Raw genomic sequence first — 144,179 nt, 5'->3', positions numbered from 1 at the left:
TCATGGGCATGTGATATCCATTTTTTGTCTCCTGTGTGTCATCATGATGCCAGGTGAATGATACTCCTGCAATCTTTAAGAAGTAATTTAAGGACTGAAGAAGTATAAACTAGTATAGATGCTGGAGCCACATCTGATAGTATCCCCACATAAACCTGTACTTACTGCCCATGGGGGAGCTTACCTCTGTTTTCCATGAGTATAGAAAACAATTTCTAGAAAGGATGAATGGTCCTTAAGAGACTTCAAGGTTCATGAATTTATGACTTATGGGTAGTTTGTTTTTATAGATCTTTTTATGTACTTCAATGAATGCAAAAAAAAAAAAACAACCCTGCACAATAAAATTTGAATTTTAAAATATTTTCTTTAAAATATAGAAAACTCCAAACAAGCTCCACAGTAAAGGAAAGGATAAGTGTGGCAGAACTAGATGATTTAAATAGCTCTTCTGGGGTGTCTGGATGGCTCAGTCAGTTAAGTATCCAACTTTGGCTCAGGTCATGGTCTCACGGTTCATGAGTTCAAGACCTGTGTCAGGCTCTGTGCTGACAGCTCAGAGCCTGGAGCCTACTTCAGATTCTGTGTCTCCCTCTCTCTCTGCCTCTCCCCCCTCACACTTTGTCTGTCTCTCTCTCTCTCTCTCTCTCTCTCTCTCTCACTCACTCAAAAATAAACATACATACATACATACATGCATACATAACTGACTCTTTTAATTCTAAGAGTTCATGGTTCAATGGCTCCATCACAGCTAAATTAACAGAATGACATTTGGGCAAACAGACCTTTCATCATTTTGATAGGGAACAATCAAACTGTACTTGTTTGTCTTCTGTTAGGACAGCACAATGAAGTCTTAAAATATTGCAAGGAGACACATAGTCAGAACAGGATACATGATATTTGTCTAAGCTCCTTAGTACTTAATTAAAAAAAAACTTCGTTGGATAAGCAAATTAATTAACTTATAAAATAGACATGGAATATCTTTTTTGTGCTAAACACTGTGTTGGTCAGTAAATATAAAATAATGAATAAGATATGGTACCTAACCTAAAGGGGAAAATAGTCTAAGGGAAAGAGGGAAACAGGCAGATATATAGATAATATAGTATGGATAGAGTATTATAAATGGACAAATGAAATTCTAGGGTAGCCAAGAAGAAAAGAATATGATACTTGGAATCTTGGCTAGTCTTGCTGAATAGCTGTCATATGGGCTGTGTGTTAAAGAATATGTGGGAATTTGCAGATGAGATAGTGAATAACATGTGAAAAGACTTGGAATATTACAAAGCACTTTGCATTTAAGGAGGCATGTGACTTTTGAGATTAATGAAGCTAGTATTCTGCATTGAAAGTGAAAGATTGGGAGAGAGTGATAGGGAGGTAAAGAAAGAGGATCAAAAAGTTGTACAGAATCTAGAGCATTCTCTGATATACTATTCCAGATACCTTCACCTATATGCGATCACCTGTGTTCTGTGTCCCAAACAATTCTGCAGAAAATATTAATGACTGCTTCATTAAAAAGCAAACTCGAAAACAACAACAACAGCAACAGCAACAACAACAACAACAACAGCAAAACCCTGTTTCTGTGGTCAAATACATTTTTGATTAAAAGAATAAGGTTTCTTCCATGTAAAATTCTTCAGAGGGTTTCATATGTCAATATTTATGTATTATTAATCTTAAATGGAACAAAGGCAAAAAACATTTCTAAAATGCATTTGCAAAAAAAAAAAATTGAGCATACTGATTAACAAGTTTAAGAATTCTGTGGTTCTGTGGAGCACCATTCAGGAAATGGTATTCTATAGGCCATGGACAATCATTATCTATCTATCTATCATCTATCTATCTAAATTTTATTGACAGTGCACATTAGATTTTGTAAAGACATTAATTGCTAGCCAATTTCTAAATTTACATTTTCTGAAGAGCACTACTCCTGTGTATGGGTTAAGCATGGTAAGAACCAAAAAAACCACAAAAAACAAAAAAACCCAAAAATCAAAAAAAAGCTTTCATATTTAAGCCTGTTGTGAAAAGATGGTATAAAGGGCTTTGTTACCACATGTCTCAGACTGGGGTTGGTGACTTAAGAGAGGAGATGATTGGTGGGGGAAGGGCCTGATGAGGAGAAAGGAACTGAGTACAAATGCAGGGCATGTGGTTCAGTTATTCTCAGAAAGGAGGGATCTTCTTCTTGACACTACAGTGAAGAAAGCACTCATGATCAATAATTCTGTGATCTTTGATCCATTGGTTTTTAGACCAGTGGGATCTTGACTGGCCTCATTTAAAGGGTATATAGAGATCAGACTCTGACTATTTAAGTTACTTTGAAGAATTTGGAGAAAGAAGTTAGACATAAAAGCTTGCTTTAAGATAGATGTCTACCAGACTGGATAGTTCCTGCAATAAAAGTTGACAAGAAAATGAAATATGGACTAAAAGACAGTGCAATTTGGCTGATTCGTAACTAGTTGAATGATTATACCCAAAATGTGATCATTCATTTTTTCATTTATTCATCACTCATTGATTGGCAGGGAAAATGAATACATGATTCACAAAAGACATACTCTAATGACCAAAAGTATTACAGGAAAAAAGTTTCACTGTACTTTGGCTGCACACTTCATTTTCTAAGGGGAGCTAGTTCTTAGCTACCCCATGTGTACCACCCTACTTCACACTCTACCTCCCAGGACTTCTACCCTAGGGAAGGAGGAGCTGTGATGATGGATGGTAATATGCCAAGGCTAGTGTGGCCATGGTATAAGGAGTCATTACATGTGTGTGCAATAAAGAGGTTAAAGGAAATTTAGGGACCATGCATTTTTGAAACTGTGTGCCTGACACAGTACAGTGCATCTAGAGCTGCATCCCAACTGGGAAGAACCATCATCCTAGTGAGGGTAAGTAAGGGAAATGCTACATTTTTTTAAAGCACTTAAACTTACCTCAAGACTAAGGAAACACACACACACACACACATTCTTGCAGTTCATAGACTCACCAGGGCCAGAATTTCTGCTTAAATCTTGTAATAAAAATTTGCATTTTCTTGGCTTTTCTTAAACGCATATATGTCCTTCATGGACTTAACCAGAAAGGGGTTTTGTCTCCACAGTAAGCACTGAACAAGGATTCAGGGCACTCTCTCTTACTATTAACACCAAAAAATTAAAAGTGAAACACGAAGATATCTTCCTGGTCTATCAAATTGGCAAATATTTTAAATTAAGATATTATGCAGTGTTGATGAGGGAGTGGGGGCACAGATACGCTCATTCTGCTAGTAGGAGTGTAAATTAGCTCAATCATTTTGAAGAGTAATTTGACAAGCTGTATCAAAAGCTTAAAAAAAACCCATGAGGCATTCCACTTCTAAGAATTAATCCTAATAGGATAATTCTAAGTGTGCTCAAAGATTTATTTATATGCATATTCATTGGAACATTGTTTAATAAGAGAAAAAATTTGAAATAAGCTAGATGCTCAATAATAGAAAATTTTTTAATAAATTGTGTTGTAGCCATAGTGTGGAATAGAATGAAGGCTTTGAAATGTTGCTATAAAACAATGACAGGGAGAAAATAAAATGAGATAGGATGATTATAAGAGACTTAAACCAAATTCAATATTAAGACTTTGGGCACTGATTTAACAAACAGTTAAATAACTTACAGGACAATCAGAGAAACTTGTACACTGGGTAATTCATTATAGCAAAAATTATTTAAAATAGGGACACCTGGGTGACTCAGTTGGTTAAGTCACCAACTCTTGATTCTGCTCACGTCATGATCTCTCAGTTTGGTTTGTGGCTCTGCACTGTTATGTTGGGCTCTGCACTGTCAGTACAGAGACTGCTTGGGGTTCTCTCTTTTTCCCTTTCTCTATTTGCCCCTCTCCTGCTCACAAACACATGTGTGTGCTTTCTCTCTTACTCTCTCAAAATAAATAAATAAACTTAAAAAATATTTAAGATAATTTGGGGTGATAATGGCGTTGTGCTTTTTTCAAATGTTAATCTTCTATTTTTTTATTTTTTTATGTTTGTTTATATTTGAGAGAGGGAGAGAGACAGACAGACAGACAGACACAAAGTGCAAGCAGGGGCGAGGCAGAGAGGGAGACACAGAATCCAAAGAAGGCTCCAGGCTTTGAGCTGTAAGCACAGAGCTCAATGGGGGGCTTGAATTCACAAACCAGCAGATTGTGACTTGAGCAGAAGTTGGATGCTTAATTGACTTAGCCGCCCAGGCAACCCTAAATGTTCACCTTCTAAAAGTACATACTGAAGTATTTACTAATGGAATTATATGGTATCTGGAATTTGCTTTAAAATAACCCAGAGTGGGGAATAGGAAAGTGGATTCAGATATATATTTTTAAAAATTGTCAAATGTTGATAATTAGTGAGTTGGGTGGTAAATAGAGATTGATTATGCTATTGTTTTATTTTTGTATATTTTGTATATTTTGTATATAATGACAAATAAAAATAATTGTTGAATAATTATTCATGTGAAATATTTCATAATATACTGTTTAAGAAATATATATATATATATATATATATATATATATATATATATTGCTTGTCGTCTTAAACTGGATTAGCCACTCTGCTTTTAGACTGAGAGGTGTGGAAATCAAAGCCATAGCCAGTGGTTCAAGGCACCCCCTATCTAATGGTGAAGGAACAGGTGGTGATCCATAGTCACTCTTCACTCTACTGAATGTGGTAATAATGGAGTGAACAGGGTTCTGTGAGAGAGCACAGGGACTGCCCAACTCTGCTAGACAGATCTGGGTAACACTTCATTGGAGGACAATTTGATTCGATCTTTGAGGAATGTAGCAGTTTGAGGAAAAACTATGGTTGACATTAAATGAGGAGCAATTGGAGAAATATGGAAAGTTTAATTCAAAAAGATTTTTCAACAACTTTTTGCAACAACAAATTTTACTTTATTTCAAATAAAATCATACAATTTCTAAAATATCACTTTGATTAGCTTTAAATATTTGCCATCAGCATGACTATATTAATTTGAAAAATTGGGATGTCATATCATCAAAAAAAATGGATAATTCTTCAATCTAATCCCCAGAATGTTACACATCTGCAGTAAATGAAGTAGAGCTTCAATGGGTATGTTTGGACCTGGGGTCTTTGTCAGAGATACAACCAATAGAACAATGGTGGTAATAAAGGCCAGGATGAGTCATGGCTAAGTTCCCAACATTTGGTTTAGTTCTTTATAATAAATTATTAGGCAAGTCTCTCTACATATGTCTGCCAAAAGTATTGGCTGTTAACTTTTCTGAACTTTATTTTCCTATCTTGTAAAACACGTTCATAAAAGTATGTATGACATTGAGTTAATTTAAGAATGCATTATATATAGTTCATGTAAAATTACTTACCGTAGTGCTCCCAAGTTGTTCATCTTCCCCTTTCCCTCCTCTCCTTTCATACTTTTTTCTTTCCTCCTATTCTTTCACATAAAAAAAATTTTTAAAGACATATCTCAAGTATTAGCTTGACATGTGATGTTTAAAAGAAGCATCTGAAAACAAAGAGAAAGGCACATGTTCAGTAAATGGGATGGAGAACATTTACTATGTGGAGGAAAATTAGATGTCTCCTCATATAATACAACAAAGTAATATTCAAAAGTTCTAAGGGGTTAAATGAAAAAGAGTTCAATATTTTAAAAAATATTAATATTAATAGTGTAATATCTTGCCACATCTGATAACAAGAAAGGGAACTGAAAGCTTTCTGAGCAGAGTTGACATCAAAAATTATAAAATGTTTATGCAGATTTTTGACTGCTGAAAATTTGGCATCCTGAGTTACTGGAGACTCCAGTCTTCTGAAATACTTCCTCCAATATTTGAAAGTTTGCAAAGTTGTTTGCATCCAAGCTCCTCTTCTAAAATGGCAGTTTATCCAAAATTGCTCACAGAGTTTTAGTGCCATTTTAAATAGTTAATCCAAGGCCTTGATTCAGAAGATTTGTTTCATTCATGTAGCCAAAAATATCTTCCAAGAATTCTATGAATAAATCTTTCTCTGATAAATGTTCTGAGAATGGGCTTTCACTTTACTCTCAAAAAAGTGGAAAATAATTTCCTGAAATTCAGTGAGGTACTATAAATATCTTTTCTAAACAAAACAAAACAAAAAACAAAACAAATAATAACAACAATAAAATTATATGTAAAAACTTAATGTTAGATTTTGACTTTTTTTTTTTTGACAAAAAGCCTTCAGACAGTAATTTAAGGCCCTGGCTCTGATAAAGTTAATCACTTTAGGTACAAATTCTTCTAGGACATGGCAGAGATTTTACCAATCCTGATTACCAATCTAGGAAACAATGAGCCAAGGTGATTTATGTAGCTCTTTATTTCAATAGATCTGCACTGCTGTCAAAAATTAAAGTTGTTTCATGTGTGCCCATCCATGTCCTTACTAAGTGACAAGATTCCATTCTTTTTTTTATGGCTGAATAATATTCTGGTGTGTGTGTGTGTGTGTGTGTGTGTGTGTGTGTGTGTATGTGTGTGTTCATTCATCAGTTGATGGACTCTTGGGATGCCTCCATAGTCTGGCTATTGCAAATAATGCTGCAATAAACATAGGGATGCATATTTCCTTTTGAACTAGTGTCTTTTTATTGTTTGGGTAAATACACAGTAGTGTTATTGCTGGATCATAGGATAGTTTTATTTTTAACTTTTTGAGCAATATCCATGCTGTTTTCCTGAGAAGCTGCACCAGTTTGCTTTCCCACCAACAGTGCAAGAGGGTTATTTTTTCTCCATATTTTTGCCAAAAGTTGTTGTTTATTGTGTTTTTGATTTTAGCCATTATGACAGGTGTGAAGTGGTATCTCCTTGTAGTTTTGATTTGCATTTCCCTGATGATAAGTAATGATGAACATCTTTTCATGTGTCCATTGGCTATCTGAAAGTCTTCTTGGGAGAAATGTCTATTTATGTCCTCTGTCCATTTTTAATTGGATTACTTGTTTCTTGGGTGTTGAGTTTTAGAAGTTCTTTATGTATTTTGTATACTAACCCTTTATCAAATATGTCATTTGCAAGTATCTTCTCCCATTCAGTAGGTTGCCTTTCAGTTTGCTTGGTTGTTTTCTTTGCTATGCAGAAGTCTTTTATTTTGATGAAGTCAAAATAGTTAATTTTTGTTTTTACTTCCCTTGCCTTAGGGGACCTATGTAGAAAAAAGTGGCCAATATCTGAGAAGTTTTTGCCTGTGCTCTCCTCTAGGATGTTTATTATTTCAAGTCTCACATTTAGACCTTCATCCATTTTGAATTTATTTCTGTGTATGGTGTAAGAAAGTGGTATAGCTACATTCTTTTCATGTCGCTGTCCCGTTTTTCCAACACCATTTGTTAAAGAGCCTGTCTTTTACCCATTGGGTATTCTTTCCTATTTTGTCAAAGATTAATTGACCATATATTGTGGGTTCATTTCTGGGTTTTCTATTCTGTTCCACTGATCTATAGGTCTGTTTTTGTGCCAGTATTATACTGTTTTGATCACTATATCTTTGTAATATAACTTGAAGTCCAGAATTGTGAGGCCTCCAGCTTTGCTTTGCTTTCCTTTCCTTTTTCAAGGTTGCTTTGGGTATTCAGGGTCTTTTTTGGTTCCATAAAAATCTTAGTATTGTTTGTTCTGGGTCTGTGAAAAATGCTGTTGGTATTTTGATAGGGAGTGCATTAAATGTGTAGATTGCTTTGAGTACTATAAACATTTTAGCAGTGTTTGTTCTTCCAATCTATGAGCATATTATATCTTTCCATTTCTTTGTGTTGTCTTCAATTTCCTTAATCAGTTTTCAGAGTACTGACCTTTCACTTCTTTGGTTAGGTTTACGCCTAGTTATTTTATGTTTGGTGCAATTGTAAATGGGATTGTTTTCTTAATTTCTCTTCCTGATACTTCATTGTTACTGTATAGAAATGCAGCAGACTTCTGTAGATTAATTTTGTGTCCTGAAACTTTACTGAATGTGTTTATCAGTTCTAGCAGATTTTTTGGTAGAATCTTTTAGTTTTTCTATATATAGTATCATGTCATCTGCAAGTAGTAAAAGTTTTACTACTTCCTTACAAATTTGGATGCCTTTTATTTCTTTTTGTTGTACTGGCTAGCACTTCCAGTACTATGTTGAATAAAAATGGAGAGTGGACATCCTTATCACATCCCTGATCTTACAGAAAAGGCTCTCAGTTTTTCCCCATTGATTGTGATTTTCCCTGTGCATTTTTTAATATAAGGCCCTTATTATTTTGAGGTATCTGAATCTAATGTTGAGGTCTTTTATCATGAATGGATGTGGGACTTTGTCATATACCTTTTCTGTGTCTATTGAAATGATCATGTGGTTGTTATCCTTTCTCCTATTGATGTGATGTATCACAATGATTGGTTTACCAATATTAAACCACCCTTGCAACCCAAGAATAAATCCTACTTGATTGTGGTGATTGATTTTTTTAAAATGTATTATTGGATTTGGTTTGCTAGTATTTTGTTGAGAGTTTTTGCATCTGTGTTCATCAGGGATATTGGCCTGTAGTTCTCTCTCTCTCTCTCTCTCTCTCTTTCTCTGGTGTATTTTTTTTTTTATTGTTATTTTTAAAAATTTTTTTTAACGTTTATTTATTTTTGAGACAGAGAGAGACAGAGCATGAACGGGGGAGGGGCAGAGAGAGAGAGAGAGAGAGACAGAACCGAAGCAGGCTCCAGGCTCTGCGCCATCAGCCCAGAGCCTGACGTGGGGCTCGAACTCATGGACCGCGAGATCGTGACCTGAGTTGAAGTCGGTCGCTTAACCGACTGAGCCACCCAGGCGCCCCTGGTGTATTTTTTTTAAAGGTGTATTTTAAAGGTGTATTTATTTATTTTTGAGATGGGGGGCGCACATAAGTGGGGAGGCGCAGAGAGAGAGGGGACAGAGGATCTGAAGCAGGCTCCACGCTGACAGCAGCAAGCTCATTGTGGGGCTTGAACCCACAAACTGCAAGATCATGACCTGAGCCAAAGTTGGACTCTCAACAGACTCAGTAACCCAAGTGTCCCTTTTGGTGTCTTCATCTTATTTTGGTATCAGAGTAATGCTGGCCTCATAGAATGAATTTCCTTATCATTTCTCTTTTTTGTAATAACTTGAGAAGAATAGGTATTAACTCTTCTTTAGATGTTTGCTGGGATTTGCCTGTGAAGCCATCTGGTCCTGGACTTTCCTTTGTTGGGAGATGTTTGTTTTATTTGTGATTTCCTTGCTGGTTATCAATCTGTTCAAATTTTCTATTTCTTCATGTTTCAGTTTTGGTAGGTTATATGTTTCTAGGAATTTATCCATTTCTTCTAGGTTGTCCAATTTATTGGCATATAGTTTTTCATAATATTCTTATAACTATTTGTATTTCTGTGATGTTATTTCTACTCTCTCATTTGTGATTTTATTTATTTGGGTCTTTTTTCTTTTTTTCTTGATCAGTCTGGCCAGTAGTTTATAAATTTTATTGTTTTTTTTTTTTAAGAACTGGCTCCTAGTTTTATGTATCTGTTCTATTGTATGTTCAGTTTCTTTATCATTTATTTCTGTTCTAAAAAAGTCTTTATTATTTCCCTCCTTCTGCTGGTTTTAGGTTTTTTTTTTCTTATCCTCTTAAGGTATAAGGTTAGGTTGTTTATTTGAGATTGTTCTTGCTTATTGATGTAGGCCTGTATTGCTATGCACTTCCCTCTTAGAATTTCTTTTGCTGTACCCCAAAGGTTTTGAACCATTGTTTTCATTTTCATTGATTTCCATGCACGTTTTTATTTCTTCTTCGATTTTCTGGTTGACTCATTCATTATTTAGTAGCATCTTATTTAACCTCCATGTATTTCTGGTATTTCTAGATTTTTTCTTGTGATTGACTTCTAGTTTCATAGCTGTGGTCAGACAAGATGCATGGTATTACTTCAGTCTTTTTAAATTGTTGAGGCTTGTTTTGTGGCCTAATATGTGATCTATTCTGGAGAATGTTCCACATGCCCTTGAAAATAATGTGTGTTCTGCTGTTTTAGGATGGGATGTTCTGAACATATCTGTTAAATCCATCTTGTCCAGTGCCATTCAAAGTTCTTTCCATGTTGATATTTTGTTTAGATAATCTGTCCATTGATGTAAGTGGGATGTTAAAGTCTCCTATTTATTATTGTACTATTATTGATTTGTTCCTTTATGTTTATTACTAACAGTTTTATATATTTTAGTGCTTTCCAGTTAGGTGCATAAATATTTACAGTTGTTATATGTTCTTGTTGGATTGCCTTCTTTGTTATTATATAGCATCCTTCTTTCTCTCTTGTTACAATCTTTGTTTTAGAATCTATTTTGTCCAATGTAAGTGTTGCTACTCTGGCTTTTTTGACATCCATTTGATAATATATGTTTCTAAAACCCCTCACTTTCAATCTTCAGGTGTCTTTAGGTCTAAAATGAGTCTTTTGTAGGCAACATATAGATGGATATTGTTTTTTATGTCTCTTATGTCACACTATTTCTTTTGATTGGATCATTTAGTTCATTTACATTCAAAGTAATTATTGATAGGTATGTATTTATTGCCATTTTATTACTTGTTTTATGGATGTTTATGAAGATTATCTCTAATTCTTTCTTTCTTTCTTTCTTTCTTTCTTTCTTTCTTTCTTTCTTGGTTTGCTGGTTTTCTTTAGTCATATATTTGGATTTCTTTCTCTTTATTATTTATATTTATTAGTGGTGTTTGATTTGTGGTTACCATTAGGTTTGTATGTAACATTTTTTGCACATAGCAGTCTAGATTAAATTGATGGTTATTTAAGTTTGAACCCATTCTTTGCTCCTCTATTCCCCATGTTTTAGGTATATGGTATCACATTTCACATTCTTTTATTTTGTGAGTCCCTCGACTGAATTTTACAGAAATATTCATTTGTACTGTTTTTTTTTTATTTCCTACATTCATGCTATCATTTTGGTCTTTACTTTCTACTCAAAGGGTCCCCTTTAATTAATTAATTAATTAATTTTGTATTTATTTATTTTAGGAGAGAGGATGGGCGGGGGGAAGGCAGAGGAAGAGGGTGGAAAAGAATCTGAAGCAGGTTCCATGATCAGCCTGGAGCCTGACATGGAGCTCTGTCTCATGATTGTGAGATCATGACCTGAGCCAAAAATTAAGAGTCAGATGCTTAACTGACTGAGACACCAAGGTGCCCCTCAGTGGGTCCCCTTTAATATTTCTTGCAGGGCTAGGTTAGTGGTCATGAACTCCTTTAGTTTTTTGTTTGGGAAACTCTTAATTTGTCATTCTATTCTGAATGATATTCTTGCTGGATAGAGTATTCTTGCCTATGGTTTTTCCCATTTTGCCATTCCTTTCTAGCTTGGAAAGTTTCTGCTGCAAATTCTGTCGATAGCCTTATGTGGTTTCCTTTGTATGTAAGTATCTTCTTTTGTCTTGCTGCTTTTATTATTTTTTTCTTTATTACTATATTTTGCTTTGAAAATACGGCATTCCTCTCTATAATGTTTCTGCTGAAAATCCACTTGTAGCCTTCTGTGGTTTCTGTTGTATAGAACTGTCTTCTTTTGTCTTATCGCTTTTAATATTTATTACTATATTTTTCCATTTTAATTATAATATGTCTTGATGTGGATCTGCTTTTATTGATTTTGTTGGAAGTTTTCTGTGCTTTCTGGATCTGGGTATCTGTTTCTTTCCTCAGGTTAGGGAAGTTTTCAGCTATTATTTCTTCAAATAAATTCTCTGCTCCCTTCTCTCTCTCTTTTTCTTCTGAGTCTCCTATAATATGAATGTTATTATGTTTGAGGGAGTCACTGAGTTCCCTGAGTCTATTTTTATTTTGTGTAATTATTTTTTCTCCCTTTTTTTCAGCTTGATTACTTTCCATTACTCTATCTTCTAGGTCAGTGATTTATTCCTCTGATTCTTCCAGCCTGTTATCCATTCCATCAAGCATGTTTCTCATTTCATTTATTGAGCCCTTTATCTCTAGTATGTCATTCCTTATCTTTGTGTTCAGGGTCTCACTGATCTCTTCCACTCTTTTCTCAAGTCCAGTGAGTATCCTTATGATCATTGCCTTAAATTCTACATCAAGCATGTTACTTATATCTATTTCACTTAGATTTCTGGCTGTGACCTTATCCTGTTCTTTCATTTGGTACAATTCCTGTCTTCTCATTTTGTTTATGTCTCAGTGCCTGTTTCTCTATGTTAGGAAAGTCAGCTATGTCTCCTGTTCTTGAGGGTAATGTCTTTTTGAAGAAGAGTTCCTGTAGTGCCCTGCTCTGTAGTGCCCTCTGTTTCAGAGGGCCTGGCACTTCTGGGAATGTCTCCAATGTGTGCTGAATACACTCTGCTGTTGTGTCCTGGCTGCTTTATCTTTCAGACCAGGAATGTGCAGAGGGTCTCTTTGACTGTTATAGGCAATGTTTGGTCTCTAGCCTGAATGTGGCAAGTTTTAACTAGGTAGACTCTGGTCTGCTTATGAAATGAGACCTGTCACCAAAACTGCTGTCTGAATTGAGGTCCTGCAAAACTCCTGGATATGGAGACATGGTGTGGACAGGAGTTTGGGCTAGTCTTCTGGTGTTCTGGGACCAAGACAAGCATGATTAGGAAAGGAGGTTTTACCAGAGTGCTGGGGTAGGGAGGGGCTTGATATAAGCAAGTTAGGTAGCTAGTTGTCTACACTGTGCTGGTTCCCACAGGTGGCCCTGTGCTTATGCTGAGAGGTGGGGGAGTGAAATGGCATCTGCCAGTTCCTTTGTTCCTGGAGGGATCTTTCCATGAATGTCTGGGACATGCTCCGAGATGAGCAAGTAACATCCCCCCTTTGTGCCTAAGCCACTCTTCAGATCACTGTTTCCATGCTGTATGTCCATGGGATGTTTGCTCTGCCTTTTCTCCAAGAGCAGTCTCAATGTCCTTTGAGCTCTCCCAAAGCCAAACACACTGACCTTTAAAACTCTAGGTTTCAAGATCTAATGAAATTCAGCTCCTCTCACTTTCCATGCCAGTTGCTATGTGGATTTATTTTCCCCATGTGCTTCCCTGTGTACTAGTTTGTCTCTCACCCTTCTGTGCAACTGTGGCCTCCTCCCTACTGCATCAACCGTGACCTGTTTATCTCCCAGGCTGCATCTCTGCACTTTCTACTTCTTCTGTGTGGTCTCTTGTCTACTTTTACATGTGGGGTTTGTCCTGTGTGTCTCTAGATCAATTTCTAGGGTATTTGTGACGATTTAGTAGTTGTCTAGTTGTATTCATGGGAAGAAGTGAGGCTCAGGTCCTCCTACTCCACTACCATCTTTCCCCAACATCCTTACAAAGGCCTCTTGAAATACGAAAACTAGGAACGTGCTGCTTTGAGAACCATACATGGTTTGGTCCAATTGTGTATTGAAAATGGGCAATTTGACTGCCATTTCTCCATTACCTGCTACATGCTTTTAGAAGGATGTCACTGGTTCTGAACAGTGATGGAATAACTCACTCAGTTTTCTTCGTTCAGACCAAAATGAAAATCAGCTTCAAAATTTCTAAGGTATGTAGTCTCAATAAACCTTACCATTCATAGGTTTGTCTTGGTAATATAGTAAGAAATTATATAGAATGTTTCAAAACAAAACTTTTGTGTTAGGGCAGTTTGAGTTTCAATTTTGAGTAAATTTCAAGTCTTGAAAATCCAGTTTTAAGCACATAGAAAAGATGTAAACTGTCTGCTCTCTCTTTTACATAAAAGAAAGTAAGTAGGTTTGGAGTTTTTAGGCTCTATACTTCTGCAGGAAACTTGCCTTGTGAAAACTACCATCATTTTTATGTCCCAACACACTGAGATTCTGACTGACTAAGGGTGGGAAATGCACACTCTTCCTAACTTAAGGCATGTATTATTAACAAAGAAAATGACATAGGCTTAAATGGCAGTGCATGTTCTCATTAATTTCTAACAACAGGAAGATAGACTACACATCAAAATGAATTATGTTATTGTATGTTTTCTAATCATGTGAGTATAATAGTATGCTTTATAATTTGTTTAGAGTAAAATATCCACCAAAAGCATAATTTTAAGCAGTTGGAAATTTTTTTTCTTGTGACAGGATTTTCAAAATTATGTGAACTAAATTAAGTAAAATTATTTTTACTGGTTTATGGACACCTGAAGGTTGAGAATCCTTCAATTAACTGGCATCACACCTTTACATGTGCATATATGAGTGTGTGTGTGTGTATAATTTTGTAAAGTTTTAGTCCTAGATTCTCAGATCCTGGATGCTTTGGATGGGTATAATTTTGGTATATGATGCAAAGCTTAGCACAAGTTCTGAAACACAGAATGTATCAATAAATGTTTGTTATATTGAATTTAATTTCAGTGCCAAAAACAGAAGCCATAAGGAGAGGGCTTCTAAGAAGATCATGATGGCAGCTTAGTTCTTCCTTTCTCAATTCTCTTGAAAATTCTACATATGTGTAAAAAATGAAAATAAAAACAATAACTCTCATATCAAATGAAATCACAAGTTTTCTGAAAAAGTTGTAAACTCCAAGTTATTGTTAAATATTTTTAAAAGCACTGGGACCAACAGAGCCAGAGCATACAACTCTTGTGGACAGGGGAGATAATGAGGCATTGAAAGAACAGAAACAATAGAAAATATATTTTGAGGGTAGGTGTCAGAAATCTCCAGACATTGCTCACTTCTAGAAATAGGCCCCACCCTAAGTGGGAACCACTGTGAGAAATGCTAAGATAAAATAAAGTAGGTTTAAGTGCTGTAGAATGTAAAATGTCTCCTACATCAAGTACTATAAATGAATGGAGCACTTAAAATTTAGCGGCTGTGTCCTTTAGTGACTCCAAATGACGTTGGAATCCACAAGAGTAAGTAAATCATAGAATGGATGGTAGAAGTCCTATGAAAGTTAGATTTTAAGTTAGTTGCAAAGAAGAGGTAATTACACATTAATTTTTTTATTAAAAATAGTTTATTGTTATAGAAGGCAGTATGGATGATCCTTCCCTTCCCTGAATTATCTCTCATCTATTAATTTGGTATTTCAAACTATAGGAACCAATTGAACCGCTATGTGAATAAATTATAGGAAGAAATGTGCAAAATAGCATCACAAGTTTTGCAAACAAAACAAAACAAAAGGTAAGAGCAGAATGTGGCCAGAAAGCAGAAATTTGTTACTCAATATTTCAATAAGAATTTAAAAACATCAAATGAAGCCATTGCTGCTGTGAAGGAAGATACTCATCAGAAATAAAGAACTCAGGGAAGAGAAGTCTTGAGATAAAAGAGTAAGAGAAAGAGATGAGATTAATACTGGAAGAATTTAGGGAATACAAACAGAAGAAAAAGACAAACTGTTTAAGAAATGAAGAGTAAGTTTCAAGGAGCCACAGGAAGATGGAAAATTGAGTAAGGAATTCTGTTATTAAGTATCCAAAATAATGATTATTTCTTGCAATGCTGTGGGTTGGGGGAACAGTTCTTCTGGTCTTGCTGGTGCTACTCTTATAGCTACATTCATCTGGCAGGTTGTCTTGGGGGCGGGGGGGGGGGCGGGCAGCTGGAATCAACTGGGACAACAGGTGCAATTGGGCTTCTCTCTTAGTGTGTTTTTCACCTTCAGCGAGTCTAGACCAGGTTTCTTGAAATGGTATATAGTAATTCAATAAGAGAAAGTCAAATATGCCAGTACTTATTAATCCTCTGCTTATGTCATATTTTCTGGTGTCCCAGTGTCAAAACGAGGCAAAGCAAAAACAAAAGTGAAAGTCACATGGTAAGCTCAGAATCAAGGTAGGAGAAGTGTATACAGGAGAATAGAGGGAGGTGTGATTCACTGAGGGCTACTGATGTAACAATATAACACAGTCTACTATCTGGCCCTGACGATTCATGTTGAAATCTATCCATGCTTAAACGCTATGCTTTTGTGTATTAATTCTGGATACAGAAAAGTCCCCTCAGGTCCAGCTCCTTGAATATAGCACCTGTTGGTCTAAAGACCCAAGAATAAAAATACAGCTTATCGGCCCCACTTTCTTCCACAAACCCACCATTGAATGGTGAGACAGGAACAGTATAACCATAATAGACACTTTCACTTAAAAGAGGAAGAATTGGAAGTTTTTAGCAATCACTAGCCCAAAATAATTCTGAAATCCAGCTGAGCATATAAGGGCAGGGAATATTCCTTGATTAAGATTTCATTCTGCTTCCCTGGAATGGTTTCCTAATCCATCTTGTCCATGGCTCTTGGCTTTGTCCTGTAGGCTCTTGGCTCAATTCTCAGAGATTTTTCTTCTTTAAAAATACCTGAGTAGCTTTATCAGCAAATCTTCTGTATGTAGGAAGGTGGAGGCCCAGAAAGCTCTTTGTTTTTAAACTGTCTCCTTTTTAGTCCAAACTGATACAACTGCCTTAAAAATCCTAATGATTTCCTGTGTTTATGGATGGATTCATGCCATGCCTCAAGTGCACATCCATAAGTCTCTAAATAGGCCTTGCTGTATATTGGGTACCTCAGAATGCTGTGAAATAATGTTTGTAGAATTCTTAGAAGCCCTTCTGTTTAGCTGAGAGCATCTACTAAAAATCCCTTTAAATAATTTTGAGGCTTAAAAAAGAGGTTTTACATCCATATCCTTGATTTGGTCTTTACCCTGAGGCCATTTATTATACTGAGAGTTGCCACCTGGGAAGTCTGGAAATGTGAAGTTGTTTTATTTTCCAACCCAGAAAGTTCTGTTTTTTCTTCATGTCCAGTTTCTTCTTGCAAACTAATTAGTTCTCTCCTTAGCTTATCTCTGTCTGCCACTGTCACACCATATGTACTCAAAAGAAGCCAATTGTCATTTTTTATCATTCTTCTAGGAAGTCTCCTTAGCCAGACCCACTAGTTTATCAGGTACAATTCTATCTTCTCTGTACCAGCATTTAACAAGTTTGTCAAATGTTTTGCTGTTATAGAATATGGGCGACCATTTTTGTCCTGCCACTAAGGATTTCCTCAGCTGATTTTAAGTCTCTGCCATCATTTCTTTGCCACCCCTTCAGCCCTTGCCCGCATACTCCCTACACTTCTCAAGCCTCCATCTGTTGCCCCATTCTAAAGCCAATGCCACATATTTGGGCTTTTGTTACAACCATGCCACATTTCTAGGCCACAATTTCTCTATCAGTTATCTAGTAATACATAATAACACGCCCCACAACTTTGTGGCTTAAAACAATGACTAAATGTTTCTCATTATTCTGTAAATTGAGTGTACCCAGTAACACATTTGTACTCGTTTGGCCTAGGCTCATTCACACACCCGAATTTAGATGTTGACTTGATTGGAGAGCTGTGTTAAACTGGAATGGCTGAGCCTCTCTCTACATACTACGTGTGGTATTTCATTCTCGTTATGTTTAAACTAGACTTATTCACATGGTGATGGTGGCATTTCAAGAGGGCAAGTCCCCATGTGCAAGTGTTTATCAAGCTTCCTTATTTGTCATATTTGCTGATGTCCTGTTAGCCAAAGCAAGTCACATAGCTAAGTCAAGAGTCGGTATGGGAGAGGACTACAAAAGGGTCTGGATGTCAGGAAGCACGACTAACTGGAAGTCATTAATTATCAATATATCAAACAATAAAGATAGAAATTTTTAAAATGAAAGAGAATGAGAAAAAGTGCAATTAGAGGGAAAAATGATGGATATAAAATGCAAGCAAAGGAGAATGAAAAACAGGAAACAGATATTTGAAAGTATAAGTCAAGAAAACTTTCCTGAAATATGAGAACGATTGTACATATTGACAAGTCACTAAGGGAAAATTGATTAAGAATTGTCATCATTGCATTGAACAATGTATAGAATTATTGAATCACTATATTATAAACCTGAAACTGATATAACACTGTTAATTATACTGAAACATGATTTAGGTGAAAATTAAAGAAAATGTCTTTATTTAGAGGAAATATAAATATAATGTAGGTAGGGAAAAGAATATTGTAGATAAGATGATGAAAAAAAAAAAAGGCTATTTTAGGCTCCCAAACCAAAAAATCAAGCCATGTATATAGGTGGTGAAATCATATGGCCCAGTTACCCTGGGATAATCCAAATTTATGTTTATTGTACCATAAACATAAATTAATATATACAGTGACCTCTTTCATCTCAAACTGTAGTTAGCCAAACATGTATGGTCACTATTGTTTTAAGGGAAAGAAAATATGATTTTCAACAGACTTAAAAAAAATTTTTTTTTAATGTTTATTTTTGAGACAGAGAAAGACAGATCGTGAACAGGGGAGAGTCAGAGAGAGGGAGACACAGAATATGAAGCAGGCTCCAGGCTCTGAGCTGCCAGCACAGAGCCTGATGCAGGGCCCAAACTCACAGAGTGTGAGATCATGACCTGAGCCAAAGTCAGATGCTTAAGCAACTGAGCCACCTAGGCACCCCTTCAACAGACTTCTTGACAGTAATGTTCAGTGACAGGAAACAACGAAGCAACACCTACAATATATTCCAGAAAGAGTGAGCCAAAATATTTAAACACAATCAAACTTTTCTTCAAATTTTAATATTACAATAGATTCAATCCACGAAATATTTTAGTTGCAAGATATCTCTTTTACTATTTTAAGAGATGATGCTGATTAAAAACAAGGGCAAAAAGTATTACATAAAGTGTACAAACAAGGGGTGCCTGGGTGGTTCAGTCAGTTAGGTGTCCAACTTTTGATTTCGGCTCAGTTGACGATCTCACAGTTTGAGGGTTGGGGCCCTGCATCCGGCTCTGGGCTGAGACCCCACAGACTGCTTCAGATTCTTTCTCTCTCTTTCTGCCCCACCCCTGCTTTCTCTTTCTCACTCTCTTACAAAGTAAATAAATGAAAAAAATGTTTAAAAATTTATCCAAACAAAATGTAAGCCCTATAAGTTAAAATATTAAACTTTATAAACATCAGAATGACATAAAATACAAAAAATACTTCATGAGTAAATATAAACAAAAACCACAAAAGAACATATATTAAAAGGAAGCATGCCCATCATGTTAATAGTTATAAATATAAATGAATTTAACTCACTTATTTAAAGGTAAATGATTTGTTTATAGAATCACAAAGCAAAACTCTAATTTATTAAAACAAGGTGACTTAGAAGAACCCTGCCCCCACCCCCAACCTCCCCCAGCACCAAATAAGTAGAGTAAAGCTCTATCAGGTTAATATAAATACAGAGAAAGTAGTCTTGGTGTTAACTTGAGATAAGCCAGAATTTAAGTCAAAGAGCATTATCTGACATGAAGAACAGTTTATAACGTTAAATGGTATATTTCACAATAGAAATAATAGTTATAAACACCTATGGACCAAATAGCATAGCAGTAACTTTCATAAATTATCAGAACTTTCATAATTGTCAGAAATTATGGGAGATAACAAAATAGGCTTAAAAATAATCAAAGACTTCTAGTCACTAATTTCAAAACTAGATACTGCAGGACAAAACACACTTAATATGGTATTTCTTAACAATGTAAACAAGAAGATATTTATGGTAATCATTACTTTAAAAAGTTAAGCCCATGCCTATGTGACATTTAAAACTATATTCTCAACTGTAAAGAAGGCCTTTACACATCTACAAGGTCATCTTCCATAATACAGTAGACATGATAACAAGGTATAAAAAATACTTGGTTAGACAAAATCTTTCTCAAATACTCTTGCATTAAAAATGAAAACAAAAAAAGAGGCTAAATTATAGAATTTCTAGAAAGCAGCAATACAGTAACCAATGGGACAGAGTTAAATCAGAGCTCAGAGGAAAATTCATAGCCTACATACTTCATAAAAAAGAAAGAATGAAAATAAAATAACCATCTGACTAGATACATTAGAAAAAGAATAATTTTTGCACATTTAATATTTTTTATTCTTTCAACTGTAAATATAATTTCTACTGAAATATGCTTGGTTGAGAATTCTCAGAATCTAATCAGAATAGACTGATCTAAGTCAGAGATCAGTGGGTCTGGGGAATTTTAGGAGAAGGTCAAAATATTGCATATCTGTTTTCTCTTATCGGTGAAAGAACTCACCAGAATTCATTTCAAACACTCCCCAATTCTCATTCTTAATTAAAATCCTGCTTTGGGATTAGACTTGAATAATTCAAAAACAAGTCCAGTCCTGAAACTTTATTATAGTACATCAAATACTGTATTTGGAGACAATCACGAAAACAGCCAACTATCATAAGCATTTATGTCTATTTTGTACATTATGTGGATTTTTAACATGGAAAAACATTCAATTAATTTTTTTTCCCATTTTTATCAGAAAAGTAGTCATTCTACATGGAATATTCTCAAAGGCATCTAGATTTAACAAAAGTTACTGGTGCACTTGAAATGTTTTAATGGGCTAAAATGTTTAATGTTTTAATGTTTAAAATGTTTTAAAATGGGTCTTTAAAAACAAATTGTCTCCCATACTTGCCTTGCTTATTCTTTGTGTTTGCTATTCCTCTACTTGGATGTCCTTTCTCTTCCTAGCTCCTTCTGATGTGGTTTTGGAGTGGTGGGGTCCAGAGCCCATGGCCACGAAAGAATTCTTGAGATGTCTTTGGTGCAAAAGGGTGATTTTATTAAAGTACGGGGACAGGACCCATGGGCAGAAAGCTGCACCGGGGTTGTGAAGAAAAATTGTTATATACTATAGAGTTGGGGGGGTGGTGTGTAAGGAAAAAGGGAGGTCTCACAAAGGGCTTTCATGTGCTAAAGAGGACTCATAAGATAGTGGAGGCCCTGCTATTGTTGATCTAAAGTTATTTTTCCCTCTAGTAAGGCATTAACATTAAGACAAGACAGTTGAAAGTCTCTTGGAGGAATGTTATGCTCTGCCTATCTCAAATGTCTGTTAATGGACTGCAGGTTATTAAAAAAAATAATTTTGTCTACATTTTCTTCTTGCCTTTGTTCCCCACATCACTATGGATGGGACAGTTATGGATGTTAGGGCTCCAGAAAACTGAGTCTACAGGTTTCTTGAGGTTGTTTTTTTCTTTGTAAATCACTAAGACAGTTGCAAACTGATAGAGACTCCTGTCCTGCATGACTCCCATCTCTGTTAACCATTTGTTTTTCCCTTCTCTTTTTTCCTTGGGCAGCCAGGAGTGCCTGAGGAATGTCACAGGTATCCCACCTGGGAGGCAGTGGGGGTGTTGTTAGCTTGTGCTTTGCCCTCAGCTTGCCTTTGGTTCCTTGTCACTTCTTTCTCTTTGATTGTCCAAGTCATCTTCCTTCTTAAAGAAATATTCATTTCTCTCTTTTTTCAGGAAGCTTTTCCAGACTATTTGAAGATACACTGATTTATTTATTCCAGATCTTCTTGGCTTCATAATTTACACTGTAAATTCTACCATTTTATTCTGTGATTTCAGAACAGGCATAATACATATATGGAGTAGCCTGTGGTACAATGCCTCAGTGATTTCCAGATTACTAAATGTCTTCTTTGCAAGTATTGGTGTATGGTGTTTGAAGTTCCACCAAGAGCGATTATTCCATTGCTATCCACAGTATTTTCTCTGGTTGGTTCATTATTGAAATTCATATAATGCTAGGGAGTATAGCATATTAAAGTTTCCATCAAATTGATTCATGTCCTCCTTCATTTCCCAGAGACAGTGACTTGGAGTTTGAACAGCATTGTTATTTGTTGGTGTGGAGATTGTCATGCATAGTGAAGAGACAGAAAATAATTTGTGAAAATTAAGGAATAGTACAAAAAGAAAATTTAAAGATATTGTTGATAGGCTTCAATGATTCAGAATTTCTCAGTGCCAAACCTATCTGCTTTTATGTGCAGTTCCTTTCTCTCTATAAACTTGAACACTCATATGGAGAATAAATGTATTCAAATATTATACCTATCAAAGTATCTTGTATAGTTTTACGTATAAAGAGATTTCTAAGAATATGATTATTGAAATAAAATGCTTATTATTTCTATTTTATTTTATTATGTGAAAGAAGTTTAGTTTTTCAAAACTGAAATGTTATAATAGTAGTCTATACTTAATTTCAACAATTCTTTTTTAAGTGTCAGAGGTAAAAGTTGGGGAAAAAAAAGAAAACCCAGAAGATCTAATATTTGGTCAAGAATGAGAGGAATCACAATGTCCATTCAGGTAAAGTTCACTTAACAATTCTATGCTGCTGATCAAGTTGCTTTTTTCTTCTTGCTCTCATGCAGGAAAGTGTGAAGGGGAAGGTTGGTGTGCTATACATTTCTGTATTATTTGCATTTTAAGTGATGGGACTGGAGAGAGCATTGAGAATGAATTATTAATGGGAGTCTTCTTTGTGGCAAATACAGTGCTGAGCCCGGGGTCCTACTTGATACTGTCAAGACTATACTGCTAAGATTTTTTTTTAATCCTTCTCTTGGCAAGATATAAAAGGAATGGAAAGGAAGAACTGAAAGGGAATGGCCAAAGCTATGTTGTCTTTTCTTTCTGGTATATTTATGCTTTTTCCATATCCCCTTGCCTTCCAGGGATTCTTCCTGCACACAGGGGACCTCCCTCTTTTGCACCACCATTGTGCCAAAGTGCCAATACCTGCCTGTATAATGGTACTCATACTCAATTGCACCTACTTGTGTCACTGTTAAGAAGGGAAAAACAAAAACAAAAACAAACAAACATTTCCTCTAAGCATCAAGCTTATTCTAGCTGGTCTAAGAATTAAATTGACATGACTCAAATTAACAGAAGAAAATCAGATTTACTTTCCTATGTAGAGGGGATCCACACACACATGAGATGCCAAAGACAATGAGGCAAAATGAGGTATATATGTCATCATGAACTAAGAAAATGGGGGCAGGGTCTGAGACTTCAAACTGAAGGAAAACAATTCACAAGAAGATGAAAAAGAGTAAATGTTTGATTATCAAATGTTCACTGGGCCATCCAGAAACAATGGGACATACAGAGGAATTTTAACAAATTTTGCAAAATTTCTCCTTGTCTACCACCCCTAGTTCCTATTATAATGTAATTATTTGTGATGATAACTCTCTTCCTAGAGCAAATTTTCTATGTAAAATTTTTTTTGTTAGGCAATTAGGGAAAGGTCAAAGTTCCTTTCTGAGTCTGGGTCTTGATTGTTTTCAGCTTGAAATAATCTGCATGCCAATGTGGCACATTTTGGGGCAACTTGACCTTGACCCAACACTTGCTTCTGTTACCCCACTGAGAAAGTATTCTTGAAGTCAAGACTAAATCCTAATCCTTAGTATCAGGCCTGGAATATAGTAGGTACTTAATGAATGCTATTTTCTTCAATAAATAAACTGAATATTATACAAAGAGGCTAAATAGATTATCCACAGAAATACAAGTTCTCTCTCCCACTCTCAAATGTTGGTATGTACTATGTAAAAGAGTTTCAAAATACTGGGGTTTTAGGACCTGGGGATGCAATTCTTAAAGACTGAGAAAGTGGCATACAACTCCATATCACATTGTGAATGATGGCTTTTACTCTAACAGGCATGTATATTGGAATAAGAAATGGAAAGTTTAAGGAAATTAAAGAGTGATCCACACGAAGAGATACTTAAATACCACTGGCATATTCTACAAGTAGCCACCTCTCTCTGTTGAGGCCAGCTTCTCAAAGAGAGAACATTCTTTCAGTCCCACAAGTGCTGGTCTCTTTCTGCCTCATAGAGGACTAAGATTTATAAGAGAGTTCCATGGTTCTATTGCAAACTTTATCATCCTGTTCCTTGTGTGTGTGTGTGTGTGTGTGTGTGTGTGTGTGTGTGTGTGTGTGTTAAATGGTGTTTTAAGAACTGCTCTCTCTCCATTTTAAATTTTCCTTTCTGTGCTGTCATTTCAGAGTTAGTTCAGTGCAGTTAGCAATAGTTGTCAAGATGAGAGAGAATTACTCTTTAACAAACTTAATTTTTCTTTTCTCTTAACCTTCCTTTTCACATCAGCTATTTCCATAGCTAATAAATTTTAAACTGTGAAAATTGCTTTGATCAATTATGTATTTAGGTTTTTCATAAACATGCTGATTTTATTACTTATGGAAACGATTAAGAACACATTTGTGTAGAATTTCTCCTGTATCGTCCCAAGTGAATTCTTTATGTTTGCAGAGATTGTCCTATTTACTGATTTTATGAGCATCTTGCAGATATTTTTATTTTCATGTGGAAAATTAAGATGTAGGTATTGCTTAAAAACATTTTGAACACACTCCTATCCATGCTGACAAATAATGGTTGGAAATACAGCAGAATCTCTAATTGAAGATAAACAGGTAAATCTACACCCACCCCCGGAAATCACTGTGGTGCACAGGGTTGCCCTGTAGGTGGCAGCAAGAATGTTGCAAATTGTACCTACAAAATAATACCAAGAGCATAATTAAAACGAAAGGACAAATTAAAAATAGTTTCATTGTCATGTTCAAAGTATTGTATATTTAGCTTTAGGCAATGGATTTATTTTAAAGACAAAAAAAGAGCAAGCATGACACACATCTGGGAATGGAAATTAGATAACCTCACAACACAAAGGGCAAAAAACAATACCCTATTGCTTTTAGATGATGGGGTTTAGGCATCAGACAATAAGATGTTCTATAAATGATTCAGATGGCATCGGGGTGGCTCAAAGACACATGGCAAAAGCTTGACGCTCAAATTGTTCTTTGCTTTACGTCATTTCAGCTCCATTTTCCACGGCAAGAGTTCAGAATGCTGAACACACATGAGCTGCACATTTGGACTACCCGGTACATTTTAGAAAAATCAAGTGCAGTATGAAGAATAAAAATACTCTGGGATATTTTTTCAGCTCATTCTTAGTGGCATCAGCACTGTTCATAATTTTAGGCCACAAGGAAATAGCCGTCACCTTATGCCATGTGTTCAGGAATGGCATGTTCTCTGAGAGAATGAGGCACTAGCAGTGCCTCAAACCTGCATTTCTGTTGACCCAGTTGATTTCTCTGGGAAGTTAGGGTGGGGGGTAAGCAGAGAATGTTAATTCATAACCACAACCTCAGAGATGGATCACGGTATTATTTTCTGGAGTCTGATAGGTTGTGGGAAAGTTAACTAGTGCAGTGGTAAGGTAGAAGAAGGAGAGGTGCTGAAGACAAAAATCCAGAAATAAAAAATATACTAAACAGAAGACAAAAATCCAGAAATAAAAAATATACTAAACAGTAACAGTCATTGCAAGGAACAATGATCTATTAAGCATCCCTAATATATGTGTCTTGGTATGAATTATATGGAAAGATTTAAAGTGTGTGTAATATTGAAGAGCACCCCTCTCTCCATTAAGAAGGAATTAACTCTGGCTTCGAGGATGGGTCCTAGGCTGCTATAGAATGAATGTTTGTATTTTCCCAGTTGTCCTCACCCAAAAATTCATATATTGAAATCTAATCTCTGCTGTGATGCTGTGATAGTATTTGGAAGTGGGGCCTTTGAGAGGTACTAGGTCATGAGATTCTGCCCCCATGACTAGGATTAGGGCCCTTATCAAAGATATTTCAAAGTGGTTCCTCACCCATCCTTTCCTAAAAGGAAGCCATCTGTAAACTCATGAATAAGGAAGCTAGCCCTCACTAGACGTTCGGTCTGTAGGTACCTTGATCTTGGGACTTTTGAGCCTCCAGAACTGTAAAAAAAAAAAAAAAAAAAAATGTCTGTTGTTTATTGGCCACCCAGTCTGTGGTATTCTCTTATAGCAGCCCGAACATGCTAAAATTTAACCTGCAATTTGCTGAATCTCAACCACTGATTCTTTGTTCAAATTGCATACTTTATATGGCAGTATTACCCTCCAAAATGCAATCTAGAGGTCCCTATGTTGTCTCAGATAGGCTGAAAGTAGCTGCTTAGTCACAATAGATCTCATCTATGATGCTTTTCTTATTTGAAATTTACTGTCTTTGGGATGGTTGTGATTTCAATAGAGGGAGTAAATAGGAACACTTGTGAATTCTGAAAATGAGTGAGGGAGAAATTTGTGGAGCGAGTATTGGCAAACATTGTGCGTTTCGTGTCCTCTCCCCCATTTTCCAAAAGGTCAGAAGAGTTCAAGTGCAAATGGTATCATTCCTTTCTCTTTATCCTATCTTGGTAGGTGATTCTGTTTTTAGCAAATATCCTTTTTGTTTTGATGATATGTATTGAAAGGCAGAATTAGGGGATTGTGAAATGATAGGGGAAAGATGAAATCCAGGTTGGAGGGGACACTCAATCATGTGGAGTGATTTATTTTCTTTATATGACTAGAATGGACACCCCAGAACACATAGAATGGCATTCTAAGTAGAGGATGTGACTGTAATTCTCCTGTGTTATCTGAGAATGAGTCACAGTGATGTACTGACAAACATATTGGAAACATAACTGCACAGTAGGAGGAGCCTAACTCCCTAATTTCCTTTTTAGCAAGTTGTTTTGTTTTGTTTTGTTTTTGCATATTTAAGAATGACCCTGACTTCCGTTGCAGGGGAGTTTGGGGATGTGGCCAAGGTTGTACACAAAACTGCTGGAGCCAGGGTTTGATTTCTGACGATGTCACAGCTAAGGTGGGGTACGAAGAAGAGGTTGGGCCGAGTTCAAGCTGGCGCTTGATAGAGAAAGTTACTCCTCAGATGTTAAGTAGACTAAAAGCCCAGAAGGCCAAGGACTATATCAAAATTGAGGAGTGGAACCAGGAGCTCCAAGATGGCAGAGACTGTATAGGAGAGAAGACAGATAGGGAATAGACCTCTGAACAATCACAGCAAACTGCTTTGGGCAAATGCAGTAGTGCTGTATCCACTGCTGGTGATATGTGAGAAAGCCTGGCTATCTGAAAAGGCCAGATCCCTCTCTCTAAGCAGCAAACCCATTGGAGTCACATGTGGAGCAGGAATTTCATCCACCTTTGGGAAGGGAATTGCATTTCCACCTTGGCACACACTTCAATTTTTGACACATAGTGATTTGATATAAACTGTCATCTCTCAGAGACAACCTGACAATAAATATGACTAATCATTTCTCTCTGAACTGTGCCTGGAAGGTGGAGGGTAATTAGACACATGCCTGTTGGAGACTTGACTAATACATTGTGAAGTGCACGGGAGTTTGCTTTGAAGGGGAGAAACAATTAGAGACAGAGATTTACAGAAGACTATAGGAGGCAGGGGGTCTCTTATGTTTTATTTCCTAAAGCCAAAAAATTCCTATAAAATCCCTACTTAACTCACATTCTTAAGCTAGAGATCAAGCCTTTTGAAGAATAGGCATACCTTAAAATCAATCCACATGGCATTGCTCGGATCAGAGTAAAGATAGTGCTCTAAGGGCCCTGCTGCTTGAATTGTTGACCCAAGTAGACCCCAGCTGACTTGAAGGGGTGAAGGGGCTCTAGAAAAAAATTATCTGGAATTCTTTCTCTTCCTTCCATTGAGGCTTTTGGGGATGAGAGGACAGAATATTTTCTATTGCAGAAGCTGGAACTTTCCAGAGACCTGGGTCCTATTCCAAGGAAAATGTGTGGAGGTGTCCATGTGTCCATATTATAATTGATATATCGGGTTCACAGACATAGCATTCAAGGAAATAATCACGTGGGAAAAGAATTAAATTATTTTTCTCTGTTAAGGCAAAATCTATTATGAATCTTAGAAAGGGTTACTTCCTTAACACCTCCTTCCCTTCTCTTAGGTGTAGGGGTCACACAAACAACTGAGTATCCTCAGGCATGCTTTCAACCGAGACTTCATTAACTGCTGTTCCTTTCCTAACATCACATCTGCATGATCCTATGGATGATCAGCCACAGAATACACATGTTCTTTGAACTCAGGTCATACCTTGTTTTGATATCATTCCTGATAAAGACAACGTAAAAGCTTTCAGGGTTTCCAAACTTCTGGCATTACTCCTTTCTCTGAAAGTCTTTTTAAGTATTGAATCCCCCATTCTGCATGACCAGACAATTATCACATTAGTATAATTATTATATATCCCTCCTTTAAGATTTCTGTGCATCCTTGATGGGGAGCTAACATGTGCACAGTGCTTCCTATCACCTTTCTTCTTGCTCAGTGCTCTACCTTCTCTTCTAATCACCTCTGATGGTTTCCAAACTTTTTCTAGTCCACTTTGCCCCAGCAATTGGAGAGAGGGATGACAATTTACTTTCAAGGCATTACTGATAAAGGTTATTACATTTAATTTCTAAGGTGTGAAGATAAAATAATGAAACTAGAATCAGAAAAGGAAATCTTAAAAATAGCTGTTGGGTATGAGAGCCGTAGATTTCATCATCCACTCCTCTTCACAGGGACTTCTAGAATTTCTTTGACATGAGAAGTAGAGATGGCCTTGAACATGCCCCTTCCTTAGACTGCAGCTCCTTTCTTGGACTCTGCCAAATTCCAGATCTTCTGTTCTGGACTAACCAAAGTCCACAGCTTCCCACTTTGGAGCCAGTTAATTTAGCATTTTCTTTGTCTCAGCTATAGGCAGTTTTAAAAGCACATTAAAATATTTTTCCTAAATGAAAGGAAGCCAAAGAAAAAATCTTCTTTTACTTCTATTTCACAATAATTTTAGTTGCATGAATTGCAGGTAGTCTTAAATGATTATTTTTGAGAGACAGAGAGGGAGGGAGGGAGACAGAGAGAGACAAAGAGAGCACGAGATGGGGAGGGGCAGAAAGAGAGGGAAAGAAGGACAATCCCAAGCAGTCTCCATGCAGTCAGTGCAGAGCCTGACCTGGGTGTCTATCCCACAAACCCGTAAGATCATGACCTGAGGCGAAATCAAGAGTCAATGTTTAACAGACTGAGTCACCCAGGTGCCCCAATTATAGGTAGTTTTAAAAATAGCAATTATTGCATCTCTTCTGGTTAATAACAGTAATAATCAGTTTAATAAATTCCTCCAATTTCACCTATAACCTCAGTAATACGGACCGTCCTTGTATTTTGCATCAGTTAGCATCCTTTTCCACTTCCCCTGACAACTTTAAATGTCCATCGTTCTTCTTGAGACCCCCATACCCAAACCACAAGCCCCAAACTTGCAATGCAAACTCTCTTAATTTTGAAGGGAAAGTGGGGAGTTTTTACCTGCTCACCCTCAATTTTCAGCTTTTCTGCTTTATGTTTTAACTTACTTGTATTCTCCCCACGGCTACTTCTTTCCTTACATCCTCCGGGGATGATCTCTGTCTCCCCTAGTGAAGGGCAAATCTTAACCTGGGCTCTGGATTTCATTTTTTCGTATGAACATCCTAGACTTTGTTATCTGTTCTCTCTCTCATTTTTCAGCCTGTCCTCTGCACTACTTCTCCAGTTTTCGGGTTTTTTTTTGTTTTGTTTTGTTTTTGTTATTATCCTAATATTGGCCAATGTTGACTCTATTTGATCTCAGTGTATTATTCTTCATGTTTTGTTATTATTTTTTTTTAATTTTTTTTAATGTTTATTTATTTTTGAAAGAAAGAGACAGACCAAGAGCAGGGGAGGGGCAGAGAGAGAGAGAGAGTGAGAGAGAGAGAGAGAGACAGAATCCAAAGCAGGCTCCAGGCTCTGAGCTGTCAGCACAGAGACAGATGCGGGTCTCAAACTCACAGACTGTGAGATCATGACCTGAGCTGAAGTCGGACGCTCAGCTGACTGAGCCACCCAGGCACCCCATGTTTTATTATTTTTTACTTTCATTTTACCCTAAACTTTATCCACTATTATTTTATTTAACATTTTTCATCTATTTTTTAGTAATACTATAGTTTTAGCATTTGGTACTACTTTTATTTTGTTGTTATATCATAGTTTTGCTGATATTTTAAATTAAGTTGGGAGGCTTTCCATCAATATAGTACACAGTAATTAACTGGATGATTGGATGAGGATCTGGAACAATTTGTATTACATAGAAAGAAACTATTTCCTAAAAATTTGGTGGAACCCAGCAGTAAAAGGATGCTTAGTGACTTTTTGGAGACATATTATTGAAATTTTATAATATTTTAGTTATTTGTTTATTCAGTTTTATCTTTCTTGAAATAATTAAAATAAGTTGTTTTGCTCATTACCCTTCACTTGAATTTTATTTTTTGTAGTAATATTTTTGTAAATTTTTCTTACTCTTTGTCCTTTCCTGATATCTTTCTCTTTTTCATTTGCTTTTGTTTACTTCAACATGCTCATGGCTACATCATTTTAGGTATCATTCTTGTAATTAGAATACACTATTTAGTTACTTGATTTGAGGGTCTCTGTTTAATAGTGAATTTAATTTATTTAAACTTACATTAAACACAATTTATGTTTACCATCTAGTTTTTTTTGTTTACTCTGTTTTGTTTTGTTTTTGTTAATTTCTTTTTTCTTCCTTTCTATCTTTTTTAGATGTCCTTTTTTTATTGTCCTATTCTCTCCTATTGGCAGCATAACAGTTGTACATGCTAATTATCCCTCTAGTGGTTATTATAAAAGTTTTAACATACATTTTCAATCTTCCATTTTTTTATTAATATCAGGGGTTAATTTTTAGTTATGTCTTCCCCTACGTTAGAGAATAAGCTTATAGTGCTTATACTCACCTCTCTTTTCCTTCCTTGATCACTTTGTGTATTAGGATCATTTAATATTTTATTTCGAGATTTATTTTTTTATATTATATATCAGTAAGCTTTATTGTTTACTAGTATCTTTGTTATTTTATCCCATATTTTCTCATTCTTGAATTTATTTTAATTTTGATGGAATATATACCCAAGTAAGTTTTAGAGACTGTGTGTAAGTAAGAGCTATTTATGCCCATGTGAAAATTTCTGGGTTTCGTTCTTTTCCAAGTGCTGTTTGCTTAGAAATAAAATTTCAGGTTTGAGATCATTTTATCTTAAATCTTTACAGAGATGACTCAGTCATCTTCCAGTATTTATAATACTAATGATTTCTTTTATCCTTTTTACTCAGATGCACTATTTTTTTTTCCTTCAGAACACATTTTGAGCTATATCATTTTATTGAAGTTCTAAAATTTCACTTAGAAATGTTGAAGTGTGGTCTTTTATTTATTTTTTCTATTTATCTTCCCTGAAACACATTTTGTTTTGTTTGTTTTCAATTTGAAGATTTATATCTTCCCTACAGTACTGATTTTTTTTCTTTTTGTTTGATTATATCTCACCTAAATTATATTAGTTTTCTTCTGGAAATCCTATTAAATATATTATAGGATTTCTGGATCCATCCTCTATGTCACTTAATTTTTTTGTCATCTATTTGTTTGATATGCTGTCTTCTGAGGGGACTTCTTGGCTCATTTTTTCTCATTGTATAATGCATTCCTTAGATATGTTGGGGAAATTTAATTAAAAGCAAAACTTCCTATTATCTAAGAATACTTCTCCATAAAAACAGAAGAGAAAGAAAACAATCTTATTGTTAAATAAGCATTGAACCAGAATGAGGAGGGCATCACAGGCAATCTACTAAGAGTTTGCAAAGATGGAAAGAAATCCCTCCTTTTTCTATATCCTAGCAGATACAACCCCTTACACACAGCTTCTCAGGGTAAACAATCACTGGCCCTGAAGTAGGAGGACTGGCAGCACCACTTGGCACACATAAATCATCCTAAATTCACTGGGGTGACCATCTGTGTTAGCTAATTGGCTTTATCCAAAGGAAAAAGAAACTTCTCATATTTTTGTGTCAGGAAGTGGCTTCACAATCTGGTGGGCTTTGGCCCTCCTAGGTTAAGCTTCTACCCTCCCACAGAAACTGGGAGATAGGGCTCCTTCCTCTATGGATGATTACATTTCAAAGAGATGACCCTCAGGGCTTTGATAAAGACATTCTTGGGTGTAAACCTGGCAAGAGCCTTATTTAGCCTTTAAAAATATCTTCATACAATCCAAAGGAATATAAAAAGAACTTGGAATTACAAGTTTTCCAAAGAAAATGCTCTAAGAAAAGGGAAGAGAGAAGTTCATGCTCTTATTTTCAACAGAGAATTAAGCCTCTTTTTTTTTTTTTTTGAGAGAGAGCAAGAGCCTGAGCATGAGATGGGGAGGGGCAGAGGAAAAGATAGAATCCCAAGCAGGCTCCATGCTCAGTGCAGAGCAGGGTGGTGTAGGCCTTGATCCCATGACCCTGGGATCATGACTGGAACCTAAGTCAAGAGTTGGACGCCCAACCAAGGTGCCTTGAGCCTCTTAATTTAAATTTGCCTTTGCCCTTACAGTTCTGACTATGACTTCATTGTTCAGGATCTCTAACTGGTTCATTTTTTATTTGATTTGGTTTAGCAACTTGTTTTCTTTTTATGAATGTGGTCATTGTTTTAGTTCTCTAAAGATATTCAATTACTTATTTGGTATTTATCCTATGCTTACACTTTTCAATCTGTTTTTCAGTTCATTGGGTTTTGTTTGGTGCCTCTCTTCCAGGTTTTTTTTAACAACACTTTTTGAGGATCTCTGATGGCCAAATTGTGAATGCAACTTCTGCCTGTAGGAATTTGCCTTTGGTTATGTCTGATAGGGGGAGGGTGTGCTGATGAGTGGGATCTTCTGATAATTTGCAATCCAGTGTTAGGGTTCCTGTGTTTCTTCTTGGATCAGGAAGCCATCTAGGGTCCTGCTCCACTAGCTCAGCTGCTCGCATTCAGTGCTTTATCTGGTTTTCAGCTAAGCAGTGAACACTGTGAAGCACAAGATGGAGAGGTGGAAAGAATACAGTCCTGGTTGTTTCAACACATCTCTAGGAATAATTGTCCTGACAACTATTGCCAGGTCATTTCCAGCTCCTTATGTCACTTGACCATAATCTGGGTTCTCCATACCTGGCATACACAGTTATGCACCTATCCCATCTGATTGTATCTTTTATTTCTTACTAACAGGACCTTTGCTTTGGGGGATCTATTATGTGTCATCCCCAGAGTCTGTATGATGATTGGTTTACTTAATCATAGCAGACTCTGTTGTCTTTGTCTTTGGTCAAGAGGTGAACATGTAGCCCAAATCTGGCTGTAAAGAAAATAAGAATTAAGGGGTTGTCATGTATGCTGAAGTCTCTGGGAAAGACTTTTCTCCTTCTTCCATTATAAAGGAAAAAGCTGTACAAGAAGAAGGTCTTTCCTTCCCTGTTCCCCTTTTACCTGTTAGGGAGATTTCAGTTCAGGAAATACTGTTTGCAGTTACAAGAAACTTTCTGCAACCTTGACAACAGAAGGTATTAGTATAGAAGGAATATAAGAAGGGCCTGAAGGTCATTGGTGCTGTAGGGGATCCAGGGAACCAGCCTGGAATGGCCTGTATCCAGATTTTGTTGTAGGTGAACTGATTATATGGCTTTTTTTCTCTTCCCTTGTTTGCAGCCCAAAGCACAGTCTACTCTACAACTTGTCTCTACTTCAGCAGCTATTCTTTTTCTGCATGTATTTAGGACTGTAATTTTCTATTGTATTTCCCTATAGATCTGCTATTGTCTGCTTTACTTCCAGAAATTCCTGACCCTTAATCTAATTAAGGCACTTTTCATGTTTTTAGCCTTTTAATAGATGCATTCTAAATAGCAACTATAAAAAAAATATATACACACAACTTTTCTGATATGTAAGGTGTTTGGAAAAGAATGAAACTGTAGAGAAATATGTCTAGTCTGTTGTTTTTCTACAATTGTCTCCTTTTGGCCTTATGCTTATCCAAAACTTTCTTGCTTTTCCAGATATAGCTATGTTGTCATTTCCTTTAATCATCTTTCTACGATCTCCCCTAATTTCCATTTTATCCTTTGTGCACCTCTGTTGTACTTACCACCCAGTACTGAAATTTTCTTACCTAGTCTTGTCCTTCCATTGGATTGTGAAGCCCTCTTGTCATAATCTAGGTATTATTCATATTTTAATTTTGCAGAATGACTTATTCATGGTCATTCCTCAAAACATTTTATTAAATTGAACATGCCCTAGTTCTTGAGGGGCCTATTTTCTACAAAGCTTAGAATCTACTATGCCACTTATCAAATTCTGAATTTTTCTTCTCGATTCATCCTACTTGAACCTAAGACTTTTGTACTTAGATTTTCAAGATTAACCTTTCATGGAGAATTTTACAAATATAACTATAAAGTGACCTTCTTTCTCTTCCCCTATTTATCTTTCTTAGACTCTTTTTTGTGTGTGTTTCTCTGTTTATAAATTAGATTGTGTCTCAAAGTTCTTATTGATGTGATATTAAATGATTCACAAATAAATTTTCTAGGCAACTGTATTAAATTAGATTAAGTTTTCAGGTTGTTCAAGTTCACAGAAAGTTCATTGAAACTTATGCAATGAGATTTTTTCCAAATTTGTGTACAGATGTCAGTTTATCTTTGTAATGGAACACGTCTGTATTTATATCTACACCTGAATCTACATCTACATCTATACCATATCCATGTCTATATTGATATCTGTAACTATATAAATAGATATGCAGATTGATATATTCATTTCTGGATTTCAATGTGTTAAAATGTAACATGTGATTTAAGTCTTTTTCTAAAAAGAAAAAAAAAACTCCATATATCCCATATACAGCTAAATCTATTAAGGGATAATATATGTTAGTTAAATTAGCACTATCTGTGGTCTTAGTCAGCTGAGCCACTAGAACAAAAATATCATAGACTGAGTAGTTTATAAGCAGAAAAATTTATTTCTCCCATTTCTGGAGGCCCTAAGTATGAGATCAGGGTGCCTGCATGGTCATGTTCTGGTGAGAGTCTTCCAGTTGTAGACTTCAGACTGCTTATGGTCTTACGTAGAAGAGAACAGAGAGGGGAAGCAAGTTCTATTGTGACTCAGATAAAGGTACTAATGCTGTTCATGAGGGTCTACCCTAATCCTAATCCTAATTACTCATCTAATCCTAATTACTTCCCAATGGCCCTTCCTTTTAATACCACATCTTATGTGGGAGAAAGGGGTGGTTAGACTTTCAACATATGAATTTTGGGGGGACACAAACATTTAGTCCATAACATATGGTAACAGATACTTAAAACAGATACTTAAAATTTGAGGAGCTTAACACATGTAAACTTACTTCTTGATCATTTGAAGTGTGATCAGTGACTGGCAATGTGAAGCAATGATGTCCGTGTCTATGTCCATGTCAGAAACCTGGTCTAAAAAAAGGTCTACTAGATTTGATATGTGGTTTGTAAGTCACCAGGAGCCAAAGAATTTAGGAGGCAGATGAGAAGTGGGAAAGAAACTGCATGTGGAGGTGTTTCATTGCTGGGATCTGAAAGTAGCAGACCTCATTTCCCTCAGTTGGGTGGAAAATGGAAGATGGCAGCTGGTTGCAGGGGAGGCTGAGAACTGTGGGCTAGCTGTACGCAAGAAGAAAAAGCCTGAGGCTTTGATGAATACACTGTAATCTCTGACACAGAAGTCCACCGAGTGGTCAGCACATTTGGCCAAGGCTAAAAACTGGCTGAATGGTCAGGCACAGCTTCTGTTTTTCTCCACTAACTTCAGGTCCCTTCTCCATTTGTTTAAATAAAACTTTCCTAATCAGGCCAGCTCCGGGAAATTGACCAGACTAATACATACAAAGTCAGAAGCGAAATGGATACTTACTCAGCAGGTGGCTCTCCTCAAATTCTCTGAGCTCCAATGATCAGTATATGAGAATGTATTTTCTCTTATTAGCCTCTGTAATGAGCCACCAGTCAACAAGGAAGCAGTGCATCAGTTGATTTTTTTTTCTTTAGTTTAATGAGGAAAGTGAAAGAAGTTATTTTGTTGATGTTGTAACCATTAGCCAACTGCAAAGTTTTTGCAAAATAAATTGGAGGACCTGGGAGGAGGTGGTGTTGACTGGCTGTGTGGATTTTCTAGGCTTTCCTTTTCTTTCCTAGTTTTTAATAAAGCAAATAAAAGTCATTATATGGTATTAATGAAAAAGCACCTAACATATGAATATAGCACTTGAAGACTTAGGAAGAGGGAGAGTAAATGTACACATCTTTTCTTTCTAGCAGAAAAGACAGATTTTCTTTCTCTTGTTCTCTAGTTGAATAGCATGGTGGTGTGGTTGGATCATAGACATGGTGTTTAAGATATAATGAGATTTGAAGACTTAGTTCTTCTACTTACAATTACTGTGCATTTGAGAAGTGACCTACATTTCATGAGCCTCAATTTCTACATCTTTTAAATTGGTATGTAGCAGGATTTTTGCACAGAGTTGTGACACTGAGGCTTTTCTTTTCAGGAAGCAACTTTATTCATGCCAGCACTGCTTGGTTGGGTTCATACAAGAAGAACTGAAACACTTCGTGGCATACTTTTTTAAATATATTTTCTATTTCTTTGTCTCCCATATATAGTAACACACAAACATGTAGTCTCATGTTACAAGGCCATGAGGGATATTGTCACGTACACTTATAGCCAGGTTGTCTTGAGGTTTTTGGTTTTGGGGCTTTTTTTCCTTTTCTCCTTAGAGAGGGGGCCCTACCATAGGTATAATTATATTTATGTAAACTATATTAATGGGACAGAACTGTTTAAAAGTTTACACAGTGAATTGGAACATCTAGCATGGCGCCTCTTGATAAGCACTCTGGAAATGTTATTTATTTCTTCAGGCTGGAGAAATCAGGAACAGCATAGCTTTCTAGAAAATGATCTGTGTAAAAAAACAGATCCACAGTGTGAAACTGCACCAACTATTGCTTCAATCTTTATTGAAATGCTCCTGTGTCCTGCATGTACTCCATCTTTGGTGACCCTGAAGCATTTTGCATGACTTCTGTGAAAGCATTACCACATTTACACGGGAGTCTTTGTGTATCTTTTTAAACACACTGTGAACATGCAATTGAACGGATCCTGCTTCCTCTTCTTCACTTTTCCTTCGTTCCAGCAAGGACTAGCTGCTAGTCTTAATTTTTGATGCCAGGCACTGTGCCAGGCACCATAGAGATCAGGAATGGGAAGATAGGTCTCCACTTTTATAAAGTTTATACTCTGTAGCACCTTTGACTCAACTCTGCTTTCTTAGGTATAGTTAAACCTGATCCAGGGAAGCATGGATTGTTCCAACATATCTGGTTCAAAGCACCATATTTATGTTCAAACCAAGAGGATGCAGTGGATGGAAACAAAGAGGAGACTGGGGTCCACTTCCTTCTTCTCCTCCACCAAACCTGGGGCATGGTGAAAGAGAACGGGGGCCGGTGGATGGTTCAGCCACCCTCCTGAATTGTCCCCAGTGCAGACTGTCTCTTCCATGGTCCCATGGCCCCCTGTTACAGTTCCTGAAGTGCTAGGCACAGAGGCATGATTTGGTCTATGTGGACACTACAGCAGTTACTTTTTATGTTACCAGTGTGAGAAAAGAAATTCACAAGTGTACCAAGGAATTTCCTTCAAAAAACGGTGGCCCTTCAGGAAAACTTATGAACTGGCACCCCATATATATTTCTACTAAAAACTCACATCACATTTAGCTTGAATGTGGACACTTTTAATGTGTCTGGAATAGCAGCTCATGCCTTGTGCATTGTTTGATCTGTCAAGATACCTTGACAAGTTTCAGAGTGCATCCCCACACAAACCTGTGTGAGAACAGAAAAAGGAAACAGGCTGGCAGGTAAAAAAAAAAAAACAAAAAAAACAAAAACAAGAACTTAGAGGTGAATTGAGATTATGCTCAGGCCCAAGCAGTGGCTGTGGAATATTTACATTTTTGAAGGTAATTTTTTTTTTTTAAAATTGCTTGTCTGCACATTAATTTGTAGTTTCTGTCCTTTTTCTGCACCACATGCACCAGATTTGGTAATTAACTTTTTAAGCCGAGTTCAGCAGTTTATTAGGCTTAGTTTGCAGTCCAGAAACTGATCACATACGTACCCTGACAAGACAGTCTTAATGAGTCTGAAACCAGGAGCTGAAGCCCTGGATGAGCTAATTCTGCAACCTGAGGCCCAGAGTCAGTCGTTGGAAATTATCTGAAATGGACCCCGAGTTTTGCCACCTGCAGCACACCCCCTACAGATGTCCCTCCCGGGGGTCGGACGGTATGGCGCCACTGAAATGTCTTCGGAAGAAAATTTTTTTCCTCTATTTTATTTGCATTTAGGAGGAAAAAAAGAAGTATGGCTCTGTAATATTTATTTCTCTTTTAAATGGAGGAAGAACCCTACATAATATTGTAGCAATTACAAAGGTCAAAAGATTTTCTCTCTTCAGGCCATTTGATGGTACAGTGAAGCAGCACTTCTGAACACATAATGAACACCAGAATCTCCATTTGGATTTAGAAGAAACCCCCAGATCCCTGGAAAGGGGTTCTAATGAGATCCCGTATTAGTATAATACTGCTTTCAAAGCAATCACCAGCATGCTGATTGTTCCCTGGGCAGGGCCAAATTCATGAGCCCTATTTTGTAACAAGATGAAGGCATGTTTGACAGAAAAGACTGGTTTTCAGAAGGGAAGAAGCCACTGGGATGTATGCAACTGAGCCCAAAGAAACACTGCCCATGCCTGAGGCTTTTAGCAGCTTTATAATAGATGAAAAAAAAAAAATCAGAAAGATAAAAGCAAGATACCTTCACAAGTTTCAGGATATAGGACACAGAGATTTCAGTTTTCCTTGTGACTTGAAACTTTATGGACAAAATCACTACAAGTAAGACAGAAGTTTGTCTGGATCTAGGGCCACCTTTGGGGACAGGGAGCTTTATCTAAGCTGACAACCATATCAAGCCTATTTTAAAAATAAAATTCTCAGAAACCTATGGCCTCTTCCATTCAAATGGATTTTTGATCCTGAATATGGAACTTACGCATTTTATAAGTATCAGATTTCATTTTATTGGCTGAGAACATTGCAAATTTTCAGGATGATTTTGCCATCGATAAGACTGAGTGCTCCTTTCCAACTTTATCAAGGGTTCCACGTAACACCCATATATTCTTCCTTTGGGGGGGGGGCATCTAATGAGTATTGAACCAAATAGAAAGAAGGGAGGAATCTGTAGTTAGACCTCTGGAAGTTTTATCTAGGCTGACAAGAATTCAGTAAGTGAACCCATCTTGTTTAAGCAGTTATAAAATCAGTTCACAAACTGATATATGCTCTGGCTAACATTTTGTCATACTATTAAAGAAAATATAATGGAAATAAAAACTTTTTCAATGCCTTTCTAAAATCAAGATATACCTACTTTAACAGCTGTTATCCAAATAATGAGAAGACAAATTTAATGCGACCTGATGTTTTTTCCCCATGTTAGTCACCAAAGATCACTGCCATCATGCTTTTTATATCTTTGAATCTAACAGCAAGGCTGACCACTCAGATATTTCCACAGTACATCTCCTCCCTCCTTCTGACAATCAAGACAATATCTTTTTCTATGTTTTCTGGTACTTTCCCATGCTCCAGAGATTGATGAAAGATTTTTATTTTCTAGCAAACTCAAGAAAAACATTGCGATATATTTAGTTAGTAAAATAATCAAATTGAATGCGATAAAAATATTGCTTCTACAGACAGATAATTTTTGTGACTCAAGAATTCTATTTAACTTTGTGGCATAGATATGGCTTAGATGTGTCATAATATCTAAGTTAAGTCTTAGGTTGTTTTTTTTTTCCAAAATCAGAGAATTAAGCATAAGTGGGATAGTTCCCAAAGTTCCATTTAGTCCTTAAATTTTATATCTTAAGTTTAGCTACTGTAGACAGCCAGGGAGTCGTTTATAACTTACCTGTTATCTATGGTGCAAGAATCTGCCACTGATATGGAATTGAATCCACATTAAGATCTATTACTTTCAAGATTTTTAGTTAGAACTGCTGCCTTCTTTCTATAAAGGGCAGAGCAAGTCTAAGAGAAAGGAAATGCTACTTCTCAGCCTGTGCATGCCTGCCAATCAGAAAGACCATTTTGGGATTTGATGCAAAGTTATTTCTGGTTGATGACTCCACATGCCAGAATTCTCACTGATATTTTTAAATCCCTGCAATAAAGTCTCAGTAGAAGAAACCACAAGATGAATTACACATGCTTATAGATCTGTCTCTGACAAACTTCAGGGTTTTCATTCATCTTCATAATTTCAGTACTCAGTGTCCCAGAAAATGTTTGGGGGATAGAATTGAGAAGAAAACCAATCATCTCACCCAGCAATAAAGACCAAGGGTTAAATATATTGTTTTTCTAATTGGAGACAGAACAAAAAAAAAATGTTTCTAAATCCTCTACAACAGTTGTTTTCCCTGTAGTTCCCTTAGGCTTTGGTTGATGAACTATTTTCTAAAGAATTTCCTTTGTGGATGCCTTTTCATTTACTGAAAAGAACTAATTGTTTTTCACAATTATATATAAAAATACAGTGGGCTCAACTCACTACTCTGTATCAAGGCTCAGAAAAATATTGTTCTCAAGGCACTCTCTATTCAGAGGAAATTTGCTTTTATAAAGTGCTCTCATGGCAGAGTCATTGTTACTTAAGCAATCATTAGGAACTATTTACATATGTTAGCCAAAACAGGTTGATTATGCACAGCTATAAATCATCAGGAGGAGCACGTATGAATCCACAGCTACATCTTTAACCATGCTAGGACCTGTGTTTCATTCCTGCTCTTGGAGTCCCTTGACACTGAGGCAAGATGTGCATTTATTACTTAGCTTATTTGTAACCCTTTCTGCCTGCGACCATGCTCACCTAGGGGAAAATCATTGTGTAGCTGGAAGCAGTGTTCTTCCTCTCTTGCCATCCTACCTCCCCACTTGGAGTTGCTTATCAGATTGTTGAGACTTCAGAAGGCTGGTGAAGTTCTGTTTATTAATGGGCAAAGTCAATGTGTGTTAAAAGGATCCTCTTTAAGTGCTTCTGCTCAAGACTTGGATAAACCACTCACTTGTAGTTTACTTTTATCCTTCCCACATGAGGTTTTGGGATTTTTGCTCTCCAGAACATGGTGGTCAGATCAGGACCTTCCGGCAAAAGCCTGGCCAGGTCTTGAGATTAAGCCAGTACTCCAGGCATGTCTTAGAAAGTCCTGTATTATAAAAGGCGTGTGTTTGACTAATAATAAAGTAGCAATAAAGTTGACTTGACATTGTCATTCCCATTGTGTTTCATCTTCCTTTGGAAACTAACAAAAAGAAGGGGTAAAAAGCCTTGCAGTGATAACAACAACAACAAACAGAACAAAACCAGAAATTGTCTTTGATGAAATTATTAAAATAACAATAGGAAAAAGTCTGCAGCATCCCTGTAAATAAGAGGGGGTGATCTCCCAGTAAGGTGGGGGGAAAAAAAGGCCACTATGTATTAGCACAGTTTGATAGGATTGAAGGAAGAAAAGATGAGCTCTGCATTCTGAGAAAAAGCAGCATTATCAGGTTGTCCTTTATAACTATGTTTTTGCTGCCTTTTGGCCTTCAGGTTGCTTCTTTATATTTTCTTTTTCTCATAATTCATTAACAGACTTGATATGTTTGCATACATATTAGTGCCTTTTAATTTTAAAAGTTCTCATATGAGTTGAAAAGTTTTTCTGTGTTCTAATACTTATAATTTATTAGGTTTGTTTTGCTGTAACTTTTCTAGTTTCTGGAGTGGAATATTTATTTCATTTAGTTTCATTATTTCTTACTTAATGAAAAATATAATTAAGGAAATGAATTTTGTTCTTTTAAAGTCTCAACCACGCCTATAAATGACTAAATAGCTACCATGAGATTACCATGCTACATCAAATCTTATTGTAGTAAATTTTAATAACTTGTCATAGAAACTTTGATTAATCTTTGGATCCAAAGATTATTTAGCAGAGGTTTTTGTTTTTATTCTAAGTGATTAGATTAGTTTTCTTTATCATTTTGTAATACACTTCTGGTTTTCTTACGTTGTGAATAGAGGATTTATGATTATAATTGTGATGTTTTGTTTATAAATAAATGTATTGGAACAATGTTAGGGAATGCTAGGGACACATTAAATATCATCTATTGGGAGACATATATTAATAATATTATTCTAATACTGTAGCCATCATTTTTTTTCTAAGTGAGCTGTAAACAAATATAGTAATATATGTCAGTCTCCTCCTCCTAATCTTTTTCATCTTGCTGGTTATATGTCTAAGTTTTTTCTTATATACTTTGGCATTAATGAATTCAGAACACAGGCCCACGACAACTGTATCTTCATTGTGAATTTTCCCTTATATTGAATAATTTCCTTTTTCAGAGTTACTGTTTTCTGCATGATTTTACTTTTGATATTAAGATTATGATCTTTGTTGTATATAGGAAATGTCTACAGATAGGCATTTCCCCACTATTTTCCCATTTCTTTATTATTACTTTTCTGTTATTTTGATTCAGGTGTGATTTTTATGAAAGTTGTAAAGTTGAATTATTTTAAACCAATTTCAGTTTGGCCTTCATTACAAGGATTCAATCTGTTTCCATATTTTGGTAATATGTATATGGTTGTTTATTATTTTTTTTTGTAAATTATTTGTAAACTATTAACAAAAAATACACACACACACACACACACACACACACACACACATATATATATATATATATGAAATTTTACAAACTTTAGAAATCATAAGTGGCTCATACATGCTTCTAGGATGTAGCTCTCCAAGGGTCCCAACTGAGAGACAAGGATGTTTATTAGTGTCTCTATTCTTGGCAGACCCTAGGCTCCATTTTTGTCTCAGTACAGTGAGACTGCCAAACACTCAGCTCTCCATTTCAGTGGCTTTCTGTTTAGGCTTTTGATTTCTACCCTGCACACCTTTAAATTCAGCAAATGCATCATGAAGGAGAACCACCAGTGTTGGGCCAGTTTCTCTGCACCTCTTTTTCCTCTGGAATCTTGGCCTCTTATATCCTGCCTTCTTTGGTGGCCTAGCTCCTCCAGGGATTATCTCTCCTGCTCTGTAAAGTGTCAAATATTAGTCTCTTAGCTGTGATCCCCTGACCGGTTGGCCATCCTCTTGCCCCAAAGAATTAGAAAAAGGCCTAGGAGAAAAGTGGCTTATAAAATGTTGCCTCTTTCTACTTTTATCTTCTGCACCCTCAAGTACTGATGGCTTCACAGCTCTCAAGCAGTTCAATTACATATATTTTCTATTTTAACCAAGTTTATTAGATATGCTTGACAGAAGCAACTAATGGGGATTGGAAGTCCAACTCCAACCTGTGCTTTGCTTTCTGTTTTTTTGCTCTTTTAGAAGTTTTTTTTATTTTCAATTTACCTATTGTAGACTCTGGGTCTGAAGTTCTCTTTTGTCCAGCAAGAGAGTGGAACACAGGATTAATATGCAAGAGAGGCTAATGTCCAGGAGGAGACAAGAGCCCTGAGTAAGGGTCCTTGATCTGATTTTATTAGCATCAGAAGGCTTACAAGCATGATGGGCATGCACAAAGAGGGAATGAAACTATGAACATTAACTCATGGACATGAGAGAAAGAGGGTTTCAAAGCTATACAGTGTTAGGGGTTTGGGTCAATACAAAACAAAACCCTGGTGCTGGGCAGAAGGTTATTTACAGCAGACATGAAGCCCCACCTCTGTTTACCTAAACTGGCCTAGGGGACAAGAAAGAGCATGCTACCTTGGGGTCAATAAGGCACCTTTCTTTTGTTAATTAGCTCCACTCTGGGCAGCTTGCACTGCTGTTTACCTGTTTACCTATTTTGGTCCTTCCTTCCTGTGAAAGCAGCTTTCTGCTATTATACTAAGTTGGGAGGCATTTCTGCCCTGAATACCCAATCTTGTTTACCTCATTTTTGGTGCTTTTATCCTGAGGCTTTTCTATTCCTATATCTTTGTCCTATACTGGGGGCCTTTGCCTGGTTTACCTAATCTTGTTTACCCCCACTTGGGTGTGTTCATCCTATGGCTTTCTAATATTCTATGCCTCGTTAACCCATCAGTGCAAGCTCAGGGAATTCCTAAGCTTATTCCCCACATTTACTATTGTTCAAACTTTTGTTCTTCCTTATTGCTTCTTCTCACTTGAAAATTGTGTAGTGCATTTTGATTCTGGTGGTAGCATCTTTTTGTCTTAATCACACATAGTTAAGCTTGTACTTCTGTATTTATCAGTGTCAAGGAAAAGAACATTTGTAGAATGCTACTTTTCTTACTCCCTCAAAAATTTCTTGATATTCTATTATTGTCTTCAAAATCATCTATACAGATAGATTTCTTTATAAGATTTGTTTTCCCTGCATGGATGCCGATAAAATATGCTTTCTCCAAGTTTTGTATAGATCTGGGACTTCTGTTGTTGTTGCTATTGCTGTTTTATTTGCTTTTCTCTCAGTTTTCCCAGTTTACTTGACTAATCTTATATTGGGCAATGTCTACATTAACCTGTCAATTTGAAACATTAAGGCGTCATAAGTGTGAGTGCCTTTATGTCTAATGTTGATTCACTTTTAATTTAAATGTCATCAGAGGTTCAAAGGCCAATTTCCTCACCATTATGGTCAGAGAAGGAAAATGAGTATATGAGAAACTTTTTAAAGCAAAAAGATAATGTGAAAGAAGTATAGACTTTCTGTTTTCAAAGAACCCATAACTGTCTTGGCAAATATAGCCAAAGCCATTGGTGGCCCGCCCAGTATCCTTTTATGCCTTCTTTCTTACTGACAGAACCTCAGCCTCCTGTGCCATATGTGCAGGCATGTGACATAATCTTTCCATTGAGATATAAGTGAAATCTGCTAGATGTTCTGCAAAGATGTTTACTTTTAAGAATCAATGTAAATGAATGCATTGGGTATGGCTTCCGCTATCCCCTTTCTTTCCTGAAAGGAGCATACATTTTGAGGTTATAGCAGCCATCTTGCAACTTTAATGTGTCTATTGTGAGAACAATGTCAAGAGGATCACAGGAGTGCTAGTCCTTAAACTGTTTTGCTTCTAAACAAATGCCCTTGACCCCTTACCAAGAGACTGCTTGTTATGTAAGAAAATGAGCTTCAACTTGCATAGACCACCATAAATAAAGTCTTCAGTATATTCATCTAACTGGTACGTTAGAGAAAATTAATTTAAACAACCACACAACAAAGTCATAGTGAAGAGCCACATATGTGGTGTAGATGAAAAATGGTTGTAATTTTCCTGGACTTCTTCACATGCAGGGTAGCGTTTACACAGCTCTGTGAGAAGAGCCATGCTGGCCCTGGGCTATGGCACACCTGCATTTCCAACCATACGCAGTTAGTTTGCACTTTCTGTTAAAATCTCTTCACTTATCTTCCTATTCAATGCCACTTGCTTTCTCATTTCTAAAGACAAGATTGCAAAGTAATTAACTGTGTTCCCTGGCCAGCAACCAGGAATTGGGGGGGTCCGCAGCATCTTCTACACAGTGCTGAGAATGATTTTTTCGCTTTAAAACCTTCAAGAGAGTATATTGAGAGATCTTTCTTTTCTCTAATGAATTACTAGAGTGAAACACAAATGGTTAGAACTGCTAGAGAATATGTCTCCAGACTGTTTCATTGTGGAACATAAGGAATCCTGACTAAACACTAGCATGTAAGAATAGAGAAATTAAATTCAGGAAAATAAGTATAAAAACTCAATAATTTCTGGGACGTTGTTTTCTCTCTTAGCACTCTAGAAATCTTGGAATCTCAGAACTGACAGCACAAGAGGAATCAACTTTAAGTGCTGAATTATTTAATTAAATTAATTTTGTCTTAATTTATTATAATTATTGGTCCATAATGATGCTAGCACTTTGCTGAGCATTTAAAGGAAAACAAATGCACAAACTGGACATGGATTGCCTCGGTCTTTGCACTGTTGGAAATTTCTATAATCACGGTGATGATAACAAGCGACAATAGAATTGTGCCATAAAGTCTGTTTTGGAACTTCAGCTCATTTGGAGACGATTTCATGCAAATGGAATTTTTCTGGGAAAAAGTCAATACTGATCATCCACTTGTACTTTCCAAATGCATACATCATAATGTCTCTCATTGTTGAACCTCTCATTTATTCACTAATTCATTGTTTTGAGCATGTAAAAATGTTAAACCCTGTTTTCACAGTTGAATTACCTTCCTCCAGTTACATTCCATACCTAGAAACTCCAACTTATCAAGCAGTCTATGCATTGATCAGATCTCTTTAACTGTCAAGTAGAAGTTCAAGTAGAGCTGGCTTAAACAAACAGAAAAAAAAAGATGTACTGGCTAACATAATATAAAAAAGTAAACATTCATTGTGGCTGAGATGAATAGGAGTCAGGGACTCAATACTCACCAAGAGTTATTTCCCAAGCACTCCCCGTCCTTCTCTTACTAGGCCTCACTCTGGCTGTCATCATTTCATTTATCGGAATTCTTAGTGTGTGGTTCTGGGATGGAACTAACCACATGAGAGATTTCTACAAGCCATTTAATGTTTAGAAGGTGGGTGTAGGTTCAGGTGCTGTTGAAGTTAGCATGTGCTGTCACAGGTCTGCTGGCTTACCCTGTTGGCAGGAGTTAAAAGCCAGGCATGCAGCCTCCAGCAACCACTGGGTCACCTTCTTCAGTTTTTCCAGCTCCTCAGTCAAGTATATGTTTAGATCTGTGAAGAAAGGCACCATCTTCTGTAATTAACCTGCCTCATCAAATGTGAAGGCTTAGAGGCAGTGAGAAATTGATAAGGGGTCCAGTGCATCATCATAAGATCTAGGTCATCTCATGGTTCCTTTGTCCTTTCTCTCCAGAGCTTCATATCCATCTCTCCTTCCCAACTTCCTGCCATGTGGACTTAAGCCTCCACCACCATATGCAAAAGCACAAGTCATACATAGATTATTTAACTACCTACTATTTAGCTGCTACTATTAAACTAACTACTACAATTGTGTAGTCAACTCCCTATAGTCAATCCCTTAATCTATATAACTGCAAGGGATCCTGCTTCTCTAATTGAATCCTGGCTAATAAATTGCCCATTTGAAGTTAAGAATAAAAAGAATGTTTTACTTTAAATGTTTGCTGAATTAATGAATGAATATAATAAATGAAGTTATTCTTGGTGCACAACACTCATTCATTTACTTACCCGTTTAGAACACATCCTGCTATCTATACATCCATTTATTCTATATACCCATTTGTCCATCCTTATTGCTAAGTACTGTTTTTAAGTATCCATAAAAACCACTGTAAATAATGACTCTCTTACACATACACCTGAATTCAAATGGAAGATGACAGCAGGCCTGGGTCAGTAACATGTTGCAATTGACTTCAACGTGGGGAAATGAAGACCAACTTTACAGCTGAAAGTACTGGAGAATTTTAAGTTGATGAAAAGTAATTACCTGGGCAATGAAGCAGCATGAAACACTATAAATGGCGGCATTAAAACACTGATTGGGAATCCGATGATTTCTCGGGTGAATTTTCCATGAAATCTCAGTTAAAATACAACAAAATTTAGGGCAATTTCCTTCCTAGAAATATTTTATTTATCTATTTTTATATGTCTCTTGTCAAACTAGATACATGTTTGATCAGATTTATCTATTCCCTTCTGTTTGACTCTCTCTTGATGTTTACATGATAGGTTATATCAGTGCAAGTGTTTGCAGTGAACCCTGGCCTTAGTTCTATTTACCACTGGAGTATAACTCACACAGAAGCTCCAATAAGGCTCAAGGTCATGATGCATAAGAAATGAGAGTCCGTTTGCTGCAATCTCTCTCCTGGCCTTGTCTACTAAACCCATTTACTCTTCTTTCAGTTTTAGAGCTGTTCTTTCTACCAAGCACAGTGGAAAAGTGCCCTTACCCTGTGAGCATCTTTTTCCTATATTCTCTTCAGAGATCTCTCATACTTCCTATGGCTCATGATATCTTTCTCTGACTTTCAGGCACATACCTTTGAGTACAACTGCCAGAAGCAAATGTCATCCTTTTACTTTTATCAATAGTCTTTCAGAGTTTGCACAAGTGACTTGCTTCTCAACTGCTGCTGAGCAGTAGAGAAAGCACAGGAGGATTTTACATGGAAAGAGCATTTCAACTGCAGAGAGACTCTATAACTCTCTGAAGCACATTTCCTGGGATGTATAGCCCGGAAGCTTGTACTAAGCAAGGAAATAAAGTAGTGGCAAGTTGAGTGGCCACTATATGCTCTGAATAACAGTTCTTATTTCTGGGTTAAATAAGAGGAAAGAGAAAGGGAATGACTTCACTGAAGTCAATATTCATTAAATAAGGGTGTCTGGGTGGCTCAGTCAGTTAAGCATCCAACTCTTGATTTTGGCTCAGGTCATAATCTCACTGTTCTTAAGTTTTAGTCCTGTGTTGGGCTCTGAGCTGATAGCATGGAGCCTGCTTGGGATTCTCTCTCTCTCCTTCTCTCTCTGTCTCTCTGTCTCTCTGTCTCTCTCTCTCAATAAATAAATAAACTTTAAAAATATTAAATAAACACTGGGTCTTTACTCATTTTGGGGGTATGTGAAAAAGACTTGGTCTTTGACTTCATGCTGCTTAGAGTCTAGAAGGAGAGTCAGAAATCGACTAAAAGGAGAATTAAATAAATACAAATCCCAATAAGTTCTAAGCAGGTGTAAAGAGAGTAACTGGGAGAAGAAAGAAGAAAGGGGATCCTATTTTAGTTAAAGTTGCCATTCCAGCTTCCACAAGGAGGTGACATGTAGTTGTGACATGAACAATGTGCGACAACAGTCCTGTGAAGAACCTTAACCTTAGGTGTTTCTAGCCATCTTGCTTTGAGCCTGAAGAGGAACCATATAATTCAGATTCCTCTAGCACCTCCAGGTACCTGTCTATGCGCTCTGTCTTCTGTCCTTATGCCACTAAGTATACATTCTATTTTTCCAAAGAAACGAGAACCCTTATCTTTAGTGATGTACGTACTGTGGACCTACTTTGCACAAGTCACTGAGCTGGGTAAAATGATAAATGCATCAGAACTATAGAATACAGATCCTGATATCAAGGGATGGTCTTGAGTATTCCGTACGAGGATGAAAGTAAGTTAGGATATCTTGGAGAATTAAACTCTATGATTTATTAAAAATAAAGGCTAAAACAGGACCACACTATTCACTTGGAAATATAATAAAATATACAATGTTAATATGAATTGAAGGTTTCCCAATTTATAACCCTTCCAGCTTAACAAATATTTGTTAAATGACTATTCTGTACCTACTATGATAGGCCCGTGAAATAAGAGCATTTTTAAGATGATGTTTCTACCTTTAAAGTCATAGAGATGCATTTTACTATTAACAATTTATTCAACAAAAGTGAAATATTACACATATCGTGGCTTCCTTTTGAAATTTACAGAGTCACACACATTTATTTTCTATGATGTCTCTGTACAGCCTCCTCATCTTCCATGTCTCCACTACTTTTTTACTTCAAAGTATTATTCTTGTTCATAGTCCCTAGTGTTACAAAGCAGTGTGCATGCTGTGACATTCATCTGCCTGCACACAACAGGCATTTTCAGCAGAAAGTACAGAATAAAATAGAAAGCAAGTAAGAAGGGAAATAAGGTATTTATTGGATGCTGTTGAATGAGCACAGAGAAAGAAGGCAAATTAGTGAAAAGTGGCACTGCCTGAAACAAGTATCACGATAGCACTATGTTGTAAATACTCTCTATGCACACCTACACGTCTATACATAAGTAGGCACACATACCCACACACCCACAAACATGGCTTTGCTTGCCCTTCCCCTGGAGGCAGCTGGCATATCCCTATAGTCTTTATTAATGCTCATAGGAGATTGGTTGGTTTACTGTACATGGGCTTAGGAGATGGACAAACCTGGTTTTAAATCCCAGCTCTGTCAATTAATTGGCTATTCATTCTTCAGAGAATAATTTGCCCTCCATCTATCTCTGTTTTCACATCTGTGAAATGTGGACAGTGATGGCTTATCAGTTGGAATAGTATAAGGATGAGTCCCTGGTCCACAATCAGCACTCAATAAATGGTTGCCATTGTATTAGGTAAATGAAGAGTTGTGGTTCTTAGAAAATGATAAGACTGAGTTAACTGGAATTGACCTAGAATAAACATTTTTTTAATGTTTATTTATTTTTGAGAGAGATGGAACATGAGTGGGGGAGGGTGAGAGAGAGAGAGAGAGACAGAATATGAAGCAGGGTCATCCTGGGACTCTTAACTCAAGAACCATGAGATCATGATCTGAGCTGAAGTCAGATTCTTCTGACTGAGCCACCCAGGTGCCCCTAGAACAAACATTTTTAAAAGCTAGGTAAAATTTCACAAAAATGCTACTGAAATATTTGAAATACATAAATGAATTCTTAAAGAAATTAAATGCATGAGAATTTCATCCAGAAGTAGAGAGGGATCTGAAATTAAGAGCAGTGAGTACATGAAATTGATGCTGTGGCCACCCTCTCCTGGACTTACCTACCAAGCCCCATTCACTCTTTGGCCACCTAGGGCAAGGGCTGGAAGGGGGCAGCCATGAGGTTGAGAGCAGGTATTAAGTGTGGCTTTTGAAGTTTTTAATGGGAAGGTTTATAAGACTTGGATTTGTGATAAGTAATGAGTATATACAAGACTCCTGCATAAACCCAGTGACCCTTACAGACCTCTCTCTGTATAAAGTAGAAAAGAAAAAAGTCCAGCAACCTGCACAATAGGACAATCACCACATACCTCTGAAACTGGAAGTGAATGAGGAAGGTAAAAAAAAAAATGAGTATTTGGGAAAATCTGTTTGAGAATGTAGATGTCCTCCCTCATTCCATGACTTTGGGGACTAAGCTATCCCGCCACCAAGGAAATCTCGATGTTTATTCTCTACAGATGGTAAAATGGATGGTCCCTGAAATGGGGGAACCCAGCCACTGTCATGAGATGAAAAGGAGCATGTGTATAATGAATGCTGAACCTCAGTCCTCCAGCCCCTTGTCCCAACATGGCTCCCAGAACCATGGAGGATTGGGAGATTTCGCCCTATATCACCTAGCTAACTGAAGGGGAAAGGTCTGAAGATACTGTGGGGTAGAGTGAGGAGCTAAACAGTGGTCACCCAGACCACCTTGTATAAAACTGAAGTCAGCATCTGTCTTCCCACATCAGTGCTGCTAATCAGTTTGACAGTGTTCCACTATCCTCTTAATTATGAGAATGGAGGGTCACCAGACACTGAGGGGATCCTCCACAAGGAACATTGTTACCAAAACAATCAGAAACAAGCAACTTGGAGGAAATAGACTATGGAAGGAGTGAAAAAAAAGAGGAAGAAACTATAAGTAATATCCTCAAGGAGATGAGAAAATACTGAATAGTTGAAATTACAAGAAATTCTAACAAAAATAAAACAAAAAAAGAACATAGGATTGAGTTAAAGTGAAGGAGGAACATATACATTTTCAGAAATATAAAGTCTGAGAGAGTTTCCCATTCACAAACTCTTGAGGAAACAATTACTAAATGGATGTATTTCAGAAATAATAACTGAAAAATAGATGGATAAAGTGGAATGCACAAAAAAAGGATGAGAAGCAGTAAATTAGTAAACATTCTAGTAATCTATATGCATTCATTATAAAAATAAATGTAAAATCAACTTATTTTATGACATAAAAGCAAACTTAAATTGTATTATCAAAATGGTTACAAGGAAGCCGGAAAGAGTTTGGCTTATTAAACCAGCCTGAGGTCTCTGCATCATACAGGAGGAGGATAAAAATGTGATTAACTTTAGATTTTGACAAGCATGCATGCTACTGAAGAAAAAATGAAAAAGATAGAACTTTTAATTTAATGATGGGGCAAAAGAAAAAAAAGAGACTAAGAAAATGTAGTTCAATGGAAAAAGGAAATTGAGGTGAAATTGAAGCAAAGAGAAATCAGGGTAAATGAGAAGCACAAAAGAAGACAGAATAGATTCTGCATGCAAACACACATATACAAACATATATGTCTTTGTTTATATATATATTTATATATAAAAGAAATCTTGCATATTGAAATCACCTATACAAATGTAAATATAATAAACTAGAATTTTGAACAAGAACAAAAATGCTAATTAAGATCAATATGAATAATATTATATCTGTCAAATTTGTAGAAATTTACAAATATGGCAAAACTCAATTTTTGAAAAATTATGTAGAAATAGGCAATGTTATGCATAGCGAATGTGAGAATTGACACAATCACTTGGAGAGTAATTGGCAGTCTAGTAAAGGTAAAAATATACGTACCCAATGCCCCAGCAGTCCAACTACTCCATAAATGTGTTCTCCAGAGAAACTCTCATACATGTGCAAAATATATGTTGTACTAGTTGCGACACTGTAAAAATGTTTGTGATAGTAAAAAATGTAAACAACCCAACTGGCCCACAATAAAATAAATGAATAAACTGATAAATGATACTCTTTAATAATTAAAATGCATGACTTATATTTGTAGGAACCACCAAAAGCCTGATTCACGGGTGGTGAAAACATGGGTACAATAGAAGTAAAAAACAATGACTGATAGTACATCTCAGCCATAGCAGACTATCTCAAGAGAGGGAAGAAGGGAAGGGAAGAGATAGGTAGGCATTTTGCTGCATCTGTAAAGTTATCTTCACAAGGAATTCTAAAGCCATTTGGCAGAGTGTAAATGTCTTTTTTCATCTGGGTGTTGAATGCATGAATGGCTCTGATTCAATTTCCTATGATTTTCTATATTTTTGAAAGAATTCATTATTTAAAATTGAAAGAATACAATAAATGAATGAAAAGGTAGGTAAATGGAGGAATTAGCATCCTCAGAGTCATGTAAATTTTATATTTAGCCTGTTGTTTCACAGTAGTATAATTAAAATGAAAACTACCTAATAATAACTCCCTTTTCCATATCACTCTACATTTCAAGAAGGACTGCCTCTATAAAAAATGACTCAGGAAAGCTTATTGTGGATGCTATCAACAGAACAGCAAATTACACTTGGAGTTTAGAATTTGGAGACATAGGATTTTCTGAGTGCATGGGGGGTTCATTCCTAACGTGATATTAAGACACTTGAGAGTGAATCTCTTAATATCACATGTGCATGAGTTTGTGGCTTAGTTCCTAAAATGTATTGTAAAATATTCTGAATTAGTTATACTGCTGAATTAACCAAACTGTTCCTTAAGGGGGCTTTGGGAAGAGAAGTGAGAAGCATGCAAGTTCTAAGGTTGTGTTGAACCCATAGCCACAACTCATATACTTAATATTGCTGGTGTCTCCCTGTCCTGAGTAGGTTCTCAATGCCCAGGTAGGAAATATGCATGGGCTTTGTATTAGGGTGACTACAATGCCTAGTGTGGTTGAAGTGACTTTCTTTAAACTTCATAGCACCCTGAAAATAGCTCTATCATAGTTCTGACCACAAATATTGTGACTGTAGTATATTTATGGGATTCTTCCATTGATTGTGTACTGCATTGATTTTCTTTTAAAAAACAAACTTTTTATTTAAAAACAGACATTTATCTAGAATTCACAATGTATGAGTTAGGGGAAAATGGGATACAACATTTACTCAGCAGCAGCCTACAGTTTACTGTAGTCATTTTCAATCCTAGCTGCAAACTGAAGATCTTCAAGGAAGAATATGTGTATATGTGTGTATATGTATTTTCCATCTCTCTGGAGTATTTTACACAATTTCCATTAAAGGTTGATTTTAGTTACACTGTGAATATACCTATACACATGTTTTTTAAGACTTAATTTTTTTAAGAGAAGTTTTAGGTTTACAGCAAAGTTGAGAGGGAGGTATGGAGATTTTCCATGTACCTCCTGCCCCCATACTTTCCTAGCCTTCCCCATTATCAACACCACTCATGAGAATGATAGATTTTTTTTTTTTTTTTACCGGGGATAAACCTATATTGATACATCATAATCACTTAAAGTACATAATGTGCCATAGGGTTCACTGTTTGTGTTGTACATTCTATGGGTTTGGGGAAACGTTCATACATTTCATGTATAAATGGCATTTATTCACCATTATATCATATATAGACTATTTTCCCTGCCTTAAAAATACTCTGTATTCTACCTGTTTATCTCTCCTCCTCCTCTGCCTCTCGCCATGGACCTGCAACCACTTATTTTTTTCCCATCTCCGTAGTTTTGCATTCTCCAGAATGTCATATGGTTGGAATCATACAATATGCAGCCTTTTTAGATTGGCTTACTTTACTTAGTGATATGCATTTAACTTTCCTCTATGTCTTTTCATGGCTTGATAGCTCATTTCTTTTTAGCACTGAATAATATTCCACTGTCCAGATGTTTATATATCCATCACCTACTGAAGGACATCTTTGTTGCTTCCAAGTTTTGACAATTATGAATGAAGCTGCTATAAATATCCATGTGCGGGTTTTTGTATAGACATAAGTTTTCAACTCCTTTGGGTAAACACCAAGGGGCTCAGTTGCTGGATCATATGGTAAGAGTACATTTAGTTTTGTAGGAAACCACCACACTGGCTTCCAAAGTAGCTGTATCATTTTGTATTCCCATCAGCAATAAATGACAGTTCCTACTGCTCCACATCCCCACCAGCATTAGTTATTCTCAGTATTCCAAATTTTGTTAATTCTAATAGGTATGTGGTGGAATCTCATTGTTGTTTTAATTTTAAATACCCTGGTAACATGTGATGGGGATATCTTTTTATATGCTTAGTTTCCATCTGTATATCTTCTTTGGTGATATGTCTGTTAAGGCCTTTGGCCCATTTTATAATCAGGATGCTTGTTTCCTTGTTGAGTTTTAAGAGTTCTTTATATATTTTAGGTAACACTTCTTTATCAGATGTGTTTTTTGCAAATATCTTCTCCAAGTCTATGTTCTGTCTTCTGATTCTCTCGATATTGCCTTTCACAAAGCAGAAGTTTTTAACTTTAATGAAGTCCAGATTATCAATGATGTCTTTCATGGATTTTGTCTTTGGTATTACACCTAAAAAAAGCATCAGTGCATCTAAGGTCACCTAGGTTTTCTCCTATATTATTTTAAAGTTTTAAAAATATAGTTTTGCTATATTATACTATATTTATATTATACTATATTTATATATATTATGTATATACTATATTTATATACTATATTTATATATACTATATTTATATTTTGCTATATTATACTATATATATTTATCTTTATATTAAATATAAATATATATTTATCTTTATATCAAAATAAATATATATTTATCTTTATATTATCTTTATATTATATTTATATTAATATACTATATTTATATTTGTGATCTGTTTTTAAGTTAATTTTTGTGAACATAGTAAGGTCTGTATCTAGATGATTTTTTTTTTTTTTTGCATGCGGATGCCCAGTTGTTCCAGCATCATTTCTTTTGTTGTTGTTGTTTTTGTTTTGTTTTGTTTCTTGAGAGAGAGGTTGAGAGCTCATGCTTGAGTGCATCTGTGCAGGGGAGGGACAGAGGGAGAGGAAGAAAGAATCTTAGCCTGATGTAGGGCTCAATCTCCTGTAAGAGCATGGCCTGAGCCAAAGTCAAGAATCAGATGCTTAATTGCCTGGACCACGCAGGCGCCCCACCATTTTTTGATAATACTATATTTGCTTCATTGTATTGTCTTTGGTCCTTTGTCAAGGGTTGACTACACTTATGGGAGTCTATTTCTGGGATATCTGTTCCATTCCATTGATCTATTTGTGTATTCTTTCTCCGATACTACACTGTCTTGATTAGGTAGTTTTATAGTAATTCTTGAAGTTGGGTAGTATCAGTCCTCCAATTTTGTTATTGTCCTTCAATATAGTGTTGGGTATTCTGGGTCTTTTGTCTCTCTGTAAATACTTTAAAAACAGTTTGGTGATATCTATAAAATAACTTTCAAAGATTTTGACTGGGATTGCATTGCATATATAGATCAAGTTGGAAATAACTGACATCTTGACAATATTGAGTCTTCCTATCCATGAGTATGGATATCTTTCCGTTTATTTAGATCTTCTTTGATTTATTTTGTCAGAGTTTTGTAGTTTCCCTCATATAGATTTTTTATGTATTTTGTTAGATTTATACCTAGGTATTTAATTTTGGGCGATGCTAATATAAATGGTATTGTATTTTTAATTTCAAATTCCCATTTTTCTTTGTTGGTATATAGGAAAGCAATTGACTTTTGTATAATAACCTTGTGTCTTGCAACCTTGCTATTATGCTTATTAGTTCCAGGAACTGTTGTGTAGATTCATTTGGATTTTCTACATAGATGATGATGTCGTCTGCAAATGAAGACAAGATTTCACCTTCCTTCCCAGTCTATGTACCTTTAATTTCCTCTTCCTGCCTTGTTGCATTTGCCAGAACTTCCAATAAAATAGTGAAAAAGAGTGGTGAGTTGTACCTGATCTTAGTAGAAAGCTATATGATCCTAACCAGATGAACTATAGTACTTTATATTGAGTACTGCTTCACAAAGCTAAATCATTCTGTAGTGTTGCACAGGGTTCTAAGGAATAGGAGGATATCTATTCTGTATTCCCGCTTCTACATATGGCAATTTTTCAAGCACCCTAGGCCATGAAATTTTCTTTTATTTGAGGTACTACTATTCTACAGTGATCCCCTCTCTCAAAAGCAGCTGAGCAATCTGGAAGAACTGCAAGAACTTAAAAACAGAGCCAATGGGATTCAGTCAGAATGAGTATCTTTCTACACAACTGTCATGTCTTTTCCCTGTCTCTGCTAACCATTTTTGCATTCCCCTATTGTCTTCAAGATCCATCCTTTTAGAATCGTATCTCAGTTAGCCTACCACTTTCTTTCTTTTTTTTTTAATTCTTATTTATTTTTTTAAATTTACATCTAAGTTAGCGTATAGTACAACAATGATTTCAGGAATAGATTCCTGAATACCCCTTACCCATTTAGCCCACCCCCCTCCCACAACCTGTCCAGTAACCCTCTGTTTGTTCTCCATATTTAAGAGTCTCTTCTATTTTGTCCCCCTCCCTGTTTTTATATTATTTTTGTTTTCCTTCCCTTATATTCATCTGTTTTGTGTCTTTAAGTCCTTATATGAGTGAAGTCATATGATACTTGTCTTTCTCTGACTTACTAATTTCACTTAGCATAATACCCTCTAGTTCCATCTATGTAGTTGCAAATGGCAAGATTTCATTCTTTTTTATTGCCGAGTAATACTCCATTGTATATATATTCCACATCTTCTTTATCCATTCATCCATCGATGGACATTTGGGCTCTTTCCATACTTTGGCTATTGTTGATAGTGCTGCTATAAATATTGGGGTGCATGTGCCCCTTTGAAACAGCACCTGTATCCCTTGGATAAATATTTAGTAGTGCAATTGCTGGGTCCTAGGGTAGTTCTATTTTTAATTTTTTGAGGAACCTCCATACTGTTTTCCAGAGTTACCCTACCACTTTCTTATTCTCATTCTTCTTTTCCAGTGTTCAAAGGTCTGCATACTTTGAAATAGGAGTGGCTCCTTAGGTTTTGGCTCCTTTTAGAGACCATCTGAAAGGCCTTGTTCATTGATTTTTTCGGCTGAGGCATGACTAACCCAAAGACCTGTTGAGTCCAAATTTGTTTCACTCCCAATATTCAGTCACATAACAGTGTTCTTTTCTTTCTTTCTTTTGTTTCTATGTATATACCAAATAGGTAACATGATGATAAGAAAAATAAAGTGGTACAAAATCATTTATTATACAGGGCTACCATCTATGGCTGCACAGTTTGTGCACTGTACAACCCCAAGAGAAGCATTTGGATGGACCCAGATATAAATGTTGTCCCTGGAGCTGCTGGATTTGGTAGCCATGCTTGAAGGCATACACCTGTTTACCAGGGGGCTTCTACCAGCTTTTAATTAAGAATGTACCATTTGGGGACTTTTAATTGCCTGCAGGCATATCTAGAAAATTCAGACCTCTTGCATTCTCACAAATTCTTTCCTATCCATAGAGTTCTTTTTTTAAAAAATTTTTAATGTTTATTTTTGAAAGAGAGAGACAGAGTGCAAGCATGAGAGAGGCAGAGAGAGACAGAGACACAGAACTGGAACCAGGCTCCAGCACAGAGCCTGATGCAGGGCTTGAACCATGAGCCATGAGATCATGACCTGAGCTGAAGTTAGATGCTTAACTGACTGAGCTACCCAGGAACCCCTCCTATCCATAGAGTTCTAAAGGATCAAATTGTAAACTATGTACCAGCATTAGCTTTTCCAAAGTTGTTAAAGTGATATGTTCTCATTCCACATTTGGAATCTTATAACAATAGAACGGTAGGACTAAAACAAGCCTTGGAAAGCATCAGGTATACTCTCCTTATTTATAAAGACCGATATAAATTACAATAAATGTCATATATATATATATATATATATATATATATATATATATATATGATTTAAAACATACATATATATATATATATGTTTATTTATATATAAATATATATATGTGCCCTTTTCTCATTGGGTTGTTGTATGCTTATATTAAATGTAGGTTTATAGGCCATTTTGAAATCTTGAAGTAAAGGCTAAAATATGGATGTAAAATCATCTGTCTCTGAAACAAGAGATAACATAAATGTGATGGGGCCCTCTTAACTGTAGTGACAGTTTAATATGGAAGGTGTGTCCTTAAGTTATTTTATAATGGATTAACAGTGAACCTAGATTCTCTACAATTTCTTTTTACATTTTAAGAACTGACCCTAATTTTGAGTAGATACTTCATTAATATTCATTTGTATATAATTGCCTTAATTTCAGTGATAATGACTTCAGCTACCAACTGTTTGATTGATGGAACTTGTGTCTTCTCTGGAAAGGAGCTAAGATATAAAAATCACACCATTCATGCATGCCTGGTATTTTTAGCTGCCTTTAATTACTAACCAGCTAAATAAGCATGCAAACCACGCTGTGATTGATAGGATCTCTTGGTTGAAGTGATTTTTTTCCTCAGAATGTGGAATATGCTTGAATCAATTGAGTACTAAAAATAACCACTGAAAGCTGAATCTTCCAGAATCAGGAGGCTCTTGAATAAAGCATCTAACAAGAAGGAATTAACCTGCAATCTTTAAGACATTGTGACTGGAAAAAAGAACGAACAGAAAGTTCTCATTGAGTGCAGCAGTGTGAAAAAAGGCCTGTAACATGCCAAAACTTTATTTACTGAAGACATGCTAGGTAGCAACGTGCCAGGAACAAAAGAAGACATGAACTGAAAGTCGTATGGGGCAAGAAAAAGAACCAGGCAAAGAGGATGAAATGTGTAGTTGAGTCCTGTGACCTGGAGACTGAGAACACATGGTGGCTCAGAAGTGTGTCCAACTCTGGGTGGATGGTAGCACTTCCAACACACCAACCCAATGCTGATGAGTAGAATTTTGAGGAAGAGTCTACTCTGGAGATCTTTGGATATATCTCCAGTGTGAAAATAAAAGTGCTTTCAAACTGAGCCCATCACAATTAAAAATCAAACTGAAACAGCAACAAATCAAATAATAAATCTGGAGAAGGTTGCTGTAGCCAAGAACCAACTTGGCCAGAAAGTGTTTCCAGACACTTCTTTTGTTAATAATAAACAGCATCATCCTAAAGAAACATGGTGATTAGGAAGTTGCCACCCTCTGAAAGTGTTCTAACTGTATTGAATATCTAGTGTCTGATAGACTGAGAAGTTGGCTTTTGGTACCTCTTGAATTCCTTTATGTTCTTTCTTTACTGTCTGGCCCCAGTTTATCACTGGCAGAGTTTGCTGTCCCCCCACCTCTTTTTTTTCTTGGCTAAAATCCTAGACTCCAGTGTCATATCCAAGTCCCAAACCCTCAAAATAACTCACACACCACAATATTCTTTCCTCCAGCCATTCAAAACTTCTGCCCACATGGTAAGGTTAGGAAAAAAGCAATCTGCTGACTTAAATTTACACTCAATTCTTTCTTCTTCAAGAATATCTGGACTTTTAAAGAAACAATATTCTATACGACATTATAAATGTGCAGTGGATGAGTTTAGGAGACATTAAAGGTGAGACAATGAAGAACATTTGAGTTTTTTTTTCTTAAATGCATCCTCTAAGTGACTCTGTGGGGTAAAGGAGGGAAGGAGAAACAATAGAAAGAAGATAGCTCTGCTGGACATATCAGTCTCCATTTAATATTTGTCAGCTGTTTATTTCTGTAAGACTATGGACATTCACTTGCTTTTGCATGCACCTCTCTAAAGGCTGGTTGTAAACATAATGACTAAGTAGTAAAGCCTCCATTGGTCTTACCATGATGTGGACTCTACCCCAGTGGCATATGTTGCCTGTCTTCTCTTCACTGATTCTGTGAAAGTGAGGATTCATGGCTGTCTTTCTCCTTCTTGCCTTCGAGAAACTATAAAGTATAGAATTGGGGGGAGAAAAAAGGAAACAATGTAAAAGAAAAGAAAAAAAAACAGCAAAAATAGAACCATGATGATCTCCACGTATGATTTTCAAGGCTTAGTTACAAGAAAGGTGACCCAGGTGATTGGGCTCAGTATCTGCTCATTTTGCACACAGGGTAAAAGATTCTCCTAGGGACCTCTCAGCAGTGGTTTTGTCTGTCAGAAACTTTCACAGACTCCCTGACCATTCAACTGTGTTATTTTCTTATTTTTGTGTAGTGCAAATAACTCAACTTCCTCCTTTGTATACTGAAAACAAACAAACAAAAAACAAAAAAAGGAAAAAAAACGCAACAACAGTGAAATGTTTAATGTTAGAGAGTCTGAAGGCCATGTGGGAAGAAGGGAAGCTGTAATTATCTTAACATATGGAGAAAAGTGAGTTGCTAATGCACTTGGTTTCTTTTATTTATATTCTTCCTTCTGTTCCAAATGGCCTTACTGGGCTGTGAGCACCTGATGACACTCTCACACTGCGCCAAGGTGTGTTCATCCTGGAACCAGAGCTGGGGTAAGCCAGTATTTTCAAGTGACAAATAAAAAATGGGAAATTAAATCCCATAGCCAGGGTTCATTGTATACATAAATTCAGAGCTGGCTAAGTCAGGAATCTTCTAGGCTTGCTGTGCTAAAGAGGGATGGAGGGTAACCACTCATTCTCGGGTGAGCTTCCTGTCTTGATCCTTGTTTACACATGGTGGTCACTCACATCTGCCACTTTTATAGTTCACCAAGAAGACCTGACTCAGGACAACAGAGATTCTCAAACTGGGGAGGACAGAAAGTATTAACACTTCTTTGTTCCCAAGGTAATCTCTATATTAAAAATAAGTGTGGGGGCACCTGGATGCCTCAGTTGGTTAAGCATCTGACTTAGGCTGAGGTCATGATATCATGGTTCATGAGTTCAAGTCCCACATTAGCTCTGTGCTGACAGCTCAGAGGCTGGAGCTGCTTTATATTCTCTCTCTTTCGCTCTCTGCCCCCTACCCCACTTGCACTGTCTCTCTTTCTCTCTCAAAAATAACATTAAAAACAAAAAAAATTAACATTAAAAAATAAGTGTGGTAGATATTATGAGAAGAAAGTGAATGATATAAACATGATCGGTAAATACTTGTGAAATGAATGAATGAATGAATGCAGGATATGTCTTCCTAGAGGTGACCGATTGGGTTTGTTAAGCAGAGAATAGTGGATGAGACTACAGGGACAGAAATAATAGTATATTTTCCATTGGCCATACCCTGGGCTAAATACTTGCATACATCATTTAATATCCAAAACAAACCAATTGAGATTAGTTTTATAATGTAAAAATTCTCATTTTACACAGGCAAAAAGTAAGGCCAAAAGAAAGTAAGTAGGCTTTATTTAGTTACATTGTTAGTTGGTGAGAAAGCCAGGATATGAATCTATTTTTGTCTGATGCCAGTTCTTGATTTTTCACTACTATACTGTCTCCACATAGACTGACTGAGCCCATCTACTGCCTTCCTTTTACTCATTCTAAAATGCCTCCTCCCCATCTCTACATATGGAAGTTCTCTCTGTCCATCTATCCAGGGTACAGCTGAGATGTCAACTGTTTTTGAAGACTTTCTTGATTATCCAGTCACATGTGACCCCATGTGTTCTACATCACATGGCACTTAACCCATACCTGTCACACTGCTGACCGTATTCTGCCTTGCATCAGTTATTCTACTCTGGCCTTCTATTCTGCAGTGAATTGCAACTTCCCTGAGGAGCTGTGTTCTAGAACTCTTTGTTTCTACATTGCTGGAATGTCTGCTTCTAAATTGTGCTAAATGTATTTTGAATTGAATCAAGGTGGGGAATCTGGCAGTTTTCTTATTTCTTATATTATTTGCTTATTAGATTCGTGGATTTGAATGTTTATAACCTGTTCCTCTGCTTTAAGTATAGATTATAAAATCATCTCAATTGGCCTGTGTCCATAACTTTATGACAGTCCTGGAAAATATGGAAACAATCACTTTAGGGAACCCATATATTTATGAAACTCATGAATCACCTATGTCTGTTGGTACCATGTGATAAGAAATAGGGAAACCAGCAAGAGGGTGTTTTCAGACATGATTTTGAATGAACAAATAGTTGTAACTGTTCCGTGAAAGAACAGATGATATATAGCCATATTAAACATAGTATTATTCCCTCCTATTTAAAATCTACTACACTCTTTTTTTTCATATAATAGTATTTAGTCAAAGCTATCTGGGTAGAAGGAAGATAAATGAAGACTTACTTTTCGGGGTAAGGGAAGGTTATCTTGACTGAAGTGTTTAAGTTTTCTCCTGCTATCTCCCAATCTCAGTAATGGAGTATAATAAATTACCTTCCTTCCCATAGGAGAATTATTAACATGGATGTAATATTACTCACCCCCTCTAGCTTCCTAACACACTAAAACCTTAACAAATGTTTCATTGTCTCAAGCTATGCATATTCATCCCAAAGAGGAAACTCTTCATGCAAAATGTGCTCTCCCATAGGAATACAGATAGAAGAACCCTTGAAGATCCTTATATCTACTCAGTAACAGGCTGTTACCTACATCTGACATGTATGAATGATCAGTTGAGGATCCTGAGTCCTTGATGAGAGAAGATACAGCCAGTGTAATGGAGGGACAGGTCACTCATCTAGTCCATCAACCCACATGAATTCGTCTTGGTACATATTACAGTGATTGAAATAGATTTTAGGATACTGTCATATATACCAGGACAACTGACTATTTTCAGAACCTGAGACATGTTTATCTTTATGTATTGTCTTCCCAAGATTTTATCATCTCTAAAAGTCAAGGTCTCATTGTTGCTTGAGTATAATCTACACTTAGATTGCTTGTCTTCATAGAGAACCAATTGTCTGCATTCCTCTTGTACAAATCTTTCATTGTTATGAAATCATTTGTTTCTCTCCAAACTTCTATCTTCCTTTATTCATCTCTCTTACGTTGTTTACTAATTTCCACTTTGAGTTATGGGTATATGTGTATTAGCTTTTTTGAAGACAGCAAGAGTAGGATCTGTTCTGAGTCAGCCTTGTATCCTTCATAGTTGCTCTAAATATGTTATGAACAAAGAAGAAAAATTGAAAGAAGAAAGGACGATGATAACAGAAAAGAAATTTTTTTTAAAAAAAGGAAGAAAAGGAAAAGACCGCATGAAGACTTTCTCAGCATTTTTTAAAGTCTAAGCTTATTAATCCAGAAACAAGATGTAGAAAAAGATAAGTATCTTTATCTTTTTAAGTCAGGCATGCTGGATTCATATTCCAATGTGTTAATTACTAGCTGTGTGACCATGGACAATTTACTTGACCTCTTTGAAACCTAGTTTCTTTCCTAGAGAAATGGGTTTAATAAAACCTAAGTTGTGGAGTCGTTTAAAGATTACATGATTCTGGTGCATTATGAATCACATAGGACATGGTTAGCAGGCAATAGATGGTAACTATATTGCATTAACCCTTTCTAAGTGGACCTGCTTCCTAGTAAACCAACTAATTGAGTCCATTTATTTTTTCTCTAAAGCATACAGCCTTAATAGAATGACCTTTCCCAGCTTCCATTACTAAGAAATTAGGGTTGCACATATTTGTATTACAAGATACATGACAAATCTAGTAGGCTTCAGATACTGAGAAATGACTTCACTTTGAATGTCTCATTAGTGCATGTGATCGTTAGACCATAATATGGACTTGTTTTTGTGAAAGGCAGGAGGAACATACAGCTTGGCTCTTAAGGTTGAGTTAATTCTAAAGAATTAGGATGATATTTTTTGTAAGGGTATGCTGTTACCCTCTTCTAAAAGAAAAACAATTGTCTCTCTGTCCTATCTTGCTTTGCCTCTTAATAGAAACTGCAAACAGTGTAGCCTTCAATTTCTCCCAAAAAAAGAAAATACATTGTTCCAACTAGTACATTAGGACACATTTGATGGCAATTAATAAGAAATCCCAACTTAAATTGACTTTCCACAAAAAGGAAAACTATGGTCTCAAATAACAAGAAATTCAGTGGTAGGGCAGGCTCTGTGTAAGGTGTGTACTGTAATTGGCTCTGAATCTCTGTTTCATTTGGTTATTTTCTCAAGTGATAACCTCATTCTTAGGTAGCATGGTGACAAAGAACAATTTCAGGCATCACATGTGGTCCTAATAACATCTGGGACCAACATGTCTCTTTCTTTGTCTTCTCAGAGGGCCTCCATAGGTTCCCCTTCAAATCTCAATCATCAGCGTTGGGCCATATACCCCTCTAAGCTAATCCCTGGCAAGATAGTGAAGTTGAAACACATGTTGTATGAAGTCAGGATGGTTATATGAAGCAAAAGGGTTTTCTGTTAGAAAAGACCAACAATATGCACAGCATGGGGCAGGTAACCAACAGTGATGACTCTAGTGGCTTTCTGAATATTAAATTGACTTTCTACAAGTAATGGGAAAATCAATGTAGAGTTAATTCATTGTTTTTATTGAATAAGCAAAACAAGAGGTAGTTTAGGTTTTTCAGGACTAAATCAGTCACCTCTTATTTCCAATTTTTTTTTCTACTTTATAAATATGTGTTGGCCCAAACACTTTACCCGACTTTAGCTACCTATTGATAGGTGAGTGAAGGGGGTTATTTATAAAGTTAATTAAGTAATATTTCAATGTTTAGATATCTTCAAATATACCTTAATGGCAACATCAAAATTATATGACTTTCAGGATTTCTCTTTACCTGGAAAGACAGATGCACAAGCAGATCAGGGATTGTCTTGCTGTTTTCCTTCCTATCTTCTTTCTTTTTGCCCTTCTATGTGTAGTTCTCATTTTCTGTTTTAGCTCCACACATTCTTTATTTGAAGCCATCCCCTTAGAGTGGAATTCTTATAAGAGGCTATGCCTATTTCCTATTACAGGAGTCTAAAGACTTCAACCAGTAAGCTAACACAGGAACATGTAATCTAGGCTCAACTAAGCTAATACTGCTGTCCAGGGCTTCAAATCAGGGAGAAGAAGCTCAAACCTCCAGAACACAGTTGATAAATTATCCACAGATAATGGAAGTGTTGAGATTCTAACACATGAATTGTCAGGGGCATGACCTAGGCTGCATTTTGTCACCTTGTTTTCTTGATTCCTGCATGTTTTCTGAATCTGATTCCCTAGACTTTTATGGGATCTGTAAGCTACCTCAAATCCTTTGTTACTTAAATGAGCCAGATTTTACTTATGTGCTTGCACTCATGGATACTTAATAACAGGGCTCTCTTCTAAAATAAGAGGTTGGGGGATATTTAGAACCAGAAATCAATGTCACATGCATGCCTCTTTCACTTTCTTAAGACTGAAGAATTGTGATAGTTTTGAGTCACATACCCTCTGCCTCCTAGTTTGGATCTAGACTATTTCTTCCACCTCTGGAAGTTTTTTCAATCAAAAAGAAGTTCATAGCTAGATGGTATGTGGGCTAAGATTACAGTCTAAGAAAATGGGTATCTTGGATCAGAAATTTCTTTTAAGGCTATTCTTGCTCTGGGGTAAAAATAAAGGAAAGATAAAGAGCCACAGTTAATTTGTGGCTGTGACAATTGTTTTCAGAAGTCTGTTCTGGGCAGAAGAGACCTTTATCCTCAGATAGGCAAACCTGCTGGCTGGAGGAGAGCAGGATGTCTTCTGGCTTTGTAGAGGACAGCAATGCTTTGGTTCCCTTTAAATTAATGTCTTCTGTTTATAACAAAAATAGAATTCTTACAAATATGCTCTTTGTAATTTTACCAAGTTCTTTTGTCTACTGTGATTAAATATTTTACTCTTTGAAATACGAAATATTTTGTATGGTGGGGATAAAAAAAAAGAAGTATCCTTAGCATGTAAAAATCCTTTTAGTAAAAATTCATTGAGTTCCACCTATATGTAATTTTCTTTGTTACTTGCTATTCATAAATGGGCTGGTGTTGGAGGAATCTCTGATTTGTAGCATTTGCCAGTTTCTGTGGTGTACATACCATACTCCCACCACCAAGACTGACCTTAAGCCACCAACCTTTGATATGGAATTGGGAACAGATATGCACGATCTCTAGCCTGCCTCTAGAACTCCAGAGTTTCAGAGTTTGAGAGTAATAGAAGTGACATTTGTCTAATAGCAGTGGGGCATATTTAAAGCAAGAAGAAATTCTTCTGGGCATTTAGAGTACTAGGCAAAGCATTAGACATAAACAAAAGTAAACATTTGTAAACAAAATGATGGAGCTACAAGTGGGTGGAGAATATCCGGGAATGGCAGGAAAAGAAGGTGAATGACAGAGAGAAGAGGGGAATCAGACAGGGAAACTGGGAAGGGCATATGTTGGGAAAATGGGCATACGTATGACAGGAAGCAGCACACTATCCAGGAGGAAAGCACTGAGTGGATCTTCAATATGTGGGGCCCCCTGTGTAGTAGAGCATGCATGGATAGCACCACATGAGAAGTAAAGTCACAGATCACATTTCTGGGGAAGTATGCTAAATAAACCAGTGGCAGAGGCACCAGGAATTATGGTTTCCGAAGGTCATCCCACCAGCATGCGCCTGTTGGTCACTGAGTGTCTCTGGGCTTACCTAAGGTAAAAAGAAAGGTGCCAACACTCAGGGGCAAGGGCCACATCAATATCTTTGTGCATGCATTATGACTTCAGGATGTCACCAGAGGGATTTCACTGGAGAAAAATAACTGAATTATCTGTGTCCTTTAGCCATTTTGGACCTAGCCAGGCAGCTAGTCTCACTGTCACACAGGCCAGTAATTGTGTAGGTCCAGAATCTCTAGACAGCAGCCATTCATCAGCAAGGTGCATTTTGAGACACAAAACTCCCCGAACAGGGGAGACTGTGCTTCTAGTATCAGTTATCCCTTCTGTTTCAGGGACTCATCTTCACCAAGGTAGAGCAGGATAATGCTGATGATCTTATGCTCTCTGTGAAGCCAAGGCATTTGAAGAAGGATTCAGCCTCTCCTTTGTTTTGTCTGCTTCACTGCGCTAAAGACGGGAGACAGCTTCAGGACACATTGCATGTTTACTTCCTCTTTTCTCTTCCCTCCCACTCCCATGCAGCACTGATGTTCGACTGCTTCCTTACATTTTATAATCATAAAGTTGGATGTTGTCCTTGAATCAATATTTCTTTACAGCATCCCTGGAAGGAATCTTATTCCATCTACTATGTCCTCAGGGAATACCAGGAAGGAGCTAAGGCCCAAAGAAGGAACCTGCACAGGTTCAAAAAGCAGAGTCAGATTCATTTACCGTCTTCAACTGCTTTACCCGTAAAGGGTCTCTCTACTCACAGTGATTTGCCATACGGAACATAGAGGGACTGTACCTGTAGGACATGGGTGTGACTGGCCAAGAGAGGGCCCAGATAAAAACAGAGTAGCAGCTCAGAACAGAAGCAGTTGTCTATAAAATTGAGCTGTCTTCTTTTGCAACCATCATGTCTATTTTAAACATGGGCTGAAAATACAGCAATGCAGCAAATCTGTTGGACGTCCACTTGTTACTGACAGCTATGCTGCTCCCAGCACACTGGGGTCTTGTCTCAGTTTTATTCCTTCCCCTGTGAAGGGGGGCCTTAGTATCCTATGCCTTGTCTCAGCTCTTTTTTCATTAGTTATAGATTTTTGGGGTGGCAGAGCCATGTTGCCCTGCAGCTAGTTCCTGGGCCACAAACCACATTCCTACTGGAAAAGGATCATGGCCAGCGAGCTGCCTCCTATTGCCCTGCTCGTATCTTTGAAGTAAAGACCCACTTGACCTCCTGTAATAATAGTCTCTTCTCCTCAGCTATATTCACTTACCCTTGGACACAGGTTTTTCCTATACAAAGGCTCTGGGATTACCCCATTCCCTTATCTGGGGTGTTTAATCACAGTCAGAAATGAGATCTCTTTCTTGTTCCCCAGAATCACATGCTGCTTCTGTCATGTACCACATTGGTCTGAAGTTCTCACTATACATGTCTGTCTCTTGTGGACAGGGAGTGTGGCCCATTCATCTCTGTGCATCTATAACCCAACACAGTGCATAGGAAACGTTAGGAGATTTAATAAGTTGTTGGATTTAATTGGTTTGAACTAGCTAAGTAAAATATTGTCTTAAGGCTCTGCCTTGCAATATCCTCCGTGCTAGTCCTTAAGTCTTGGGTCTGGAAGAGCAATAATGAATTAAAGGCCCAATACCCTCTATCAAGGCCCAGCTAATTACAATTACCACACCAACTGATAGCTATTCCCTGCCACTTTTTCTCCCTGTTTCCTGGATAGCTTCCTTTCCTCTTTGTCTATTAAGAAATTTTCTCTGGTCATGCGCCCTACATGCAGAGTTATGGAAACTTTGGGTTCTGATGCCCATTCTTATCTTCCTGATTCCATCATTAGCCCAGCCCAAGGGTTGGCCTGGGGAAAACTGGATTCTTAGACCAAATATTGGAAGGGTGGTGGGTGTTTATTTGCTGGCTATTTGTCATTCCCCTCAAGCATCCTATCTTATTGGGGCTTTCCAAAGCCTTATCTACCTCACCTTCTCCTATGTAATATAGTTAGGGAATAGGCTTCAGAGCTTCCCCGAGTGCTTTGAGGCAGTGTTATGTAGAGGACAGAAACGTCTTAAGATGTGGAAGACCTAAAAGCCTTTGAATATTGGCTCTATCCTTTCTCCAACTAGCTGAGTAATAGATCGAATCACTTCAAACTCTCTGGGCCTCAGTGTTTGTTTTTTTTTTTTTTTTCCACTTTTATATCCAAGTAGTTGCATAGATCATTCTGGTGATGATACTTTACAGCTCTTAGATTCTGTAAGCCTTTGATCCTAGCTCTTCTCAAAACATCAGTGTAATTAGGTTATTTGGATTTAAATGAGCCTATTCTAACCTATTGTGAGCAAATGCAATAGTGCTGATAATTGTCTTACTTCAAAACTATGAAGCTGATATCTTCTCTAAGGCAAGGATATTGGTATTTTACTGCCTCAAGTACAGATTTATTAGATGTTCCACCAGGACACACCATGATCACCCACCCCCCAAACTAGTCATTACTATGGTCTAAAAAAGAAAATTAAGCAATGCAAGTTTGTGATAGTCAAGTGGAAGAGAAGCCAGAACTTTTGCATACCCTTTGTAAAGCATTTTGTTTACATGCCAGTATTTGGAGTTGCTCTTTTCATGAGGCTCCCAATCTCAAGCAGTAGTTTTAATTCACAGAGTTAAATCCAGCTGAGTTTGAAATCTGTTGCAACAAGTCACCAGAGGGACTATATATCTCTTTCTTTCAGAGGAGAAGCCAAGCACAGCAGTTCAATTAAACTAGCACTAAGTCCTGCACTCCAAAGACTGAAGGGCCTGAGGGAGAGGCGTCAAGGGGAGAGTTATTTGCTCCTGTTCACCCCTTTTGGCTAGAAAAATCATGCTGTTTGTGACCAGAAAATTGAAACAGAAAGAGATCCAAAATGGCAGCCACTGCCTCCTTTTCTATTAACCTCCAGGCTGGAGTGCTCTACAGAAGGAAGAGTGACCAAGATTAATTACCTTTTGGATCTCAGTGCATTGTTTCACTAACGTAAGAAGACTTACTGAAAACTTGGCGGTTCCCACCAAAAAATGCCTAAGATTATAAAAGTTATTAAAATAGAAGCTTTTAGACTAGCCGAGCAAACCAGGTATCTTAAAAAAAATCTGCTTCTAGGATTTCAGAATAAATGAGAGATGAAATGGTAGAACTGCTATGATAATTATTGGCTCTCGAATTAATGGTAATAATTACCTTAGCAAATTGCCACGTAACTGTTCAGTGAACAAGTTCATAATCTAATCCTACATTGTTTTTTTTTTTTAAAGGCAGTTTCTCTCTATTTGTATGTCTTGAGGCTAAAGCTTCTTGCTTTACAATATTTGTTCTTTAATCTTTGCTAACCTAAGCCCTTGTTGCGAATAATGAGAGTAAACTGGTTGAAGGAAAGTATTTAATGAATATCAATCTTGTGTCCTGCACAAACAAGTCTTGAACATCTCATCCAGATGGATCTGTTGTGAGTCAATGAATTATGATCTCTAGGTCACATTCTAGACTTTTCTGGGCCCAGAGAAGGTGGCTGGCACGACGCACAGCTCATTCACTTCATTTTTTATTAAGCTCTAGGTGGCCTTTTTCTCATCTCAAGCGATATAACCTCCAGTCAGAGGAATTTTCCCTAATGGAAAAGTGGAATTATTGACTTTACTCTCCCCTGAACTCTTTCTGATTCTGTCTTCTTGTAGGAATCATTCTATTGGCTTTGATAGATGGTATCATTTTCCCCAAAGACATCAAAACTTGTTTTTAAAAATTATCACTTTTTTTTAATTTGCAGTTGTTGTCATTGCTGTTTTGAGCATGTAATCTTGGCGTTATTTGTTTAATCATCTTATCGTTCAATAGGAATTCACGAAGCTTAAACTGGATGCCCAGTTTTGTGCTCAAGGAAGACATTAAAATCTATTGTATACAGTTTACAACCAGAATGGACAAAGACATATGGTTTAAATTGATGATTGCTAAGTGAAATAGCAGAATCTCGAACGTGGGAAAAATTTCTGTACATCGACGTGGTGAGGAGAAATATGACACTGATGTGAGATTTGAATTTGTCTCAGAATAATTTGTCATGATGAATACATGAATATATGGAGGAGGGCAAAATAAACACAATCTTAAATAAGAAAAGACAAAAACCTGGAGAATTTCTATATGAAAAATCCTCCAGTATTACTGACAATACATGAATGGTACTAAATTTCAAGTAGGAAGTAGGGACAGGAACATGTATATGATGAAAAGTACAGCTATTTAGGAAGGCACACAGCATTGTACTTAACACACTATATAGTTGTTGAAGAGTTAATATCAGGAAGTGCTGTGGACTGGTTAAATTCATGGGCTTTGGAATTAGAGAAGTCATACTTTGGGAGTCCTTTCCTTGCTATTGATGGGAACTTGAGCAAATCCCCCAATTCCTAAAATTCAACTTTCTCGTGAATAGCATGGCTGTGGTTCTTATAGTTACATCAAACAAGACTTCTGTGAGGTGGAAATGAGCTAATGTGTATAAAATGCTTAGTAAGTTACTTGGACATTGTAACACCCAATAAATACAAGTTATTAGTATTATAAATGTGTGCTATCATCATTATTATACAGCTATAAGGTTTTGTGAGCAGATGTATATATATAATGTTGGAGAGAGAGGTATATAAACAGATTATTATGAAAGTGAATATGTATAGATAAGGAGTGCTTGTGTTCAAGGTAGTAGTAGTACCAGTCAGTAGAGAAGAAAAGCTGATACCTCTTCACTTTGAAATGCTGGTGAGCCCTTTACTTAGCGACACTGGCTTTGGGGAAGGACTTCTTGAAATTAAAATACAGAAGAAAAATACATATGATTTCACTCCATGTAGAATGTAAGAAATAAAACAAATGAACATAGGAGGAGGTAAGGAAAAAATAAAATGAGATAAAGACAGAGAGGAAGGAAAACCATAAGAGATTCTTAAACTGTGGAGAACAAACTGAGGGTTTCTGGATGGGAGGTGGGTGGAGGGATGGGCCTAAATTGGTGATGGGGATTAAGGAGGGCACTTGTGATGAGCACTGGGTATTCTATGTAAGTGGCGAGTCACTAAATTCTACTCCTGAAACCAATACTACACTCTATGTTAAATAACATTAATTTAAATAAAAACTTGGAAGAAAAAAAAATCTATATCAGGTTTGGGCTTCCCAGGACATCAATGTCCTGACTACCTCTTCTGCCAACAATTACTATTTTAGAGCTAACTTTACTGAATTTACCCAGCTAGTTCCCTGGTGATGGGATCATGGATTAGGGCATTATTTGTCTCAAAGCCATTCCAATTTCTCAAATGTGTCATGGGGAGTAACAGTCATTCTGGCAAATGTCATTTTATCCATATTTACTAGATAACCTTCGACTTGCAGTTCCTTTAGACAGCTGTAAACTTCTTGTTCTGTAATTCTATACAAGTTTCTTATCTTTTTAACACAAGAGAACCCTCAACTGCAAATTAATTTAGGGAAATTGCAAGTCTTTTTTCACTGTTCACCTGTTTGTAAATGATAAGGGCCATAAACAACAGTTTTAATAATTCGGTCCTTTGCCCAGGAGCAGCAGTTGGTGATCCCTGCACCATCTCATACCCACGTGAGCTGGTCCTCCATTTCAAGCCAACACTCACTTTCTGTGATGAAATGCAAGGGCTCATCCCAAATTAATACATGGCTTCCTTCATCTGGAACATGCAAACCAGAATATCTGCTGGAGTCCGGGACTGTGAGGGTTCCTCTCTGTACCAGACTGCAAGGGAGGAAATCAAATAGGGGAAGATGTTGCACTTATTTATTGAAATGGTTTAAATACTGCTTTGTTTTTTAACTTCATTTCATGGAATAGCTATCGGCTAGAGGGATAGGAGATGAAGAGGACAATGGGCAAAGGAACCAAGAACAATAGTACAAAAGGACTCTTTAGAGTCTAAGATCAAACTTGAATGGTGAAAGCAAAGTATAACTTGGCATGAATGTTATTTAGGAAGGAACAAGCACTGTTTAGGAGACAAAAGATATATTTCTTTATAAAAATCAGAACTCAAATGAATCAATATTTTATTAAAGCACCCATTTAAACTCCCACACATAAAATTTTAATTGGAGCCTGGAAAGCTCTGGAAGCAATGCCTAGGTACTAACTTGTTTTATCTTTTATCATCTCTGTCTTGGGACTTTTAGGGCAGGTGTTCCAGTAGTCCCTGTGGCCTGCACGTGTTGGCTCGGCCATCTCTGCACCTTCTCCAGCCCTCAGCTCTGACAGGCCTGGCTGGTCTCTGTATGGACCCTCTCTTCAGGGTTTTTAGAGCACATTTCAGCATTTGAGCTGAATTACATAGCTCTCGATTTTCAGCTTAGGGAAAATAACATGTTCAAATGAGTTTATTTTAAGAAATAATGACATAAGCCAGTTTCACATGGAACACCATGGACAAATCCACAAGCACTCTCTGAACTCAGAAGCAGATGTCCCACCCTCTGGACCTATAGGAGATATCAACTAATTAAATTTAACACTATGTAAATAGCTATTTCCCAGTTTCTCTACTAAAGTTCTATAAATCAAAATGTTTATCCTTGGTAAAATAAAAAATAATTCCACTAAAGTTATGATTCTTCTAATTTTATAAAAAAATCTTCTGAAAAAAAATGTAATTTATTTTTTTTTTAAGTTAAACATCAGCCTTGTGGTTCTTTCTTTTTTTAAGTTTTATTTGTTGATTTTGAGTGAGAGAGAGAGAGCACAAGCAGGGGAGGAACAGAGAGAGAATCTCAAGCAGGCTCTGCACTGTCAGTGATGTGGGGCTGGAACTCACAAACCCTGGGATCATGACCTGACCCGAAATCAAGGGTTGGAAGCTTAACCGACTGAGCCACTCAGGCACCCCAACATAATTTATATTAACAGAATAAAGAAGAAAAAAAATATGATCATTCCAATACATGTAAATTTTTTTTTTTTTAATTTTTTTTTTTTTTTCAACGTTTATTTATTTTTGGGACAGAGAGAGACAGAGCATGAATGGGGGAGGGGCAGAGAGAGAGGGAGACACAGAATCGGAAACAGGCTCCAGGCTCTGAGCCATCAGCCCAGAGCCTGACGCGGGGCTCGAACTCACGGACCACGAGATCGTGACCTGGCTGAAGTCGGACGCCCAACCGACTGCGCCACCCAGGCGCCCCGTAAATTTTTTTTTGAAAAAGTTTAGCATCCCCATTCATGATAAAAACTTTAAGCATGGCATCGGATTCTGTGTCTCCCTCTCTATCTGCCCGTCCCCTGTTTGCACTTTGTCTCTCTCTGTCTCAAAAATAAAATAACATTAAAAAATTAAAAAAGAAAAACCTTTAAGCATGGCAGAAATAGAATGGGAATTTCTTGACTTGATAGAAAGGCATCTACCAATAACCTACAGCCAGCATCATATATAATATGAAAGAGTGAATGTTTTTCACCTACTATTAGGATTAAGTCAAAACTTTTCTCTTTCACTGATCCTTTCAATGCTGTACTGGAGCCCTAGTCAGTACAATAAAGTGAGAAAAATACAGGGCGCCTGCGTAGCTTAGTCAGTAAAGGGTCTGATTCTTGGTTTCGGCTCAAGTCATGCACGATCTCATGGTTCCTGAGTTTGAGCCCCGCATTGGACTCCACATGGTGGGTGCCAGATCCTGCTTGGGATTCTCTCCCCCTCTTTCTGCCCCTCCCCTGCTTACTTATGCACATACACTCTCTCCCTATCTCTCTCTCTCTTTCTCTCTCATTCTCTCAAAATCAATAAATAAACTTTAAAAAAAGAAAGAAAAATAAAAGACATACACATAAGAGAAGAAATAAAATTGTTTCTATTCCTAGAAGACATAACTGTCTTCTTAGAAAATTCCAAATAATCTATAAAAACCTTCTTAGAACTAATACATAAGATTTGCAACGTTATAGCATACAAATAACATTAAAAATCAATTGTATTTTTCTATACTAACAATGAAACATTGGAATTAAAAATTATTTTAAGTATCATTTATAACAGCACCAAAAAAAAGAGTGAAGTAGGTATAAATCTAACAAAATATATACAAGAAAACCCCAAAATGATGATGAAAGAAATCAAAGAGTATAAGCTTTGACTAGTTGTGTAGCTTTGGATAAAGTCATAGACTCTTTCTTGACCTCAAAAATCTAAGCTATTAAACAAAGGCCACTGCAATTCTGTGCATACTCACTGCTTTTGTGCAAATTCAGTCAAAACCGATAATGATACTTAACATTTACTCAGCTCTTACCATATAGCAGGACACTATGCTAAGCTGTTAACATGCAATGTCTAATTCAATAATCACAATAACTCTATGAGATTGATATTATTATTATCCCCAAATTCCAAATTAAGGAACTGAGGCTAAGAGAGATTATATAATTTGCCAAAAATCACCCAGTTAGTGTCAGAACTAAGAATTGCTTCCATGTGTGTCCGGCTTTATGTGCCAAATTCTTACTGTATACACCATTTGCATGGTGAGACAGGCTGGCAGGAGATGGAATAGGGCCCTTTAAAGCATACACAGCTCGGGGGCAGCCAGTGGCTCAGTTGTTTAAGCATCCAACTTCGGCAATTCCAGCTCTGTACAAGGCTCTCTGTTGTCATCTTAGCCAGCTTCAGATCCTCTCTGCTCCTCTCCCTCTCTGCCCCTCTCCCCTCCCCTCCCCCATATCTTCCTGCTCCTCCTGCTCCCTCTCTCCCTGCCACTCCTCACCTCTCTCTGCTGCTCACCCCTCTCTCTGCTGCTTTCTCTCATTTAAAAAGCACATGCAGATGGAAGCTTTCCTTCTGCCACCTCAGAGATCATTGGACTTAAGCGTGATTAGCATTCTACTTCTTATTGGCATTCTTGTTTGGAGACCATCATCAGCTTCTATATTCTGCCCTTTTGGGGTATACAGACTGAGGGCCTTATTGTTACGGATTTTATGTGCCCTCGTTGTATGGTCTTCATGGTCTTCGTAGTCGTCTCTTCTATGCCCTGACTTGCTGGTTAGCCCACATTCTCCAAATTTGCTTTCCTTTCAGGCTTTTAGGGTTGGACAGAGCTTGAATGCATCTCTCAGTAACTAATTCCAAGTCTAGAAGCGGGGTACTGAGCCTGCCACTGGAATGGGAATCACCCAGACAGCTAGCCATCCTTTCCTTCTATCAACTCCAAGCTTGCACAAAGCCCCAGGTAGTGAGGTAGTGGTGTGAACCTGCTCCATGATAAATATAGTCCAGCTGATACTGCAAACCCCCATATTTACTGTCAGTCCTTGGTGTTTGCAGCCTATTTCCCAATCTTGAAATGCAAAGTGCGTTGTATCCAGAAACTGACAAGTGAAGATTTTTATCCATTTGCTGTGTCTGGTGTGATAGCACAAGCAGTGTGTTTTATACTTAAAACACAAGCTGGTTTTATATAAAAATGCATGCAAGTCGTAAGCTTGAGCCTAGGGAAGCTAGTTGATGAATGCATCTTGGTAGGCAATTAAGAGAGGGACAAGATAATGCAGGGAAATTATATTTCTCTCGTTTTGCACAAGATTCAGTGTCGCTCCCTTCTAATATATCAGCTACTTCTATCCTCATGCCACATTGGAATTTTCCTTCTTGAAATTTATGGGTGCACATTGGCTATGTATCATTGCTCTTATTTAATTTCATGGCAAACACAAGCGCATCCACACTCCCCTCTAAGCTGCACCTTGCTGCAAACAACAAATCGAAGAAACATATGCCTTCACTTGGAGGATAAAACAGGGAATAAACATTGTTCCAAGGTGGGGGTGCGGGTGGGGGTGGGGGGTAGGTAGAATCTCCAGATTCTTCTCTTTGGAGCACACAAAGCTGACATGCAGCACACCAGGGCTTTCTGTGCTAACAAAGAGTCCACAGCAACTCTGGCCATGGAAGGATTGCTTAAAAAATGATTTCTCTAGTTATGCTAATACACACCAAATTCCCAGAAGACTAGATATGGCCTGGAAATTCACTAGCTTTCAACGCAGCATGCATTTGTCTCTTTTCAAGTCAATTCCAAACCCCCTATTTTGCAGGGCTCTCCAGAGACCCAGATTTTGGAGTTGGTCTCAGTGCTTTTGTAGTGTCTGTGAAGCACTCAGTCACATCCTCAGTAAGGGAAGGTGGCTGGCGGCAGGGTAAGCACACTACCTCCAACCCCTCTCGGCAGTCTCCTGTGGTGTGTGACATTCCCGTGATATTCCATAGCGTTGTGTCTGGGTTTCAAGGATTCACATTAGGATTGAGCACACTTGTTCTCTGAGAATTGGAGCACAATATACCGCAAAGGTGATAATAAGGAACAATAACCACTCGCATTTATTAAGCACTTATTTTATACTAAAGTATTCTAAACATTTAGTGTCCATAGTCAAATTTAACCCCCACAGCAACCTGATATATTAGGTATTTTTAATGTCTCCATTATTTATATAGTTGAAAAACAGAGACTTGATGAAATGAAATCACCTATACAAAGTCATTAATCTTTTAAGTGGCTGACATAGGACTCCGGCCCAGGTCTTTCTGACTAACCTTTGTGCTCAGTCATAGAACTGGACGGTGCCTCCGGCTACTGTCACTTCCAAAGTGATAATTGGTGTCCCAAATTAGACTCCCAGCATCTGACAGGCTCAGAAGAAGTGAGATAACGAATGGCAAGCTCTGATGGGTAGAGGAAAGAGGAAGTTGTATGTTAGCAGAGCCTTTGTCTTAACACAATTTGAACATCTCATGTCTCATCTACAAAGTAATATAGAAAGGATTTTTAATCAGACAAGAAAGTAACAAAACAAAACAAAACAAAACAAAACAACAGTGTAAGCTGGCATGAGCTGGAAGAGGGCATCTGCTAGGCCAGCACTGAGTTTAAGTCTTGTGTTTTCCAACAGTTTTGAATCAGTCCCATCTGAGCTGAGAGGAGATTTCACATTTGGGCAGCAGGTGGGACCAGGGGTAGGGGGATCTGCCCCCTCCTCCCTGGGCCTGAGGGGTAGCATTGTTCTTCAACTTAGTGGCGACATTCAAAATATTTTAGAGTGTCTATAGCACAGGGCCTAGCCACTGGACAGACAATGGCTCTAGTGTTGGAGAGGGTCCTGAAGGTCCCCTGATGGGAGCCCTGCAAGATCCTGGAGCAGGGGCTAGGGTGGAGGGAGGGGGAAGCTCGGATTGTGGTTATTTACACACCAGGATGGAAGATTCTTCACATTTTAACCACCAGTGTGCGTGCATACCACCTGAGTTTCTGCCAAGCTTGTACAGAAGAGAAAGCCTCGGGGCCTGTATACCAGAAGGTATAGCTCAAAGAGCAGTAGGGGCAGCTGTAGATCTTATATCTAGCCCTTAGCACAGAGAGTTTGGCCAGATCCAGATGAACACAGGATTCTCACTCCCCCTCCCATCACCCCTTGGTGCTGTTAGGACCTGCCTCTCCCTTCCCTTTCTCCGTTGCAAGAAGCTATAGCCTTCCCTGCGTCAGTCCCGGTAGAGGGAGCCAGGGCCAAAGTCAGCTCAGGGATCCCAGTGTAGTGTCAGAGTTCTTCAGCCCTCAGTCTGAGGTTTAGCAGGCCCTGGTGAGCCCTATCCCTCTCCTTAGCCCTCACCCCTCTCCTCAGCCCTCACCCCTCTCCTCACTCCTGCAAAACCAGCTTGGTCTCTATGACTGCACTCCCTGAGAGGCATTGGGCTTCCTCTCTGGGTCTGTGATCTGTCCTCAATCCAATTGTTCTATTGGGTCCTGCCCCTATAAGAAAGGGTCCTCATGGGCCTTACCCCAGTGATTCTTGGATCTTAGCAAGGGCAACAGAAAGAGACCTTACATATACAGATTAAGCCACACAGTTCAAATCGTAGCTCCAATCCTTTGTAGTCAGCTATCCTCGGGCAAGTTATTATTATTTTTTTCTTTTTATAAACCATAACACTCCACTTCCAGAATCCAGATGTGATTTGAGAAGCAGTATTTTGTTTTCAGAATGAACCTATGATAGTTAACACATTAGTATGTAACTATTCCCTGAGAATCAACCACTCCAACCTAGTTATGGTGGGAAAAATAATTTATAAACAGTTCCCTTGTTCTCTTGGACATTCATCTGTCTGTTAAAAGATGGGTGTCCTGCAAGATTCAGCCCAGCATCTTCTTTTCTCAGGGTCTCCCTCCCAGCAACCCACCCTCAGCACAGCTGCATGAGATATGCCTCCTATGGACTCTGAGCTTCTCTCCATCTTGGTACGCTTTATGTAGACAATTCTCTCATCAGATCGTCAAGTCCTTTGAGATCAGGGACTTGTCTTTTCTATGTCTTGTCTTTTCTAATTTCTCATTCCCAAACGCCTCACATAATGACTGGTACTCAGTACATCTTGGAAAAATGAAAAGATAAAAGAAAACATAATTATTTCAAAAACACTCCTGTTTGATCCAACATGAATCTTATCAATGGAGCAAAAATTAGCTTCACATGATGAAAGAACTACGAACAAGCTGGATGAAACGATTTGATTAACTCGAGTCAAAGAGACAGATACAGGCAAGATTCTGGGCTAGAACTCAGGTCTCAAAAAGTCAGTATTATAGCCAGTGTCTCCCATCTCCCCATCCTGTGCCCTTTCACTTATATTTTTTCTACTAGATACTTTGCCTGAAAGTTGTGTTTCCTGCTGCAATAATGCTTCACTGATGTATAATATTATCTTGAGCCAGACATGTAGGTCCTTGATGTCACGAAGTGGTAATTATTGCGACACAGAAAAAAAAGAAGCATGCAGTATGTTTTTGGAGGCTCGCTCCCTGTTATTAATTCAGGTGCTGAAGGTTGTGACACTTGTCATCGGAAAGATAATTTTCCTCAGGTTTAATAATCGCAGTTAAGTCTTAGATTTGATTTTAATTTCAGACCTTGATGTCATGAAGTATTAATTATCTCTATTACCTACAGATAATATTCCTGCAAACATGCACATGTTTGATTGGCAGGAATTTTTTTATTAATTTACAAGGATGAACTCAATTAGAAAAGCCCGTTTATCGGCACAATTCCACTTGCATACCTTCTATTTAGAGTAGAACAAAATCCCAGCCAACTCACAATTTCAAGTATAGAGGGTCAGATTGTATAAGGGCAGCCCACTCTAGGAGAGATTGATTGACACATAGTTAGTTGTCTGATCTACCTGAGTTTGCTTTAAAATGAGTGAGAAAAACCTTTGGGACTAATTAAGATTCTTATAGTGAAGTAATGAGAGAAATTTTCCATGTCGACTTGAAATTTTTCCCCTATTTCCATGCCTAGGGTTTTACTAGGGGCCAGCACACTCACACCTGACTTGAGGAATTACATTTATTTCCATGGTGCTTTAATCACGTAGAGTTAAAAAAAATTCCCGATGAATGCTAATATGTTAAGTGAATTGGTTTCTCTTAGCTACCTACCATACAGCCAAGCAGAAAGGAAAACCCCCATCAGTGAAATATCATGCCATCACTTGACAGGGTAGGAACCTTGGGATTTGAGGAAGCCAACTCTGCTTATCCCCTGTCCTTTGTCACTTACAAGAGTAACATAGTTTGACTTGGATTAATTCCTGCCTAGAAGATGAATATTTATGAAATTAAGAAAGAGTGATTTAGCTTGAGCTGGATTCTCCAACACAAAAAATGTGGTAAGGATAGTTTCTTGACCTTCCTACTGAAGCAGATCTTCACCAATTGACTTTGTAAGAACAGTGTATTCTGGTTCTGAATCAGCAGAGAAAACTCTTCGCTCAGGCTTGGGAATAACAATGAAGAATAATAAAACGAAGAAATTCCAACAATGCCTTTAACTTACATAGCCCCTCCCCAAGGAGTGCAGCTGCATCATATGCATACATATAACCAAGCAATACAACCTTAGTGTTCAGGAAAAAACAATAATTCAGTCCTGGTCTGTCATCTACAGGGCAGATTGGAGTTTGGGGGATACGGTACAGCTAGAGCAAAAACGCTGTCCTGGAGAATCCCAAATCAATTTATAAGAGAGAATGATTGTTGTTTGTGATTTCTAGCTAAGGCAAACATCATATTTTTACTTTAAATATTTACCTTTTGAATTACTTTAGCCTCTGCTGTGATGAAAGACCAAATCCTTTTTGTCCAAAGGTAACCATATAGATTTTATGAAAAATAATACATGTTATTAAAATTGTTTTTAAGTACCTTTAAAGATATTTAAGAGGGAGTGGCTGGAAGCAGGGCCCCTGACCCCGGAACACAGCTCTGCTCTCCTCCACTTCTACTCTCTATCTCTTGCTCTCCTGGCCAGACTGCTGCCTGGGTCTATCACATACTGGCCACTGGCCAGGAGCTATCTTGTACTTGGTGGGCAGCCCACCAAAAGAACGTGTTGAGGTCGTTTTCTTCAAGTCATGGGTAAGACATGAGACCAATACTGAGAAATTCCGAGAAAAGGGCCAGAAAGTGAAAGATCTGGGGAGAGGTTTACCATGCAGAGATCTCACCTCAGAGTACTTGGTTTTGCTGATTCCAGAAAGGATTAGATGCAGCTAAAATGATAGAATTCTTTCCTGCCTCCATACACTGGGAGAGTCGAAGGTAAAGAGAGTACCAGAGAGGATTTGTCTACATGGTTCATCAGGAAAGTAGCCTTTCTGATTCTTTTCTCCTGGCCTAAGAGGGTAATTGTGAACAAAAAACCTCTTGCCACTGGACTAGGTTTTCCAGAAGTGAGTTTTATAAAAACTTAAATGTTAATCTTAACTTCATGAAAAGTTAATAGATACTGTAAGCAAAAATAATCTCATGTTTACACAAAATGCTCAGTAAAATAAAGTTAAATGTTTAATAATTGTAGGACTTCTCAGTTCAATTTTGTATTCAATGTATTTTGTTGTTGTTGCTGTGAATATACAAGGAGAGTTTGTATATATATTTTCTAAACTGCCGTAACTTCTGGTTTTTAACATCTATTCAACACCAGTTGAGAAATGTTTCTCTGGACATGATGTGAGTCCCGCAAAATACAAACATGATTTTATTCCTGGCTTAGGGATATAAAATATTTAAGATGTCTTCATTCATTCATTCATTCATTCCACTTATTTGTATAATGTAGATTGAAGCAGTGCTAAGTGTCCAAAATTACATAAAGGAACAGATTTAGTTCTTGTCCTTGTAAAACTAAGAATCTCCCTGAAGAATCAATTTGTACACATAGGAATCACATTCATTGGATAATAAGAGCTGTGTTTCACATGCTGGTATTACCTGTAAGACAGGGTAGATGGAAAACCATGTTTTGACTCTAAAAAACTTGATTCTGTTAGATGATTTTGACCTAGATTGTTCTTCAAGTTCTCTCTTTCCTTTACCAACCCATTTCCTCTGAATCGGATTATCGTAGCTACTTCATAGCTCCTGTATATTGCTATGATTCTGATATAGGCTTTCCTAAGATCTTGGAAAGGTTGGTTAATACTCAGGTAGTTGAATTTGGTTTCATACTTTGAATCTGTGTTCACTATCTAATTTCATAACAACAGTATCCCATCTTTAACCCACATATAATCCTCTGGAACAGTGCTGTCAGATTGAAATTAATTTTAATAAGGTTATACTTAACCTAAAATATTCAAAAATATTATAGTTTTTTCATATACTCACATACAAATTAATATGGTATTTTACATTCTATTTCTGTACAAAGCCTTAGAAACTCAATGTGTATTTTTAATTATGGCACATCTCAATTTGGACCAGCCACATTTCAGGTACTCAGTTCCACATGTGACTAGTGGCTACCTTATTGGACAGCACAACCTTTTTTTAAAATTTTAATTCCTGTATCGTTGACATATAGTGTTATATTAATTTCAGGTGTATGATATAGTGATTCAGCAATTCTGTACATTATTCAGTGTTCATTATGATGGGAGTACTCTTTTTTTTTAATGTTAATTTATTTTTGAGACAGAGCATGAACAGGGCAAGGGCAGAGAGAGAGAAGGAGACACAGAATCTGAAACAGGCTGCAGGCTCCAAACTGTCAGCACAGAGCCCGACGCGGGGCTCGAACCCATGAACTGTCAGATGATGACCTGAGCCAAAGTCAGACGCTCAACCAACTGAGCCACCTAGGTGCCCCTTAATGGGAGTACTCTTAATTCCCTTTACCTATTTGGCCCATCTCCCCACCCACTTCCCCTCTGGTTACCATAAGTTTGTTGTCTATAGTTAAGAGTCTATTTCTTGGTTTCTCTCTTTTTTTCTTTGTTCATTTTGTTTGTTTGTTTGTTTCTTAAATTCCACGTACAAGTGAAATAGGGTATTCTTTCTCTGACTTATTTCACTTAGCGTAATATTCTCTATGTTGAACTGTATTGTTGCAAATGGCAAGATTTCACTCTTTATATGGGAGAGTAATATTCCATTGTCTATAAATATACCATGACTTCTTTATCCATTCATCTACTGATGGACACTTGGGCTGCTTTCATAATTTGGCTATTGTTGCCAATAAACATAGGTGCATATATCTTTTCAAATTACTGTTTTCATATTCTTTGGGTAAATACACAGTGGTAGAATTACTGGATCATATGGTAATTCTATTTTTAACTTTTTTGAGGAACCTCCAAACTGTCTTCCATAGGGGCTGCTCCAGTTTTCATTCCCACCAACAGTGCATGAGGGTTCCTTTTTCTTCATATCCTTCCCAACATCTGTTGTTACTTGTGCTTTGATTTTAGCCATTCTGACAGGTGTGAGGTGATATTTCATTGTAGATTTTATTTTTAATTTTTTTAAACATTGATTCATTTTTGAGAGACAGAGCATGAACGGGGGAGGGGCAGAGAGAGAGGGAGACACAGAATCTGAAGCAGGTTTCAGGCCCCAAGCTGTCAGCACAGAGCCTGATGTGCGGCTCGAACCCACAAACCATGAAATCATGACCCGAGCTGAAGTCAGACGCTTAACTAAGCCACCCAGATGTCCCTTCATTGCAGTTTTTATTTGCATTTCCCTGATGATGAGTGATGCTAAGTATATTTTCATGTGTCTGTTAACTGTATGTTAACAGACTGTATGTCTTCTGTGGAGATATATCTATTCATGTCTTCTGCCCATTTGTAATTGGATTATTTGTGGTTTTGGTGTTGAGTTGTGTAAGTTTTTTACATATTTTGATACTAACCCTTTATCATAAGTCATTCTGATAAATATCTTCTCTCAGTCAGTAGGTTGTCTTTTAGTTTTGTTGATGGTTTCCTTTACTGTGCAAGGTTTTTATTTTGATGTAGACCTAAGAGTTGATTTTCCTAGAAAAATATTGTTAAGGCCAATGTCAGAGAAATTACTGTCTATGCTCTCTTCTAGGATTTTTATGGATTCAGTTCTCATATTTAGGTCCTTAATCCATTTGAGTTTACTTTTGTATATAGTGTAAGAAAGTGGTCCAGTTTCATTCTTTTGCATGTAGCTGTCCATTTTCCTAAGGCTATTTGTGGAGGAGACTTTTTCCCATTGTGTATTCTTGTGTATCCTGTGTCAAAAATGAATTGACCATATAATCTTTGGTTTATTTCTGTATTCTTTGCTTTGTTCCATTGATTTATGTGTCTGTTTTTGTGCCAGTGCCCTATTGTTTTTATTACTATAGTCTTGTCATGTATCTTGAAATCTGGGATTATGATGCCTCCAACTTTTGTTCTTCTTTTTCAAGGTTGCTTTGACTATTTGGGGTTGAACAGCACAACTTTAGAACAATGGTTATTAAAGTTGGTGCCTGGACTAGCAGCATAGGAATCACTGCAAGTTTTTATAGATGTGAATTATTGGTGTCCAACCTAGGCCTACTGATTAAGAAGTTTTGGGGGTGAGGCCCAGCAATATTTTTTTACAAGCCTCTTAGGGTACTCTGATTGCTTATGAAAATTTGAAAACCACTGCTCTACAAATTCAGGAAAAAACATTGTGGGTAGAGTACTTAAGAAAGGATTTATAAAGAAGAATCAGCTTCATACTGTAATGCTCACTGTGTATATTTCACCAAAACAAGTGAGCAGTGGAGGCTGTCCCACCCACAATTTTGTAAACATTGGTGCTTACAACATGGGTCTCTATTTTGAATAAGAACTAAGTCCAGCTCAAGAGCCAGGACCATATTAGGCATTGTGAAGTCAAAGAAATCAGACTGAGCAGGGCCAAGATATGAAAGGCTGGACTCTCCAGGCTGAAGCATTTGCATTTTCTCCTGTGGAGGGAATATGGTACTACTTCTGTTCTAGGCCGTGGTTTCTTGCCCTCTGGTACTAACTTCCTCAAGGGGGCAAATTCTCTCCTGGGAAATGCAAATAGTTATTTTTTTTTCCTTTGGAACAATTGCTTATTTTTAATAATTTACACTGTGCCTAAGTAATGAGTGGGAGAAAGTACACAAACATACCTTCCTTCATTTGCCTCCTATTTAGGCACTAGAAAAGCAATTCTGGGTTAGGTAAGCCCACCTCCCCAAATAGAAGTCCTGTTCATTAGTCTCTGCATTATCACATTAGCATTGTGACCACATAATCCCTCTGCTGGGCTTGGGAATGGCAGGTTTCAACCTGCCTTGTTCACTAAATGGAATCAGCAGATAATTTCACGGTGGTATAGACAGCATGAAAATCCTGCTCAGGATTCATAAATCCTGCTTTGAATTTGGCTAGCGTGTACATAGGCTACCCTGTCTGTTCAACAGGAAGCTGCAGAATCACTCCAGGAATGGGAGATGGAGTTTGGGGTAAAGAAATGAACTTCTAGTATTACTACATAGTCCCAAAGGAGGGTCTAGAGGGGATCAGGGCCAGATGAGTGGTGAGATAGTCATTAATCATAATCTATAGTCACTAAAAGTAGGCATGCAAATCACATCATAGGGTTAATAATTTCTTCACTCTGAGAACCAGGATCACTGAGTTCTTACTGGATAAACCTTCACTAAACAGATGCCTCACAGTTAGAGAGCAGGCTAAGTTCATCCTCTCCACATTTATTTATCCCTATTCTCAATTAGAATACTCATAGTTCAGGGAGTGCCCCGGAAGTTTAGCTGAAAGCACTGAATTTGGGAAGGAAAGAGGAGTGGGGGGTGGGGAGAACCAGCTGGAATGAGACACCTGTGAGAAAGAAGAAATTTAAAGCTGATTGAGCTCCTGAAGTGTGGGTGGCTCACTTAAGTCCATTTTGGATCTTCAAATCTTCACAATTTTCAGTACATAGGATGTTTCATGCATGCTTAAAAAATAACAATTCCAATGAAAGCTTCCCAGCCCACATCTCTCTCTCTCTCTCTCTCTCTCTCTCTCTCACACACACACACACACACACACACACACGCACACATACACTCACAGAAACACAGCTATAGATTTGCAGTCTACATTAATACACCAGGCAAAGTTCCCTGATTGTTTTCTTGGACTGAATTGAATTGTGTAGTAAGCCTACATAAGTCAGTTTTGCTGGAGAATTTCTTGAATGACGGTGGATAGAGAGGCCACAGAAGGGTCATCCTCATGCAGCAGGGTGTGGGGGCTGCTTTAGTCTGTGTATTCACACTTAGGCAAGCCCAGCCACTAAACTGCAATCCAATCAGCCTAACAATTGAACTTCCTGAATCTGGAAAAAACTTGTTAGAAACAGCAACAGGGAATTGGTGGGTTTAACCAATGTAAAAAGTGAGTATTTAGGGTGTTAAAGATGAACAGACTGCCATCTTATCCTTATCTCAGCAAAATCTCTGAGCTCTGAGATATTGCTTCTGGGCATAGTGGACAGACCACTAATGGGGAAACATTTGCTTTTCTTTCCTTTTTTAACTATTTTGGGTTTATTCACAATAGTTCAGAGAAACAAGCTTCAAAGTTTAGAGGGAATAAATCCATAATTATTTGCCAAGTCTGCTAAATCCAAGACCATGCGTCTACATATATTCATTTCTCGATTGTATGATTTTGGAGATGGTGATTTGTATGTGGGTAATGAGTCCAGATTACCTGCAACTTCTTTGGTGAGAACTCCAAAAATATTAAGATAGTTTCTAGGATTATTTATACACATGACTATGTATCAGTTTGTCAGGCTGCCGTAACAAATATCACAGACTGGAGGGCATAAGCAATAGAAATGTAATTCAACACAGTTTTGGAGGCAGATTCTGAGAACAGGGTGCCAGCATGATTGGTTTCTGTAGGACCTCTCTTCTTGGTTTGTAGATGGCCTCCTTCTCACCGTGTCCTCAGATGGCCTTCTCTCTTTGCATATGTGCTGGGAGAGAGAATCCTCTGGTACATTTTCTTATAAGGATACTAATCCTATAGGATCAGGCCACTCTTATAACCTCACTTGACCTTAATTCTGTCTTTTTTTCCAACTAAAAATGATTTTAGAGATTTTCTTAAAAATTTTAAATGACAGTTGTATATACTTAAGGAGAATAATATGATGTTTTGACATACAGCATGATGACTATAGTTAATAATGTGTTGTATATTGGAAACTTTCTAAGAGAGTATATTTCAGGTGCTCTCACCACACACACACACACACACACACACACACACACACACACACACAATGGTAATCTTAGTTACTTCCTTAGAGTTCCCACCTCCAAATACAGTCAAACTAGGGATTAGGGCTTCAACATATGAAATTTGGGGGGGGGGGTGGGGAGAGGCATAAACACTCTGTCCATAAGAGAGTATATCCAAGTGTTGGGGAAGGAGCAAGAGACACTGGTAGATTTTCAGGTAAAGTTATTACATGGAGTGAAGGTCAAAATATTTGTCTAGTGCCTCTTTCACAAATCTGAGTGATGGAGTATTAGGATGTGAGATCTGACAACTATGGGAAGTGATTTGCAGTGGGAAATGTCTGCACCTTACCACAGAGTAGAGGCTGAGCCTGTCTGAATTTCAGAGTTTCTATCCACCCTGTCTTGGGATCATACTATTATTGATCATATAAACCTTTCTAGGAGAAGCATCATTAAGTCCTAGCAAGTCTGCAAAACTCTAATCATCAGGGAATGGATTAAAGCCAACAAATGAAAATTAGAAGAGAGCATTATCATTCTGAGAGATTCTTAGATAAATTACAAAATTCAATTTAGAGGGACTCAGGGGCCCATCGTCATATGCCTAATGGATATTGAACAGTCATCTTTATTGTAGAGAAACCTTCACCTTGCCTTCAAGGTACAGAGTGAATCATACATATCCAAATGGGGGTAGCTCAGTTCACAGTTGTCTGCATCCAGCTGTTGAATCAGAACAGGTGATATGACTCATTTATATACCAAAGGGAAGCACCTTCTATAGAAGACAGGTGTTACTGCCCAGGTCTGAATGCAACAGACAAGAAAGAGATATATGACTAGTGATGAGAAATGATGAATTCCAAGAGAAAAAATGCAGGAAAAAAAGATGCTCACTTTCTGCAGAAAGGTTAGTTTCAACATCTGAATTAATGTACTGTAAACTGTTAAACTATTTTCTAAACAAAGGGAGTGCATAAATGGCACATTGATTGTTTTTGGTTGGTGCATTGTGTGTTTTGGGTTACAGCTTGTTTGTAACTGAAAGCAAACAGTAGCAATGTGATGGATTTGCCTATGTGTGAAATGGATCTTCAACAAGGGAATCACAAAACGTTTACACTTCTAGACATGAGCACTCCCAACACAGCACAGTCTGCCTTTCCAATTTCATCCAACTGTGATGGAAGGAAGAAAAAATTCCATAACATCAATGTGCACTTAATTGTCAGAGGGAAATAAAATTACAAAGTTTAGTAATACCATAAAAATCTGTGCTGTTATGCAAGAACCTAAAATTACATGCTCTCTAAAGGAAAGTCATTATACTACAGGGACTCACAAAAGCTTTCCAAACAGAGCTGCATAATCTCACAGTTAAGAGCAGTTACTTCTGGTTGAAAGAGACAAAAAACAAAACAAAACAAACAAACAAAAAAAGCAATCATTGTCAGGTTGTGAGGATGGACAGATTCAAGGTGACTTTGGGTCGTTTTGCTATTTTGAGCCCATGGAGTTAGCAGTGCAAAGGTGAGGATAATTTGTTTTATAGGTATAAATTTAAACTGTGCCCCATTATTTGATGTGAACTCCAATTAGCACATTCTTTTACATTCTAATAGGTGGTTCAATCTTCTGTTGAAAAAAAAAAACAATTGAATTCTTTTAAAGGTGACCATTATTTAGAAAAAAAAAAGAGGGGAGGGGTGAACAACATGGATAATTAGCTCACATAATTTGAGTGATTTTCCTAAATGTAGGGGAGTTGTGTCTTCTCAGGGAAGGAAGACAGGTGGAGGAAAGAGCATTGGGTTTTGTAAATGGTTCCTAGAATTAGGATTTAGAATTTGGGCTTTGTTTTGTTCTATATTTGGTGACTAAAGCAAGAAGATATAAGATGACTTATTCTGGGGTTCTGAAAATAGGGACAAGTATATGGGGTTTCAAGTCACTGCTTTTGGTTTTTCTTCTGTCTACATGTCCAGGATGGCTCTTCATGCTGGGTTTCCAGTGGATGTCTTATAAGAACACAGTGAGCTTAGCTCTGAAACTGACAGAGGTCCAGGCACCAATGCTCTAGGGCAGCCTGTGATCCCAAAATCAGTGTCTGGAGTTCTTTTTTTTACAGTTTTTATTTAAATTCGTTAGTTAACATGCATATAATATTATTTTCAGGTGTACAGTATACTGATTCAACACTTCCATATAACACCCAGTGCTCATCACAAGTGTACTACTTGATCCCCATCATTTATTTAACGTATCTCTCCCACTCACCTCCCCTCTGATAACCATTATTTTGTTCTCCATAGTTAAGAGTCTGTTTGGGGGTGCCTGGATGGCACAGTCGGTTGAGCATCCAACTTTGGCTCAGGTCATGATCTCATGGTTTGTGGGTTCGAGTCCTGCACTGGGCTCTGTGCTGACAGCTCAGAGCCTGGAGCCTGCTTCAGATCTATGTCTCCCTCTCTCTCTGCCCCTCCCCTGCTCATGCTCTGTCTCTCTCTCTCTCAAAAATAAATAGACATTAAATTTTTTTTTTTTAAGTCTGTTTCTTGGTCTGCCTCTCTCTCTCCCTTTTTCCCCTATGCTCCTTTGTTTTTTTCCAATTCCACACATGATTGAAATCATATGGTATTTGTCTTTCTCAAGCTGACATTTTGCTTAGCATAATACTCTCTACTTCCATCCGTGTCATTGCAAATGGCAAGGTTTCATTATTTTTTGTGGCTGAGTAATATTCCATCACACACACACACACACACACACACACACACACACACACACACAATCCCATAATTAAGAAAGAGCAGTCACTTATGGTTGAAAGAGACAAAAAACAAAACAAAACAAAAAAGCAATCATTGCCAGATTGTAATGATGGACAGATTCAAGGTGATATATATTATATATATGGTTTTCCATAATTTGGCTATTGTAGATAATGCTGCTATAAATATCAGGATGCATGTATCCCTTCAAATTAGTATTTTTGTATTCTTTAGGTAAATACCTAGTAACACAATTACTAGGTAAATACCTAGTAATGCAATCTCAGGGCAGTTCTATTTTTAACTTTTGAGAACCTCCATACTGTTTTCCACAGTGGCTGCACCAGTTTGCATTCCTAGCAACAGCCTAAGAGGGTTTCAGTTTCCCCACATCCTCACCCACACCTGTCATTTCTTAAGTTGATAATGTTAGTCATTCTGACAAGTGTGAGGTGATATCTCATTGTGGTTTTGATTTGTATTTCTCTGATGATCAGTGGTGTTGAGCATATTTTCATGTGTCTATTGGATAGCAGTATGTCCTCTTTGGAAAAATGTCTATTCATGTCATCTGCCCATTTTTTAATTGGATTTGATTTGGGGGTGTCAAGTTTTATAAGTGCTTTATGTATTTTAGACACTATCCCACTTTAGTCAAAACTCCTTACTCAGTGCAAAGATATTGCCCCACTAACCCACCCCAGTACATTGCCAAGGCTTTGAATTTCTCCTTTATTCTTCTTAATAGGCAGTATGGTTAAGTGGAAAGGGAATGACTTTGGACTCAGATAACTCCACCTTCGAGGATTGACTCCACTGGCTAGCCCCGTGATCCCAGGTACAGTTTTGAATATATGAACCTGTTTTCTTATTTGTACATTGGGGATAATAACACCCATGCCATAATTTTATTAGAATTCAGGATGCATGTTTTCTTCTTTTGTCTTGGCAGCAAGACAAAAGTTTACAGGCAATGAAAAATTACCAGAAGAATGAGACTCAGTTCTGACAAAAGTCAACATAAATAAGAGAATATTAAATGTCAACAGTCTTGCTATTTAGCATCCAGGCTAATGTGGATCATAAGCATTTTCCATATTTAATATAAATAATATTTGGGAAATATTTATACCAAAAAGTTATTTATCTCAAATTCAAATTTAACTGGATGTCTTATATTTTGACAATACCAATCACAAAGTGTCATGAATATGTGGTAAAAAGGGGATTTCTGTCTATGTGACGATTACCATGCAGTGCTAACATACATGGAGAAATTGATGGGTGATCATTACTGAGCTGGAAAACCATTAGATCAGGGGGTACTTGCTGAAGTTCTCTTAAGAATGAAGTTTAACTAATCATTACGATATATTATCATTTAGTCAATACTAAATTGGTACCTGCTAACAGATCATAATTATCATGTTTAATCAGAAACTAATTTGCAGTAAGAGATTAACGTTGATTTGTTATATACGGTTATATGATGTATGTTGGTTATCTTGAGGTTTTTGTTTGTGGCATAGGAAAGGAGAACCCACCCCATTCAGGGTTCACTCTTGGAAAATAAAACATGAGGAGATTAAGCCACTCACCCTAAGGGCATTACTAAGCAGCACTGGAGGGTGAGGTCTCTTAAGAAGACAGGTTCTGAGGTCCTCCAGAACTCTGGGCATCTGGGACCTCCATGGAGTGAGTTAGGTGAGACCTACCCCAACCTGCCTCCTGCAGAGAGTGAGGCTTTTGTCTTTTCTTTTTTGCTGTTGTTGTTTCTGGTTTTAAATTAAAGCACGGTCTGAATGCCAGCTCGGATCACCTAGGATGAACTGATTTTGACAACTGTACCCTTGTCGTATTTCTGCCGGCATGTGTCCCATCTGAGAGTGTACCCTCACTAGAGTGAGGCATGTGTCTCATCTGAGAGTGTACCCTCATTGGGTTTCTTTCGGACATTGCATTGCTGCCTCTGGTATACAAGTGTACACATCTTTCCTAATAGGTGATCGTCATTTATAAATTTTGTTTTTGCCTTTCCTATCATGTAAAATAGTATATCATTATTTTATCTGTATTTCTCTGCTTTCTAGTGAATTTGCCAGTTTCTTCTTGCACGTATTAGTCATTTTATCATCTTCTATTACCTGTTAATACCTGTGCTCATATTTGTACTGGTGTCCTGACTTTACAGATATTGTTTTATGACTTGCCTGTCCCAACAGTTATATTTCTGTGTTATTTGTGATAACCGTGTCCTTCAATGAACAGTAGTTCAGTTATCCAGATTTTCCATATTTCTACTTATTTTGGCTTCTGTATCCATTTCTGACGGAAGCATAACAAAATCTCTAGCAACAATTGATCACTTATTTATTTCTCTCTTTAGTTTTTTTCCATTTTGGCTTTATGTATTCTGTGATTTTATCATTGTAGTGATAGTTGTTTGTGATGGTTTTATTATCTTGTTCCACTGCACTTTTTACCAATATAATGATCCACTTTTACCTCTTGTGATTTTCTTTGTCTCTAGCTATATTTTGCTAGATATTAAGAATACTTCCCTAGATACCTTTTGGTTAATATTTGTATGACATATCCCTCTCCATTTTTTACTTTCAATTCTTATTTTATTTTCAAATATTACTGACAATATGTTGTTGGAACGTTTTTGTTTTCAGTCTGAGTTACTCCCTTTTATTGGTGAGTTTAATCTTATTTTCATAATTACATGGGGAATTGTTTCTGTGATCTTATTTAATATTTTCCCTTTAATGTGCTTTCTTTTTGTTTACTTTGGTACACATTGGTCACGTTAGGTTTTCTTCTGTTGGTTTTGAAATTACACCTGCTTGTTTTATTTTTATATTTGCTACCTTTCAATAAAGAATTCTCCTCACATTTATATCCATATTGACTTCTTAAATTATTACCTGCATCTTTCCTCCAAACAAAATTATAACATTCTCAGGGCGTTTCCACTTTTTCTTCTACTTTATCTCCTTTGGGTTTTAGTTTTGAGTTTATTGCACAATACAGAGTACCACTTTCATTTTTTATCCTTGTTTGAGAGGTAACTATAATCTATGCTAAAATAGTTAATCATCCTGACTTCTCATATGCGTTGTGGCATCCCTTTGGCGCATATATATATATATATATATATATATTATATATATATATATATATATATAGTCATTCTTAATTGATATATACATATTCTTATTTGAATACTTATTCCAAGCAGAATATGTTTTTCACCCCCATATTTTAATGGCAATTTTTCTAAACAAAGAATTCTAGGATCTTATGCCAGTCTCATTCAGTTTCATTATAGTGCAACTTACATTCTTTATGGATAGTGTCATTGTGTGTTGTGTGTTCTAATACGTGTAGGTACAGATGTTTCCTTACCTATCCCATTTTGCACAATATGGACCCTTCCAGGCTGAAGTTTCTTCATTCTTTTTGCAAATATCTTCTCTCTTTTATCTTCATTCTTTTTGCAAATATCTTCTTTCTTCTGTTTATTACTTTTCATTTTTTCTGAAGATATTACAGTTATTGACATTCCTATTTCTAACCTCTTTATTTCCCAATTTTCCAATTTTTATATCTTCTATTTTTTTTTTATCCTTTCTCAACATCTTCTGAGAGGGTTCCTCAATCTGATCTTTCAGCTGGCTTATTCACTCTTCCGTTGTACTCACACTAATAGACTATTTAAAAACTTTTAGCTACTGTATCCTGCAAATTTAATATTTCCAACTTGCTTATGACTTCTTGCTCCTGCTCTATATTAATAGTACACTTCCTCCTATCTTTGAGGATATTTATTGTGCTTATTTTATATTTGTAGGCCATCTGTTTCAATAATTCTGCTTCACGTAGCATATGCTGTTTGGTTTGTAGTCTTTCTTGTGTAGCGATTGTACTCTGTAGGTATTTGAAAATTTGGCATACTAGTTCATATTTCCCTGAATGTCATCCCTTGCAGTAACAGAAAGGCTCAAGTTTAAGCCTACCTTGGCAGTCTTATAGGAGGAGGAAATAGGCTCCAAGGTGGCAAACCCTAGGTACGTGTAGTGGACACACCTTTAGGTCACCTACTATATATAGGTCATGTCCTTGTATAATCCCTTCCTCCTCAGTGCCAGCAAACCTGTGGCTTGCTTCTAAGCAATAGACATGGGCAAAGGTGATAGAATGTCTTCCCATGATTACATTTTGTTATATATGACTTCATCTTCACAGACTGGAGGGAGAGATTCTCCTGCTGGTCTTGAAGAAGAAGGCAGGCATGTTGTGAATTGCCTATTGAAAAGGCCACATGACAAGGAATCACAGGTGGCCTCTGGGAATGAAAATCAGCACTTGTTGATAGCCAGCAAGAAAATGGGAATCTCAGTCCTATGGCTTCAAGAGATGAATTCTGCCAACAACCTGAGGAATCTGGGGAGTGTATCTTTCCCCAGTCAAACCACTGATGAGACTGCAAACCCACTTACCCCTAGATTGCTGCCTGATAAGAATCCAGAACAGAGGACCCAGTTAAGCTATGTGTACACTTGTGACCTACGGAAACTGGGAAATAATTAAGGTATGCTGTTTTAGGCCTCTAAATTTGTGGCAATTGGTTATTCAGCAATAGAAAACCAGTATAGGGGCACCTGGGTGGCTCAGTTGGTTAAGCTTCCAACTCCTGATTTCAGCTCAGGTTGTGATTTCACGGTTCATGAGATCCAGCCCCGTGTCAGGTTCTGCGCTGACAGCAGAGATTGGGATTCTCTCTCCCTCTCTCTCTGCCCTTCCTCTGCTTTCTCTCTCTCTCTCTCTCTCTCTCTCTCTCTCTCTCTCTCTCAAAATAAATAAACATTAAAAAAACCCAGTATATCCTTGGTCCTTTTTTTGACTATTCCTTTTGGCTCCCATACCACCAGGCAACACTTCTGGACAGGTTTTTGTCTTTAAAAGGTTAGAGGAAGGAAACACTGAAAGGAGTCTTTTGCTTTAGATTATAAATCACTAGCCAGAAATGTTTGAGAAAAATGGAGAGATACAGTGGATATCCATCCCCACATGGTTAGGAAACTCCTTTCTGTTTTCATGATCACCTCTTCTAAGTTTTCATTATATTCTTGATTTTTAGATAGTAATAAACTTTAGTAAGTTATTTGATTACACTTATTTCCCAAATTTCACATAATGTTGTCTAGGATTCATTTCTTACTTTTTTCAAAGAGGGGTTTTATTATTCAGGGAATCATCTGCACTCTAAAAAAAACAAAACAAAACAAAACAAAACAAAACAAAACAAAACAACAGTCGGTAGATAGAGGGTTAAAAGTCTTTAACGCTTTGAAAAATGTTAGCCTTCTCTCATCTTGCCTCCAGTGTTGGTAATGAAAAATTTGGCATCAATCTGAAACTTTTTCCCCTGAAAATAACTTTACTCTCTGAAATAATGTGGAATATTTTGTTAAATTTCCATAAAATGTGCATATGTGTGAGATTTTTCTGTCTCTACTATTTTGTACATTTCAAGGTCTTTTATCTTAGGTGTTAATACTTTTAAATCCTGGGAAATTCTGGTAGATTATTATTTTATTTATTCCAACATCCTCATTTATTTTTTTTCTTTCTTTCTGGAACTGCTATAAATGGTTGATGGCAATTGTGTTTTTATCACCTATGCTTATTAACTTCTCTTTTATACTTTCCATTACTTTTTTGTTTTCTAGCACCTTCTAAATAAGTTCCTAGATCTGATCTTCCTGTTGACTAATTTAATTTGTGGCTTTATCAAGTCTATTAACTATCCATCTCTTGTGATTTTGAAATATATTTATATTTTTATACCCAGTAAGTCTATTTGCTTCTTCTTGATAACTGTGTATTGCTTTTCAGTGTCATCAGTATATCCTATCCTAGCTCTTTTAAGATATTTATTATTTTTTTAAATATTGATCTCTGTATTCCATTTATTCTGAATCATGGAGTAGACAAACTATTTTAAAGACTATACTCAGAATAGACATCCTATGTTAAAGTATGTACTCAGATGACTTCTTATGTTTCTCTTTCAGCTCATTTACCTTAGCTAGTCATGTTTATCAGGATATAGAGACTTTTCCTACCTCTAGTGAATTTAGTGTTGGATAGCCTTGACATACCCATTTGCTGTGTCACTACCAGTCTTTCTTTCTCCTTAGGAAAATCTAGAGGTTTTCTAAGAATTTCTTTCTCCTGGTTATAACTGTCTATATTTAGGGTTTAGAAGAGAAGATGGCAATGGTCAGCAGCTGCTATTTCATGGAGACTTTTTATCCCTTCCTCACTCAGCCTGGCTTCTGCTTTGCTTTGTTGTTATCTTGGGAACAGAAAAATGCTTAGCATGGTTTCTGACAAGTGCCTGGTTGGAATTCTGGCTCTTCTACGTCCTAGCTGAGGGGCCTTGGACAAGTTTCTCAACTTCTCTGTGCCCCAGTATCCTTGTATATAAAATAGGATATTAACAGTCACTGACTATTAGGGTTGCTTTGATATTTAAATAAGATAGCATATGTCAAGTTTTTAGAACAGTACGTGATACAAATTAGAGCTTAATAAACATTTGCTATTGTTATGCTTTCAGGGCCCAGCACTTGTACATGTTTACTACATGTCTATCATTGCATACTGATTACACTTATTCACAGAGACGTATCTGAATCTGTGCACAAGTTACTATCTAGATGCACCTGCACTTCAAATATCCAGGATTCCCATATGCTTCTTGTCATGATCTGTGCCTCTAACCATCCTAGTGATCTGGAAATTTTTCCTTTGGGACTGTTTAGGCAAGAATATGAAATCAAATCTTGGTGGAATAGAAAAAAATCAACATTTAATATCTGTAGTATTGTATACTCACTATTTCTATGCTATACGTTTTTGCCTCATAGATAATATGTGAACCAACTTCCCTTGAATATATATAGTCATTTAGATGTTACAACAAAGATTCACATTTATTATCACATTCGATACGGCATGACTCTTCACAAAAGGTGAAACAGCCTTACTGAACTTATTTTCAAGAGGAAAAAAAATTCTCAGATTTGAGGAGAAAATGAACTAAATTAAGATGGCTTCAGTATGGCAGACGTGAGGCCAACCCAGATATTCTGACTTCTAGCAGTACACATTTCCCCTGTTCTCTTCTCTTCAGAGGGACTTGGAAGAAATAGCCAGAAACCTGGAGTTTCTCTATGAGGTATATGCATGATCAAATATAACTGTAATTTTGTATATTTATTGTTTTTATTCCACTCCATAATACCTAGAACTTTGGGTCAGGTGTACACAGCCTTGTCTATAAAGAAGAGTACTAGCGTTGAGTTATTTACCCTTAGCTGAGTATGGTTAGTATTGAACGATAAAGATTGTGATGGATATCACAAAAAGCATCAGATTTGAGAATCTTTTTCTACAGTTCAAGCTCTGACCAAAGCATTGAACATGTATGTCCTGCTGTGGGTCACCCTTACAATATGCCTTCTAATTGTTTCCAGTAGTTTTCAGTATCTGATACCTATGTTTGTGCTAGGTACTTATGTAATGAGTGTGGTTCCTTCAGAACTCAACCATTCTGTTGTTTTCACATAAGTTAACCCACTAGGTTTTATACCCAGTTGACAGTAGAGTGTGCTGTCTCTTTACTGGAGATAGGGCATGTGGACACATGCTGAGCAAACATGCCATTAATCATCAGTAAGTATGTTTTGAGTGCTAACTCTGGCCAGTTCAATGAGACATTATAGCAGAGACCAAAAGAGACTAAGACACATGAAGCCATTAGCAAATATGTGTATGGGAAATCTGTGTGTCTCAATCAATATATGTAGACATGCAAAAGGAAGTCAAATAAGTCATAGCTCTTAGCCCTGATTACCCAGACAAGAATTTTTCACATGTAGTTATCAACACATGTTTGTAGAATGAAGACAATATCAGGGTGGGCAGATAACTGCAGCTATGTCAGACTTTCTGCAAGACATAGGATTTGAGATATTTGAAAAATGAATGGAGGAGAGGACAGCCATTCTAAGTGAACTACAGAAATAAAAACAAGAAAAGCAGTAAGAAAAGAAGGTGAAAATGTGGGCATAATATCACCATTATTATAATAAAGACATTGTATAAAGCTCCATTAAATTTACAATAGTCACATAATAACTTTCTAGAATCTGTAACTCATATTTCTTTCTACTTTGAGTTTTGAATGAATGACTAAGCCTTTTCATGCTGATAAGATATGGCCATTTTTTAAATAATTTTCTTCCTTCCTCCCTTCCTCCCTCTTTCTTTCTTTCTTTCTTTCTTTCTTTCTTTCTTTCTTTCTTTCTTTCTTTCTTTCTTTCTTTCTTAACATGTGTTTTATGGCTCAGAATGACATTTGGTTATTTTTTAAGGAAATGGTGATGATATAAAGTTCTCTCATATTTATTGTATAAGACTTCAAAATTATATATGGTTAAAAAACAGAATTAAACACTCTTAAGTATTTATTGATGAATAAATGGGTAAACAAAATGTGATATATACATACAACAGGATATCATTCAGTGTTTTACTAAAGGGGAAAAAATTCTGACACATGTAACAACATAGAATCTTGTTGTATTAAATGAAAAAAAAAGTTACAAAACATATTGTGTCATTTTACTTACCTCAGATACCTAGAAAGTAGTCAAATTCATAAAGACAGAGTTTTATTGGGGGGAGATATAAAAGGTCTAGAGATGGATAGTGGTAATGATTGTACAATAATGTGAATTGACTTAATGCCATAGAATCATGCACTTAAAATGGTAAAAATGGTAAATTTTATGTTACATATATTTTATTACAGTATTTAAAAATAGAATAAAAAGGCACCTGGGTGGCTCAGTCAGTTAAACGTCCAACTCTTAGTTTCAGCTCAGGTCATGATTTCACAGTTTTGTGAATTTGAGCCTACCTTGATCTCTGTGCTGGTAGTGCAGAGTCTGCTAGGGATTCTCTTTCCCTCTCTCTCTGCCCATTTACCACTTACACTGTCTCTGTCTCTCTCAAATAAATAAATAAACTTTTAAAAATAGAAAAAAAAGTAAAAATCAGAATAATGTTGACAGGGCAAAGGTTAAGAGTTACTAGTAAAACTGGTTTGTGAGCATAATTCGTTCAGCAAACGCATGTAATCCAAAGCACTTGTATATCAAAGCAAATTTCAAGAACCATTGGCTCAGTTGTGATCATGTTATGTTTAGTGTCACTACTACTCGTATTGCAAGACATTGCTTGTTTATCAAAAAGACCAAGTTACTCACAATCCAGGGTTTCACTGTATTTAAAATTTATTTTATTCCAGATGTTTGTATTTATTTTAGACTAGTTTGATTTTTTTAAATAGACTTTATTTTTTAGAACAGTTTTAGGTTTACAGAAAAGTTGAGTGGACATTACAGAGATTTCCCATATGTTCCCTACCTGGACACATACTCAGCCTCTAGTCATTTCTTTTTTATCTTTGAAAATTCAAAAACTAATTCCTTCTAGAGCAAGGTATCTACCCTATTGGGAAAAGATTTACTTTTTTTTGTCCCCTGAATATTCTATTACATAAGTTGGATGGGTTATTTTGGAAAATATCAGCATGAGTGTTACATAGCAACTAGCATTCCTAGAGCCTAATATGAAGTCCAGGGCCACTCTGTAAGTTTTCCATTGTAAAAAGAGGTTGTCACTTGTCTAGAGACATGGAATTTCAGGTGGCCTCTGGAAAAGCAGTAGAAGACATGGCAATGTTTTCTGCTGTTCAGGAGACTTAGTGATTCACGGAGGAACATCAATTGGGACGAGTACCTGGCCAGTATGGGTTAGAATTCTTTTAACTAAGATATTCAAGTTAAGTTAATCTTGAAGAGCAAACCAGAATGTATCTATGGCCTGGGTTAAACAAAGATCTGCCTCAATTTTAACAGGAGCCTTCTTGAGCTTCATATTTATTGGGAATAGAAAATTGCTAGGAGATGGTTGCAGAAGGTCAGAGGGGCTCAAGGTATCATCAGAGATTCAAGCACAGGGAAGACAGTGTTAATCTGGGAAGAAACAATGACCTTTAGATTTGTGGGTCCCTGGCATATTGAGGTGAGCATTTCCATCTCCTTGGAAGTTCAAAAGGAGAATCATGTATAGATATCCTCAAAAACTGATGAAGAATGAGATGATCATGACTATAAGGAGGGGTTACTATTTTATTTACTCATCATTAGACAGATATCAAGAAGATCAGAGTTGACTTCATCTGGCTTCTCTTAGACTCTATTTAATACATATTTGAATACTAGTATCTCTTCCATTAATCTTGTCCCACTTCAACACATACCTCATTTTAGTGATGATTATAGGTTTGGGATACACATGGCCTGCATCTGAGCCTGGGTAATCCTATGATGGAGATTTGTACACTGAGCCAGGTGAAGCCATGGGGTCTTAGCAATAGTTCAGGGAAGGGGAAGTACTCTAGAAGGGGAAGGATGGCTCAAAGATCTCTGTGAACATTTAAGCCAGAGTCCTCTGGCTTATTCATTTTAATATATTGGATTTTGGGGGATTATTTCAACTGATGAAAAGTATCTGGAATTAAACACAGTAGAAAATCAGGGCTGTTGTGGAATTGTTTGTTGGTTTTAGACCTTGTCAGTTCAATCATACAATGTGACTATTATCTACTTTTTTCCTTTTAATTGATAAATCTAACCACTTGATTTGGAAATACTTGGGAAATGTGTGTAGCCACAGTGTGTGGATGCAGCCTGTAAAGATTACCTGAATGAGCTGAGTGAAAGGGAGGCTGGTGGGGGCATTTAAACTTGGTTTGCCTCTTGTCCAGGATGGAATAACAAAAAGGCAAGACAGACGTACAGGTGCATCCTCTCTTTAAGCTTACACAGTAGCATGCTCCCATAGCAGTTTACATTGAGAATTTACCCAGACTGTTTTTTTTTTCTTTCCTGAGTCCTGAATAAGGTTGGCTCAAGGCCTAGAAGCTCTGCAATTTTTCATGTTCTGGCAACCTAGGAAGAGAAGGTATTTTGCAACTTAGCTCAGTTGTTTCTTAATGTTTGGAGAGAAATATGTCTCTTGTAGCTTGTTTTTTTAAGCTGAAAAGAAACACACTTTCTCAATGTACAGAAATGCCTATTCCATATTCATACTAGATTTGCATTGGAGTCCAAAAGCAATACAATGATTTTGTTCCCTGATAATTCTTCAAGCTCAAAAATTAGTGTGAGCCACACTCCCAATGGGATTCCAATGAAAATTGGATTTGCAATAACTAGGGGGAAACACAATAAAAGCTTCAGTGTGGAAAGGCAAGATTTATGCTCTCTATTTACCTTTATTTTATGTTCTGGGGAATAATCATCTCTGACATTTGTAAACTACCCTTCCTGCCACAGTCCTTCAGGTCTTCCTCATTCAAGAGCTGCTCTCCAAATGTCACTTCTTTACTCAAACATGCTATTATCCAGTGGTAGAAGGCCAAGGCCTTTAAATGGAAGGAAACAGTATGATGTGCTTAAAGAAAAACTGGAAAAACATCCCTCAGGGGAGGAAAGTCTGGGACTATGAGTTCTTGTACATGTAAACTATCTTGCCAGCCTATACGGCTGGTTGGGACAGTATGCCTTGAAGTGCAACTTCAGTCCAGGTAAATTATTAAGTGTGCCTTTGTGTAATTTAAGCCTTTGGGAACAGTCCCTTAAAGACCTACCTGGTTTAGGTAAACTTCAGTGTTGCTGGCAGGAGACCAGCAAACTGTAGTTCATAACAGGACAAGCATTTATTAAAATCATAACACTTTCTTGAACACAAAATCAGACATGGTAACTATTACTAGTAGTTCTGTTTTTGGAGCAGCTTTCCAAAGTGATGAATACAGATGACAACAACCATTATCCTAGCTTATTTGTGGCATCACACTGTCCTAGGAAACTACAGTTATGGAAATCAAGGGAATATTGCCTAATATTACTATTAATAAATTACACGCTAGAGCAGCAGTGGCAATAGCTCACCAAGTTGATGCAACAGAATATGTAAGTATTCAGATGATTCATATTCTATGGAACCCAATCTCACTTTTAAGTCATTTGTGATAAAAGATGTCCAATTATAATTTTGTCTTTCACATACTTTGAATATTACCAGTTTATATGTTGGCCAATCTATAATATTTCAAGTATATACATCTATCTGTCCATCTATCCATCTATCTATCTATCTATATGGAAAAATGTTTCCCGTAAGTTGCTTTAACTGAACAACCAGAATAGAATTATCTACTTCTAGGTACTCATTTTTCACTCTATAGCTCCAAAGATGGCAAAACTATTCTGTTTTGCCTGTGGTTTCACTGTAAGGAGAAAGAATCATTTTTCATCTTTCACTCATATTCTCATAGTTTTTTTTAAGGAGAGAAAGTCATATTCTTTTTTTTTTCCTTTTGGAAAATGCATTCTTTAAGGATAGATTTTCTACAACTTCTTCAAAATATAAGATGTGGCTGTTTTTTTCTTCCCCTTAAAATTTCTAGTTAGTACCAGTCCAAATGTACAGCAAAATTTTATCTGTGGCTTAATAAGTAAATCCAAGCATCTTATGTTTGTTATACCTCAATGAGCACAAAAGTTGTTCATTAAAAAAGAAATTAAAAGTGTATTTATAGCATTAATATTGATCAAGTTCAATTAATCCTAATACATGTATTCAGAAAATAATATTTTTTAACTTAATTTGAACCAATTGTTCTTTAATTCTTTGAAGATGGTTTTAAAATCAGTGTTACTGTTTTAAAAATTCTGATTAATTGAGGGGTGCCTGGGTGGTTCAGTCAGTTAAGTGTCGGACTCTTGGTTTCAGTTCAGGTCTTGATCTCAGTGGGTTCGAGCCCCATGTTGGGCTCTGTGCTGACAGTGCAGAGCCTGCTTGGGATTCTCTCTCCCTCCCTCTCTCTCTGCTCTCCCTCTTCCCTCCCTGATTCATGCTAGCATGGTATGTGTTCTCTCTTGCGCGCGCACACACACACACACACACACACACACACACTCTCTTTCAAAATAAATACATAAACTTAAAAAGAAATTCTGACTAATCGAGACAGGTCAAATTTCTCATATGGTTTTGCACTTTTCCACATTTGGGATTTTCAGAGGGATAAAACCAGTATTTCAATCAAATGCAATAGCTGTGCTTGTCAAATATTCCTTTCTGTTTCTTTCCAGTATTGAATTAACAGCATTTATGCAGCTTAAAACAAGTATCTTATTCTGTAAGACAAGAAGAAGTCATCAGGCAAGTAATTAATGCTAGTTTTCTCTCTTACATCCTGTTGGAACATATACTTGATTCAATAACACTCCCACTGGAATACCTGTGGTATATTTGATAAAACATCAAATCTGTTCCAAGTGTCCCCCTCCACTGTGCTTTAAAGTTAAAAATAGAGTCTGAGATCATAGAATAGAAGCACAATAGTCAACCCAGATGATATTTATGGCCTTGTAATGAGGAGTTAACTTTAATATAAAGCATCCATTTGCAACTGATACTCCTCTGTGAAGAATGAATGGATGTATTCATGCCATTATTTGCTGTACAAATATAGTCAAGCACTTTAGATTCTATCTCTAAAGTACCAATAATGTCAAAAGTTCAAGAAAGATGAATGAGGCATTTTCTGTTCTTAATGTATTAATGACAGAGTATGAGATAGAAATGTAAACATGTAATTAAATTCCAATATAACAATTTCCACATATGGTTAACATGTAATAAAAGTATCTGAGTTCATCCTCCAAATATTCAAAAGACAGATAAAATGTATGAAACAACTGTTTTCAAGACATTGGACTTAAACCTCACCATTTCAAAATTATACTGAATGTAAATGGTTTAAAAATCCCAATAAAAATTCAAGATTTTCAGTTTGAATAAAAAAGGAAGACCCAAAAAGAAATGCACTTTAAATATAATGATATAAGTTGAAAATAAAAGGATATAAAAAGGTATAGCATGCTAACATTAATGAAAATAAAGCTATGGTGACTTTTTAAGGTCACATGAATTTGATTGCAGAGAGGCAATATATTATTAGGTAAACAGAAGGTCACTTCATAATGTTAAAAAGGTCAATTCATCAAAAGGTCATCACAATCCCAAACATTTATATTCCCAAAAATAGAGCTTTAAAATATACATGCACCATAAAATAACTAGGAATAAATATAACCAAAGATGTAAAAAATCTATACACTGAAAACTATAGAAAGCTTATGAAAGAAATTGAAGAAGACACAAAAAAAAAATGGAAAAAAATTCCATGCTCCTGGATAGGAATAAATATTGTTAAAACGTCGATACTACTCAAAGCAATCTACATATTCAATTCAATCCCTATCAAAATAACACCAGCATTCTTCACAGAGCTAGAACAAATAATCCTAAAATTTGTATGGAACCAGAAAAGACCCCGAATAGCCAAAGCAATCTTGAAAAAGAAAGCCAAAGCAGGAGGCATCACAATCCCAGACTTCAAGCTGTAATCACCAAGTATGGTACTGGCACAAGAACAGACACTCAGATCAATGGAACAGAATAGAGAACCCAGAAATGGACCCACAAACAAATGGCCATCTAATCTGTGACAAAGCAGAAAAGAATATCCAATGGAATAAAGACAGTGTCTTCAGCAAGTGGTGCTGGGAAAACTGGACAGCAACATGAAGAAGAATGAACCTGGACCACTTTCTTACACCATACACAACAATAAACTCAAAATGGATTAAAGACATCAATGTAAGACAGGAAGCCATCAAAATCCTCAAGGAGAAAGCAGGCAAAAACCTCTTTGATCTTTGCTGATGCAACTTCTTACTCAACACATCTCTGGAGGCAAGGAAAACAAAAGCAAAAATGAACTACTGGGACCTCATCAAAATAAAAAGCTTCTGCACAGCGAAAGAAACAATCAGCAAAACTAAAAGGCAACTGACAGCATGGGAGAATATATTTGCAGATGACATATCAGATAAAGGGTTAGTATCCAAAATCTACAAAGAACTTATCAAACTCAACACCCAAAAAACAAATAATCCAGTGAAGAAATGGGCAAAAGACATGAATAGACACTTCTCCAAAGAAGACATCCAGATGGCCAACCGACACATGAAAAAATGCTCAACATCACTCATCATCAGGGAAATACGAATCAAAACCACGATGGATACCACCTTACACCTGTCAGAATGCCTAATATTAACAACTTGGGCAACAACAGATGTTGGAGAGGATGCAGAGAAAGAGGATCTCTTTTGCATTGTTGGTGGGAATGCAAGCTGGTGGAGACACTCTGGAAAACAGTATGGAGATTCCTCTAAAAACTAAAAATAGAACTGCCCTATGACCCAGCAAGTGCACTACTAGGCATTTATCCAAGGGATAATGGTACGCTGCTTTGAAGGGACATATGCACCCCCATGTTTATAGCAACACTATCAACAATAGCCAAAGTATGAAAAGAGCCCAAATGTCCATCTATGGATGAATGGATAAAGAAGATGTGGTGTATATATATGCAATGGAGTATTACTCGCCAATCAAAAAGAATGAAATCTTGCCATTTGCAACTACGTGGATGGAACTTGAGGGTATTATGCTAAGTGAAATGAGAGAAAGACAAAAATCATATGACTTCACTCATATGAGGACTTTAAGAGACAAAACAGATGAACATAAGGGAAGGGAAACAAAAATAATATAAAAACAGGGAGGGAGACAACAGAAGAGACTCATAAATATGGAGAACAAACTGATGGTTATGGGAGGGGTTGTGGGAGGGGGGATGGGCTAAATGGGTAAGGGGCACTAAGAAATCTACTCCTGAAATCATTTTTGCACTATATGCTAACTAATTTGGATGCAAATTAAAAATAAAATAAAATAAATAAAATATACATGCAAACTTGATATAACTTAAAGACGAAATAGATAAGCCACAATTGTAATTAGATACTTCAGTATTCCTACCTCAATAGTAGATAAAACAAGTAAAAAGAAAATCATTAAGTATATAAAGGACTTGAATAACACAACTGTGTTAGTTAGGATTCTTCAGAGAAATAGAACCAATGGAATGTCTATAAAAAGATACATAGAAAGAAACTTATTATGAGGGGTTGGCTCACATGATTATGGAGGCTGACAAGTCCCATGACCTACCATCTTCAAGATGGGAGCCCAGGAAAGCTGTTGGTTCAGTTTCAATCCAACCCAAAGGCCTGAGAATGAGGGAGCTAATGTTATATGTTCCAGTTTGAATCCAAAGGCCCAGAAAACAGAACTTCTGATGTCCAATGGCACAATTAGGTGCTCAAGCAGAGAGCATATTTGTCCCTCTTCCAACTTTTTTGTTCTTTTCAGGCCTTTGACAGATTGGATGATGCTCACCCATATTGATGATCTTTACTCAGTCCACTGATTTAAATGCTAACCTATTCTAGAACCCCTGTTATAGACACACTCAGAAATAATGTTTAACTAGCTTTCTAGGCATCTTTTAGCCCACTCAAGTTGATGCATAAAATTGTTCATCACAACAATGAACCAACCTGAGCTTATTGATATTTATAGAACACAGCACCTAACAATAGCAAAATACATATTTTTTTCAAGTGAACATGGGACATTTACCAGGAAAAAAAATATTCAGGCATTAAAATAGATTTCACTCTTTAATATATATATATATATATATATATATATATATATATATATATATTATACGTGTGTATATAATATATATATATACGTGTGTGTATACACACACACACACACACACACACACACACACACACACACACACACACATATATATAGAGAGAGAGAGTCTCTGACAACAAGGGAACTAAATTAGAAAAAAAATAGGAAGATCTCTGAAAAGTTTCCAAATGTTTAGAAACTGAATATCATGCTTCTACATAACCCATATCCAAAAGAGAAGCAAAAGAGATATTAACATTTTGTCCTGGATGCAAATGAAAACACAACAAATCAAAATTTTGGGATAAAACTGAAGCAATAGCTGGGGGGAAATTTATACCATTAATGCCTATATTGGAAAACAAGAATCACATAAAGCCAATGACCTGAGCTCACCTTACAAAACTAATAAATTAAGAGCAAATTACTTACAGAATAAATGAAAAGAATGGATAAAAATCAGTATACTAAAAAACAGGAAAAATAGAGAAAGACATTAAAACCAAATGATCTTTTTTTGTTCTTTGAAAAGATTTTAAGAAATGGATAAATCTTTAACCTGCCTAATCAAAACAATGAAAGAAAGATACAAAATTGTCAGTGTTGGAATTGAAAAAGGTGACATTGGTACACATTCGACACATATTAATTTAGAAGAAACAAACAAATTCTTTGACTCCAGCTAGAAAACCTAATTGTGAAAGAAATGTTATAGGTCTAAATCAACCACAATAGTGTGATTTCTAGTGAAAAATCTTCCACACTGAAAATCCTGCATCCAGATGTATTCTCTGGTGAATTCTGGTGATTATTTAAGGAAGAAATACTGCCAATTCTGCAAAAAAACCCAAAAAACAAAACAGCAGCAGCAACAACAACAAAAAAAACACACCTTTCCAAAAAATTGAACCAGAGAGAATACTTCTTATGTTTTCAGGCTAGTATTACCCTGATGAAAAAACTAGACAAAGATATTATAAGAAAACAAACCTTCAGACTGTAACAACAGACTGTAATTTATATATATATATATATATATATATGTCTCTTGAGGCAAGGGAAATCAAAGCCAAAAAAAAAAAAAAAACCTATTGGGACTACATTGAAATAGAAAGTTTCTGCACAGCTAATGAAACAAAAAACAAACAAACAAAAAACCTAAAAGGCAATCTACTGAATGGTTGGAGATATTTTCAAATGGCATATCTGATAAAAGGTTAGTATCCAAAATATATAAAGAACTGATACAACTCAACACCCAAAAGCCAAAATATTCCAATTTAAAAATGGGCAGAAGAAATAACCAGGCATTTTTCCAAAGAATACAACAGTGGTCCAACAGACACATGAAAAGATGCTCAACGGTCATTTATCATCAGGGAAATGCACATTAAAATCACAATGAGATATCATCTTACACCTGTCAGAATGGCTAAAATCAACAACACAAGAAACAACAAGTGTTGCCAAGGATATGGAGAAAGGGGATCCCTCTTGCACTGTTGGTGGAAATGCAAACTGGTGCAGCCACCCTGGAAAACAGTATGGAAGTTCCTCAAAAAGTTAAAAATAGAACTACCCTGAGATCCAGCAATTCCACTAGTACGTATTTTCCCAAAGTATACAAAAATACTAATTCAAAGGGATACATGCACCCCTTATCTTTAGAGCAGCATTATCTACAGTAGCTAAAATATGGAAACAGCCTGAATGTCCATCAATAGACGAATGGATAAAAAAGATATTATACACACACACACACACACACACACACATGTATATCACACATACATACAATGTAATATTCAGCCATAAAAAAAGAATGGTATCTTGGCATTTGTAACAACGTGAATAGAGCTAGGGAGTATCTAGCTTCTAATAGAGCTAGCTAGCTTCTAGTAGAGCTAAGCAAAATAAGTTTGAGAAATCAAATATTATATGATTTCACTCACATGTGGAATTGAAGAAACAAATAAGCAAAGGGAAGAAAAGAGAGAAACAAGCCAAGAAACAGACTCTTAAGTATAGATGACAAACTGATGGTTACCACAGGGGAGGTTTGTGAGGGGATGGGTGAAATAGATGATGGGGATTAAAGAGTACACTTACCATGATGAAAAATAAAATAATAAAAAAGAAAAAAAAGAGAATAAACCTTATGACCAATATTCTTTATGACACAGATGCAGATATTCTTTTTTTTTTTTTAATTTTTTTAACGTTTATCTTTGAGACAGAGAGAGACAGAGCATGAACAGGGGAGGGGCAGAGGGAGAGGGAGACACAGAATCTGAAACAGGCTCCAGGCTCTGAGCCATCAGCCCAGAGCCCGACGCGGGGCTGGAACTCACGGACCGCGAGATCATGACCTGAGCCGAAGGCGGCCGCCCAACCGACCAAGCCACCTAGGCGTCCCCAGATGCAGATATTCTAAAGAAAATTTTAGCATACTGGATTTGATAATATATAAAAATAATAATACAGTATGACCAAATGGGTCATTCAACTGTTTGAAGAGATAAATATCATATTGATTTTTAATATCCTTTATCTATAAGATTATACTTTTCATATATATATATATATATATATATATATATATATACACACACACATATATATGTATATATACGTATATGTGTATATATATACACATATCGTATATATGTTGTTTGCATAATCCACTGCATTTCCCACCACCAGAGGAGCCCCTTGAAGTAGTAAACACCCAAGGCTTCTCTCCACTTTCAAGGTTGTGGAAAACAATTTTCATGGTGTCTTTCTTTCCATGTCAGTGCTAGTCCAGCCTTCCTGATGCTGATTCAGTCCTTAGGAAGTATGTCTCTTTTGTTGGAAATAGTCTTCCCAGGACCACATCTAAAGACTCATGAGTTTAGCATTTTTCTGATGAGTGCGTCCCAGGTTCATCCTCTGTAATTATTTTTTAGGAGATACAAGTTATTGTATTTAACCATTCATTACTCCCAAAAACTGACTCTGAACATCTTAACCTAACACATGTGACATTTATTAAACCTACTGAGACTTTGAGTCTTGAATTTTCCTGAAAGTACTGCAGATTAATGTCCTGGGCTTCTCGTCTTGTTAGACTATGCATTCTCATGGGTCATAAACTGGGATTTTGTTTCCAGGTACCTGAAACTTTATAAAACACAACTTTCTTTTAGCTTTGGCATGTTTGTCTCCAGTTTGTCTCAGTGCTTCATTGTGATCTTTTTCTCCCAGAAATCCTTACTTGTAGGTCATCACCTGTACTCACCATTATATCTGTCCTGAAATATTGTTTGTGGCTCTTCTGGTCCTGCCTTTTCTTTCTTTCTCTCTTATTCATCACCTGGAATGACATAATTACAACCAACATAAATAAGCTATTCCTGTGAATCAGAGGCACTCAGAAATGTCCTCTTCCTCCTTCTTCTTCACCTAAGTCTAATTCTTGAGGAAGTCAATTACAGAAAAAAGAAGGGCATAAAGTTGGGATTCCGTATTTAAGGGGCTCTAGTTTCTGGTAGTCCATAAGTAATCATTTTACAGTCATCATCCATCGTGTTCCACAAAGGAAATAGGCAGAGTTGGTAAGCACACACATCCACATATACACACACATCCACATTAATCACACATGTAATACATTGGGCAGCCAAGTATGTAAAGGAAAGGTCATAATATCTCATTCAACTGCTGCAGTAAATACCAAATCCAATTTGTACATACGCTGTTATATCTGAACCCATCCAAATGTGGCCATTTTGGAATCATACATCATAAAATACCCTTACTGTTATTTGGAAAGAAGCAGATCTTCTATTTTTCATAACTTTATATATTCCTTTAACATGTTTTCTTCAGCTAAGAAATTTAATTGCTATAAGGAGAGGTGGGAGTTTTTTTTTCCTCCAGTGCTAAACAACTAGACACTGACAGGGTGACTCATTAGCTGAATCCATTAATCTCAGCTGAATAGAAAGATCCAGATGGAATTGAGAGGAAACAGGCCATTCCTTTCCAAGAGTTAGCATAAGGACTACTCATCTCAGGGTGGCAGATTTTATATTTAGTTTTGGCTAAGGAAGTATAGGTCACATTTTATATTTCTTTTGAGGATTACTAGAGAACACTTCAGAGACCATCCTCTTTTTTCTTAATTCCTAAGAATGTAAGAACAATGAAAATCTTGGAATCTGCAAAAAAAAAAACAAACAAACAAATATTTTCAAATTCTTTATATAAAAGGGTCAATAATTTACAGTGAACTAAGATTTAGCACATATATGCACACACATAAAACTTCTTTTCTTATGAAATATTTATATTCATATATTCTTAGGAAATATGAAATATTCCCTAGTGAAGTTCTCATGATAAAATTCTATAAGTTTTTCTTCTAGAGAGTAGAATCTCCCTTACTGTTAGTGTTTCTTCCTTCCTTAAAAAACAAGGGGTTTTGGGGGTGGCTCAGTTGGTTGAGCTTCTGACTTCAGCTCAGGTCATGATCTCACGGTTCATGAATTTGAGCCCTGCATTGGGCTCTGTGCTGACAGCTCAGAGCCTGGAGCCTGCTTCGGATTCTGTGTTTCCCTCTCTCTCTGTCCCTCCCCTGCTCATGCTTTGTCTCTCAAAAATAAATAAACATTTAAAAAACAAAACAAGGGGCGCCTGGGTGGCTCAGTCGGTTAAGCGGCCAACTTCGGCTCAGGTCATGATCTTGTGGTCCATGAGTTCGAGCCCCACGTCGGGCTCTGTGCTGACAGCTCAGAGCCTGGAGCCTGTTTCAGATTATGTGTCTCCCTCTCTCTGACCCTCCCCTGTTCATGCTCTGTCTCTCCCTGTCTCAAAATAAATAAAACGTTAAAAAAATTAAAAAAAAAAAACAAAACAAAGGGTTATGGTAGGGTTAGTGTAAACAACACAAGGTTGGGTTTGATCCAATTTGTTTGAAAGTTTGAATGGTTGGTTTAATTCAGAATTGCAATTCTGAATAGAATAGGCAATTCACTTAATTTCTCTGAAATGTAGATCCCTTATCTGCAAATAAGGATAATAATAACAGCTGATTTGGTGTTATGAGAATTATAGTAGATTGTGTCTACTAGCTGCCTGGCCTTTGTGGTACATATCCAATGATGCCTGGCCCTTTATGTTTCCATCAGTGATGGAAGAGAGAATGAAGCCAAAAGACAGAGTCTTTAGATGAAGAACACTGAGTGAGAAGCAGGATCTTTGAAAATGTAATAAACCAGTTTTTATCCCTTAGGAGTAGTAAGAAAGGAAAGAGCTATTATAAAAGAGAATCAACTGTTGTATTGAGTAACTGAAATGGCTGACAGGAAGGGGGTGCATAAGCTATGTATGTCCTCAGATAGGAAGGAAATAGGAGCCTGGATTTCCTGTAGTAAAGATGATGGAGAACTCAAGGATCCCATTGTGATTTTCCTCTAAACCTGAGGCATTATGAGTGAGCCAGAGGAAAGTAGTCCTACCCTCCACCCTTCTTTTTTTCCACATTTGGTTCCTTCAGCTCTCAGGCAATTCTTTAGATAGTGATCCAGACATGGTTGGGTGGGCAGTGGAGGGTGCTCACAGGACAATTGTGATTGATAGCCTACTTCATGCTAACTCAGACCAATAGCATGTCCAGCAACACTTGAGTTCAGGTTAATGGAAGAAGTATGAGTTCAGTAGATAGTGGACAGTACCACTATGGAGGAAATAGTCAGAATCCGCTTGTAATAAATACACATAAAATATACTCAAAACCATGTCTTTGCCCTATACAATTCCAAAGCCACTGAGGTATTCTAAAACAACAAACTAGTTCACCAACTTCCACTATATAGACATAGCTTCCATGATCGTCTAAAACACACCTTGATTGAGCATGGAACCTGTTTAAAGCACCATTCTAGATTCTGAGAGGCAGCGAAAATAGAGGAGGCTTGATGGCTACTCAAAATATCTGGAAGACTAGATTTCACAACATAATTCAATCTTAGTTATTTCCCACACCTAGAAGAATGTTGTATATGTCATAGATGTTCATTAATACTTATAATGAAGTTGAATAGCCTCTTTATATTATTTGCTGCCAAATGGATGCTTTACTGTTTTCTCAACAAATGATTTTTATATCATAAAGGTTAAGACAAAGTACTGTTTCCTTATTTCCTTAGAGTTAAATGCATATTAGGTACTCAATAGAACCTCTTTGTTTGGCCCTGAGAAGATATATCCCTGGAGAACAGTACTATGGAAATGTGTATTGCTGATGATGACAAACAAGGGTATTATCTTTGCTTATATGAGAACTGGGTTCTAGAAATCTTGGACTTATTTTTTTTTAATCTCTCATCCATAGCTAAAGTTATTCTTGGTGTGTTTTCTTATATGGCAAACATTGTCCTTGGGAAAAAAAATCTTACAGAAGTTAGACCCCAAATGGCTTCCTTGTCTTACAGGGCTATTTATATTTCGAAGGTTAACAGGAGTCACGAAAACATAAAGTGACCAGCTCACCACCAGCTCAGTTAATGATTTATGATATAATTAAATGATCCATAAGCACTGGAGATGAATGAGGAAAGTTGTCTTCCTAGGATCAAGTTCTTTAATACATGGGTTGAGTGTGAATGGAAGAGGAACAAATTCCACCAAGAGAAAGGAGGATTGAATCAAGACTTGGAAGCACAGATGCACATGTGTATTATTGGGGCAGTAAGAACTTCTACCCATAATTGCAGAAACAACACCAGAATAATTTATAATCCTGATGGAATTCCTAGTCATTTCAGCCTTCCAATTCCTTATTCTCCTCTTCTTTCTCCCTTCAGAACTTGTTCAGTTTTCACCTCCTCCAGAATGACTCTGATGGATATAGGGACATAACTCTACTACCAAGTGACAATCCATGTAATTTTCATTGACTATCTGATATGAGCCAGACACTGGGCATGCAAAATAAGAGGAAATGCCCACTTTATAAGAACGTGCAATGTGCTGGGGAAATGAAAGTAAAGTGTCTTCAGCATATTAGATAAAACATGATAAAGATTGGTTTGCACTCAAAAAGAATGACGGAAGGTGTGTATATCTGTATTTGTGGGGATGGTTGCAGAAGACAGACCTTAAATCCACCATGGGGTTGATAAAAAGGTTCTGAGAGTAAAAGTAAGTACAAGTATTAGCCAGACCAAAGTAGGAGAGAGCAGTATTCCACACAGGAGCAGCTTGTGTACAGGCAATTAGGAAGAAAACTGAGTGTTGACTGGATGCCTTTTCTTCACTTTAACTTTTCAGATTAAATATTGGGTAGATACATATGAATATTTATAAAAACAAAAATAAGATAAAGGGTAACAATATAGTGAGCACTCATGTATCCTCTTCTCCGTTTAAAAATGGTCATGACTCATGAAGTCCATGATACTACTTCTCATTCCATTGCTTTCCACCCCCACTCAGGTAACATTGTCCTTATTTTTGCATTTATCAGATTCTTGATTTTCTTTATTATTTTTTCTTATTTTTTACCATACATTTATGCCTCTAAATAATACATGGTTTAGCTTTCCATGTGTTTGAAAATTTATGGGGTCATACTACATATATTCTGTGCCTTGTTGTTTCAGTTTGTGATTTACCTATTTGTTACATTGTATTAATATATAATAATAATAATAATAGTTTCCCATTTTAATATCCTACTTATTGACATTGTGTCCACTATGAATATTCCCATACATTTTTCTTAGTGCATATATATGAGAGTTTTTCCTATGGTGCATGTGTAGGAGTAGAATTTGGATGTGAGGGTGTGTGCATGTCCAAGTGTACTAGAATGGGTAATCCCAAACTGTTTTCTAAATTGGTCTTATCAATTTACATCCCTACCAGTAGTATGTGAGATCTGCTGGTAGCAAATTCACACTTTTTGCTTGTCAAAAACTGTATTTATTATACCTCATTCTTGAAAGATACATTCACTGTGAACACAGCTCTACATTGACAGTTATTGCCTATTAGACAATGAATATTTTATTATACTGTGTTCCAGTTTTCATCGCTGCAGCTCAGAAAGCAGCTGCTATTCCAATAATTGTTCTCTGTAAGTAATCTGTATTTTTACTATGGCCATTTCTAGAGTCATCTGCTTGTTTCTGATAGTTAGTAATTAGCTAAATAGGTGTGTGGTTTTCCTGAAGCTATTGATGCCTAACTGTTAATAGTTCTAGAAAACTTTATTTTTGTTTTTATTTTTTAGTGTTTTATTTATTCTTGGGAGAGAGAGGGAGAGAGAGAGAGAGAGAGAGAGAGAGAGAGAGAGAGAGAGAGAGGGCACAAGCGGGGAGGGGCAGAGAGAGAGGGAGACACAGAATCTGAAGCAGGCTCCCGGCTCTGAGCTGTCAGCACAGATCCCGATGTGGGGACCAAACCCACAAAGTGTGAGATCATGACCTGAGCCGAAATCAGACACTTAACTGACTGAGCCACCCAGGCACCCCAGTTCTAGAAAACTTTTTGTCATTATCTCCTAAAATACAGCTTCTACTCATCCCTCATCTATTCTTATTCTAGAATCAGATTAGGTGTATTATGGATATTCTCACTTTGTCTCATAACCTCTTTCTCATACTTCGCATCTCTTTTAGCTACATTTTAGATAACTGCATCAGTTATTTCTTCAATCATGTCTACTTACCTTTAAGCCTGCCGTTATAGATTTTTCAAAACGTCTAATACTATACTTTCTATTTTCAGAAGACATATTTGGCTTTTTTTCCAAATAAGTCTCGCATTTTGTATTTTCTTACATTTTAAATTTCCCTTTTAATGTATTAACATATTTATTTTCTATTCAGTGTCTCATAATTCCACAGTTAAAGTATTTGGACATCTGATTCTATGATCTGTTGTTTCTGTCTGGTCCTGTTCAGGATGCCTTCTTGTGTGTTTGGTGACTTTTGCCTATGACGTCATAATCTAAAAACTATATTTTAATTATTTGAGGCTATAGTTGAAGGAAAGTTCTGAGTCTACAGAATTTGAGTTTGCTTTAATGAGTCCATGGAGAATTATAAAACTGAGACTTTTCATTATATACTATGTTTTACTACAGAAAATAAGTCTTAAAAATGGTCAAGTACATACCAAGGTGAGTCAAAGAGCAAACATGGTTGAAGGGGCATGGCATGCTGAAAATCTGGCACATTATCAGAATAATACAAGTAATAAAAGGCCACTGAAGGTCTGCAAAGAGAGAAGTATTTATTGTGTTTTAGGTAGATTTTCTGGAGGGCAGAGTAAATTTCAGACAGGTCAAACTTTCAGGCAAGACCAATTAGGTGGCTCCTTACTGCAGTGTTTCAGGCAGAAGATGATGAAATCATCTAGAGAAGTAGAGATGAAATAGAAGAATGGATTTGGGATATTCCAGGAGGTAAAATCAACACTATTTACTGGTAACTTGAAGGAGCATGATATGGAAAGAGGATAGATTGAAGAGTTTCGATGACATCCACATCCCTGATTTGAGTAAATGGCTGGGTGTTGTAGCCATTCACAGAAACTAGTAATAAAGAGAAGTTTTGCTTCCCCTCTGGGATTTCTCCTCAGGTTAGTTCTGGCCATTGAGGCATGTCTGGGACATTGAAATGCTGTATTTTTTCCACAAATATTTATTGTCAATATGTACCAGGTTTAGTGCTATTTCGCTCTTGTTTCTAATATGCTCAGAGTACTGGTCAAGGATATAAATATAGATTTGGAAGTTATCAATTTCAACATCATAAGTAAAACTAGGAGTCACTGGAGGTTGACGAGCCTTTATTGGGAGAGAGAAGAGCAGCGATTAAATGGCAGAATTTGAGGGATGCTCAGATTTTACTGGTTGATGGAGGAGGAATCTGGAAATGAAAAGGTAGTAAAGTAGCAGATGCAGACAGAAAGATGTGAATAGAATTACAGAAGCCAAGGAGGTACAGATAATGAGAGTGAAAGACTGAAGAAAATAAACATAAATAACAGAAATAAATAATAAAATTATATTAAATTTATTAGAGAAATCTAATAAGTAATGAAAAATATTCTTTGCTGATATGAAGCTCATTGATAGCTTCAGCCAGGGCAGTTTCAATGGAATGGTCTGGCCAGAAACTATTTAGGGTAGATTAAAAACTGAGTGTAACAGAGCAGATGGCTACAGCTGGAAATTGAGTTGAGAATTGAAGGGGAAAGAAAGAGTAGGCTTAAAAATGATCTGGGAAAGATTTTTTTTTTCCAGAGAATGTTAGAGATTTGAATATATTTACAAGAGTGGGTTGAAAGATAACCAAAAGGGGCTGGTTGAAGATAAAGAAAAGATGAGAGAAGAATTATTGGTTAATATGGAGGATTTGAAGAGATAGGGACAAGAACACAAGTGGAGTGGGTAAGAACAAGGATACCTGTCACCTGAGACGCAGATGACAATTACAGAAGGGAGGGAAGAAAGTTGAGGAATTTTACACCTGGTCGCTTCTATATAATTCACCTGTATTTAAATGAAAATACAATCTCTTTCCACCCTCATAACTATTACTGAGAAAATAGCTGACCCATTTGAGTATACACAATATGCCAAGATAGTTCTAAGCAAGTATGTTCGTTATCTCATTTAATCCTTGTGCTGCCTCTGTGTGGTAGCAGTTCCCCTCCTCCTCCTCCTCTTCTCCTTCCCCTTCTTCACATGATGATATAACTGAGGCACAGAAGTTTTAAATAAATTGCCCAATATCACAGTAAGAGGACAAGTCAGATTTTGACCTGAAGCAATTTACTACAGAGCCAAGCATTCCTAATCTGAGAATTCACATATATTATCTTATTTAGTTCTCAACTCCAGAGGACATTTATTGTGTCTTCAAGCTATAGTTTACCTCCTGCCTCAAGTATGACTCAGAGCAAACACAATTCCTTTGTGCTCCAGAGTTTAGGGATTTTCTGGATTTTAGGAAAGAGACGGCAAATCATGACTGCTGGGAGTGGCCATGTCTGTGGGCTTTCCCCATTCCCAAGGATTCCAGCCCTCTGAGGGCTAAGCAATCAAAGTAAAAAATCTTAGATGACAAATGCTAGTAATTTTGTGAAATGTCATTTTTTTCAGAATAAATAATAAATTGTATGTTTTTCCTCCCACATGCAGATGGTATAAATGTTTTAATTACTGAGCTGATGTAGCAATATTGAAGATAATGTTTGAATTAAAAATTACCTGTCATTTCATCATCCCAATAAGCCAATTACTTTCATTTTTTATAGTCTATGTGAAAGAAACATTTCATTGTCTTCTTGTATTAAAATAGCAGTGACATAAACATTTTGATGTGGCAACTTAGTATGATTTTAATGAGTCTGTCATATTCCATCAAGTAAATGTAAGTTTAGTATTGAATATTTTGGCTATTCTTTCTCCTTTTTTTAAACTATTATAACTTACTCTTCAGTAGATCTGTTGATTATAAAACATTTTGCTTCTGTTGAATGATTTCTTTAGGATAAGTTATTATGAAAAGAATGACTACCTTAGAAAAACTGAATGCCTTTATGGTTTTTGCTATAAACTAGGCATTAATATTTAATTTTTTAAAATTCTGTGTATTTTACATATTTTTCCTCTTGTTTTTGCTCTTAGACACTCCATGGTCCTCACACCTTTTCCGGGAGACCAAGAAGTGGCAATTCAAAGGTAAATGTGTTTGTGTCACAAAGAATCTGAGACTAAGCAGATACAAAGAGGAATCCAAAAGAGGTAGCACCTTTAAATGTGTTTCTGTTCTTGTTCCCACCGTATTGTATTCCTCTATTAATTGTTTCCCCTTTCCTACATACTCTTCCAGAATTCTGCATGCTCTTGGGCACGGGGATGGTTGTAGAGGCTCAAATCCAGCCCTGGGAATGTGAAAAAGCCTAGGTGGACAATGTATGCATCAGTGGCTGACTGGGGAATGGATATATGGGGCATAACTTTCTCTTGAGAATTTTCTTTGTTAAAGCTATAGTTTATTCAGGGGATTTTGTCACTTGTTCTACCATTCCCATGTTCTCCTATGAAATTCCTCTTTTTGAATTTATATACAAATTAGGCAGTTTACAGAGCAGAGACTGGATTATCAGTCCGTTTTCTCTTGTCCCTTATTTTCTACACTTATTCTCTTTTTTTTTTTTTTTATATTGGACAAAATAAACTTTATTTTTTCTTTTTTATTTTTTAATATATGAAATTTACTGTCAAACTGGTTTCCATACAACACCCAGTGCTCATCCCAAAAGGTGCCCTCCTCAATACCCATCACCCACCCTGCCCTCCCTCCCACCCTGCCCTCCCTCCCACCCCCCATCAACCCTCAGTTTGTTCTCAGTTTTTAACAGTCTCTTATGCTTTGGCTCTCTCCCACTCTAACCTCTTTTTTTTTTTTTTTTTTTCCCCTCCCCCATGGGTTTCTGTTATGTTTCTCAGGATCCACATAAGAGTGAAACCATATGGTATCTGTCTTTCTCTGTATGGCTTATTTCACTTAGCATCACACTCTCCAGTTCCATCCACGTTGCTACAAAAGGCCATATTTCATTTTTTCTCATTGCCACGTAGTATTCCATTGTGTATATAAACCACAATTTCTTTATCCATTCATCAGTTGATGGACATTTAGGCTCTTTCCATAATTTGGCTATTGTTGAGAGTGCCGCTATAAACATTGGGGTACAAGTGCCCCTAAGCATCAGTACTCCTGTATCCCTTGGATAAATTCCTAGCAGTGCTATTGCTGGGTCATAGGGTAGGTCTATTTTTAATTTTCTGAGGAACCTCCACACTGCTTTCCAGAGCGGCTGCACCAATTTGCATTCCCACCAACAGTGCAAGAGGGTTCCTGTTTCTCCACATCCTCTCCAGCATCTATAGTCTCCTGATTTCTTCATTTTGGCCACTCTGACTGGCGTGAGGTGGTATCTGAGTGTGGTTTTGATTTGTATTTCCCTGATAAGGAGCGACGTTGAACATCTTTTCATGTGCCTGTTGGCCATCCGGATGTCTTCTTTAGAGAAGTGTCTATTCATGTTTTCTGCCCATTTCTTCACTGGGTTATTTGTTTTTCGGGTGTGGAGTTTGGTGAGCTCTTTATAGATTTTGGATACTAGCCCTTTGTCCGATATGTCATTTGCAAATATCTTTTCCCATTCTGTTGGTTGCCTTTTAGTTTTGTTAGTTGTTTCCTTTGCTGTGCAGAAGCTTTTTATCTTCATGAGGTCCCAGTAATTCACTTTTGCTTTTAATTCCCTTGCCTTTGGGGATGTGCCGAGTAAGAGATTGCTACGGCTGAGGTCAGAGAGGTCTTTTCCTGCTTTCTCCTCTAAGGTTTTGATGGTTTCCTGTCTCACATTCAGGTCCTTTATCCATTTTGAGTTTATTTTTGTGAATGGTGTGAGAAAGTGGTCTAGTTTCAACCTTCTGCATGTTGCTGTCCAGTTCTCCCAGCACCATTTGTTAAAGAGACTGTCTTTTTTCCATTGGATGTTCTTTCCTGCTTTGTCAAAGATGAGTTGGCCATACGTTTGTGGGTCTAGTTCTGGGGTTTCTATTCTATTCCATTGGTCTATGTGTCTGTTTTTATGCCAATACCATGCTGTCTTGATGATGACAGCTTTGTAGTAGAGGCTAAAGTCTGGGATTGTGATGCCTCCTGCTTTGGTCTTCTTCTTCAAAATTACTTTGGCTATTCGGGGCCTTTTGTGGTTCCATATGAATTTTAGGATTGCTTGTTCTAGTTTCGAGAAGAATGCTGGTGCAATTTTGATTGGGATTGCATTGAATGTGTAGATAGCTTTGGGTAGTATTGACATTTTGACAATATTTATTCTTCCAATCCATGAGCAGGGAATGTCTTTCCATTTCTTTGTATCTTCTTCAATTACCTGCAAATGCTTTCTATAGTTTTCAGCATACAGATCTTTTACATCTTTGGTTAGATTTATTCCTAGGTATTTTATGCTTCTTGGTGCAATTTTGAATGGGATCAGTTTCTTCATTTGTCTTTCTGTTGCTTCATTGTTAGTGTATAAGAATGCAACTGATTTCTGCACATTGATTTTGTATCCTGCAACTTTGCTGAATTCATGTATCAGTTCTAGCAGACTTTTGGTGGAGTCTATCGGATTTTCCATGTATAATATCATGTCATCTGCAAAAAGCGAAAGCTTGACTTCATCTTTGCCAATTTTGATGCCTTTGATTTCCTTTTGTTGTCTGATTGCTGATGCTAGAACTTCCAGCACTATATTAAACAACAGCGGTGACAGTGGGCATCCCTGTCGTGTTCCTGATCTCAGGGAAAAAGCTCTCAGTTTTTCCCCGTTGAGGATGATGTTAGCTGTGGGCTTTTCATAAATGGCCTTTATGATCTTTAAGTATGTTCCTTCTATCCCGACTTTCTCCAGGGTTTTTATTAAGAAAGGGTGCTGGATTTTGTCAAAGGCCTTTTCTGCATCGATTGACAGGATCATATGGTTCTTCTCTTTTTTTTGTTGTTAATGTGATGTATCACGTTGATCGATTTGCGAATGTTGAACCAGCCCTGCATCCCAGGAATGAATCCCACTTGATCATGGTGAATAATTCTTTTTATATGCTGTTGAATTCGATTTGCTAGTATCTTATTAAGAATTTTTGCATCCATATTCATCAGGGATATTGGCCTGTAGTTCTCTTTTTTTACTGGGTCTCTGTCTGGTTTAGGAATCAAAGTAATACTGGCTTCATAGAATGAGTCTGGAAGTTTTCCTTCCCTTTCTATTTCTTGGAATAGCTTGAGAAGGATAGGTATTATCTCTGCTTTAAATGTCTGGTAGAACTCCCCTGGGAAGCCATCTGGTCCTGGACTCTTATTTGTTGGGAGATTTTTGATAACCGATTCAATTTCTTCGCTGGTTATGGGTCTGTTCAAGCTTTCTATTTCCTCCTGATTGAGTTTTGGAAGAGTGTGGGTGTTTAGGAATTTGTCCATTTCTTCCAGGTTGTCCAGTTTGCTGGCATATAATTTTTCATAGTATTCCCTGATAATTGTTTGTATTTCTGAGGGATTGGTTGTAATCATTCCATTTTCATTCATGATTTTATCTATTTGGGTCATCTCCCTTTTCTTTTTGAGAAGCCTGGCTAGAGGTTTGTCAATTTTGTTTATTTTTTCAAAAAACCAACTCTTGGTTTCGTTGATCTGCTCTACAGTTTTTTTAGATTCTATATTGTTTATTTCTGCTCTGATCTTTATTATTTCTCTTCTTCTGCTGGGTTTAGGCTGCCTTTGCTGTTCTGCTTCTATTTCCTTTAGGTGTGCTGTTAGATTTTGTATTTGGGATTTTTCTTGTTTCTTGAGATAGGCCTGGAATGCAATGTATTTTCCTCTCAGGACTGCCTTCGCTGCATCCCAAAACGTTTGGATTGTTGTATTTTCATTTTTGTTTGTTTCCATATATTTTTTAATTTCTTCTCTAATTGCCTGGTTGACCCACTCATTCTTTAGTAGGGTGTTCTTTAACCTCCATGCTTTTGGAGGTTTTCCAGACTTTTTCCTGTGGTTGATTTCAAGCTTCATAGCATTGTGGTCTGAAAGTATGCATGGTATAATTTCAATTCTTGTAAACTTATGAAGGGCTGTTTTGTGACCCAGTATATGATCTATCTTGGAGAATGTTCCATGTGCACTCGAGAAGAAAGTATATTCTGTTGCTTTGGGATGCAGAGTTCTAAATATATCTGTCAAGTCCATCTGATCCAATGTATCATTCAGGGCCCTTGTTTCTTTATTGACTGTGTGTCTAGATGATCTATCCATTTCTGTAAGTGGAGTGTTAAAGTCCCCTGCAATGACCACATTCTTATCAATAAGGTTGCTTATGTTTATGAGTAATTGTTTTATATATCTGGGGGCTCGGGTATTTGGCGCATAGACATTTATAATAGTTAGCTCTTCCTGGTGGATAGACCCTGTGATTATTATATAATGCCCTTCTTCATCTCTTGTTACAGCCTTTAATTTAAAGTCTAGTTTGTCTGATTTAAGTATGGCTACTCCAGCTTTCTTTTGCCTTCCAGGAGCATGATAAATAGTTCTCCATCCCCTCACTCTCAATCTAAAGGTGTCCTCAGATCTAAAATGAGTCTCTTGTAGACAGCAAATAGATGGGTCTTGTTTTTTTATCCATTCTGATACCCTATGTCTTTTAGTTGGCGCATTTAATCCATTTACATTCAGTGTTATTATAGAAAGATATGGGTCTAGAGTCATTGTGATGTCTGTATGTTTTATGCTTGTAGTGATGTCTCTGGTACTTTGTCTCACAGGATCCCCCTTAGGATCTCTTGTAGGGCTGGTTTCGTGGTGACAAATTCCTTCAGTTTTTGTTTGTTTGGGAAGACCTTTATCTCTCCTTCTATTCTAAATGACAGACTTGCTGGATAAAGGATTCTCGGCTGCATATTTTTTCTGTTTAGCACACTGTAGATATCGTGCCAAGCCTTTCTGGCCTGCCAAGTTTCAAAGGAGAGATCAGTCACGAGTCTTATAGGTCTCCCTTTATATGTGAGGGCACGTTTATCCCTTGCTGCTTTCAGAATTCTCTCTTTATCCTTGTATTTTGCCAGTTTCACTATGATATGTCGTGCAGAAGATCGATTCAAGTTACGTCTGAAGGGAGTTCTCTGTGCCTCTTGGATTTCAATGCCTTTTTCCTTCCCCAGTTCAGGGAAGTTCTCAGCTGTAATTTGTTCAAGTACCCCTTCAGCACCTTTCCCTCTCTCTTCCTCCTCTGGGATACCAATTATGCGTATATTATTTCTTTTTAGTGTATCACTTAGTTCTCTAATTTTCCCCTCATACTCCTGGATTTTTTTATCTCTCTTTCTTTTAGCTTCCTCTTTCTCCATAACTTTATCTTCTAGTTCACCTATTCTCTCCTCTGCCTCTTCAAGCCGAGCCATCGTGGTTTCCATTTTGTTTTGCATTTCGTTTAAAGCGTTTTTCAACTCCTCGTGACTGTTCCTTAGTCCCTCGATCTTTGTGGCAAGAGATTCTCTGCTGTCCTGTATACTGTTTTCAAGCCCAGCGATTAATTTTATGACTATTATTCTAAATTCACTTTCTGTTATATTATTTAAATCCTTTTTGATCAGTTCATTAGCTGTTGTTATTTCCTGGAGATTCTTCTGAGGGGAATTCTTCCGTTTGGTCATTTTGGAGAGTCCCTGGCGTGGTGAGGACCTGCAGTGCACTTCCCCTGTGCTGTGGTGTATAACTGGAGTTAGTGGGCGGGGCCGCAGTCCGACCCGATGTCTGCCCCCAGCCCACTGCTGGGGCCACAGTCAGACTGGTGTGTGCCTTCTCTTCCCCTCTCCTAGGGGCAGGATTCACTGTGGGGTGGCGTGTCCCGTCTGGGCTACTTGCACACTGCCAGGCTTGTGTTGCTGGGGATCTGGCGTATTAGCTGGGGTGGGTAGGCAAGGTGCACGGGGGGTGGAGGGGCAGGCTTAGCTCGCTTCTCCTTAGGTGATCGACTTCAGGAGGAGCCCTGTGGCAGCGGGAGGGAGTCAGATCCGCTGCCGGAGGTTTGGCTCCGCAGAAGCACAGAATTGGGTGTTTGCGTGGAGCGAGCAAGTTCCCTGGCAGGAACCGGTTCCCTTTGGGATTTTGGCTGGGGGATGGGCGGGGGAGATGGCGCTGGCGCCTTTGTTCCCCGCCAAGCTGAGCTCTGCCGTCCGGGGGCTCAGCAGCTCTCCCTCCCTTTGTCCTCCAGCCTTCCTGCTTTCCGCGCAGAGCTGTTAACTTATGACCTCCCAGACGCTAAGTCGCGCTTGCTGTCGGAACACAGTCTGTCCGGCCCCTCCGCTTTTGCCAGCCCGACTCGGGGGCTCTGCTTGGCCGGCGAGCCGCCCCTCCGCCCCGGCTCCCTCCCGCCAGTCCGTGGAGCGCGCACCGCCTCGCCGCCCTTCCTACCCTCTTCCGTGGGCCTCTAGTCTGCGCTTGACTCCGGAGACTCCCTTCTGCTAATCCTCTGGCGGTTTTCTGGGTTCTTTAGGCAGGTGTAGGTGGAATCTAAGTGATCGGCAGGACGCCCGCGTCCTCCTACGCCGCCATCTTCCGGAACCCCCTCTACACTTATTCTCTTTACTAGTTGGCTAAGTGAATGTAAATAACTCAGTGGAGGAGTGAGAAAAGGCCCTCAAATATGGTGGTGACACAAGTCGATAAGAACCAGGAGTCTGCCCGATGAAAGCCAAGGGGACTGTGAGGTGAATGGGAATATGCTTCCATTGTATTAAATCACACAGAATGAGAAATTGGTAGTTTCTGTAGCTGGGTGTTGTTCATTCTCCTAAAGATACAGTTTGGAGTGTTGGGGTTTGGAGCTGATTGCCAGGAAAAAATTCTTGAGACGTCTTCAGTGTAGAAAGGTGGTTTTATTAAGCACAGAGAGGAACCGTGGGAAGAAAGAGCTGTACTGGGGTTGTGAGGAGTGACTGATTATAAAAGATTTTCTCTCCTATGGAGAGGAGAGTGATGTTGGGGCTCCAGGATACTGAGTCTATAGGTTTCTGGAGGTTGTTCTTTTCTTGTAAATCATTAAGACAGTTGCAAACTGATGGAGACTCCTGTCCTTCATGACTGTGATCTTTATCATATAACCATTTGTTTTTCCCTTTCCTTTGTTCTTGGGCTGCCAGGACTTTTGAGGAATGTCACACCTATGCTACCTGGGGAGTGGGGTGGCTGGAAGGGTTGTTAGCTTGTGCTTTGCCCTCAGCTTGCCTTTTCTCCCTCATCACTAGTACACTTTATAAAGTGATGAGAATAAATCCATAGGACTTTGCTAAATATCATATGATGCTCATCACTAGGCTAGATAGTTGAATGAAATCTTCAAGGAACTCAATCTGGGATTGAGTCTTTGGCTTTGTTGCTGTGAGTGCAGAGGGTACGGGACTGTAAGCTTCTGTGGTTAATGAGGTTGTCATTTATCTGCAAATTACCTGAAGAATCCAGGCTGTGGTGTTCTGAATATGAAATGTAATCCTTCTTAGGTATAAGGGTTTGGCAGCCTTGCCTTCCAGAAATAAGTCTTATTCTGGGAGATTTTTTTGTGTTTTTTTGGTCTGTTTGTTTGTTTGTTTGTTTAATATCAGCTATCTTCAACACTGCCCAAGGTGATCAGGTACTAAGGTTGTGGACATGGCCTCCAGATCATTAAACCACAAGTTTCACAACATAAATAATCTGAATTCAATATATGTAATGCCCTAAGAGATAAATGACTGTGAAATCCCATGCGTATGGCTCTTCAGATGTCACTCCAGGGGCAAGCCACCTCACATGGAAAGATATCTGCCCTAGGTGATTAAGCTGGAATTTAATTTTACTTAAATATGTGAACACTTTTAATAAGGCTCTGGAGGTATTATGAAGTTTGCAGAATCTTTATATTTGAAAAATGTTTTATTTTGCTTGATAACATGCAGAAAAGCCCTTATTGTGATTAGCATTTGAATAGGAGGATCATCTTAATACTCTTGTTATTAATATGACAGATTTTATTTTCCCAAAGGTGACAATTGAACCCAGTTCTCAGATCAGTTAATCCATGTATTTATGAGAATTGAACTTTTCTACCTTGTAATTTGGTTCTGGAGTACAATGGATTTCCTCCTGCCCTGCAGGGTTCATGCATCAATTTAAATACCTAAGTTATTGGCCTACTTTTTTGCCTAATATGAAAACAGGTTTTTTCTCTGAGTTTTGATGGTTGTCTACATGTTTTTTGCTGGTAACAGTCTGTATTGTCATTTGTAGGCTCTTGAACCTCTGTGAGGTTGCATCTGCTTCTGAGACACATGTTTCGGTTGCTTTAAGGACATTTATAATGAATGATGGTACTTCAGCACTTGCTGATGCCCTTTGCATGGAAGTGGGAAGTAAAGGTAGGGAGAAAAGGAAGATGAAACAATTTTTCTTTTTTTTTTTACAAGCTCCTATTTTTACTTATCTGTAGTATTAGAACCCTCAATTCCCTCTCTGTAAATCAATCACTGTTTTCTTCTCCTTGCTAAGAGTTGCCCCGCTTGTTTTTGTGGTCCTCAACTTGCTTCTTGCATTGATCCCTTGTGACCATATTCCAGAGAAGTTATGGAAAGTCAAGTCTATGGTTCCTGAGTCTGCATTGTGTGTTACTGCTCAGTGTGTTTGGCTCTCTGAAAAACCACCTTCCCATATGTGACTATAAGTTTTGTTTAGAAGCTGCAGGTAATGTGCACCCACCTTTGGGTACAGCAAGAGCATATAAATTCTGATTTCAAGTTTGTGTCAGAAATAGGTCTGGGCAGAAAGTAAGGTTCTGAAAAATTCCAAGATATCTCTCTCATTGCCAGCTATTTTTGCCCTGGCCATTTATCTAGGCCAGCTCCCACTTACGTTCATTACACCTAACCACCATCTCCTCTCCAGTAAGCTACCAAGAACCCCACATTTGGTTCCCCTGACTTCTCCAGCCTGTGTTGCAGCCTGTCTTCTGTTTGTGGTAATATAGTTACTGCCCCCAAAAGCTCTCACTCTTTTCTCTTTTAGGACTGTTCTTAAATTCTTTGTCTTCTCTTGGTTGGTCTGGATCTCATTCCATTCTTCAAAGCTCAAGTCAAGTCCCACCTTTTCCAAACCAGGGTAGAAATCTCCCTAAACTTCCTGATAGCTTGTTCCCAGTTACTCTTTGGACACTTCTAGGAATACCAAACCACAACACTTCCAAGATAAAGTCATCTTACCTTGGTGTATCATATATGGAGTATATTGTTAAGAACCAATTATACTATGGTATTCAGATATTTGCAAGATGAGTATGGAGCATGAAATTAATTATGTACTAGCAAATCTGGATTCTAATCCCTTTATAGTCACTAACCAGATGTATGACCTTGGGAAACTTAATTTTTCTCTTTGCATTCCAGTTTTACTTTTCTGCAAAAAGATAATACTATGTGAGTGAACTGATTCTCATATAAAGTTGCTATCAGAAAACTTCACTTTGTAAAATTTTAGAATAGTGGCATTTCATATTAACCAGATTTTGTATAAAAATTACAGTATATCCTTTAACTTTGGTAAACATAATATGTAGTTGATGCAAATTTAAAAAAATGGATATGATTCTTAATCAGGTATCTGTAAATTACACTTGAAAATCAGTCTCATTATTTTAGAATCCCACTGGTGGGGTTTTGGGGTGATGGTGGGGGTTCAGAGCTGATGGCCAAGAAAGAATTCTTAAATCTTTGGTGCAAAAAAAAAGTGATTTTATTGAAGCATGGGGACAGGACCCATGGGCATAAAAATCTGCACTGTGGTTGTGAAGAGTGACTGATTATATACCTTCAGGTTGGGAGGGGGTTAGGGACAGCATAAATCTTTAAGGAATTTTGGAAGAAAGATTCCTAGGACCTTGAGGATTTTGCTGTTAGGAAAACATCATTTATTACTGTTTAGTAAAACCTCAGTCATGAGACCCTTCAGAGATATGTCAGGGGCCACATGCTTGGAGCATAATTGTCAGCATATGCTTGGGGCTTAAAGATAAAGGAGGTTTGTAAAGGAATTTTTATGTGTTTAAGGAGACTCACAGGTCCTGTTGAGGGGGGAGGTGGTCAGGATAATGTTAAGGAAAGATTCCCTTTTGCCTCTTGCAAAGAATCATCATTGAGGCAGCTGAGCTCCTACAGGAAGGTTACTCTGCCTGTTTCAAGGCCTTGTCAATGGGCTGTAGACAGTAAGGAAACTTACTTTTTCATTCGCCTTTGTTCCCATATCACCACGGCAAGCACTTAAATCCCCTTTCATCTTGATGAGCGTGATATTAGGGCTCTAGAATATGGAGTCTATAGGTTTCCAGAGATCAGGCTATGGACAAGATTGCCTTTTTCATGCAGGTTACTAAGTTATCCATAAACTGAAGGAAACTCCTGTCCCACATGACTATGATCTCCATCAGTCAACCATTTGTCTTTCTTTCCTTTCCTTTGTTCTTTGGCAGCCAGGGGTGTCCAAGGAATATCACACATATGCCACCTTGGGGGTAGATGGGTGCTGTTAGCTGGTACTTTGCCCTCAGCTTACTTATGCTCCCTCACTACCATGTGTTCATCCTTTAAATATATGGTGGCACTTTTCCTATGATTCTGACAGCAAACATCTTTTTTTTCTCCTCACATACTTTTTTTAACAAATAGTTTCCTGCCACACCTGTATATAAAATGAAAATACATCTGAATATAAAATTTAGAAGAAAACTTGTATTGGAATAAATAGTGCAAAGTTTATATGGGTGCTAGGTTGGCAGATCAGTGCTTTTCCAAAGGAAATGATGATGACATGCCATCCAGATCTCACAGAGAAGTACTGGTCCTATTGAGAACTCCTGCTACTTAGAATATTTCAGAATTTGCAAGTGGGTGGCTGCACTCCCCAGTCTCTCTGTGGTTTGTTATGTCTTCTGAGAAGTGAGAAGCAAGAGCATTGGTTCAGGAATGATAGCTGAGTGAAGGAGTGGAAAGTATTTACAGTAAAGAGTTGATAAAGTGACCCTTCCAAACAGCCAGCAGCAATTCTGCTGGGTCCTTGGACAAGTAGGTAGGTCTGGCTTTTAAATATTAAAAGAAGAGGGGATTCTTTCCTCTGGGCTGGTGTGAAGGGAGAGCAAAACAGCTCTGCTAAGGCAGTAGAGGTAGGATCACAGCTTACGGCTGACAGTGACTGCTAACAGGCTGCAGCTTTTGTCACGTCACACTGCCAGCATCCACCCTATTGCTGACAAAGACATTGACCTTTGGTAGACTTGATTCACTAAAATAATGAGAGGCCAGAAGAAAATGCATTTGCATAATGTAAAGAGTGTGTGTGTTACTGCCGAGGAAGAATGTCATGTATAATAAAAATGCTAAGCATTCTGTCCTCCCCAACTAAATGCATAACCCTAGGGTCAGTGACAACCAAAGTACAAACCCTCAGAGCATAATTTGGATGCAGATCTGGTGGAGTTTTTAGTCTTTTTAGGCATCTCTGAAGCCCTCCTTTGTACGGAGGAGGGCTTACAATAGATATGGTGGAAAGGGTTTAGAGTGAGAAGGCAAATTCTACTTTTACACTTGCTTATTATGATCCTTAGCATAAGTCATTTATTATTTCTAAGCCTCAGCAACTAATGCATAAAATGAGGATAGTGTTGTATGTGGGGTGAATAATGTAACAATAAAGCAATTTTTAAATTATGTGCAGATTTTAAAAATCATTAATATCTCATAATCAAACATTAATTTTAATTGGGGTTCTCTAGGAAACAGGCCCAAACAAAGGTTTAAATGTTTAAGATTTTTACTGGTGAAAATGCCTATGTCAAAGAAAAGAGGGAAGGAGATGAGGGAAGCTGGGGGAACAGAATACCCTGATGCAAGTGTGACCCTGAGTGAAGGAGACAGGAAGGAAGTTTGGGTGAATGTATCATAGATTGTTGTGCAGTTTAAGGTTTGGCAAGGCCGTATGTGTCTTCAAGCTAAAGATGACTATGAGGGAAGCTGCATGTTTCCTGCCAATGGTGTGCCTTCATATCGGCCAAACTCTCATTGGCTGGAGGAGGCATGACTTTGGTGCAAAGACAGTGATGGGTACGAAATTGCAACAGTTGTTTCAGTTGTATTCTCTATGGGTGGATGTCTGAGAGCAGTCTCGTGACTATCACATTTATTTTACACTGAAAGAAGTTTTCCTAGAAGAAGAATAGACATGGATGAAAGAAGGAATCAGCCATGAAGAGATGTGGGACACAGGTTATAGGCAGAAGGAACAGCTATTATAAAGGTTCCAGGACTAAATGACCCCTCACCATGTTCAATAAGACTATTATGGCTGGAACACAGCAAGGGAAGGGAGAGTTGTAGGAGGGGATGTCTGAGAAGTAGCCAGAGCCGATAATGTAAGGCCTCATAGGTCATGTGAAGAGTTTCAATTTTTTAGCATAAAATGCAAAACTAGTGGAGTGGTTTTTTTTTTTTTAACTAAAAAGATTTATTTTTTTGAGTGTACTTGACACACAATGTTTCATTACTTTCAGGTGTATAACTAGTGATTTGACAAGCTTATATAGTATGCTTTGTTCACTGTAAGTATAGCTACCATCTGTCCCATTACATTGCTATTTAAAATATCACTGACTGTATTCCTTATGTTCTGCTTTTTATACCCGTGGCTTATTTATGCCATAACTGGAGGCCTGTATCTCCCTCCCTCCTTCACCTGGTTTCCCAGTCCCCCACCCCTGTCCCCTCTGACAACCATCAGTTTGTTCACTGTATTTATAGTTTGATTCTATTTTTTGTGTATTCATTTTTCTAGATTACATTTTTGAATAGAATCGTGGTATTTGGCTTTCTCAGTCTGACTTATTTCACCTAGCATAATACCCTCCAGTTCTATTCTCACCTGGCACCATCTCATCATTTTTATGGATGTGTAGTATTCCAGTGCATGTATGTGTGTGTGTGTGTGTGTGTGTGTGTGTATTCCATTCATCTGTTGAAAGACACTTGGGTTTCTTCTGTGTCTTGGCTGCTGTAAATAATGCCGCAATAAACATAGGGGTGCGCATATCTTTTCAAATTAGTGTTTTCATTTTCCCTGGGTAAATATCCAATATTGGAATTATTGGATTGTATGGTATTTCTATTTTTATTTTTGAGGAATCTTCATGCTGTTTTCCACAGTGGCTGCAACCAATTTATATTCTCACCAACAGTGCACAAGGACTCCTTTCTCTCCAAATTCTCACCAACACTTATTATTTCTTGTCATCTCGATTTTAGCCATTATAGTAGGTATGAGGTAATATCTCATAGTTTTGCATTTCCCTGATGATAAGTGATGTTGAGTATCTTTTCATGTGCCCTGTGTCCTCTTTGGAAAAAAATGTCTGTTCAGGTCCTCTACCCATTTTTTTTACTTGTACTGTTTGGTTTTTTTGGTGTTGAGTTGTATAAGTTCTTTATATGTTTTGGATACTAACCACTTATCAGACATAATATTGGCAAGTATTTTCTCCCATTCAGGAGGTTGTCTTTTTGTTTTGTTGGTTGTTTCCTTTTCTTTTTAAAAGCTTTTTTATTTTGATGTAGTCCCAATCATCTATTTTTGCTTTTGTTTCCCTTGCCTTAGGAGATGTATCTAGAAAACTGCTGCTATAGCCAATCAGAAAAATCATTGCCTGTGTTCTCTTCTAAGATTTTTGTGGTCTTAGGTCTCACATTTAGATCCTTAATTCATTTTGAGTTTATTTTTGTATATGGTATAAGAAAGTGGTCCAGTTTCATTCTTTTACACGTAGCTGTCCAATTTTCTGTTTATTAAAATGAATTTTTCCAAATAATTTATTCTTGTCTCCTTTGTCATATTAATTGACCATTTAATCCTGGAATTTTTTTCTAGGGTGTCTATTCTGTCTGTTTTTGATCTATTTGTGTTTTGTGCCAATACCATACTATTTTGATTCCTATAGTTTTGTAGTATATCTTGAAATCTCCTATTGTTATGCCTCAAGCTTCCCCCTGCCCCCCCACCCCAGGATTGCTTTGGCTATTTGTGTGTGTGTGTGTGTGTGTGTGTGTGTGTGTGTGTGGTCCCATACAAATTTTAGATTCCTCACTCTAATTTTGTAAGAAAAACATGCTGTTGGTACTTTGATAGGGATTACATTAAATCTGTAGATTGCTTTGGGTAACATTGACATTTTAACAGTATTTGTTCTTCCAGTCCATGAGCATGAAGTATCTTTCCATTTGTTCACATCATCTTCAGTTTCTTTCATCAGTGTCCTATAATTTTCAGAGTACAGGTCTTTCACCTCTTTAGTTATGTTTTTTTCCTAAGTATTTTGTTCTTTTGGGTGTAATATTAAATGGTATTTTCTTTTAATTTCTCTTTCTGCTACTTCATTAGTGTATAGAAACTTTACCAATTTTGCGGTATTAATTTTGTATCCTTCTACTTCACTGAATTTGTTTATTACTTCTAGTAGCTTTTTGGTGTAGTCTTTAGGGTTTTGTATGTATAGTATCATGTTGTCTGAGATTACTGACACTTTGATTTCTTTACCAATATGAGTGCCTCTCATTTTTATTTCTTTCTTTTGTTTTAATTGTTCTTGTCTGAATGCTGTGGCCGGGACTTTCAGTACTATATTAAATAAAAGTGGAAAGAGTGGATATCCTCATCTTGTTCCTGATCTTATAGTGAAAACTCTCAGTTTTTCACAAATGAGTATGATGTTACCTGTGCGTTTTTCATATATGGCCTTTATTATGTTGAAGTTTGTTCCCTCTAACTCTATTGAAAGGATGTTGGATCTTGTCAAATGCCTTTTCTCCATCTATTGAGATGATCATATGATTGTTGTCTCTTAATAGTGTATAGAATGCAATGGACTTTTGTAGTTTCATTGATATTCTCTTTTTACTTGTTTCTATGCCATTTATTTCTGTTCTTGTTTTATTATTTCCTTTCTTCTCACTTTGGACTTTCTTTGTTCTTCTTTTTCTAGTTCCTTTGGGTGTAAGGTTAGATTATTTATTTGAGCTTTTTCTTGTATCTTGAAGCAGACCCGTTGTGCTATATATTTCCCTTAGAACTGATTTTACTCTGTCCCAAAGATTTTGGAGTGTTGTGTTTTCATTTTCATTTGTCACCAGATATTTTTAAATTTCTTATTTGATTGTGTCATTCCCTCATTGGTTATTGAGTATCATGGTGTTTAGTCTACATGTATTTGTGTTTTTTCCAGTTGTTTTCTTGTAATTTATTCCTAGTTTGATACCATTCTGATCAGAAGATGCACAGTCTGATTTCAATCTTCTTAAATTTATGGAATCTTGTTTATGGCCTAGCATGTGATCCATTCTGGAGAATGTTCCATATGTACTTGAAAATAATGTGTTTTCTGTTGTTTTGGGATGGAATGTTCTGTATATATCTGTTATATCCATTTGGTCCAATATGTCACTCAAAGACGTTTTCTTACTGATTTTATGTCTGGATGATTTATCCATTGATGTAAGTGGGATATTAAAATCCCCTTCTATTATTGTATTACTATAAATTTCTTTCTTTATGTATCTTAATATTTGATTCATGTATTTAGGTGCTCCAGTGTTAGGTGTGTGTATATTTATAATGTTCTTTCCTTTTTTTGGATGATCCCTTTATCATTATGTAATGCTCTTGTTTGTCTCTTGTTACTATCTTTGTTTTAAAGTCTATTTTGTCTGATATAAGTATTTTACCCTGGCTTTTTTTTTCCACTTCCATTTGCATTGTCAGTATTTTTCCATCCCTTCACTTTCAGTCTGTATGTGTCTTTAGATATGAGATATCTATGGTTATATATCTGTAGATATATATGGATATAGATATAGATATATAGATATAGATATATATGGATGTATATACCCATATATATCATATATATGTATCTGTACATTTTGTGTATATATATATATATATATATATATATATATATCTGTACATATATATGTACATTTTGCCACCATATGTCTTTTGATTGGAGCATTTGGGCCACTTAGTTTTTTTTTTTTTTGTTTTTGTTTTTTTAATTTTTTTTTTTAACGTTTATTTATTTTTGAGACAGAGAGAGACAGAGCATGAACGGGGGAGGGTCAGAGAGAGGGAGACATAGAATCGGAAACAGGCTCCAGGCTCCGAGCTGTCAGCACAGAGCCCGACGCGGGGCTCGAACTCACGGATCGTGAGATCACGACCTGAGCCGAAGTTGGCCGCTCAAGCGACTGAGCCACCCAGGTGCCCCTGGGCCACTTAGTTTTAAAGCAATCATTGATGGGTATATACCATTTAAAAATATTTTTTCCAGTTCTTTCTGTATTGTAGTTCTTTTTTGTTCCTTCTTCTCTTGCTCTCATTCTTTGTGATTGATGAGCTTCTATGGTGCCATGTTTGGATTTCTTTTTCTTCATTTTTTTTTTTTTTGTATCTATTGTAGGTTTTGGATTTGTGAGTACCATGAGGTTATATAACATCCAAAGTAAATAGCAGTCAATATTAATTTGATGGTCATTGTTTTCCAGTCCTCATAACCTGGATACCATTGCTACAGCTCCTCCAGTGCTTCACAGCATTCTAGCATTGTCTCTTTTCCATGCTAGTTGCTCTTTTAAACCACAGCTTTTTTTTAATGGGCCTGAGTACAGAAGACTTTGTTCGTTGTCCCTCAGTACTATCCTTCCCATTGCCATTGGCAGCGTCAGGGGTAGGGATTCTCTTTGTTACCATGTCTGTCTCTCTTGCTGTTCTATCTTTGGTTGTTCAGTAGTTGTTCATTCAGTCTTATGTTTTTCAAGAGGAATTAATCTATTAATAGGTATAATTTGGTATGTTCCATGGAGAGATGATTTCAGGGTCTTTCTACATTGACATCTTGGACCCCAACCTCTATAGTGTTTTGGGTTTTTTGTTTTGTTTATTTTAGGCAGGTGAGTACACTTATCCTAGCTATACTTTTTTTTTTTCTCAAGTCCTTTATTTTTATTTATTTATTTTTTCAATACATGAAGTTTATTGTCAAATTGGTTTCCATACAACACCCAGTGCTCATCCCAAAAGGTGCCCTCCTCAATACCCATCACCCACCCTCCCCTCCCTCCCACCCCGCATCAACCCTCAGTTTGTTCTCAGTTTTTAACAGTCTCTTATGCTTTGGCTCTCTCCCACTCTAGCCTCCTTTTTTTTTTTTTTCCTTCCCCTCCCCCATGGGTTTCTGTTAAGTCTCTCAGGATCCACATAAGAGTGAAACCATATGGTATCTGTCTTTCTCTGTATGGCTTATTTCACTTAGCATCACACTCTCCAGTTCCATCCACGTTGCTACAAAGGGCCATATTTCATTCTTTCTCATTGCCATGTAGTACTCCATTGTGTCTATAAACCACAATTTCTTTATCCATTCATCAGTTGATGGACATTTAGGCTCTTTCCATAATTTGGCTATTGTTGAGAGTGCTGCTATAAACATTGGGGTACAAGTGCCCCTATGCATCAGTACTCCTGTATCCCTTGGGTAAATTCCTAGCAGTGCTATTACTGGGTCATAGGGTAGGTCTATTTTTAATTTTCTGAGGACCTCCACACTGCTTTCCAGAGCGGCTGCACCAATTTGCATTCCCACCAACAGTGCAAGAGGGTTCCCGTTTCTCCACATCCTCTCCAGCATCTATAGTCTCCTGATTTGTTCATTTTGGCCACTCTGACTGGAGTGAGGTGATATCTGAGTGTGGTTTTGATTTGTATTTCCCTGATGAGGAGCGACGTTGAACATCTTTTCATGTGCCTGTTGGCCATCCGGATGTCTTCTTTAGAGAAGTGTCTATTCCTGTTTTCTGCCCATTTGTTCACTGGGTTATTTGTTTTTCGGGTGTGGAGTTTGGTGAGCTCTTTATAGATTTTGGATACTAGCCCTTTGTCCGATATGTCATTTGCAAATATCTTTTCCCATTCCGTTGGTTGCCTTTTAGTTTTGTTGGTTGTTTCCTTTGCTGTGCAGAAGCTTTTTATCTTCATAAGGTCCCAGTAGTTCATTTTTGCTTTTAATTCCCTTGCCTTTGGGGATGTGCCGAGTAAGAGATTGCTACGGCTGAGGTCAGAGAGGTCTTTTCCTGCTTTCTTCTCTAGGGTTTTGATGGTTTCCTGTCTCACATTCAGGTCCTTTATCCATTTTGAATTTATTTTTGTGAATGGTGTGAGAAAGTGGTCTAGTTTCAACCTTCTGCATGTTGCTGTCCAGTTCTCCCAGCACCATTTGTTAAAGAGACTTTTTTCCGTTGGATGTTCTTTCCTGCTTTGTCAAAGATTAGTTGGCCATACATTTGTGGGTCTAGTTCTGGGGTTTCTATTCTATTCCATTGGTCTATGTGTCTGTTTTTGTGCCAATACCATGTTGTCTTGATGATGACAGCTTTGTAGTAGAGGCTAAAGTCTGGGATTGTGATGCCTCCTGCGTTGGTCTTCTTCTTCAAAATTACTTGGGTTATTCGGGGCCTTTTGTGGTTCCATATGAATTTTAGGATTGCTTGTTCTAGTTTCGAGAAGAATGCTGGTGCGATTTTGATTGGGATTGCATTGAATGTGTAGATAGCTTTGGGTAGTATTGACATTTTGACAATATTTATTCTTCCAATCCATGAGCAGGGAATGTCTTTCCATTTCTTTATATCTTCTTCAATTACCTTTATAAGCTTTCTATAGTTTTCAGCATACAGATCTTGTACATCTTTGGTTAGATTTATTCCTAGGTATTTTATGCTTCTTGGTGCAGTTGTGAATGGGATCAGTTTCTTCATTTGTCTTTCTGTTGCTTCATTGTTAGTGTATAAGAATGCAACTGATTTCTGTACATTGATTTTGTATCCTGCAACTTTGCTGAATTCATGTATCAGTTCTAGCAGACTTTTGGTGGAGTCTATTGGATTTTCCATGTATAATATCATGTCATCTGCAAAAAGCGAAAGCTTGACTTCATCTTTGCCAATTTTGATGCCTTTGATTTCCTTTTGTTGTCTGATTGCTGATGCTAGAACTTCCAACACTATGTTAAACAACAGCGGTGAGAGTGGGCATCCCTGTCGTGTTCCTGATCTCAGGGAAAAAGCTCTCAGTTTTTCCCCATTGAGGATGATGTTAGCTGTGGGCTTTTCATAAATGGCTTTTATGATGTGTAAATATGTTCCTTCTATCCCGACTTTCTCAAGGGTTTTTATTAAGAAAGGGTGCTGGATTTTGTCAAAGGCCTTTTCTGCATCGATTGACAGGATCCTATGGTTCTTATCTTTTTTTTTTTATTAATGTGATGTATCACGTTGATTGATTTGCGAATGTTGAACCAGCCCTGCATCCCAGGAATGAATCCCACTTGATCATGGTGAATAATTCTTTTTATATGCTGTTGAATTCGATTTGCTAGTATCTTATTGAGAATTTTTGCATCCATATTCATCAGGGATATTGGCCTGTAGTTCTCTTTTTTTACTGGGTCTCTGTCTGGTTTAGGAATCAAAGTAGTACTGGTTCATAGAATGAGTCTGGAAGTTTTCCTTCCCTTTCTATTTCTTGGAATAGCTTGAGAAGGATAGGTATTATCTCTGCTTTAAACGTCTGGTAGAACTCCCCTGGGAAGCCATCCGGTCCTGGACTCTTATTTGTTGGGAGATTTTTGATGACTGATTCAATTTCTTCGCTGGTTATGGGTCTGTTCAAGCTTTCTATTTCCTCCTGATTGAGTTTTGGAAGAGTGTGGGTGTTTAGGAATTTGTCCATTTCTTCCAGGTTGTCCAGTTTGCTGGCATATAATTTTTCATAGTATTCCCTGATAATTGTTTGTATCTCTGAGGGATTGGTTGTAATCATTCCATTTTCATTCATGATTTTATCTATTTGGGTCATCTCCCTTTTCTTTTTGAGAAGCCTGGCTAGAGGTTTGTCAATTTTGTTTATTTTTTCAAAAAACCAACTCTTGGTTTCGTTGATCTGCTCTACAGTTTTTTTAGATTCTATATTGTTTATTTCTGCTCTGATCTTTATTATTTCTCTTCTTCTGCTGGGTTTAGGCTGCCTTTGCTGTTCTGCTTCTATTTCCTTTAGGTGTGCTGTTAGATTTTGTATTTGGGATTTTTCTTGTTTCTTGAGATAGGCCTGGATTGTGATATATTTTCCTCTCAGGACTGCCTTTGCTGCATCCCAAAGCGTCTGGATTGTTGTATTTTCATTTTCATTTGTTTCCATATATTTTTTAATTTCTTCTCTAATTGCCTGGTTGACCCACTCATTCTTTAGTAGGGTGTTCTTTAACCTCCATGCTTTTGGAGGTTTTCCAGACTTTTTCCTGTGGTTGATTTCAAGCCTCATAGCATTGTGGTCTGAAAGTATGCATGGTATAATTTCAATTCTTGTAAACTTATGAAGGGCTGTTTTGTGACCCAGTATATGATCTATCTTGGAGAATGTTCCATGTGCACTCGAGAAGAAAGTATATTCTGTTGCTTTGGGATGCAGAGTTCTAAATATATCTGTCAAGTCCATCTGATCCAATGTATCATTCAGGGCCCTTGTTTCTTTATTGACTGTGTGTCTAGATGATCTATCCATTTCTGTAAGTGGAGTGTTAAAGTCCCCTGCAATTACCACATTCTTATCAAAAAGGTTGCTTATGTTTATGAGTAGTTGTTTTATATATTTGGGGGCTCCGGTATTCGGCGCATAGACATTTATAATTGTTAGCTATTCCTGATGGATAGACCCTGTAATTATTATATAATGCCCTTCTTCATCTCTTGTTACAGCCTTTAATTTAAAGTCTAGTTTGTCTGATATAAGTATGGCTACTCCAGCTTTCTTTTGGCTTCCAGTAGCATGATAAATAGTTCTCCATCCCCTCACTCTCAATCTAAAAGTGTCCTCAGATCTAAAATGAGTCTCTTGTAGACAGCAAATAGATGGGTCTTGTTTTTTTATCCATTCTGATACCCTATGTCTTTTGGTTGGCGCATTTAGTCCATTTACATTCAGTGTTATTATAGAAAGATACAGGTTTAGAGTCATTGTGATGTCTGTATGATTTATGCTTGTAGTGATGTCTCTGGTACTTTGTCTCACAGGATCCCCCTTAGGATCTCTTGTAGGGCTGGTTTAGTGGTGATGAATTCCTTCAGTTTTGTTTTGTTTGTTTGGGAAGACCTTTATCTCTCCTTCTATTCTAAATGACAGACTTGCTGGATAAAGGATTCTCGACTGCATATTTTTTCTGTTTAGCACACTGAAGATCTCATGCCAATCCTTTCTGGCCTGCCAAGTTTCAAAAGAGAGATCAGTCACGAGTCTTATAGGTCTCCCTTTATATGTGAGGGCACGTTTATCCCTTGCTGCTTTCAGAATTTTCTCTTTATCCTTGCATTTTGCCAGTTTCACTATGATATGTCGTGCAGAAGATCGATTCAAGTTACGTCTGAAGGGAGTTCTCTGTGCCTCTTGGATTTCAATGCCTTTTCCTTCCCCAGTTCAGGGAAGTTCTCAGCTATTATTTCTTCAAGTACCCCTTCAGCACCTTTCCCTCTCTCTTCCTCCTCTGGGATACCAATTATGCGTATATTATTTCTTTTTAGTGTATCACTTAGTTCTCTAATTTTCCCCTCATACTCCTGGATTTTTTTATCTCTCTTTCTCTCAGCTTCCTCTTTTTCCATAACTTTCTCTTCTAGTTCACCTATTCTCTCCTCTGCCTCTTCAATCCGAGCCGTCGTGGTTTCCATTTTGTTTTGCATTTCGTGTAAAGCGTTTTTCAGCTCCTCGTGACTGTTCCTTAGTCCCTTGATCTCTGTAGCAAGAGATTCTCTGCTGTCCTCTATACTGTTTTCAAGCCCAGCGATTAATTTTATGACTATTATTCTAAATTCACTTTCTGTTATGTTATTTAAATCCTTTTTGTTTTTAAAAAAAATTTTTTTAACGTTTATTTTATTTTATTTTTGAGACAGAGAGAGACAGAGCATGAATGGGGGAGGGTCAGAGAGAGGGAGACACAGAATCTGAAACAGGCTCCGGGCTTTGAGCTGTCAGCACAGGGGCCTGATGCGGGGCTCAACTCAGGGACCACGAGATCGTGACCTGAGCCGAAGTTGGCGCTCAACCGACTGAGCCACCCAGGCGCCCCATTTAAATCCCTTTTGATCAGTTCATTAGCTGTTGTTATTTCCTGGAGATTCTTCTGAGGGGAATTCTTCTTTTTGGTCATTTTGGATAGTCCCTGGAGTGGTGGGGACCTGCAGGGCACTTCCCCTGTGCTGTGGTGTATAACTGGAGTTGGTGGGTGGGGCCGCAGTCAGACCTGATGTCTGCCCCCAGCCCACCGCTGGGGCCACAGTCAGACTGGTGTGTGCCTTCTCTTCCCCTCTCCTAGGGGCGGGATTCACTGTGGGGTGGCATGGCCCGTCTGGGCTACTTGCACACTTCCAGGCTTGTGGTGCTGGGGATCTGGCGTATTAGCTGGGGTGGGTAGGCAAGGTGCACAGGAGCAGGAGGGGCAGGCTTAGCTCGCTTCTCCTTAGGTGATCAGCTTCAGGAGGGGCCCTGTGGCAGCGGGAGGGAGTCAGATCCGCTGCCGGAGGTTTGGCTCCGCAGAAGCACAGAGTTGGGTGTTTGCGCGGAGCGAGCAAGTTCCCTGGCAGGAACTGGTTCCCTTTGGGATTTTGGCTGGGGGATGGGCGGGGGAGATGGCGCTGGCGAGCGCCTTTGTTCCCCACCAAACTGAGCTCTGTTGTCCGGGGGCTCAGCAGCTCTCCCTCCCTTTGTCCTCCAGCCTTCCCGCTTTCTGAGCAGAGCTGTTAATTTATGACCTCCCAGACGCTAAGTCGCGCTTGCTGTTGGAACACACTCCGTCCGGCCCCTCCGCTTTTGCCATCCAGACTCGGGGGCTCTGCTTGGCTGGCAGGCTGCCCCTCCACCCTGGCTCCCTCCCGCCAGTCCGTGGAGCACGCACCGCCTCACTGCCCTTCCTACCCTCTTCCATGGGCCTCTTGTCTGCGCTTGGCTCCGGAGACTCTGTTCTACTAATCCTCTGGCGGTTTTCTGGGTTATTTAGGCAGGTGTAGGTGGAATCTAAGTGATCAGCAGGACGCGTGGTGAGCCCAGTGTCCTCCTATGTCGCCATCTTCCCCTAGCTATACTTTTTAAAAAGATTAACCTCTCTGTTGTGTGGGATGGAGGAGATGGAAAAAATAGCAAAATAGGACCAAAAGACTATGGTATTATGGACACCTAGACAAAAACGTCAGTAATGAGGGAGAAATCAGTGATATTCCATGTCATTTTGGAGTTAAGAAGATTAGAGAAGAGGCCATGTAATACAGCAATATAGAAGTCACTACTATCCTCCTAATATTGACTTATAAAATTTTAGTGATTGGTCAAGGGCCATGCTGCTAATATACGATAAAGCCAGGATTCACATGCAGCTGTTTAATTATACACACACACACACACACACACATATATATATATATATACATTTATCATTCATACCCTTACTGTCATTACGATTGATCACTCTAGGCTAATCACACCATAGTTTTAGTCTTCTCTCTTCAACTATATTGGAAGCTCTTTAAAGAAAAAATAGTGGCATACACACCTGCAGAATTCACTATAACATCTAAACATGTTGCTCAGAGAAGGTGTGTGTAGTTTGGTAGTTAGTTGGGCAAGAGTTGTATTACGTGGTGAATCGTGCTAGCAATGCAAGCAAAAAGACCCATAGTCAATAATTGTCATACTGTTCAACCCATGTGGATATTCCATCTCACTAGAGAGAAAAAATAAATTTCCCTTGCCTTTCTTGCTTCAAGTGAGTCTAGAAGCCACTTCTGAAACAAGTAGAAGTTAATTGGAGAAGCTTGGTATTGTTTGAAACTCCTAAAGCAATTCTTTACTCCTAAGTTCTCAAAAGTAAAATTTTGGAGTATGAATATAACTTAACCTTGTGACAGAATATTATCTTTAGACAAATTTGCTGTTTCATGGTTCAGTTCATTTGACCCACAATTCTCATAAAATCAGTATTTTATAACTGGTACTTATCAACCATGAAACTGTAATTGTGATTTGAAACCAATATATGCCTGGATTGTAAAGTATTCTTTCTGTTTGAATAGAAGTGGAGCATGTATTTATCAATAGAGTAGTCCCTGCTTATCTGCACTTTTACTCTACTCAGTTTCAGTTGCCTGCAGTCAACGGCAGTCTGGAAGCAGATGATCCTAGTTCTGTCATATCAGAAAGTCAGTAGTAGCCTAACATGGCATTATAGTGCCTATGTCTTTCGCCTTACTTTATGTCATCATATAGGCATTTTATCATGTCACATCATCATCATCATCATAAGAAAGGTGAGTACAGTATCATCAAGAGACCAGGTTCACATGACTTTTATTACAGCATATTATTATAATTCTATTTCACAATTAGTTATTGTTGTTCATCTCTTACTATGCCTAATTTATAAATTAAACTTTATCATAGGTATACAGATACAATAAAAAACATACTGTACATGGGATTTGGTACTATCCACAGTTTCAGGCATCCACTAGGGGTATTGGAAGTTACTGTACAATGGTATCACTTTGTAGATGAATCATTTGATTTTCCATATACAGACTTGTCTTATTATATTATATTGGAACCCTAGATGTAAATGCTGACCAGGATTTTCTTTATTTTGCTACCATTTAGTATCTGAAACAGGTGTTAGTAGTTTGTAAATGTAGGATACATCATCTGTGTTGCCATAGT

General features: G+C 37.4%; 1 long non-coding RNA gene across 1 annotated transcript; it reads right to left on the bottom strand.

Annotated features, from left to right (window-relative positions):
- Window positions 1–46,701: 46,701 nt before the first annotated feature.
- On the bottom strand, window positions 46,702–116,611 carry LOC122237070. The gene is made up of 6 exons (XR_006215278.1): window positions 116,405–116,611; window positions 110,969–111,043; window positions 78,030–78,158; window positions 73,077–73,195; window positions 60,619–60,724; window positions 46,702–46,862 (listed from the first exon to the last, which is right to left on the bottom strand). It is a non-coding gene; the product is annotated as an uncharacterized LOC122237070 (long non-coding RNA).
- Window positions 116,612–144,179: the final 27,568 nt, after the last annotated feature.

The sequence above is a fragment of the Panthera tigris genome, chromosome A3 (genome assembly GCF_018350195.1).
Source record: "Panthera tigris isolate Pti1 chromosome A3, P.tigris_Pti1_mat1.1, whole genome shotgun sequence".
Classification (NCBI taxonomy): Eukaryota; Metazoa; Chordata; class Mammalia; order Carnivora; family Felidae; genus Panthera; species Panthera tigris.
The sequence above is the reverse complement of the archived record's forward strand: the minus strand, read 5'-3'. Positions and strand labels throughout refer to the sequence as shown.